The 144,179-nt window shown below is 40.7% G+C and overlaps 1 protein-coding gene and 1 long non-coding RNA gene across 4 annotated transcripts; one reads left to right on the forward strand and one right to left on the reverse strand.

Moving 5' to 3' along the window:
- Nucleotides 1-252: 252 nt before the first annotated feature.
- On the reverse strand, nucleotides 253-59,840 carry tes (testis derived transcript (3 LIM domains)). Of its 3 annotated transcripts, none has more exons than XM_042110391.1 (7): nucleotides 59,683-59,840; nucleotides 53,875-53,960; nucleotides 40,550-40,796; nucleotides 39,108-39,500; nucleotides 32,920-33,135; nucleotides 12,359-12,517; nucleotides 253-632 (listed from the first exon to the last, which is right to left on the reverse strand). In XM_042110391.1, exons 1-7 carry the CDS (start codon nucleotides 59,707-59,709, stop codon nucleotides 444-446), a joined length of 1,317 nt encoding a protein of 438 aa, XP_041966325.1. In that variant the 5' UTR covers nucleotides 59,710-59,840; the 3' UTR covers nucleotides 253-443. The 3 variants fall into 3 exon arrangements, with proteins under 3 accessions (XP_041966325.1, XP_041966327.1, XP_041966328.1); XM_042110393.1 differs by having other exon boundaries at nucleotides 59,789-59,810; XM_042110394.1 differs by lacking the exon at nucleotides 253-632 and adding an exon at nucleotides 12,019-12,097.
- Nucleotides 44,449-61,475, forward strand: LOC121724060. Its single transcript, XR_006035113.1, has 4 exons — nucleotides 44,449-44,463; nucleotides 55,563-55,568; nucleotides 59,280-59,284; nucleotides 61,399-61,475. It is a non-coding gene; the product is annotated as an uncharacterized LOC121724060 (long non-coding RNA).
- The last annotated feature ends 82,704 nt before the right edge of the window (nucleotides 61,476-144,179 follow it).

The following is a 144,179-nucleotide window of genomic DNA, read 5'->3' on the forward strand; positions in this document are numbered from 1 at the left end:
TCCAACTATGATATACTCTTTATCAGAAAGATTCTCTACAACAACAACTGTCTGAGAGACTTCACAACCTTATATTCTTTGGTAAAATGTGCCATGGCAGAAGAGGTAGAGCAACATTATGCTTACAAAATCAACATGAAATTGAGACCAATTGAACTGCCTGCCTAAATCTTTAAACAGGTCATTAGGTATCCATAATATCTTGGTAAAAATAATTATTTCATAGCTTCACAGGATTAACAGAATACAAAAGACTGCAAATAACTTTTATTGCATAACTGTGTGATAGATATGCCATCAGGTACTGCACTAGTTAAAACAGCTACTAACCAAACACAGGTACAGTATTCAGTAGGATAAGCACAAAGGCCACAGATCCTTATTAAATTACCAGTAGCAATGCCCTTAGCTCTTAAGATGGCAAACTTTGTGACAGGGGTGGTCTACTGAAGAGTTTTCTTGCACTCCACAGAGCAGAAGAGCATGTTTTTCATAGCCATGAAACGTTGACCAATAAGACATTTGGAGCAACAGGAACATTGGAAACACTGTGGCTCTGCATGCCAGTGGCTCTCTCCATAGGACACACGCTGTGCCTCAGGTTCAATGGGGATCTTACAAGCCATACAGATCTGAAGACACAGAGAATATAAAGACAATGTCAAAAATAGAATACCATTTAAACACAGTGTACCATCACTGTTAACTGTCTGACTGATCACAATTAAATATTACGCACTGACTATGTCTATGTAACCTTAACTATTCTTACTGTGCTATTGTGTTAATTAATTGTGTCAATTCTGTTCCAGTAATATATTTAGTATTTTCCTTTGTCTTTTTTTTTTTTTGGGGGGGGGGGGGGGCGCCTTTATTTTGATAGAACAGTGAGAGACTGACAGAAAGAGAGTGAGAGAGAGAGATATGGGACCCAGACCGGACTCAAACCCGGGTCCCTATGGGCACTCAAATATGGCATGGACGCTGTAACCTGTTGCACAACAACAGTCCCCTGTTCCAGTCGATCTAATATTATTGCTCCAGAAGGTTTTTTCGACTGTTACTATAGACAGGAAAGTGCTGTACAAAATAACACATAAATACAGTATGAGACCTACAACAGCAGACAGACACAGATCAACAGCAACAGTGACAGCAACAACAGCAAGGACAGCAGAAGACATGTACAGAGTTACAGGTATGCCAACAGAAGGAGGGTTAGGAAGCTGGGAAGCTGCAGCAGAGTCAATGGCAGGCAATAGGGCACTGCTCAGCGCAGGCACTTCTGGTTGGTCTGATTTGAGAAACAAATACAAGGAGTCGACTGTGTTTCTTCTCATGCATCATCATCAAATGAAATGAAGCGGGCCATGTCAAAATAAATCGCTATTTTCAAACAACTAACGTGGCTCAAAATAGTCTTACACTTTGGTGGTAGTGTGGATAAGGTCCCTATACAGACAAACAGAAGTATTTTAAACTTTGAAAGTGTACAGAGAGGTTATAACAAGGACAGTTTCTGTTCCGGTAGCGTCAAATCAGTGGGCGAAAGTGGGCAGTGCTGCTGCAGTCTAGCAGTTCATTTGAATTTACAGTAGGACAGGGTCTAAAGTCTCAGCGTGGAAAGTAGAGCACCAAGGGACAGAGGAGGCACCAAAATTAGCCAATAAATAGTATCTTTACTGCAAACTACTTTTCACTCATTAGAGAAAGTTTACAATGTCAAAATACACCAACAGCATGTTATATAATGATACTTTCCGGGTCCTCTTTCAGTCTCCATTAAGATCTAACTTGAACGTTATGCTACTGCATTTAATTGGGAATGTGCAATTAGTCTGAGTGCGCATGAGAGGAACAGAGAGAGAGTGGCAGGTTCCAGCTGGCTTGACATTGTTGATAATTGATATCTCCTTTTTAATATAAGAAACGTTGGTAACACTCCATAATAAGGTGCCATAATAAATAGCAAACTAGTACAGTGGGTACTGGTTAAAAATTTCATTTCATTCACGAAAAACGTGATTCACGCAGCTGCGTGAAATGTAGTACAACTGCAGCCGCTTGGGGGCAGCATAAGTCCGCTGTGGCGTTCCGCGGTCGAACCGGAAGGAGCGTTCGACGGCAAGGGCTGTGATTGGCCGAGTTTTCATTGTGTTGTTTGTCTGTTTTTAGCAGCCTCTGCAACATGCTAGTCTACTGTAGCCTATAAGCTTTGTACATAATGTCAAACATAATTTTGTCAGTGGCAGGATTTCTTGATTGTACAGTGCCTCTGTCGCTGCAATGTTTTAAAATGAGAGCTTCGTCAGCTGGCAGTAGGCTACTTTGTCGGCAGTCATGAGAAGTTCGCTTGCTAACAGAATATAAATATGCTGCCCAGAAACCTTGTGAATAGTTCTGATTTTTTTTTACTACACTAACAAGGTTGAAATAGCCTTTGCCTATAGCATTTCCTTAATAGTACAGCGGCTAAGCACCGGAATCGTTCAGTTTTTGCAGAAAGCATGAAACTTGGCACAGTTATACTACTACCCCTAGTGATCAAAAATTTAAATGGACCCCAACACATAGCGCCCCCTAGTGGCCACCATTTTGAATTCAAATATGGCCACCATTCTTATTAGAATTGTTGATACAACTTCAAAATTAAGCAAGATAAAAATGTCTTATAAGTTCTAACACTTAACTTTCAGGGTCAAGGAAGCTATTGACATGATTTACAAACAAACCTGATGTTGACCATTTTGAAATCCAATATGGCGGATACCAAATGTGAAAATATAGACCATCTCTATTGTTATTCATGATTGAAATTGTTTTTGAATGATATTCTAAGTTTGAAAAGTCATTTTATCACAACCTCAATAATATATGAGGCATTAAATATAATCTGGTAAGATTCCAATATGGCCACCGTGTAAGAAAATAAGCCAGAAATTCTATATTTTCTACCTTCTCTTTCTGAGCAAACCTTAACTCTTACTGCTGAAAAAAATATACACTTTAAAAAATGAAACACATCAGATCTCAATGGGGAAAAAACATCATGCTGGACATCTACATTACATTACATTTGGCTGATGCATTTTTAACCATAAGCGACTTACAACCCGGTAAACAGTTTAAAGCTTTTAAAACAATTCTCTCAACAATTGTAGAACAATTTAAAACAATTCAAAAAGGTAGATAACAATAGGAAAAGGTGCATCAGTGAGTGCTGTTTTTATACAGTCAAGTGTCAGCTTTAGTCAGGTGTTAAGTGCTAGAATTATCTAGTTGTAAGTTGTGCTACGAGAGGAGATATTCTCTGGAGTTGGGTCTTCAGGAGTTTTTTTGAAGATGGAGAGGGATGCCCTTGCTCTAGTAGGAACTGGTAAAAGTTTGGATTGACCTTAGTGTGGCGCGTCATTTGTCTGAGGAGCGCAACAGATGGGAGGTATGCCTGTCTGAGGGCATTTGAATAGGGAGCAGAACTGGAGACTACTTTGTAGGCAAGCGTTAGAGACTTTAATTTGATGTGGGCGGCCATAGTAGCCAGTGTGGCTGAATGAGCAGCGGGGTAATGTGCCCTTTTGGGTTGGTTGTAGACCAGACGCGCCGGCGCGTTCTGGATCATCTGAAGGGGTTTCACTGTGACTTGCCTGTGCCAGGAGTTGGGTAGCATCTTGAGTCAAGTCCTGATTTTCCATATGTTGTAGAGTGTGAAACGGCATGACCGGGCGACCGAGGCAACATTATCAAAGAAGGTTAGTTGGTTGTCGAGAACGACTCCTAAATTTCTTGCAGCCCTGGTAGGTGCAACAGACAGAGAGTCAATTTTGATGTTGATGTCATGATGTATAGTAGGTTTAGCTGGGAGGTGAGTGTGTCTTCATCCATGTAGATATGTCTGAGAGGCAATCCGAGATCCGTGCCGAGACCAAGGGGTCATCAAGTGGAAAGAACAGCTAGAGCTGTGTGTCGTCTGCATAGCAGTGGTATAAGAAGCTGTGCGAACGGATAATCTGTCCCAAAGAAGTGTTGTGGATAGCAAAGAGAAGGCAGCCCAGTACTGAGCCCTGGGGGACCCCTGTGGTGAGATGGTGAGGTGCGGACAGCTGTCCAAGGCATGATACGTTAAACAAGCGTCCTGTGAGGTAAGATTTAAACTGATATGGACTGGGTAATATGTTAGGAACAAAAGGATGCCACTTCGTTATTTGGGAATGAAAATTACCAATCCACAGAGGACTGAATTCAAAGACCCCCCAAAAATCTAAGTGAAAAAATGTGTCTTTCCAAGGATATCCCTCCCCAGACCATCACTGGCCCACCACCAAACCAGTCATGCTGAATGATGTTGCAGGCAGCATTGCATTCTCCAAGACATATTCAGACGTCACATGTGCTCAGGGTGAACCTGGTCTCATTTGTGAAAAGCACAGGGTGTCAGTGGCGAACCTGCCAAATGTGTATTCTATGGCAAATGCTAATTGAGCTGCACGGAGCTGGGCAGTGAGCATAGGTCCTTCCAGAGGCCATCGGGCCCTCAGGCCACCTTCATAGAGTCTGTTTCTGACAGTGTGGTCAGAGACATTCACACCAGCGGCCTGGAAGAGGTCATTTTGTAGGGCTCTGGCAGGGCTCCTACTGTTTGTTGTTGCACAAAGGAACAGATACTGGTCCTGCTGTTGGGTTAGGGACCCTCTACCATCCTGCCCAGCTCTCCTAGAGCAACTGTCTCCTGGAATCTCCTCCATGCTCTTGAGACTGCTCTGGGAGACACAGCAATCCTTCTGGTAATAGAACGTATTGGTGTGCCATACTGGAGGAGTTGAACTACCTGTGCAACCTTTGTAGGCTCCAGGTACTGGCTTATGCTACCAGTAGTGACACTGACCCAAGCCAAATGTGAAACTAGTGAAAAATCAGTCAAGAAGGATAAAGATGGAATATGTATCAGTCTTGGACTTACTATAATCATAACAACCTGCTAGACCCTATGCAGTCTGTTTTCAAGAGTCATTCTACTGAAACTGCTTTTCTGTCTGTGACCGAAGCAGCATATGTTTCTTTAAGAGACTTGACAGACGCTAGCATCCATGGGTTTTAGGCTCCTTGCTAGCGTGCCAGCCTCTAGGGGGCAAATTAGAAGGATTGAGCCCAGGCAAGTGCAGGGTTTAGTCACACAGTTAAAACTGTTCCTAAATGCCTAGCCTAGCCTAAATGCACCACAGTTTTTGACTCTGTCAGAATTTATGGTTACTTCCTTAAAATCCAACATGTCTGCCATTTTAATTATGCATGATTGTCACATAATGTATTTCATAATGCTGAAAGATGGCTATAGACATGTCATATTATGTGTTAAAAGCTGCATAGCATTATAAATGTAGAAAAAAGGGCATATTTTGGTGGCCATATTTGAAGTCAAGATAGGAGCCACTAGGGGGCGCTATGCGTTGGGGTCCATTTCAATTTTTGATCACTAGGGGTAGTACTATAATTGTACCAAGTTTCGTGCTTTCTGCAATAACTGAACGATTCAGGTAAAAATCTGGCCTTAGCCGCTGTACTATAACAGTAATGCTAACAAAAGGACAGCATTCATATGACAAAGGAAAATGAATTCGGTCACTCAAGGCACAGCAACCAGTGTACAGTCCTACCCAATACTCAATACAGCTAGCGTTGTCTGACAGTCGAGTGGGTTAATGCACGTGTCTCCAGAGCAGGTCTGGTCTTTCAGGCAGTCCTGAGTTCGAATCCAGGAAGGAGTAATGATGCAACGTTTTTCTTTAGAAATTTTTTATTGAATCGAAGTTGTAGCCTACTACAGACAATTGATGAGGTGTTCTGAAGTAGGCTTAGGCTGGGTGTAGGCTACTTTGAAACTTCTGCGGGGTAACGGGAGCATTTGTTTTTAAAACATAACTTGCATCTTTCCATTCCAACCATTATTATGCCTAGGCAAGGTGTTGCTCCTGGCAAGACTTGTTTATAAGACGTTTGGTGATTAATTGATAGCTCATTTTGAGCGCATATGGGGAGTAAAACGATTTGGGACATTAAGCTACATTAAGCTTTTTCACGTTAAGGATTTTATTAATTTATTTATATATTTAGGCTACTTGCGCAAACCCTGGATACTTTTATCGCCACACAAAAATATTGGTGATATTTGTTGTTACATTATCTTCAGAAAGCACTGCTTCAGAAAGCTGCACTGCTTGTGAAAGAAGGGGTGGGGGCCTAACGTGAAAAAGCTTAACGTAACTTAATGTCCCAAAACGGCAACAAGTCGTTTTGCTCCCCGCAGGTCTTCATAGCCTGAATGGAAGGCTATAGAGGAAGTGGGGGTAGGGTAAGATGGGATGACCAGAGCCGTCTTCGCTGGAGCTGGGCTATGGACTATGGACTAAGCCTATGTGCAGAGTTCCTGACACAAGAAAAAGTGTGTGGTCCACCATGAAAGACTTATCCTAAATCCTAAATGGAAAACAGACTATACCATTATGTCATTATAAGACTTAGTTTTCTGTCTTTGACTTAGCCTATTTTATGGAAACGATTGGGAAGAACATTTGTGCTATTCAGAAAGCATATCTTTTATCGTCTTTCCAGGCGCACACAGCTCGTTACCATATAGCCTATCGACTGCCTAAACAGATTTTCTATTGTTCCTTTCAGTGGCCTAGTAGCAGAACAGGCGAGTATGTTCTTTTTTGTGCAAAAGGCACATTAGGAGAACGTCGCAAAAATTCAATTAAAAAATGTCAAGTCAATGTAAAATGGAAGCAGGAGCAGGGAGAGTTTGTACCTCAAAAATGACTCTATTGCAGAGCTTAGTTCGTCTCTGCTCTTGGGTTTGGCCTCACAGCGAACAAAACCCTCTTGTTGCTTGCAGTTTGTTAAATAAAGCGCTGCAGATTACATTATTTATTTCTGATTAATTGCGTCTTTTGATGTCTTTTGCAACATCTGCTTGTTAGGCTGGGCTACTGTCAATGTCCTTGTACAGGTAAATGTTCAACAATTGCTGGTGTACAGGCTAGAATCAATTAGCTAAATCATTTGTCCAGCTGTTTAAACATTTTTTCTTGCTACATTCAAACGCAAAAAGTGCTTTGATATATTTCTCATTGTCGTTTGAACGTCGGCAAGCAGGCATGTTGCGGTTGCAATTTAAGTGAAATTTCTACAATATCCCAACCTATCCCACAGTTGTTTCGATAAAATTCTTATTTAAATTTTGGGTCCGGCAAAGGACGTTTTTTGCCTTTTTTATTCATGCCCTTCCTTCTTGAAGTTGCTAGGTTACGGGGACGCTGGTGAGACACGCCGCTCCGTCTGGCATCATGTTTTTGTTTGTTTTTATGTAATGTTCATAATTTTATGTAATGTCATGTTTATTTTTTTGTATTGGTTTGTCTAGTTAAATGTTTTCCCTATTTATTTATGTTATTTTTGATAGTTTTCGTGTTATTCTTAGTCCTTTTTACTGCTTCTAAGTCAGCTGAAACGCCGTTGACGTTTGTCCATTGGGAGCTTGCTATGGCTAGCTTTTGCCCTAGCTGGGCATCGGACATCCTTCCATCCATCCGTGAGCGGTGCTGCACTTCACTGTCTGGTCGAGGGGATCTCTTGGGTCAGCTGGACCTGGGCTACTCTGCGGGAGATCTGCTGTGACCGCCGAGCTGTTGCTGACCTGCGAGCTGCCATGCCAACTGCAGACTAACTGGGCCTCGGACATCCTTCCATCCATCCGTGAACGGTGCACTTCACTGTCTGGTCGAGGGGATCTCTCAGGACAGCTGGACCTAGGCTAGCAACTCTGCGAAAGATCTGCCGTGGCCGCCGAGCTGTTGCTGACCTGCGAGCTGCCATGCCAACTGCAGACTAACGTTAGCCTAGCGGTGAGGAGCTGCAGTCTCACGGAGTAACAGACGGTCGCTGTTAGAAGCCCACCGAGTTGCGCATCTACACGATCGCCCACTACTTCAGACTGTGCTTCCAGTGATCTCCAGACTGCAGTCTACAAGGCCTAACGTCAACGTGATCTCCAAACTACCAGTGAATTCACTGGGTTGATCATTTGCTAACGTTAAAGAACTTTGTTGGCATATCGGTTGTGAAGACACAGGCACATAGGCTGCAGTTTTCACGGATCATTATTGCCCTTGGACATTTTCAGCTGGTTTGGAAATTTGACTAATTTTAACAATCACCTTTCCCCTTTTTAAATATATTTTCTTTTTTTTTTTCACTTTTTATTTGTTTATTTGTCTTGGTGTCACGGGTACGCTGGCGACTACGCCGCTCCGTCCAGCATTTTTTGTATTTGTCATTTTTTAAATGTATTTGTCATGTCTTGATGTCATGGGCATGCTGGCGACTACGCCGCTCCATCCGGCATCGTTTGTCTTGTTATGTGTCTTGTTTGTTGGAGAGCTTTGGGTTGCACTATGTGCATGTTAAATGCGCTTTAAAAATAAAACTGACTTGACTTAACTATGCTTATCCGCCCTGGCAAACGTCGACCACTGCATGATGATACTGCTTTTATTACACAACTGCGAAATAGGCAATTGGGCTCGTCCTTTACAGCAACAGGACACAATATCCCTCCAACTCTAGCGCCCGCCACTTGTTGCCTTCATATTTTTCCTTTCAAATTTGTGAGATCACTCAAGTCTTGCTTTAGTTAATTAGCAAGTTACTACCAGAAGCCAAAAATTGGACTCTCTCACTAGCTCAAAAATGCCGTCATGTAGGCTCTTTCTAAATATTCAACAATCGGAAGCAGCTGCAATTGTAACAGGACATTTTGAAAGAGACCTTTATGGAAGCGCTGCTGCCCAGCTCGCGCACCCTCCTTCACAATGTTGAATGGTGACACGCACACAACATGCAAAACATTGAACTGCTTTGAGTGAAGTGCGCTTGCGAGTTGCGTTCCTTCAGTAATTAAATATACTAGATGCTCTTATTCACACTGAAAACAGTGACAGTCCTGGCTTGTAGCCGTGGTGTGATTGACATCAGACTAGTCATTAGCTAGTTAGTTGTGCAGTTTCCCACTCAGTAGTAAGGTAACAAACAGCCTACTCCGATGAATTCTATTTTTTTGCCAATATTCTTGTCGCCCTTTGCTCGCACACTGTAGGAACTGTAACGTGATTAATGACACGTTACACCCAACTTGGCGGGTTAGGAGAAAGAATCTCCCGTGTGTAAGTTCACTGCAAGTTGGCCTACCCCATAAACTGCATGACAGTTGGCTATTTCTATTTATCTATAAAATTACCACATGTGTTTGTTCAACTTTATGAAGCAGAAGTACGCAGGCTATTTGCACACATTTTGTTTGCGCAAGAAAGAAAATACAGCGCATGCGATTTTGGGCTCCACTTTGAAACTCGTTCCGGCGCCCCTGCCTTGTTGCCTTTATGATTTCCTTATAACTTTCTTATACTAAATAGGAAATGTAAACAATGACATGCCCAACCCTGGAACTGACTGACCGTGCGCACGCTCTAAGCAGCCTATGTTTCAAATTATGGTAGCCTAACGTTCAAGTTAGATCTGCTGCATGAAGGAGAGTGAGAGGAAACCCGTGTCCTGCTTTTACATTTGATAAATAGGTCCATCTCATATCTCATCTCACAGTTCCAATGCATGATCCGAATAATGGTTTCATATTTGTTAGTCAACTTTGCAAAATACATTCGGGGCTACACTCGAAACATTCGGGGCTGAAGCCCCGGCAAAATCGGCTGGCGACGCCCCTGATAAGATATATAAACTCACACTATTGTATTATCATATATGTTTGGTAATGGCTCAACTGTCTCTGATTGTTCTACTGACTTGGAAACTGGATGCGTCATGGAAGCAGTAAGTCAAGTCGCATCAAAAATAGTAGTGGCAGAACTCCCAAGAGCCACCTGGTGGTTGTTTGGGTCAACTGCAGTTTGTGCCATTTCTGCAGAGAAAATGGGTGCGTGAAATAATGCAGGAAACCGTCCAAACTTAACTGATACCCACTGTAATTACCTAACCCTTTGTTAATACTTGTTAATTGTTACTAAAATATTTTTTAAGTAATTAAAAACTAGTTTGCTATTTATTATGGCACCTTATTATGGTTAGCGCTTAGGACTTGTTACCGGAGGGTTGCCGGTTTGAACCCCGACCAGTAGGAACAGCTGAAGTGCTCTTGAGCAAGGCACCTAACCCCTCACTGATCCCTGCGCGCCACTGTAGCAGGCAGCTCACTGCGCCGATTAGTGTGTGCTTCACCTCACTGTGTGCTGAGTGTGTTTCACTAATTCACGGATTGGAATAAATGCAGAGACCACATTTCCCTCATGGGATCAAAAGAGTATATATACTTATATTAATTCTATCGCTTATCAAGTCAATCATCTACAGCAGGGAAAATAAGTATTGAAGACGTCAACATTTTTTTCAGTAAGTATACTTCCAGTGAGGCAATTCGCATTAAATTTTCACCGGACATTAGTATTAACTTAGGTAATCCACGCATATATAAAAATCCAAACATTAATGTCTAAAAGTAGAGTTATGAGTAAAAAAGTGGAATGGCACAGGGAAAAAGTATTGAACACACTAAGAAAAAGCAGTACACAAAGGCAAGGAATGGCAAGGAACAAACTGGAATCTATAAGTACTGTAGTTAGAGAAATTATCCCTCCTATCTATGCAAATTTATATTAGCTGGGTTAGTACATACTGGTAGGCTATAAAAAGGTTTTTTGTTACCAAGGTGTCACAAGAGAAACATTTCATGATAAAGGGTAAAAGCAAAGAGCTCTCCCAAGACTTTTGCAACCTTATTGTTGCAAAACATATCAACGGGACTGGTTACAGATGCACTTCAAAACTTCAGAATCATCCAGCGAGCAGTACTGTAGCCATTATCTGCAAGTAGAAGGAACATCACTGCATCATCAGCTGGCCATGCACAGGATCTCCTTGCAAGATTTCTGACCAGGAAGTCAGAAGAGTAGCCCAAGAGCCAAGGACCACTCGGAGAAAGCTCCAGAAAGACTTAGTGGCAGCAGGTACAATTGTTACAGAGAAAATCATAGGTAATGCACACAACCGCCATGGCCTCTATGCACGCTCATCCCGCATGACTCTATTGCCGAAGAAAAAACATGTCAAAGCTCGTTGAAAGTTTGCTACACAACATTTGTACAATCCTATGAAATACTGAGAGAATGTATCCTGGTCAGGCAAGAGCAAAATGTAACTTTTCGGATGTCATACTACACACCATATTTGGAGGATAAATGGCACTGTGCATCACCCTAAAAATACCCTACCAACAGTGAGGTTTGGAGGTGGTGGCATCATGGTGTGGGCTGTTTTTCCATCTCATGATACTAGCAGACTTCATACAATTGAAGGAATGATGAATGGAGTCATTTTGTTCCGGGAGAATCTTTACATCCACCAGGATGATGAGGATGAGACATGGCTAGACCTTCCAGCAGGACAATGATCCAAACCATTCAGCAAAGGAAACTCTCAATTGGTTTCAGAGAAAGGAAATCAAGGCCCTGACTTCAATCCAATTGAACAGTTTTGGAAGTTAACTAAAGATCAGGATTCACAAGAGGGACCCCTGGAATCTTCAATATTAAAGGACTATCTGTTTAAAAGAATGGGCCAAACTCACACCAGAATACTGTGACTGATTAGTTTCATGATACAGGAAATGGCTTGAAGCTGTCATTACAAATAAAGGCTTTTCTACAAAGTATTTCAGAAATTTCAGCAGGCGTGTTCAATACTTTTTTCCTGTGTCATTGCACTTTATTACACATAACTCTACCTATGGACTTTAATGTTTGGATTTTTTTATATGGGTGGATTATCGGAGTTAATACTAATGTCCGGTGAAAATTTCATGCAAATAGCCTCATTGGAAGTATACTTACTGAAAAAAATGTTGACGTGTTCAATACTTATTTTCCCCGCTGTATCACTGTATGGGGAGTGGGTAGGCTATCCTATATAGGCCTACTTTGCAGGCGTCTGTGCCTTGATATTGGCGTGCATGAGAGAATGTTCCGTACTAGAGTGCCTTGAGAAAATAGTGTTTTGAGAAAAAAAGTTGGTTTTGACGCTATATAAATAACATTGAATTGAATTAATCAAGGTAAATAACTAACTGTTATGTTACTTTATTGACTATCTGTACTACTGTATAGACAGACAGACAGACAGACACTTTAATTGTCCAGAGGAAACAAAAATAGGTGTATCTTGTACCAGCTTGTCCAAGTCAATTAATTAAGAATTAAATGAGCCAATTATGTGAATGATGTGTAACACTGGTCCTCACCATAGCATAGTTCTTCATGTAGCAGGACTTGCAGACAGGATGATCCTTCTCCATTACATATGTTTCCCCAGCCAGGACACAGTCACAGTCGAAGCAACAGAAGTGCTTCAAGTGCCAGTTTAGGCCCTCTGCTTGGGTGTACTCATTACTGAAGATCAACTAAAAAACAAATGTCACACATACACAGGTGAAAATTTGTCCTATCCTTCAGACCAAAGTTTCATTGAACAAAAAAACTTCTGGAGTCTGACACTCTTCTGAGGTAGTCTGACACACCTTGTCATGTTTTCCACCTATCTAAAACCAGATACAGAAGTTCCACATATACTTGTATTCAGCACAACTTAAGCATCATCTGAGAACAGTAAGAATGTTATGAATCCATTTTCTGATTTTCTGTGTGAACATAAACTTTTCAAAAAGCTATTTCTTATGCTAAGATGTTGAACAATAGATCACAAACAATTCTGGCCAATATTTTTTTTGTGAATCGGAAAAACAAGTGGTATATGACTTTTTGAAGTTCTATAGTCACTTTTTTCGCTAATTGAAAATGATCCCGTATTTTCACCTATATTAGGGATTAGGGTACAAAGACAATGTTGACTTAATGGATAATCATACATACATACACACATACACACACACACACACACACACACATACATACATACATACATACATAATTGATCCCCAAGGGGAAATTCAAGGTCTCAGTAGCATACAGACATCACACACAACATTCACTAACAGCAGAAAAAGTAATAAAAGTATATAATATAAAAAACACAACTAAGCAATAAGGACAGTAGAAGATAAAGAATATACTAAAATACAAATTATACTAAATAACACTAAATCTAAATCAAGTCTAAAACAGTATCCACAGTGTGCTAAGGGGTGATTAAGCATGAGGCACTTGCAATGACTGAGGCAGGGACTGAGTCTGTGATTCTCTGTGCATAGTAAGGTAAGGTAAGGTAAGGTGCTCTGTGAGAGTGAGTGTCATGGTGATGGTGCAAATGAGTAAGTCCAACAGTGCAACAGTGCAAGAATAAAATCTAGAGACCAGCATAAAATAAATATGGACATATAAGAGAGTAGGCAAGGTAATAGAAAGTAAGGCAATAGAAAAATAAGGCCCCTATATTGCACCCTGGCACATGGCATATAACTCGTTTTCCACCCAGCGCAAAGTTTATTTTCTTATTTTGCACGTCTATTTTTTAAACAATGCGCCCAGGAGTGTGGTAAATAACAACCTAGGGAGTGGCCTAGCGCATTGTCTAGAAATCGCTATTGTACACTACCTAAAACGCATTACGCTACTGACCAAGAGAAAGAAGAGATGTTATTTTAAGAGCCCATTGTCAACATTTATATTGGCGGGTGCACACCGCACAACATTTTTAAAGATATTACGAAATACAGCTCACGATGAGTAGTTATTCACCATCATTTGCAAATTGGTAATTACAGTTAAAAGTGATTAGGGGAGAGGCGATACAAACATATGGAGCACCGTCACGAGATATAAGCAACTCCTCTGCAGGATAAACGTTGTTTTATTCAATCATTTGAACAATATTAGGGTAAGTGTTGCTTTTTCCAGCCTATGTTTTCGATGGTAACCCATTGTCAGTCAATAGTGAAAGTAACTTACGGTGTATAACTGTTTTGTCTTTGATTGACACCACAGTAAAGTTAGTTTTACTTTGCCAATGAGTAAAAATAATAGTGCAAATGCGTGAAGGCTATACTATGCTAGGTTTTAGTAAAGCATGGCTTAGTGTGTGGCGATCAAACCTGACCCCCTATAATAAAGTAATGTAATGAAAACCTGGCAGCTACATACGGAAGATGGTCAGCGTCTATAAATAACAGCCCAGGTAGCGCTGTCTCCGCCTCTCTCGTTTCCCTCTACCGGTGTTTCGTCTGCTGTGTGTTTGGTTCGCTGGTGTTGCCCTGCGTAGGCTGAACGTGACGACAGGTAGAGTGTTTTGCCTTGTGAGAGCGGCCTGGTTGGTCCTTGTCTCGGACGCTCCGTGAGTATTGCCTAGCCTCAAAGAACTGTCTTTCCATTGTTCGGCAGGTTGATAACTCCACCGAGTTGTTCAGAGTTTTGTGCGTGTTTGGTCTAGTCCAAACCGAGCTCCGTGATCACTTTGCAATAACGAAATGTTTTATCATTGTTCAGCAAGCGATCACGGCAGCAAAGTTGTTGTTCCTGACCTGTCGGCCTGTCTTGCCCCATTCGTTCCGTGATCTCCTTGCGCTGTAACTGTCTTATCATTGTTTGCAGGAGTCACGCAACGTGGGTAAGCTAGTAGTTTTGTGCGAGTTGTTTGGTCCTTTGGAGTGCACTCCATTCGCTACGTGATCTCCTTGCATTAGAACTGTTTTACCATTGTTTGCAGGAGACACGCGACAGTAGCGAGGTTGTAGCAGCTGGCCCACTTCTCTGTGTTGTCCTGTGCTCTTTAAAAGCGCTCTTGTTGTTTAGTCGTGAGCGGCGCGACTTTAAATTGAATATAGATTACATAGGCTACTGGGGAGGGTTTCCTTAGGGGTTTTCCTGGGGATTATAATTTTGTCTTTTGGGGATATTTTTATTTCTACATTTTCCTTTCCTCCGGCGCCGGCCTGCCTTTATTGTAATCTAATCTAAACTGTAAACTGAAAGCAATCACGTTTGTGCTCTAGTTTTGGAGAGCTCTTCTTTTGTTAAGTGATTTTGCTATTTAATGTTATTTTGTTTATTGGTTTATCCACACTGGGAGCTTTGAAGCAGTCGGCTATGTTGTAGTAGCCAATTAGTTATAGCCTGTTTAACCTGTTTGAATTTATTGTGGCCTTAGGCCGAAGAGGTCTTTTTTGACCGAAGATACTTTTCGTTTTTGGACCTTTTTGCGTCTTGCCTTTTTGCATTTTTTGTCGAGGCTACCGCCTACCGCCTCCTAGTGGCCTGACCTAAAAATAGGCTGAATGGACTGCTGCTGCTGTTGTGATTTGTTTGCTTGTGTGGTGTTCATGTGTGTCCTGAACAATATATTACACTTTTGAACACACCTGTTTGCATTTCTTGAAGTCTTTTAGTTAGAGTTAAAATCATTTAATGTTTGTGGTGCTTTATAAAGCCATTTAGTTATTATTTCTTAACTTTCGTTTATCTTCACTCTGTCTGAGTGGTGGTGGATAAATCCACCTGGCGCCCAACCGTTACGCTACCCCACTACCGCCACAAGTGGAATGACTGTGCCATACGGTCTCGCAAGCAGACTCCTTCAAATGCGCCGTTGACTGTCAAAATACTGATGCATTCTTTGACGTTGCGCTTCGCTTCGCATCGCTTAAAAGGGAATAACAGATGTCGTTCTCATTCGTTTAAATGATGTTACGCCCCAAACACACCCATGAACCCTTAGAACCCTAAGCTGTTTTTAGGGCTTTTTCACTACCTTTATTCATAAGGATTTAATCTGGTCATTGTAAGTGCCACACACACATATTATATATTGTTTTTTTTCAGCAGAGTCGAATCATTTCATGTATTAGTACTAGCATCGATTTTATTTAGATTTTTAAAGAATTAAAATATAAAAACCGTATTATAAAAATTCTTATATTTTGACATGTATCTGACCACAGCAAGCTCATAGCTCTACATGCATTTCATGTGTGTGTAGGGCAAACTGTCCTGAATCTGGTAATATCATTGCCATGGTGGAGGGATTATCTGGGGCTGAGCAATTTAGACATTTGTGGTGTGCGCCTTACAGAAATATTTTTATTTTATTTAGTTATTAAAAATGACCTTCCTGCGCTCCATATCTGTGACACGAACTGATCTGACCTGACTTGACCCGAGTGTACGTGTTAGCCTGTCTGTGCCTATGGTGTCTGCACTCATGATTCTCTACAACTTTTTTACTGCATTGGCATGAACAAAGTAAAGGCAAAAAAGGTGTTTCTTTGTTGAACACATTGGGAAGAAATATGAGCATTGAATTGGATGCCATGCAGGAATTTGCTAGGATCTCAAAACCGGATTATGAACACTCTTTTCCATAGATTCCATAAACACACAATAGCGTTGGATTATAAACATGCTTTGCCACAAAAACAGACAAAAACGTGAGGTAAGTCGAGCTATATGAAGTAAGCTATATGTACTTAGTATCAAATTATAGCTCTGTGTCTCCTCTTTCATCTGACGTATCTATCCGATCACAGGTCCGTGAGTAATTCAAACGAGAGTAATGGGTGTGCAGCGTTGGTTTTTGTCAAGTCAATTCAAGTCAAATTTATTTATATAGCACATTTCAAAGCAATAGCATTGCACCAAAGTGCTTTACATAAAATAATAATAATAATAATAATAATAATAATAATAATAATAATAAAAATAAAATAATAATAATAATAATAATAATAATAATAATAATAATAATACATATACAAACATATAAAAAAAAAGGGAGAGGTGAGGGAGTCAGGGAGTGTTAAAAGCTAGGGAGAAGAGGTAGGTCTTTAGGTTGGATTTAAAACTACTAATAGTGGGGCAGGATTTCACAACATCAGGAAGGCTATTCCAAAGCTGGGGAGCATAGACAGAGAAAGCTCTGTCACCTTTGGATTTAAGAGAGGCAGAAGGAACACAAAGAAGACACTGGGAAGATGATCGAAGAGGTCTAGGAGGACAGTAAGGAATTAAAAGATCACATAAATACTGAGGTGCTAAACCATGTAAAGCTTTGAAAACAAACAGAAGAATTTTAAAATTAATTCTTTGTTCCACAGGAAGCCAGTGCAGTTTAGCCAACACAGGTGAAATGTGGTCACGTTTCTTAGATCCAGTCAGTAATCTGGCTGCAGCATTTTGGACCAGCTGGAGTCTGTTTAGAGTAGATTTAGTTACACCTACATACAGTGAGTTGCAATAATCAAGCCTAGAGGAAATAAAGGCATGTATAAGGATTTCTAAATCACTGTAGGAGAGAGAAGACTTGAGCTTTGCTATTGTCCTAAGTTGGTAAAAACTTCCCTTGACAACGCTGTTGACTTGCTTATTAAAAGTCAGAGAAGAGTCTAGGAAAACACCTAGGTTCTTGACCACACTGTGATGGTTAACAGACAGAGGGCCAAGAGACTTGCTTACTTGAATTTGGTGGTCCAAAAATGATTACTTCTGTTTTGCTGTCATTTAGCTGTAAAAAGTTGTTAGCCATCCAATTCTTAATGTAATTAAGACAAAGAAAAAGGGCCACCGGTATATAAAATTGGGTATCAATGGTAACAAATATTGAATTGATTGAAAATGGAGCCCAGGGGAAGCATGTATAAAGAAAATAATAGAGGCCCTAAAATAGAACCCTGGGGGACACCACACTTAATGGGAGCAGATGACGATGAAGCATTGCCTAAATGCACTGAAAAAGATCTATCAGTTAAGTAAGATCTGAACCAATTTAATACAGTGCCTTGCAGACCAACTTCAACATCCAGGCGTTTTAAAAGGATCTTGTGGTCAATGGTGTCAAAAGCAGCACTAAGATCTAACAGGAACAATAGGGCACAAGAGCCAGAGTCAACAGAGAGCAATAGATCATTATGGACCTTAACTAAGGCAGACGCTGTACTATGAAGTGGTCTAAAACCAGATTGAAACTTGTCAAGGATATTAGAGGTGTTTAAATAAGAAGAGACTTGTGACAGAACAACTTTTTCTAAGATCTTAGAGAGAAAGGGCAGTTTAGAAATGAGCCTATAATTTAGGAGAGGTTGCACAATAGCGTGTTTAAAGCCAGAGGATACTACTCCATTAGCCAGGGAGCTATTAATGATGCTCAAGATAAAAGGGCAAATAGCCGCAAAAGCTTCTTTGAAAAGGTGAGATGGAAGAATATCAGAGTGGCAAGAAGAGGGCTTCATATGAGAGACCACGTCTGACAACTGTGAGGAAGAGACTGGTTGGAATTGTTGGAGGCGGCAAACTAGACTGATACAAAGCAGGATCAGAAATTGAGGGTGTGATATGAGACTTTATGTTGTCAATTTTGTCAATAAAGAAATTGAGAAACATCTCACAGGTTTCTGTTGTAGCAGGAAGAGAGGACATTGTAGTAGGAGGATTTATGATAGAATTAATTGTGTTAAACAACACTTTTGGTCTGTGAGCATTTTTGTGAATAAGCTCAGCATAGAAAGCTGCCTTTGCTGTTTTGACAGTGATTTGATAAGCCTTAAGATAATCTATATAGAAATATATCATAGGAGACCTGTAGTTTATCTTTTTTCCATTTTCACTCTGCTTTCCTACAAGCCTTTCTGAGCGAACAGGTAGTGGAATTTAGCCAAGGAGTAGTTGACCTATTGGATTTACACCGCTTTTGTTAAGGAGCTACAGAATCAAGAGTGGCAAAGCAAGATGTATTAAAAAGAGTAAGTAGATCCTCAGTGTCGGTGCAGGTGGAAAGAGAATCTAAGACAGCAAGTGAAAAAGAGAGCATAAAAGTATTAGTGAACTGTGAGGCTGTGGTGGAATTAATAGCTCTGACAAGGGAGTAGGACGAGGGGGATGACAAAACGGTGAAGATTCAAATAAAATCATAAAATGGTCAGACACACCAGTATCAACTATTTTAACATTGGAAACTGAGAAACCAGAGGACAACACTAGGTCTAGTGTGTGACCCTTCTGATGTGTTGGGGCCATAACTGACTGCACAAGGTTAAAAGAGTCCACAAGGCCTAAAAACTCATTGACCAAAGGTTTAGATGGGCAGCATATGTGGATGTTAAAGTCCCCCAAGATGAATAACTTATCAGCACGAGAGGCCATAAAAGATAGAAGTTCAGCAAATGCTTGAATGAAATTACAATTAATTTTTGGTGGATGGTAGACTAAGGCACAAAGTACAGATGCATTGATCTTAAACAGCTGTAGTTCAAAAGTAGAAAACAGATCAGTTTTAAATGTAGAATTGTACCAACTGTTCTTAAACACTGTAATTAGACCACCACCACGACCAGAGACCTTAGGTGAGTTTAAAAAACTACAGTGAGCAGGGCAAAGGTTACCAAGTGCAATGAAGTCAATCACCAGAGAGCCAAGACTCGGTGATAAACAGAAAGTCTAGATGGTGGGACGTAAAACGGTCATTCAGAATAAATGCTTTGTTGGAAAAAGAGCAAGCATTTAAGACAGCAAACTTAACCAAAGAAGAGTCCTGTTCATGACATGACATGAAGGGGCCGCAGTTAGAGAGATTTACCCGGCAGAGATTAGCCTCTCCACCAGAGCCCGCACAGTTGAAATCAGTGGCAGCAGTGACGGGAGCAGTAGCAACAGCAGCAGCAGCAGCAGCAGCAGTAGCAGTAACAGGCATAGTCCGTATGGTGATGAGGTGTTGATGGAAAACTTTCTTGCGGGGAGCAGAGTTGCCTACAGGAGTGGACCACACAGGAGAGCCACACCGGGACTGCAGAGTCGGGATAGCATCCTCCGTTGCTTGATGATAGATGGTAAAGAAGCGCTTCCTCCGAAGGATCCCCGTAGCCTGGCAAAGGTGGAGCACAGCTTCATCGATAGAAGTGCTGGCATTTGAGGAGGCAAGTTGTTGGAGCTTAGCCTGTCTACGTACTTCCGGTCGATTTCTTTTCCCTACAGTACTGCGAAGTCAGAGAGTCTGGTTTCCAGGCTAGTTGGAGCTGCTTGGCGGTCTAGAGAAATCCCATGTAGGCTAGTACAAATGTCCAAGACACAGACACTGTAGGTCTTGGATATGGAGGCGCAGCAGCTAAGGCAACACAGCACAAAGCCTCAATCTCCCTGGAAGGTCTAGTCAACCGACTAACCTAGCAGCTGGTCAACAAACTCAGCGTCAAATCCGCCGACAGGATGGGATGGAGAGGGAGAGAGACACTGTGTAGCCAAAGTCCCAAAAACAGCCTCAAGCTCAACAGCAGACAGTGGAACACAGCGCAACCAGCGTAACGATTGCCCAGTCAGTCCAGGTCAGGTGTTAGTCCTCCAAAAAACTAAACCCACGATGGGGTAAAATGCAAGAAAATTATAACATTAGATAGCCGAAACGTAGTTTAAGCGTGTGACAAACTTTGTCAGAAAAAATAAATAAAATTAAATTGCGAAAAATTGAAAAACAAAAACAAGCCAGACAGAGCGGCGTCGGTCTCGCCAGCGTCCCCGTAACCTAGCAACCCTTTTGTACATGACGTTATTATTTTGCAGTCACTTCGTCTGTTTTCATAAGCCAGAAGGATCGACATATCAATGGATAGCCCTGTGTCTCCTGTTTCATCTGATATGCTTGCCATATCTATGCGTTCACGGGTTCGCGAGTAATTCAAACGAGAGTAATGGGTGCGCAGGTGAACGCAGAGAAGTATAGACTGTAAATATGATGATGCAATTTGATTTAATTTTATGATTTTCATACTTTAACGTACAGACAAGTGCGTGGTCTCGTTGGAAAGCCCCACTTCCGCTCTGTCACGCAATAGAGGTCAAATCTCGCTGCGATGAGCAGTTGCGGAGCAATGTAACAGAGAAGAAAGGGTGTGTTTTTTGACGCACTTTGCGTCAATCGGGTTCTAAAGGTTAAGAAACATAGGAACGCCTTGTTACGCCATCCGCCCGATGTTTGATAACGAATACACTCCAATGTGGACTGGACATCCTACTTAATTTGAATAAGCTTTTGACTAGTGACCATGTGCTTTAGACTGTCATAATAGGGCCCTAGATGTCATTTGAGCATTCTGTTCACGACGCATGCTATGCGCGTATGTTTGGAAAAGTAGACCAGTGCTGTCTCCTAAAATTGTTTTACGCATCGCAAACAAAATGCTTAGTTATGTGCCCGGTGTAGCCCCCCTGAAACAGCGTTATTTGGACAGTAGGCTACCTACAAGGTCTGAACTAGATTTTATTAAACAATGGTTCCTTTATATGGATATACATTTTCATAGGGTTGGAGCAGTCTACAGAAGTTTGAATGTGCTGGGGGTTGGTCGTTCTGTTTGCTGACGAAACGTCAAGTTCCAACTGCGCATCATGAGAAAGCCTATAGCCTACTCTTACAAACACTTGAATTTGTGATTGTGAACATTGCAAAATCTACACTAAGCATTCATGTCCTGCGCCAATGTCTGAGGTGCTGTAAAATGGCTCCAATGCATCGCATGCTTTGGCAACCGATCACAGATTGTCTGTAGGTTATAGCCTTTATGCCTCAAGAGACTCATGTCATTCAGATGGCCACGATATGACACACCCTCAAGGTTAGAATGACATAAATTTTTCTTTATTGCATTTTGCATTTCACATTATCCATTCATTAAAATCAACATTGGCTTTGTAATTCCTAGAATAGATCAAAATACAACATAATTTTCACTTAGCAATTTCACTTAGGTGTCAAGACAACAACTGCAGTGAGTTGGGAGAGAGAAAGCAAGAACACATAGGCTACTACTGGCCAATCCTCTCCAATTGTTTAGAATTGGACTCTGGGCGTTTGGGAACAGCTGAGGGAGGAGGCTACTTGAAACTGCGAGTTTCGGTCGGTGTGAGCGAGCGGACTTTCAGTTTACGGTAATTAACACCCTTTTGAACAATCTAAGCTGTGCGAACGTCAGAGGGCGGTCTACGCTGATTCATCATTAGTGAGTCACGAGGACAGCTCCATGCAATTCCTGTCAGCATAACAATAGAGGCTGTTGCTGAAGCGTCAGCGTAAGAGTCAGCCCTCGTTTCAGCCGTCCTTGTTTAAGACGGACGCGGTCAAGACGAGCAAGTTTACCTGTGCAAGTTCACCGAGCACAGGCGCCGACAAAGGCAAAAATGTGCCATTCCACCATATCTGTTATCACCGGCCATCGCAGAAAACGGCATCATGCCAAAAGGGGCAGAAATCGCCTTAACCTCCAGCAACTTAAACGGTCCTTACCTACAGAAGCCTCCTTCTCCATGGGCTTGTGGAACTGTCAATCCGCAGTCAACAAAACGGACTTCATAGCTGGCTATGCCAACCAGCTTTCATTGGAACTCCTTGCTCTCACTGAGACTTGGATCAAACCAGAGAACACTGCCACCCCGGCTGCACTCTCCACTAACCTTACACTATCCCACACCCCTCGCCTATCTGGACGAGGAGGCGGGACGGGCCTGCTGATCTCCAACAAATGGAAATTCACCCCGCTACTGCCTTCAAACAAATATGTCTCATTCGAATTCCATGCCATCACAGTGATCGCCCCAGCAAAACTCTACGTGCTGGTCATCTACCGCCCTCCAGGCCAACTAGGTGATTTTATGGACGAACTTGACACTCTGCTGTCCTCCATCCCTGAGCATGACTGTCCGCTTCTTGTTCTCGGTGATATGAACATCCACTTAGATGCCCCAGGCTCAGCGGACTTTTTGGCCCTGATCCACTCCTTTGACCTCAAACTGGTTCAAAGCCCACCGACTCACAAAGCTGGCAAAGAGCTTGACTTGATCTTGACTCGGAACTGCAGCACATACACCCTCATGGTGACGCCTCTCCATCTTTCTGACCACTTCTTCATCCAGTTCAACGTCAGCCTGACAGAACAGTCTCCGGCTCCTCAGCCGATGGTCACGTTCCGCCGCAACATCCGGAACCTGTCTCCAACGCACTTCTCCTCTGTGGTTGCCTCCGGTCTACCTCCACTCAACACCTTCTCCTCTCTGGAGGTTAATGAGGCCACAGACTCGCTCTGCTCCACACTGACCTCGTGTCTAGACGAGCTGTGCCCTCTTACCACAAGGCCAGCTCGATCCAAACACTCTCATCCATGGCTAAATGATACCCTCCGATCGCAGCGCACCAAACTCAGAGCCGCGGAGAGGAAATGGCACAAATCCAAACTAACTGATGACCTCAAAAACTACCAGACACTCCTGACCTCCTTCTCAGCCAGCATCACTGCTGCTAAGACGGCTTTCTGCAATGACAAAACAGCGCTACAGACACTCGAAAACTTTTCTCAACCTTCAAATCGCTACTCAACCCTCAGCTGCCTCCTCCTCCATCCAGCCTTACTGCAGATACCCTCGCCTCATTTTTTACAAACAAAGTGGCGGCAATCAGCAGTCAATTCTCTACATGCCCACTCAACGCATCTGACTCAGATACCGCACTCCTACAACCTCTATGGACTGCTGGAACATCTTTTTCAGCATTCACGCCTCTCTCCGAGAGTGAAGTATCTAGACTCCTGACATGCAGCCGTCCTACCACATGCTCGCTGGACCCTATACCTACGAGCCTACTTCAGTCCATCAGCCCGACCATCGCTCCAGCTATCACACGTGATCAATGCCTCGCTAACCTCCGGCACATTTCCAACAGCGTTCAAAATGGCCCGGGTAACACCGTTACTTAAGAAAGCTTCCCTCAACCCTGCTCAAGTCGAGAACTACCGCCCTGTCTCACTCCTGCCTTTCCTATCCAAAGGCATTGTACGAGCAGTCTCCAAACAGGTCTCTGACTTCGTTTCACAGAACAACCTTCTGGATCCAAATCAGTCTGGGTTCAAAAGTGGCCACTCTACCGAAACGGCTCTGCTGTCTGTAACAGAAGCCTTAAAAGAAGCCAGGGCGACCGCTCGGTCATCGGTACTCATTCTGCTTGACTTATCGGCTGCCTTTGACACGGTTAATCACCGCATCCTTCTCTCTATACTCGCTAACATGGGAATCTCCGGTTCTGCTCTCTCCTGGTTTGAATCCTACCTCACAGGACGCTCGTTTAACGCATCATGGCTTGGTCAGCTATCTGCACCTCACCATCTCACCACAGGGGTCCCCCAGGGCTCAGTGCTGGGCCCCCTTCTCTTTGCTATCTACACCACCTCCTTGGGACAGATTATCCGTTCGCATGGCTTCTCAAACCACTGCTATGCAGACCACACACAGCTCTATCCGTCCTTTCCACCTGATGACCCCTTGGTTTCAGCACTGATCTCGGATTGCCTCTCAGACATAGCTACATGGATGTAGGCACACCACCTCCAGCTGAACCTCTCAAAGACTGAACTGCTGGTCCTCCCAGCTAAACCTACCATACACCACGACATCAACATCAAATCTGACTCCCTGTCTGTTTCACCTACCAGGACTGCAAGAAATCTAGGAGTTGTTCTCGACAACCAACTAAACTTCTCAGATCATGTTGTCTCAGTCGCCCGGTCATGCCGTTTCGCACTCTACAACATACGGAAAATCAGGACTTACTTGACTCAAGATGCTACCCAACTTCTGGTTCAGGCAATAGTCATCTCACGACTCGACTACTGCAATGCCCTCCTGACAGGTCTCCCAGCCTGCGCAGTGAAACCACTTCAGATGATCCAGAACGCAGCGGCGTGCCTGGTCTACAACCAACCCAAAAGGGCACATGTTACCCCGCTGCTCATCCAGCTACACTGGCTACCTATGCTGCCCTACAAAGGCAAAAGACCTTAACTCGCCAGAGTGTGAAACTGAGAAAAATGACTTTAAAGTTTTTTTGTTGTCCAGCCAATTGTATGATGTATTCTGCCTTTGCATTATCTGCAAAACAATAATGGGTCATACAAAGGCAAAATACCTTAACTTCTAATTTATTGACCATTTGGACTTTTATCACTCTATAGAAACATTTATATGATAACAATGATAGCCTTAAGATAACATTTAGTGAGTTTTGTCTAGTAAGGCTTAATATTAGGCCTCCATCAACAGAATATTACAAAATACAAAATAATGAGAAGGCTACACTGGAACATTTTAAAACTTTATCGTTGTACTTAATTTAAGTAAAATAACACTTTAAGAGCCAGAAAACCAAAAAACAGCCACAACATGATCCAAGCCAATGCCATTGGAAACGTATGCAATTACAGGAATTTTGCTACTCATGGACACATAATAATTTACTGTCTGTGTCGTGCGGGCGGCGGAGGAGTCACACATTGATTGGATTTCTTTCTTGACAAATTAAAGGGACATCGACTTAAGGACATGCTGTGTAGTTTTGTTCGTATGAGAGTCAAATATTTTGCAACCAACACTGTCTAGCTTTAGCTAATAGCTTACTCATAGTGACACTTAAAATTGAATTACAACATCCGAACAACGTTGCACTTTGATAGATTTTAGGCTAGCTAGCCTGCACATAATTATATTGCGAATGGGCTTGCTGAAAACTTGTGATGGATTTAAACAATGGATTTGTCTTCTCAGTGGATGTTGTTTTCCATGGATTTTTTTAAAGGTAAGCTGCGATCTAAGTTCTATCTGCTGGGTTAGTTTGTGTGCGACATGTTCTCCTCGCCGGGGAGGGACGGGGAGGTGTATCGTGAGGCGTCCCCAACCCACTCGCTTTGTTTTCTGCCAGTGAGTGGACTTGCAGATTGGCAGGCAGCTAGCCACCCTGTATGGCACGAGAAAACGTGTACTAGGCTACTAGTTAATAGTATCCAGGCTTTGAGACATTTATGGTGTCTTACAGTTGCCTGGCACAACATATATCATGTAGGCTATTTGTGGATCAGGAACAGTTAACTAGCTAACTAGGCTACATCCTAGCTGAATTTCACAAAATCTGAAGTAGTTAATGCTAGATAGTAAAACAACCACTGCAACATTTTCTTTTCACTTTATTGAAGTGTGGCTGAAGTGCTTCAATTAGGCCTACATACAATACATAGGCATAATACACTCTGCCTTTGTTTTACCCACCACCAATGTTAATATGGTTTGCTGCGCTGAAATTACGGTGCACTGTAACTTAATTGCAGCGTTCTATAGAGCCGCGAAACAAAGCTAAAGAACCACAACTGATGTTACGGGCTATGCCTTGGCTTACCCTCTGCTTTTTGAAGTTACGGCAAAAACAGCATCTTATTTTGATAAGAAAACAACAAAATTGACTCAAGATATTTGTCCACATGATAAAATTGATGCCCATTGTTCCAAAAATGACACAAACTCATTTTTGATAAAATTGAAGTTACGGCCTTTTGCCTTTGCATGGCAGAATGGCGGCCAGCATCAAATTCAAGGCTCTAACGCTTGCCTACAAAGTAGTCTCCGGTTCTGCTCCCACCTACTTGAATGCCCTCATACAGACATACGCTACCTCCAGACCGCTGCGCTCCTCAGACGAACGACGTCTAGCTCTACCACCGGTACGCTCAAGCCAATCCAAACTTTTCTCATCTGTTGTTCCTCGTTGGTGGAACACACTGCCAGTTCCTACAAGGGCAGGGACATCCTTCTCCATTTTCAAAAAAAAGACCCAGCTCTTTAGAGAACATCTCCTCTCATAGCAACACTTACAACAAGTTTTACTGATCCTAGCACTCACCAGCCGTCTTAAACTGACAAGTAACTGTTAAAAACAGCACTCCCTGATGCACTTATTCTTACTGTACTCTAATGTTTTTAAATTGTCCTAAAATTGTTGAGAATTGCTCTAAAACTTAAACTGTTTACCATGTTGTTAGTCGCTTTGGCTAAAAATGCGTCAGCCAAATGTAATGTAACGTCATGTAAAGACACCGGAAATACCCCCATATATGGCCATCAATCCATTTAATGTCACTGTATCAATTTCTGCCTCGTTTTACAAAGTTGGTGGGAATAAAGGCCATTAATCAATGAAATCAATATGGAATGACTAGTTGTCATTAAAAATAATTGGATTTATTATATACTACAGAAAGATAGGAAACTCTGTAGTTTAAGAATTTTATTTAGGTAAGTACAAGGTAGAATCCTTGGTCTTGGCAGACTAGATCTGCTTTAGATGCTGCTGCTGTGGGAGACAGCTGCCACCAACCTAGTGGTGGTGATGCATAACTGCTGGCGCTTTTGAAGAACACAACAAAATACATGTCAGGTATCATAACTAATAAGTACAAAAAAGAACAAAAAAGAAGAACGCGCACATCCAGATTCAAACAGGTGCTGGACCAGAATACTTCAGAAATAAAAAATGACGTTAGTCCGCACACTGAGAACTCCGTTTTAAAAGATTTTAATCACCACGTGACGTTTCGGGCTGAATACCCTTCTTCAGACATGAAAAAAAATATATAAATCATAACTAAAACCGCAAGACCCCCCTTTATCCCAGGCAGATCCAGACAGCTGGGAAGTAGGGAGCAAGAAATTGCTTTCATGGCAAATAATCTTAAAAAAACACAGTGTATGGAAGCAAAAGCTGATCCAATCAACTGCATCAATCAGTGTTTCCTGACTGAGCTTATCATGTTTATTGTATTGTAATGCCGAGGAGTAGTTAGGAGACGGGGAGGCTGAGGTATCATTCCAAACTCCGGTTATTTATTTTTCAAATGATGTACAGGCTACGGTACGGGTAGCAGGAGGTGTCCACTACAAAGCAACAAACCGATCCTGGCAAATCACGTCTCAATCACTCGTCATTCACTCGCATCGGCCAACACAACCCACTCGCACGTAATTCACCTCTACTCTGACTAAACTTACTAAATGTCTTAGAACCCCCTATTCTATTCCCTCCCTTTATCAATCGCTAACCTATCCGAACCCCTAAATATTCCCTCCCGGACTCCTCCCCCCAATCAAAACGCATCAGAACTTATTGACACATTCTATGACACAGAAGGGAGAAGGAGACACAGACACCCTCGCGCACACACACACGCGCACACGCCGGGAAAACAGACACAGGGGAACACAGGGGGAAGTCCAACACGGGAGTAAATCGCCTCGGCGCTACAGTATAATTCAGTATAAGAATGGCCCTTGTTGCCTTTGTCTTGGTCTTTTGCTTAGTATTTTTTTATTGTTGATTGTGATATTTGTATTTTTTGTTTAGTTTTTATAATTAAGTATCTGGGGTTTTATTATAAGAATAAGAAATACTTAATTCATCCCAAAGAAAATTTGACTGTAGCAACAGCACTGTCCTGTGCATGTAAATAAACACAAACATAAAAGTAAAATAAGTTGAAGAAAAAAATAAAAATACATAAATATAACTGCAAGCGCTGATTGTCTGGGTCCAGCAGGCTTAAGGTCACAGAGGAAATGGGACAAAGTAGAAGTACACCAATTGCTATGTCTATATAAATCACAAAATTATATATTGACATGTGATGAAATTATGCCAGGTGTAGGTGTGCCAAGTTTCACCTTCACAAACAGTAAATGACAAATTGACATGTAACGGCTGTAGTGCTCCCTATGGAAGGAATTGCATGAAATTCAGTGTGTCTCAATGTCGTATTGAGTGTATGTTAGTGTTGCACGGTGCACCGATACTACAAAAGTATCGCAATACCCTGAAATTAAAAATGTCACGATGCTTGATTTTATTAGTATCGAAACTTGAGAATGACCGTGTTCTTTTGAAGTAACATGCGTGTGCACAAGGCATGCTTCTAGCGCCTCCTCCCCTAACCTGTGGCTGTGCGTCTTGTCTCCTCACACACACGTAAGCGCAGCTGTCGTGCTAAACAGCAAGACATGGCTGCTAGTTCAAGTGATGCTATGGTAACACATCATAATAGGCTAATATCAAGTTGATTTGCTCACTTGCATCTCACAAGTTTGTGTTGCTAACCTACCTAGGCTGTGGGATTTTGGTCATTTAGGCCTACTCATACAGTCTATGGGTACTATTTGGGTTTAATGTCATTTAGAAATAGGCTAAGCAACCATGGCAAACTTTTACATCTGAAGAGAGATCCTTGCTAACTATCCCGCTAGCTCAGGACACGTTTGACAATTATTGCTCGCTAAAATCATTAATGAACCTTAATGATCCCAGAAAGATTTTCTTCCACTTGTACATTTACTTGTACATTTGAACATTTATTTTATCTAATGACATACAAAACATAATTAATTGCATCCACATATTCTTATGCGCTATGTGCAACTTTTATTCACTAGACTAAAACCGTGAGACAAGGTCAATTACTCTCACGTAGGCTATCTCTTAAAGTGACAGGCACTCAATTACACACACACACACACACACATCACCAATGTGCACTCAATTAGACCTACACACCACATTAAAGTTATGCCTAAGTGTAATAGTTTAAAAATAGTTATAGTTTTAGAATAGTTTTCAAATTGCTAAATATATTTACTAGTAATTATGCAGAATATATGAAATATGACAAGCCATTTTCCATGTGTGTTTGTGTGGAGAGAGTCAAGCAGAATCTGGGATGGCCACTGGTGTGAATGATCACACTACAGTATATTCAATATTACTGATGATGATGTCAAGGTGGTGGGGCCCCCAAATCAAATACATTTTTTAAAAAGTATCGAAATCGCAATTCTTGATTTGGTATCGGTATCGAAACATTAATTTTGGTATCGTGACAACACTAGTGTATGTACCAAGTTTGGATAAGATTGTACCTTTACAAGAAAAGATGGTCAATACTGACAACTGAGATTTGATTGGATGTTGATAATAAATATTGAAAAATGTAATAATAATAATAATAATAATAATAATAATAGGGAAGAATAATCAGAACAAAAACAATAGGGTTCCCGCAGCTTTTTTGCTTGGACCCCTAATAAAGTCACATCACATTAGTCATCTGCCACATTACATCAGTCATCTGGTATATTACAAAGATGTGAAGAGTTGTAAAGTTTAATTGCCATTGGAAGGAGGAAGGAATGACCTTCTGTGTCTCTTACAGAACATTTGGCGGAGATTAGCCTGCCACTGAAAGTACTCTTCAGCTTAACAAGCATATCATATAGGGGATGAGAGGTGTTGCTCAGGATAATCACGTCATTATTCGGGTTGAAAGCTCCACAACTGCAGGTAGGTGGCTTTAGGTGTAGGTCATTCATCCAAACCCATTGGCTACCACTGTTTGTACACCCGTCTTCGGCTTTATTTTAAGGTTCACATATTAGACACTAATACATACCTAATTAATGCCTGTATTAGTGACTTGTAAGGCATGTGTTAGGCAACATTAATCATTTGTTAGCCGTGTATTCACAAATGTCTTGTTCATGACGAATTTGGCCTTTATTCTTGATATAATCTTAATAATGATCTAGTAAGTCTTGACCTCTACTTACTAATTAGTAGTAAGTACCAAAAGAGAATATATATAACCCACTAGTATACTGTTTGAATAAATTCCATAGATAGATAGATAGATAGATAGATAGAGATACTTTATTGATCCCCAAGGGGAGATTCAAGAAAATAGTGGGAGAACAATGGTAGAGAATAAGCAAGTATATGGATCAACCTCGCTGCACTTCACTGCCCAGGTTGCGGTGTCAAACAGCACTTAACAACTGGGAGATTGGTTCCCATTCTAAAGTGGAAACTGGTTCCTTAGCAGCAAGCACATTATCATCAGTAATACCTATGCAGTATGTACTTACTAGTCATGAATAGAGTACCGAAGCCATGATGTAGCGTTGCCAAGGCAGCAATTTCACTGGATCTAAACAAATCAATCTAACCATTGAAATCACCATTAGCGGTGGCTTTCTTAATCTATTTCAATAATTTTACAATGTTTCTAAGATGTTAGTATATTTTTTACACTATAGGAATCACATACTACAACATATATTCATTAGCCTGACAAGCCAGACCCAAATTAAAATGTAGGGTCTGGGCACTCACCGTTCGCAGTGCTCAGTCTGAGGGGCGGGATAATCGGTTGTCTTTCAAATTCCCTCTGCACACAATAGGATAGCGCTAGGAGTCCCATGCATTTCCCACCAGCGGAGCTAGTTGGCTAGTTCAAACTTTTGCCAACTTAATAAAAGCTTAACTCGTGTCACACTGTTCGCCAAAAGCAACATTATCTTATTTGTTTTCAAGTAGCAAGTAATTCAAGCCAAACCGTTGCAATTCTGCCATCAATCATTATGTTAAGCCCGCCTAACGACTCTCTACACGATTTCATTGGCCTGATAGAAGTTTAATTTTTCGAGCTCACAAGCCAACGGAGAGTAGTCTCTAGTATGCCTTACTGAATGTATAGCACTACTGAATGCATTATTGACTATTGAATAGTTTTACATGCATATTTGTTGGACAAATTGGTCCTACTTGTTACAGGCTTGACACGTTACCCCAAAAAGCTCTCTTACCCTCACACTCACTCACTCACACAAACACTTACAGTACTCTCTCTGTTCCCTCACATACTCAAAGGACATCTCACACACACCATGTGATTTGTTTTATATAAAGCTAAATGTGTTACTAAATTATTTTAATGTATCATCATCATTGTTGAATGTAAGGACTGGTATTTGTATGTGTTATTTTTAAATTATGTGTTTTATGTGGTGGACAATATTGGAATGTGACATTGAAAATATTTATTTTATTTTTACTGTTTAGTTTATTTTACTATTTATTTTATTTGACTTTTGTCTATTTCATGCATTTGCACTTATTTCATTTATATTAATTTATAGTACGAGTCCCTGATTTTGTATGTTCTGTTTTTTTAAAGACAAACCATCAACTTTTGGAAAAAATGGATGGATTTATAGCATTTTGAAAAAAATGGATGGATTTATAGCGTTTTGGGAAAAAAAAAAATCAACAAAATTGTTGTTTGATGTAACAATCATTGTTCAACATGTTCAAACTGAGCCAAAAAAAAATGAACAGGATAAATGTAATATTCACAAAATGTGTGGGTCTAGGTAAAAAAAAAATTTTTTCCTGAAAACTATTAAAATGGATTTATAGCGTTTTGAAAAACAGCTCCTCAAATGCTTTTAAACTCTGGATTAGGCTTGGAATAGGGTGGGAATTATATACCGACCCAAATAAAGTTTTACCCATTATCACTGAACATTGCTAGGCCATGTTACATCATACAAGCTGGTGTCTGAATTGATTCTGCTATGGTTATTGTATTTAGCAGACGTTTCGGCAAAACTCCGTTTAACTCCCATTTTTTTATTATTCCTGCATATCAATTGCATTTTATCACTGGCAGTCGGATGTTCTCTGGTGGACCGACCGACCGACCCATATTCCTTGGCTTTCAACCATGCTGACACTGTCCGTTGACGTAAACATGGAATCAGTTCCGGAGTGGGACCTGGCCAACAACAGCTCATTTGCATTTAAGGCAACAGGCCCCAGAAACAGCCTATTCTGAAAGGGACTGAAACTGGCAAGAATGGAGCTGCTGATAATGTGTAATCTGAGAGGAATTTTGCGCAAACAGCTTCAGGGACATGTTTTGTGCAACCCATAGGTCTATTTTGACTTGTTGAAAAAGAAGTAAAATATGGGACCTAATATTTGTTTTTGAAAATGCATATAAAATCAGACTACTAAACCATTTCAACAATCGTTCTCAGAAATGCTGACACATTACAATTCTTAACTTTAAATAATCAAAATCAAGCATTGTAATTTATCAGTTACAACAGTCTTTCAGTGTGGATTATTATTTTGAAAAGACTATAAAAGTAATATCTTGTATATGTGTAAAGTGGATCTGACCTCATCACAGCCTCCACACCGGGGTTTTTCACTTTCTCCATAGTGCCGACCACAGTACAGCTTGCCCTTCTTCCAGAAGTAAATCATGTCCACCAATAGCTCAGTGCAGATGCAGCATACAAAGCATGATGGATGCCAGAGCTTATCATAACCTGCACGGTCTGCATATACTGCTGGCTCACCTTCTTTCATTTGCTGGTGGCACTGGTTGCAACACTGTAGGATGGATAACCAAAGATATGAATATCAAAAATATCTAAATATTTACACCAACTGAGTTTGCAGCTCATTCATTTTATTTACATTTTTACATGTTTATACAGCATATTATTTAGTAGTAATTAACAACTGACATTGTCTCAAGGTGCTTCAACCCCTAAACACCAATTAGTTAACAGTAGCAGTGACAGTCCCCTTTAACAGAAGGAAACCTTGGGCAAAAAAACCCTGCAAAAGTCTATACAATTACATTCACAGTTAAGTTGACCTACAGTTATAGCTCGACTAGGTCATTTAACTGGACTACTGTCCTTGTCTGAGTATACACGTAAATCAGGTTTATAGGCCAAGTATATTTGCGTATACAAGGAATTTGGTCTCTGCATTTATCCCATCCGTGAATTAGTGAACACAGAGCACACAGTGAGGTGAAGCACACACTAACCCAGAGCAGTGAGCTGCCTTTCTACACTCGGGGAGCAGTGAGGAGTCAGGTGCCTTGCTCAAGGGCAATTCAACCATGGATGTGGGCATGAGAGAGTAGTGCTCAACCACTTCCCCCGCCCACATTTTTCCTACTGGTCTGGGATCGAACCAGCAACCCTTCAGTTCCAAGCCCGAAGCCCTAACCAGTAGGCCACGGCATTCATACGCTGGAAGGGAATCGGTTTATTGACTGAAGAACACGTCTTCCTCCACTACGCTAAGTGGCAACTTGTCCTCTTTCCTATTTAGGGAACTTTGCATCATCAGTGTGGTTAAATACTTTAAATAGTTAAACAGTTGACATTACTTGTTGAAAATAAGGACATTCTGGGGGATGTAATGGAGTATGCAGCATTGTGGCATAAGGCTTAGGTAGTTAGCTTGCTGCTAACCAAACTAGAAAAGCTGAAGACACAGTGCTGACTGTAGTGTTGTCCAGAGGCACACATGCACAGAGTACATAGGCCAATTTGAGTCCGATTGAGTGTATACATGCAGGAGTTTCAATCCCATTATCTGGGTTTGTTAGTCTGAGTAGAAGAACTTCAATTTTCTCCAATTTCAGTCAGAGTAACATGTATTACTAGTCTGGTTTTAATTGAACTAACACAATAATCCGTTTTTTTGAGTGTCATGTAAACAAGTGTGACCCTTCCTCCTAGGACCATGTGTATGCATATGTACATTGCAAAACCTCTAAAAATGTGGTCATACATAACTCAGTAGCTCTTGCTGCTTGTTGGTCAGAGATGACCTATGAACGTTTTTATTGCTAACTTAATAACATCTTCTGGGAAAGATGCCTAAAACTATACGGTAGGAAATTGTAAAATATCCTACACCCAACAATTCTCTGTATTTTTGTATTCTCACTACATAGATCAGGGCTCCAGAGTGCGACCAATTTTTTAAAAGTGCGACTAAAAAAAAAAAATCGGAGGTCGCACCGGTGCGACCAGCTATTCGAGAGAGTAAAAGGAAAAAGTGTCCGCATTGAAACTCTACCTTTGGTCCAATAACATTTTTGGCCAATATCGTGGTTTAAACAAATCACAGATAGTGAAGGGCGGGACCTCCCCTGTGATTGGCCGTGGCCCAGTGCCTGTGTGTAAATTTGAAAATGCGTGTGCTGCAGAGAGAGAGAGAGAGAGAGAGAGAGAGAGAGAGAGAGAGAGAGAGAGAGAGAGAGAGAGAGAGAGAGAGAGAGAGAGAGAGAGAGGTCAGAGACCCGTCAGATAAAACAGAGTGGATATAGTTGCATTACAGTGTGGTCACATAGGCCGAGATAAATGTCCCCTCTCCCCACTGCCTTTCAGCGGCTGGCAGCAGCAAACCGATCAGACGAGCAAACCGATCGATCTCGCGTCGAGTGGAGAGAATTTGCGCAGCTCGGACTAGGCCTACTGTCATTCTCATTGCGACTCCCCACACTGCCTCTACGTTTCCCCCTAACTGTCCTATGACCACTTCGACCTCGTCTAACATACCCAGTGGCATTAGACAAAGGCTCCACCACGTTACTGTCGCCGCGATTGCGGAGAGGCACACGTTCAGAAGACAGAAGCTAGCTATGGACATTAGCTACCTCCAGCCTCGTTCGCCACACCACTAACACCCTGCTAACTTCCCGATGAACACTCCGAACCCGTGAAACATTATTCCCACCAGTGACATTGGGCAAACGAATCAACGTTTGTGCTTGGTATAAGCTAAACTATGGGAACTCTCACTTTGTCCAGCTGCATCATTGCAAGGCAGGGACGCATCTGAAGCCTCACTAAACGAATCACCGTCATTTTCTGAAGGCAGATATTCCCCTTCAGAATCAGGGTCCGCGAATAGAAGACCCAACACTTCATTTCAGATAAACTTTTTTGATGCCATTAGACGATACTCTAATGCAAATACTCGCTGACGTTGACAATATCGCTCTGACAAAGTGGCTCACACGCACACTAGCTCCGGTATTTCACGCACTGATTCAATGCGCTGTAGCTAGAAAGTTTTGTTTAAAGCATGCCGTTTTTTCGACTCGGGGATGACGTAGGACATGTCTGCCATCTAGTGGAGTGGAGGTCGAACAAAATATGACACCCTATTTGACTAAATCGGCCGTTTTATTCAGTACCCGCATCTTGTCGAGTAAACTCGACCGTGGCGCCTAGAGGGTTAACCTAGCCTGGCGGGCCATCCTATATCATTGAAATGTAAAGTCTGGAATCGAACCATTCACCTCGCTTAATCCAAGGGGCGGGCAGAGAATTGTCTTTCAAACTGCCTAGGCATGCAATAGGCCAGCGCTACGACCATATCCGTATCCGGTCGGCAAAACGGCAAATACATCCTTCTTCGAAAGGAATGACTTAAGTGCATTGTGTTGCTCAACTTTCAAAGAAAAGCACAAGTCCAACTCCTCCAAAGTTGACGCCGACGCCGATTCAAACAACCGCTCTTCGTTCGCCATAGCCACCATCCTTGTTGTTCACCGTCGCAGGACAGTCGTTATCCTGTTAAGCCCGCCTTAAGACTCTCTAACAAAATAGAGCGCTGTGATTGGATAACATCCACAATGTTAGCCAATAGAAATTCCTATGGCGAGCTGGTTTAGCCAAGGCCTAAAGATCATGAAGGATAGTATGTAAAACATTGAGCCATGAGATGTGCAGTTTGAAGCCCTTAAAATACATGCACTGTTAATTTACTCACTGCTATTTTTATTTAATACATCTTGAGTAGAGATGCACCGATTGCAATTTTCTGGGCCGATACCGATTTCCGATTTTTCATAGAGTTTGACCTGCCGATACCGATTTTAGCCGATTCCGATTTCATTTCTTCTAACCATTTTACAGCACACACACAAATAGTTATTTTCTATCTTTTCTTTGATAGAACATGTTAATATAGACATGTAATCAACTTATCAATAATGAAATGGCTGTTAAAAAAAATGGAACTGGTGAGCAGACAGATTCTTCTTCAAGTCTAACTTTAGTTGCAGTATCAAATTATGGATTAAGTTAAGTTATGGAACACCCATTTTATTCTTCTCACATCCAATATCCAACTAAAGATATAAGAAAAATTGTCATGATACATTTGAACATGCTACCATGTAACATATTTTCATATGCATTGATGAATTTATGGGAGGGCGAGGGAAAAGTGGTTGTAGCCTAGGCTATCACCAAACACAGGGGAGGAGAAGTGCTAATAGCGATTAGGTGCTCCACCATATATGAAAACAGTGCACGTCTGTTTTGCGGTGAAAAAATTAAATCCAAATTCCGGTTAAATGCATCAATTAGGCTATAGGCCTAGAAACTTTCAGAGACGGCTGATTCAGTATTCAGAGCATCAGTTTTCTTCATTGTAGGCTACTATGTCAAAAGCAACTTTAACGTTTGTTTGCCTTTCTAATAAGCTATCATTTGTTCACTTTCACGACATCCACTTCTCAATCTACTAGGGTATTTTAAGGCATAGCCCTAGTCTAAGTGCAGTAAATAGTTCCGAGTATTTTTTTTTTTTAAGTGAAGTAGAACTACTAGGGCTACTGTATGTTGCTGCTTGTTGACATCTTATTATGTAGCCTATGATCGCTAAACTTTGATTATTTTTAATGTCGCAATCAGTTATCTCCGTTCAGCAGCGCTTGTGGTTCAGCTGTGGGAACGCAATTAGCGGCAGTGACGGGCGGTGATGAGCGATGTTTACGTAGCCTAATGAAGTGACAGCTTAGTAAATTCCACGCAGTAGGCCAATGGCAAAGCACAGCGTTTACTGCATAGAAAAACTCAGTAGCCTATTAGCGCTTTCTTTGTAGCCCTACATCCAGCCCTGAGTGTTGGCCTGGTTGCTAGAATTTGCTACAATCTATCGGTGCATCTCTAATCTTGAGATGTTAAGTTTAAATTTCAGCTCAGTGAAGCACTTAAAGCACCAACACTTCATTAAGTTACTTTTCTTGTAGAATTGTAAATCATAAGTCATAGGACAACCTATACAGGACAGTAATTAAGGGAAAAAAGTGAACCTGCTGCGGTGTTAAATGCGATGTGGTTGAAAATTTGGGTGCACCTAACTTTCGTGCTGGTGCACCTAAGAAAAAAAGTTAGGCGCACCAGTGCAAAAAGTTAGTCTGGAGCCCCGTAGATATTCTTGGTAAATCCTTAATATGCAACTAGTTGGTCTTGATCTAAGGTTATTGATATATAACTTTATAGTAGTGCTGTCAGTTAAACGCATCATTAACAGCGTTAACGTAAACCTATTTTTTTTTTTTTTATCGCGAGATTAATGTTCTTTTTGGTGTAACACACTTTGTAGTTTTTTCACATGCTTTTGCAACAATTACTAACGTTAGAACAACTACAACACCACACCGGATCTAGCTAGACCGGAAACTAAACAATACACACTGACGAATGGAATGGAACGTTGTATTCATGGCTCCAACAATCTGGGTATTACCAATCTGGGTAATCCGTTTTTTTGACACATCCGGGCATTTTTAGGTGAAACTACCCGGAAATATTTGAATGGGGGTCTATGAGAATTTCAGTGCATTACATTTTTGAACCTTACCCAAGTGTTATATATAGCTATTTATACCGATCTAATGCTATGGCCAGCCAGCAGACGAGTTATACAAACTCTCCTCCAAGTCCTGACCGGTGTCGCTATTTTATAGCGCATTTAACATGCAGAGTGCAACCACGATAGTGTAGCATTTAATATGAGAACGGCTTTGTTTATCATTACCATGGTAACTAGCACTAGTGCTAGGTGTTGCAGGCTAATTCGGAGCTGAACTATGACATGTAATCACAGCTCCTAGTTTGCAAAGTTTCATTCATTCCTTCATTATTAGATTAGACATATTTAACATCGGACATCAACTGACTTTAGCTAGCATGACTGACTGACTTTAGCTAACAAAGTGTTTGCCGCAGACGTAAACAAATTTAGACGTCGGGTCCCACAGCCTCCCATCGGGATTCTCTCTCCTGATTGCCTGGAGCCACAAACCCCTTCTTTTCCCTTCCCTTTCTTTTTGTGGCAACATACTAAGACGCAAATCCTGAAGAATATATTGTGTTGCCTCAGGTCTGCTGCACAACTTTTAAAATTTGATTTGAAATAATCAAATAGACCTACGTCTTAAAGTTCAGTTAATAAAGTAACTTGCTTTGCTTTCATTTGAATCCCAATCAAGATACACAATAATTGCTTTATTGTTAATATGGACTCCTGGAAAGTTCAGAAATGCAATCAATTTTAATCATATGATAAAATATGTGATTAATCGTGATTAACTATAGGAATTCTGCGATTAATCGTGATTAAAAAATGTAATCGTTTGACAGCACTACTTTATAGCCTTCTAATACATTGTCTTAATATGTTACTATTATGTCAATATAAGTCACATATTCAAACAGTGTGTAGATGTACAGCCTGCATATAAAAATTGCACTTACATAAATTGATTCCATGGATTCTTTGCCTGAACTTCCTTGGGCACCGGCTGATCCAGTTGTAGAGATGGTCCCTTTATAAGCCTGTTCTGACCCAGACTCAGGTCTGGTTGCATCTTTCAAATCAGTTTCAGTTTTGACTCCTGGGCTATGTGCCACCCCCCCAACCAAATCCTCCGGCAGTTTGAGGTCTCCTACACCAAGAGCCTCATCCTTGCACTTCCGCACATATTGTTGCATGAGCTTAACCTCTCCTGGTGTGAGTTCGTGGCAGCGTGAGGGATCCTGATCATGCTCAGGAAGCTGTTTGGCCATCTGCCGCTTGCGATACTCAGCACCTTGAGTACCAGCAACTGGCCGCTTCTCAGGCGGTAACAGCTCCATGTATCTTGCTACCTGTAATGATGGAAAATGATTATTGGTTGATTAAACTGTACATTTGACAACAAGGTATTAGACAAAAAGATAAATGGAAGCAATGTTTCAGGTTAATTTTATGTTTCTGATTGCCCGGCAAACAAGTGGATGATTTCATAAATGGTTATAATTAGAAATACAGTCTCACAAATCATGTCCACAATATCAAATATACAATATAAGTAGGGGAGGGAGTCACACATTACTGCTATATGTGTTCACTAGCTACGCTACATAGATAAACACAAAGTACATTAAATAAAAAAATGAGTTTGAATGTTTCCCCGCTAGCATAGCGGCAACGATGTGGGCAGTGGTGGCTAAGGATGTAGTCGTCATTCATCATCCAGAAGAATGCAGAATATGTTCCCTATTCTAAAGTTGGGTCTGAAATCGATTTTTGTATTTGTGCTAACTTGGCTGTCTGCTTCTTGTGTGCGCTGTAATACACTCAAAAAGTGTGAATAGGAGGCAACTTTAGTTTAGGGAACACATGGGGGTTAATAAGTGCCAAATTAATTGTGAATTAATCTTTGATAAGTATTATTCGGGGTGAATAACTGTTCTTGTGTTACTACCACTTTACAAGCCCCATGCTGAGCCATGCATATTTAGGTAATAATTAATATGCAACAACTTACTTAATAATTATGAATAAGGGGTAATTAGGAGCTTACATAGGGGAAATTCTTAAGGGTCTAGTAAGGGTAGAATAAGGTCTTGCAGAATAAGGTATTAATTAGTGACTTATAATGACTAACAAATGGCTAGTATGCTACTAATATACATGTTAGTAAGCAGCTAATTAATAGTGAATATGCGTGTCTTAATATAAAGTGTTACCAGATGGTCTTGTCTATTGTGCACTTTTAAGCATGGTTCCTTAGTCCTTAGTGACCTTACCTTCCCTTAGTCCTCCCTTTTTGAAGGCTGCATCCTTTTGGCCATTCATTTGGCTATGTTGTAATTATATGCATTTTTGTGTACATAGAAAACTATTTAAATCAGGGAGGGGACACAAATCTTACCAAGTGTTGATTTGCAACTGGTGGTGCCCACTCAAAGGTGACCATTTTCCCAATATCTTTGACTTGTCCTGCAACTGGAAGGGTGACCATATTGCCTTTATAAGCAGGAAAACCATCAGTCTTCAGTTTGGCTATGAGGCCAGTATACTTGGTGTCCTCAAACAGCTTGCCCACTTTCTTGCTTTCAGCTGTATTCATCTGCACATCATGGTCTTCAAGGCTGCATTTACAATTGCGACATATTTTCCTACAAAAAAATTGAGTGGTTATGGCTGATTTATTGAAAAGATTTATATGAGTCTGCACGTACCAGTGGATCACACTATTTAGGTAAGGCAAGGCGGTAAGCTCCAATATCTAAACGGAGTGATAATAACAGGGTTTCTCTATTTAACAATGTATAAGTATAGGTATAAGTAAGTATATATACTCTTTTGATCCCGTGAGGGAAATTTGGTCTCTGCATTTATCCCAATCCGTGAATTAGTGAAACACACTCAGCAAACAGTGAACACACAGTGAGGTGAAGCACACACTAATCCCGACGCAGTGAGCTGCCTGATACAGTGGCGCTCAGGGAGCAGTGAGGGGTTAGGTGCCTTGCTCAAGGGCACTTCAGCCGTTCCTTCTGGTCGGGGTTTGAACCGGCAACGCTCCGGTTACAAGTCCGAAGCGCTAACCAGTAGGCCACGGCTGCCTCAAATTGTGTATAGCCTCATTGATAAGGTAATGTCGGGAAATATGCCACCTTGTGACACTGTAATGGGAAAAAACATAAAGCTGTATCAGCATATTAACCCTTAAAAACTCACAGCATTTTGCAGTACTATATTTTAATAGACTTTATAGGTCTTAGGAATGTGCAATACGGACTGATGTTATATCCTTTTTCCAGCACAACCTAAGCAATATGATTAAAGTATTGTCATTTAATTTTAACCAAGGGGCCGTCTTTTACGGGCTTTTCCCAAATCACGGAAGTAACGTCGACGCAGCGGTATAGTAGCAGATAGTAGCATCCATCAGGCAAGTCTTATTTAAAGTATATTTTTTGGGCTTTATGCCTTTAATGATAAGACAGTGAAGAGTGACAGGAAGCGAATGGGAGAGAGAGCAGGGGTGGGATCCGGAAAGGACCACGGGGCGGGAATCGAACCCGGGTCGCCAGCGCACGGTGCCCCAGCCAGCCGCGCCACAGCTGGGGCCAGGCAAGTCTTATTTAAATAAACTCCTGGTGTATTTACAAACTTTTCAATGCCTCGTTTTATGAGTAAAGAACATAGCTGTACTACTGTAGTAGTTTCGTACCATTCAGGGCATTATTAGTGGGGTAATTTACGAGATAAAAGTTGGTACCATTACGACTGCAGAAACTCATTCGTTTCTGACAGCGCTACTCGATCAGGGTTCGACCAAGGGAAAACAGGTTCTGGGAGGGTGTTTGGCTCGGGGTCATGGTGCAAAGGACCCTAGGGTGAAATTACTCCGAACCAGATTTTTAAATCAGGGCTTTGAACCAGATTTTTTTCCCAATTGGTTTGTTCCTGGTTTTCGGTTCAACCCTAAAATTAACGTTCCTGAACCAGTTAATAACGTTCCATGTCAGCCGTGGGACATACAAATAATTAGGCTGATCATTAGGACTTTAGTATAGTCTACATAATTTTCCTTAAGTCCCTATCCGGTCATCAATCATTAAAAAAGCATATAGGCTACATTATTTAAGCGGCATAACTGTAATTCTGACATGCCTACATTTTTTTTTTCAATATTATACATGAATTAAGACAAGGAATGTTTGCCATGTTGTTTATTGGCAAACAACTGAACACATCCATTATACTTCTTGCATAGCTCAATTGGTGCAAATGACAAATAGGGCAGGCTACATAGCCGTCATTGAGAAATTCAATTGACCAAACCTGGTCAGGGCCCAATCAGTGCATTTGTTTCTCTTATGTCATCAAACAATACAAAAACACAAAGCATTACAGAAGCATCACTGTAGTTCCTACATCCACCAAAAAGACTGTGCAGCTCACATAGCTAAATCTGTGCAAATAGAGTAACTGAAATATGGTAGGCTACATAGCTGCCATTGTGAACATAAATCTGGTCAGGTCAATGTCAATGTTAGTGCATGTCTCACTTATGTCATCAGACAATACAAAACCACACAATGGTGTATGCATAGCTGCCATTGTCAATATTAAACTTATAAACAAGTGCCCAAAACCTTGTCAGGCCCCAGAGGGAAATGAAAAAAGATTCTGCCTGTATAGCTGGTGGCAAGCTTCTCTATTACATTCCTCCCGAACAGAAGTGAACCTCACCAAGCCATATTGCACAAAAATCTTGCCAAAGAACGGAAAAATTAACGGTATTAACCTGTAACCATTATTTTAGATAAACGGTTCTGTTCCAGAACATAAAAAAATTAAAGTTTCTGGTTTTGTTTCTGTTCCGTGAACCGGTTCATAGCCTTGACCTTAATACCCTAATAGCCCTCAGATGTGCATAGCTGGAAAGGTGCTCAAGTCAGTGGCAGAATGCGCGCAAGAGTTGTATACATAAAAAATCCCCAGATTTTGGAGTAGTTCCACCCAAAGCATGTAACTGGCTTCATGTCGAGTAAATGACAGACTTAAGTAAAGGGCAGAATGTGCGCAGGCTGAATAGCGTTTAGTTGCACACTTTTTTGACTTACGCACATGGGAGAATTTGCCTCTATATCAGGGCTCTACAGTGCGCCCATTTCACTCGCACATGCGAGTAAAAATGATGCCGTGCGAGTGCAAAAAAATATTTAGGCGCACTGGTGCGAATGACTTCTAAACCATGTCAATGTTTGTCTACAAAATACACCGCAACATCGAGAAACATTACTGGTGCAAACCATAGAATCACGTCGCGAATGCAGCATAAAAACTACACCTCCCATCGTTAGCAGTTTCGCGTTGTGACTCGCTAGTAGTCGCTTCTATCAAATCCAAGAGCGCGCAGAAAAAGCGGAAAGTTAGACTAGCCAGCCAAGATGCAAAGATTGAAGAAATTAGTTCTTCTATCCACCGAATTCATTGGATATAGGAGGAACAGGATGAGATTCTGAGAATGCAGTGAGCGAAGGAAAGGTAACCTAACATGCCTTTTAGCCCAGTTGACGTATTGGCTGCAATATGCAAAATATAGCTGTAGCGAACCGGCACAAAAGTACCCTCCCTTAATACACCCATTTTATTCAAAGGTAGAACGCTACTGACAACTCCAGGCTTCCATGCATGCATGTTTGTTTACACCGAATACAAGCTGAAGTGCAAAACGAAAGTAGGCCTAACGTTTGCCTACTGCCCCAATCAATGCAGATATTTCAAATAAAAACTAAAAGTATAAAACATATATCCTTGATTAGCCTATGCTGGGTTTTGTGGAAGAGAAAATGGACTGTTTTAGTAGTAGTAGCCTATTAGGCAGTATGCATGGGCTTATTTGGATTAGCTATAGATGGATTTACAAATAAATAAATTAGCCTACATTTGGCAGGATACTGGCAATGTATTATTATTTTACATTAACAAAATGTAGGAAAATAGAACAGACTGAAAATAAAGTAGGCACTGATTTTTAAAATCCTGTTTCCTGTAGCCTAAATGTTGTCAGTCATTCTTAATATTCGCAATTGGTGCACTGGCATGTTTAACTGTTATCTGCAGTATAATGTTAGATTATGTGTAAGTTAAGTACAGAACTGACTGTGCTCCTAAATTTTTTAACTTGGGCGCACAAGTGCTCCTGAAAAAAAATGTTAGTGTAGAGCCCTGCCCTAGATCATTAGTTAAAAAATGTTAAAAAATAACTCGAATTAAATCTTTCTTGGATCATAGAAGAAATGTTATTCATTTCTATGATTTTGGGAAGTTAACGCTAGGCAATGGAAAGTGGCCAGACACTATGTATGTTATGAAATGTACGAGAGTCTGGTAGGACCAGGCTAAAGCACTACACAAACCACAAGCAAACATGACATGCGCTACAAGGACATCTCCAGATGTAAAAGTTTGGCAATGGGTAAACAGTGCAGGGCCATGGGATGAAGAGACCCCAGAAGAGTTTCACAAGTTTCTGGGATTGATCATTTACATGGGGTTCACTTCACTCTCTAGTATCCATTGTTAGGGTGGGTGCGCACCAAATTGATCGGTCCAATACCTCCAAAAACAGGTGGAAAAGCCAACCTGAAACAAACAGGTCCACTGGTCTAGTTGTAGTGAATTATGGGAGTTAAGATCACTGGATTGTTGGTAAAATTAGGTACATTTAATTTCCTATTCACTTCCTAAATAAAAGGCATGTGTGATTGGTCCCAATTACGTGAAACATGGACAAATGTGGATGCGTGAGGAGACACAAACAATGTTTCATACATGTATGATCGGCTTAGTAAATCAGATTATTTTCTAGCTGCAGTCACGACTTGTTTCCAAACTCCACACAGATGCAAACATGAGCCAAGCAAAACTGTCACTCCAGTGTGTAGCCTACAACGAAGTAGCTCCAAATAGCCAGAAGAAACACCCTGAGGGAGCGGTCTGCTCAATTCCCACACAGTTTGGTCCACCTAAAAACAAAGTGTGTGTGAAACTGAAGTTTGTTTGCAACATTGTACCAATGTATTGCCTCCTGCGGACCAAATAACCTAACTGTAGATCTGAAAACGCCCTTAGGAAAATGCATTGGACCATGAGGTGGTGTAGAATAGAGGGTAATGCAGTAAAGTGGAAGGACACTTGTGCAGTAATCTGCTTGTCCAATTTCCATAATGCAAATAATTCGACTGATGTATGCAGACTAGTGAAGAACAATTCAGCTTGGGACAAAAAAACCTGTACATCAGCCTATTGTGTTAAGTGATTAAAACAAATACATGGGGGGCATTGATCAAATGATAAGAACATATTTTGTACTTCAAAAAACACAGAAGTGTAAAGGTGTAAAACGCCTTTTCTCCACTTTGTGGACATTGCCGTTGTCAATAGTTTCTGATTATTTCAAGTTTGGCAGCTGCTCCAACTACTACTCAAGGTGTACATCAAGTACATATTTCTATACAGCAGAAGCCACAGAGAAATTGTTGACTTATAAAAATTTAAAAAGTAGAATAAAGCTTGTGTGGCATGAGTGTAGGCAACTTTGTTTTACTGGTAAACAAAATTGCTTTTAGATTTGGCATTCTGCAGAAGGGGATGCGTTTTGTAATGAGTCACAGAACTTCTGTGTTCAACTTTCAGGTTACCCAGCCCATCCCCCTTCCCTACCCTCCTCTGTGTGAGTGAGTATGTGTGTGTGCGAGTTTGTGTGTATATGTGTGTGTACTGTATGTGTGTATTCTCCACAGGCTTGTTCTACTATTTAATCTACTTTTAAATGTTTAGAACACATTGATGTTTGAGTGACGATGAAGGTGATTGTATTCCTAGCTTTTCATAGGTAATAATATATTTTATATATATAGTTTTCATAGTATACTGATATACATCATATAAGGAAGTTGTATCTGTTGAATCAAATGTATAGTATGCCTCCGAAATGGTTTTAAATAAATATAGAGGATATTTACTTCCTGCATTACTGGTAATGTTTTTTCTTATTGACTATCATTTGCTTATATACTAATAAATTGTTTATTCTTATAGACCAAATAAATCTAAACCATTGTGTCTGACTTAATTATTAGTTTGTATGCATACTTTTATGTTGTTGGTGAGAAAGAGAATGAATTCTGTCAACATTCTAAATCCGGTTTTGTGCATTTTTTTACACTGATCACTAAATTTATCATACCTTTTGGGATATTCCAATTCATTCTTTTTTGTTACCCAGAACTTGCTGGAAATGTGATACACTCTGGGCCAGATGTACGTACATTTTTTAAAGTATGCACCATCATCCCAGTCCCCAAAAAATCCTTCATCACAAGATTAAATGATTACAGGCCCATTGCCCTGACATCTGTGGTCATGAAATCCTTTGAAAGACTGGTGTTGAGCCATCTGAAGGACATAACAGGACCCCTGCTGGACCCCCTGCAGTTTGCCTACAGGGCAAACAGGTCGGTGGATGATGCCTTCAATATGGGACTGCAATTCATCCTGCACCACCTCGACTCCCCAGGGACGTATGCCAGGATCCTGTTTGTGGACTTCAGCTCAGCATTCAACACCATCATGCCTGAACTTCTACATCAGAAGCTCACCCAGCTCTCAGTACCTGCCTCTACCTGTCAGTGGATCATCAGCTTCCTGACTTACAGGCAGCAGTGCCGTCCTTTTTACCTGCCAAGGGAAATTACTGCGATTCTGCTAGTCGCAGTATACATCCCGCCTACCAACAACAACAGCGATAAGAACGCGGCTCTTAGTGAACTGTACCAGGCTGTCAGTGAACAACAGACGGCACACCCAGACGGTTTCACCATCTTCACTGGAGATTTTAACCATGCTGATCTCAAAACTGTACTTCCAAAGCTACACCAGCATGTTGATTTTCCAACAAGAGGAGATAACATCCTGGACCTGGTCTACACTACACACAAAGGAGCATACAAAGCCACCCCCCTCCCCCACATTGGACTTTCAGACCATATCACTGTTATGCTAATGCCCGCATACAGACAAAGGGTAAAAGCGAACAAACCGGTTCGTAAGCAGGTAAAAGTGTGGCCTGAGGGAACCTCCGATGCTCTTCAAGACTGCTTTGACACAACAGACTGGGAAATGTTTAAGCAGGCAGTCACTTACAACAACCGGACAGACATAGAGGAGTATACAGACACTGTAACCTCTTACATCACCAAGTGCATCGATGATGTGACCCACACAAAAGACATCATCACTCGGGCTAACTGGAAGCCATGGCTGACAGGGGATGTCCTCAGGCTGCTGAGGGCCAGAGACAAAGCCTACAGAGCTGGGGATGAAGCTGGCATGAGAACAGCGAGAGCCAACCTGTCCCGTGGCATCAAGGAAGCAAAAAAGGAATACACTCACAAGATAACCACCCACTTCAAAGACAGCAGGAACGCACAAAGCCTATGGCAGGGCATTCAGGCCCTCACGGACTACAAGCCCGCGCCACAGAGCTGTGAGAGCAACATCCCTCTGCTCAACAACCTGAACCGCTTCTTTGCTCGCTTTGAAGCACAAAACAGCACCTGCCCACAGAAGACACATCCCCCTCTACATGAGCAGCCCCTGTGCCTCTCTGCCGACAGCGTGAAGGACACTTGCTGCTATCAACACCCGTAAGGCAACAGGTCCAGACAACATCCCAGGTCGTGCGCTGAAGGACTGCGCAGGGGAGCTTAAGGATGTCTTCACAGACATCTTTAACACTTCCCTGAAGCAAGCCATCGTCCCATCATGTTTCAAAGCTGCCACCATCATACCTGTGCCGAAGAAAACTGCTCCATCCTGCTTCAATGACTACCGCCCTGTGGCACTGACACCCATCATCATGAAGTGCTTCGAGCGGCTTGTCATGTCACATATCAAAGCCATTCTCCCCCCCACCCTGGACCCCTTCCAGTTTGCATACCGAGCCAAGCGGTCTACAGAGGATGCAATCTGCTCTGCCCTCCACCCAGCCCTCACCCACCTGGAAAAAAGAGACTCATATGTGAGATTGCTGTTTATAGACTTCAGTTCTGCATTCAACACCATAATACCACAACAACTCATCTGCAAACTTGACAAACTGGGACTCAGTACCTACCTCTGCAACTGGCTACTGGACTTCCTCTGTCAGAGGCCCCAAGTAGTACGTGTTGGCAACAATACCTCAAGCAGCATCACACTGAGCACAGGGGCCCCCCAAGGCTGCGTGCTCAGTCCGCTGCTCTTCACCCTGCTGACGCATGACTGCACTGCAACCTACAGCAACAATCACATAGTGAAATTTGCTGACGACACAACTCTGGTGGGTCTCATCACTAAGGGCGACGAGACTCAATACAGGTTGGAGGTCGACCATCTGACCACGTGGTGCAGGGACAACAACCTCCTGCTGAACGTCAGCAAGACCAAAGAGATTGTTGTTGACTTCCGGAGAGGTCACACCCAACACCTGCCACTGACCATCGACGGTGCTGTGGTGGAGAGAGCGAGCAGCACCAAATTCCTGGGGGTGCACATCAGTGAAGACCTCTCCTGGACCACCAACACTGCATCACTGGCGAAGAGAGCTCAGCGCCGCCTGTACTTCCTGCGGAAACTCAGGCGAGCAAGTGCTCCACCAGCCATCATGACCACATTCTACCGAGGCACCATTGAGAGCATCCTCTCCAGCTGTATCGCTGTGTGGGGCGGAAGCTGCACTGAATACAACAGGAAAGCCCTGCAGCGCATAGTGAACACAGCTGGAAGGATTATTGGTGCTTCACTCCCCTCCCTGAAGGACATTTACACCACCCACCTCACCCGCAAGGCGACCAAAATTGTGAGTGATGCAAGTCACCCCGCTCACAATCTGTTTGATCTACTGCCCTCTGGGAAGAGGTACAGAAGCCTGCGCTCCCGCACTACCAGACTCACCAACAGCTTCATACACCAAGCTGTAAGGATGCTGAACTCTCTCCCTCCTCTCCCCCCTCCACCCTCAGCTACATAACATCCTGGACATTGGACCCAAAATGGCCGCCTGCACTACTCCACTTGCACACTTGCACACTTGTACACTTTACAACTTGGTGTTGTTGTCCTGAAAACACAACACTTCTGCTGCTCTTACATAACTTGCACCACTATGCCACTTTCTTTCTTACTTAGGTCAAACAGAACTACCCAAGCCTTTTATTGGCCTGACTTTGCACTAGTATTTTATTGACTGTCTATGCACAATTTCAACCAAATTTTGCTGCTCTTATTTTTTCATTATTATATGTGCCCTCTTATTTACTTATTTACTTACTTTTTTGTTTACTTGAATGTTATGTTTGTCTGTGGACCTAAATTGGCAAAATATGTCTTGTCTTCACCGTGGGATAGTGAGAAACGTAATTTCGATCTCTTTGTATGTCTGGAACATGTGAAGAAATTGACAATAAAGCTGACTTTGACTTTGACTTTGACTTGAGCATGTCAGACTGGGTAACAGCTCATCCAAAACCCGGTCCATCAGTACAGGTGCCCCTCAGGGGTGTGTCCTTTCCCTGCTGCTCTTCTCCCTCTACACTAATGACTGCACCTCAAAAGAGCCCATCTGTAAAACTCCTGAAGTTTGCAGACGACACCACTGTCATTGGTTTGATCCAGGATGGTCTGCTGGATCAGAATGGTGATGAGTCTGCTAACAGGCAGGAGGTGGAAAAGCTGGTCCAGTGGTGCAGTCAGAACCACCTGGAGCTCAACCCCAAGAAGACTGTGGAGATGACAGTGGACTTTAGGAGAAGTCCCCCTCCACTCACCCCCCCTCGCCATTCAGAACGACACAGTGTCCAATGTGGATTCCTTTAGGTTCCTGGGATCAACCATTTTACAGGACCTAAAATGGTCTCTCCACATTGACGCTATCCAGAAAAAGGCCCAGCAGAGGTTATACTTCTGAGACAGCTAAGGAAGTTTAATCTGCCTGAGGAGCTGACCCCTTTCTACTTAGCCATTATTCAGTCTGTCATCAGCACCTTCAACACTGTCTGGTTTGGGTCAGCCACCAAACGGAGAGGATCATTGGACTTGACCTTCCCTCCATCCAGGACCTGTACCAGTCCAGGCTCAGGAAAAGGGCAGCAAAAATCTCTACAATCAACACTGTTCTGCTCATCCACCTAATGTGTACTTCAATCTTACAGTTAAAATAATTGTTATTAATACATTATCATTGCACCGAACTGCCTTGCATTATATTTATATTTAAATCAGTCTATACTATCTGCACTAGTCTGCACTAAGAAGCCTTGAAGCCTTGTTAAATTCCTATGACGCACACTACACTATACCTCTCCCCACATACACAGCACACTATCCCATCTCCCCTGTCATCCCCCCAACACACACACCAAGACCCCTGGCAGTTGGGTTAGCCCCTTGAGCCGTGGATCTGCCCAAGGTTTCTTCCTTGGTAAGGGAGTTTTTCCTTGCCCCTGTTGCTCTTGGGTGCTCCTTGTTGGTGCCCCTCACCCAATCCCAATCCTCCCCCACCTTTTTTATGCAGCCCTTGCCACTTAATCTACTAAACCCCTCTTCTACTGCACTTTTTACCCCCCCCCCCCACCCCCCATTAATGCACAAATAGGCTGACACCAGACATAATTTCACTGCATTTCTTACTTCCAGTAACTATATGCATGTGACAATAAACTTCCTTGTATCCTTGTATCCTTGTACTATACGCGCAGGGATCTGATTGTTCCACACGGACCGTTGTTCAGGAAGCACACCACTAGCACGTGATACCAAAGAGTATAAAGGTGATACATTTAGTTGGCGCGATGGCGGAGTCAAGATGTCCATAAATGGCAGAGAATGTCTAAAGTTTTGGGATCATTACAAACTCAAAAAGGAAGAGAACAAGCATCTGAACCGAAAACATCCACTCATTGCTGTTTCACCAAGCATCGCTGAAACAATCAATAAAGGATCAATAAAGTAGCCTACAGTATATCAATCTATCTATCTATGTAGCCTATACATTGATGTTAGCTGATGCAGTAGCCGTGCAAATCACCGTGCAAAAACCACTGACGTTAATGCTAGCTAGCTAGCTAGTGGAAGATTGATACTAAGATATGTTAGGTTACGTTAATATTTGATGTAGTAAGAATATAGTAGGTGGTTAATGAGCATTTTCATCTTGGGATTTAACAGGGAACCTGTGCCCACGTTGTTGGATTAGTAGACTACATTACATCGAGCTGTTGCAAACGCAAGACACTCCTGTAGGCTAAAGTTGATGAAAATATACCCCGTTTTCTAGCCTCTCGGGGTACCGGCTATCAGTATTACACGTCCCCAATGCAAAACGTTTGACTATGGTTATCCGTCAGGGTTTTTTGAGTTAAATAAACTCCATAAATAACCATTAATTTGTCATTTTATGCCTCCTCCCTGTCGTTTCCTATGGAGTTGTTCGAGCTGATGTCCGAGTCCCGTTGAGGCTGGATTGTCATTGTCTCATCAGCGTTCTAAGGGTGGCGTTTAGCGACAGGTCAATTGCATTACCCTATGCTACCTTAGTGTCTATTTATTTGCAAAATACATACTGTATTTATTCTTATACATAGCCATATTTATATACTGCCCTTCATTCTATTATTACTGTTCTGTTTTTATTCTTTTAATGTTTTTATTTTTAATATTATTTTTTATTCTTATGTGTGAAGTGAGGTTTGTACTTTGAGAGCAAAGATTAACCGGAGTCAATTTCCTTGTCTGTTTACGCAAACCTGGCCAATAAAGCTGATTCTGATATGCGAATAACAGACAGACAGATAGACAGAATTTTCTGTCATTAATAGATATATAGATGGTCACTAGAGTTTCAAATATTCCAGAGAAAACTAATTAAGAGATTTTGAAAACATTAAGACAGGCAATACCAGTTATGCTAGAACAGACATGTCAAAGTCAAGGCCCGCGGGCCGGATCCGGCCCGCTTATGAATTATCTACAGCCCCCGGGATGATATTTGATTAGTATTAGAACCGGCCCACAGGCCTGCCGTCGGGTGCTGTTTCGCGCCTCGGCTTCATTATTCATCAGTATTCAGTCAGGGCACTTTCAGCTACCCCCCTCCTCAGTGTTGTGCCTGAACGCGTTCATTGAACGAAAGTCACTCGTTCATATGTATTTTGAGCGAACGTGAACTGAACGTACTGTATTAGGCTACTGCTGAACGTCACTGTGAACTCGTTCATTCTGGTGTCTGAGCGGCACGCTCTTTCAGTTTAACTTCGATGAATAGGGTGCCAGATTTCTACAGAGCCTTCCACGCGAAAAACCCGGCTAAAACACACTGTAAAAAGGCCTTAATATGGCAGCATGCAGGTCACCATTTGTCAAACTATGGGCCGCGGTCCGCAATCTGGACAATGGTCTGCAGAGTGAAATTATTCTCGGGCCATCGTCTGATAAAAAGAAAACAAACATTTCTGCAATTAGTAGGAAATACTTGTTAATTTGGTGTCATCAAACATAGAGGCATAGAATTAAGTCGTGGTAAGCGTTTATTCAATGCATGCGTGTGCACGTTGGTAGCAAAGCTAAGCTTCAACCTATTAGAAGGCTAATTATGAAACGACATTTAATAGAACGTGGATTTATGCAACTTCCATAAAAAACAGAGCACAGACTATATAAAGCACTGTTTGGCATTAAGTATTAAAGTCAGCCAAAAGCTATTAATTAGTCTTAGTTAAAGATCTCCAGATCAGTGATTTACGCATGATCTGACCCGCCATTTACCATTCACACAAGCTGGTATTGGGTCTCCTGAATCCTTACATTCAGGCATTCAAATTAAATGTAATTAAATAACATATAAATATTCTATCAGTGTATGATGCTTGCATGAGGGAAACATCCCAAAACAACGGCACCCATATAACTGCTGTTGCTTCTCAAAACAACAGCAGTTATATGGGTGCCGTTGTTTTGGGATGTTTCCCTCATGCAAGCATCATGCAACAATGCAAAAACAATGAAACTATTGTAGGCCTAATTATATTTTACATTAGTAAAGCAGTACTCTGATGTGCATGTTTTCACAAACTTTTGTGAACAATCTTAGCACTTTAAATATTGACTGTTTTGAAGTGCATGTATAGCAATATAGTATAAAAAAAATAATAATTGTGATATCATTATGATAATTTAATGGGGGGTGGGAGGAGGGGGTGGGTTCATGTAGGTGGGCCCTATGACTCCAAAGTATGCCTTGACTGGGCCTCAGGTCAAAGAAGTTTGAGAAAGGCTCATGTAGACGACAAAGCAGCAAGGAGGCATCATATGATCATTTAAACAAGTTTTATGACGAGGTCGGTGAGGATGGGAAAAATCGTACATTTGTGCAAACTTTGCCCGCACTTCAGTCACAGTCATTATTCATTTAATAATTAAATAAAATACAGTACACGTCTTGGTTCAATAGGTTACGTGCAGTCATTTTAATTTGTTTTAATAAACATTGAACCAGTCCGGCCCTCGGCTTGTAGCAAATTTGTTTTTTTGGCCCTCTAATGTATTTGACTTTGACATCCCTGTGCTAGAACATGATGAATTTAATCTATATTGAGATTACAAGTACACTGATATAAAAATTAAAAAGTAATACTATACCTCCAGAAGTGCAGCTCAAATCCTTCACATTTGTCCTTGCATTTCAAACACATTGCTCCAGCTCCAATTTCATGGCCAAGAGTCATCTGTACAGATAACAGAGCATATTTAACCAGGCATTTCCCATTTAGCCATTATTCATGGCAAGGTAAAAAGTGGTCTACATGGGTCATTCTGTGTCAAATCAGGCAAAATCCAATAAAATGGCCGCTGTGCCATATCATTTTTTTAAGGCCTGTAAAACAGTTTTTGTTAAATTCCAATGTTTTCACACATTTCTTCACCCTTGATTTTGTATAATTTTTACACTCTCAGAAATGCCTTATTGTGGAGCCTATGATTTTCAGGCTAAAAACTGAAACTTCACAACTTCATAAAACTGAAGTAAATTCAAAAGCTGAGAATAATATACAGGCCTTGGCTTTCTTGATATAGACAAGGTTTGAACAAAAATCTTATCTGATTTGACATGGAATGACCCACACATTCACACACATTTACTAATTACAGTGGTAATATTACTATGCATGAGTTTGAGTTTGAGGCTTTTAACTGTGATTCAAATACACTTATTAACATAATTGATTTCCTCTGCAGCAGATTTCCTGGATTTTTCACATTGGTAATCACCTTTTTTCACCATTTTCTAACATTTTCTTTATAGGCCAAATTTATCAGTACATCTAGATATAATAAGCAACATTAATCAATGAACATAATTTAGCAGTATAGTTACAGTCCTAGGTATGTTTACGTTTATGGTATGGTATTTGACTGACACTTATGCCCAACGCTACTTACATAAACACACTACATTAGTTACACATATGCAATAAGGCTGAAAGTTGAGGTGTGTGTGTGTGTGCGTGCGTATTTTCCATGAAATAGTCAAGTCACATTTGATATGTTGTCTATGTCCTTTTTATAGCAAAATTATTCATATTCTGGCAAATATTGATTAAGAAACATCTTTATTTGCATTCACAGCTCTCAAAATGATTCATATAATACCTACCAAGCCTCTTCATGTCTCCACAATGAGTGGACGCCTAGTCGGAAAATTAGGGCTTTAAAAAATATCGGCACAAATTATTGGCCGGAATTCTGTTATCAGAACGATAATAATATTTTCATTTTTTCACTTATCAGCCAATAATATATCGGCCGCCGATATACAAGGATACAAGGAAGTTTATTGTCACATGCATATAGTTACTGGAAGTAAGAAATGCAGTGAAATTATGTCTGGTGTCAGCCTATTTGTGCATTTATGGGGGGGGGGGGGGGGGGGTAAAAAGTGCAGTAGAAGAGGGGTTTAGTAGATTAAGTGGCAAGGGCTGCATAAAAGAGGTGGGGGAGGGGGGGGGGGCACCAACAAGGAGCACCCAAGAGCAACAGGGGCAAGGAAAAACACCCTTACCAAGGAAGAAACCTTGGGCAGATCCATGGCTCAAGGGGCTAACCCAACTGCCAGGGGTCTTGGTGTGTGTGTTGGGGGGATGACACGGGAGATGGAATAGTATGCTGTGTATGTGGGGAGAGGGCAGTGTGCAATATGTGTGTTGGAGAAGCTTCCTCATGAGACAATGTGCTGTGTATTGGGGGGAGAGGGGCATTGTACTGCAAGTGAAGGGATTTACTATTGCAAGCAGAGTACTGTATGATGTATGTGAGTGATGACAGTGAAGATGTGTGTGTGGGCGGGAGGGGAGTGGAGCAGTGACTGTGTGTGTGTGTGTAGTGTGTGTGTGGGTAGGTGGGGGCAGTGTGCTGTAAGTATGTAGAGGATGTGTGTTGGAGAAGATCCTGAAGACAATGTGCTGTGTATATAGGGAGGGGGGGGGGCAGTGTGCAGCAAGTATGTAGAGGAGGCTTACTGTAGCAAGCAGTGTGCTGTATGTATGTATAGATCATGCATCCAAAATGCATACTGACAATAAAAGCCTTACTGTGTGGCAACCTATTGGTGTAGAAGCATAATCCTGGTCTTAAATGAAAGGTAACACTGAGGTTTCTTGTAGACTATTTGGATTGTATGTCAGAGGTTCTGATATAGAATGACTACACAAAATATGGAATTATTACACAAAAGTCTCTTTTTGCATTTTCTTTGTTTGTTCAATGGGTGTGTATAATATGGACTATACATCTGCACAACAACTATTGGATAAAACATCCGGCAACGGTTACATTCAGTCTCGTTCAGTAGCCTAGTGCCAGTGTTACATAGCAACTGGCACCCATGTTAACTGGCTGCGTTGGTGACGTTTCACGAGTGATGATGTTTCTTCGAAAGATGTGGCCGCTCGCAGATTTGTGACTTTCTGATGGAAACTGGAGACGAACAAATACAAATATGCATGACATGTTTAAATGTCAAAATGGTCTGTAGTACGCTACATGCACTGGACCATGAATATGCCACCAAAAATAAATACCTAAATAGCCTAATAATAACTCCACGTGGGTATCAAACCTGCCTCCTAAATACTGCCTACATGAAAACCATACTTGCGCCACGAAACAGCTGACAGATCATAGTGAACTTTACTTGACTTATACAATTAAAAGAAGCCAGCTGATTTATATTATTATGATTGTAGCAAGTTAACACAGCTTATCATGGTATATGGCTACCATGTCATCTTGCAGTTGCCCAAGCCAGGTCTTCAAAGTATCAAGATTTCAAGGTTAAGATTTCAAACCTTTCACTGACTGCTGGTCAGGCTGTGGCCACCTAGTCTATCTGTAGCCTAAATTAAGGAAGCATTGCTGGTGTTGCTTTTTTTTTTTAAACTGCGATGCGCGAGAATTGAACTCCATGTCGACTAGCGTGATATACAAATGTGTAGACATTAACCTGTTGCGCCACAGGAGATAATGATTGACAAATCTAGAAATAAAGTATCAAAAGAACATCAAACCCATGGCTACCTATGTTTCCGTGTCAGCAACATTAACAGGGAGAGTTTTGACTCTCCCTGTGCGCAAATTGTGTGTCAAATATGGACACATTATAGACTTCTCCTGTCCATTGCAGTGGATTTCAATGCCTATGTTTCATGAACTGAATTCTTGCTACTGGACAAAAGGATACCCAATTAGGCAACACATTTGTATTTGATTTATTTGCTGGCGATCATGTGCCTCTACAGACACTTCAGGTAGGGGCGGCCACAGCCTAACCTCAGTGAAATAGATTGTTTACAAGTTATGGTAATGTTATTCTGGCGTGAACATTGCGCTTTCATCACGTTAGCACCCTATGATTACAGCTTGTTATGTCTCGTCAAAATGCATTGATGAAGGAAGGTTCGCTTTATCCCAGAGAACCTTACTCGTTTCACTTAGGCTAGACTAAAACAGAAGAGAAGAACTTGGCACTAACCATGTAGTCGTGTTTTCTATAGCATATTCGTTTACCTGCCGTTCTTTGAACAAAAATGTTGGGATATGTCTGCGAGGTGTTTAGCCAAGTTCCATGCGTAGCCTACTGCTTTTAAATGACTTTGAAACATATTTCACAAACGGGCCTCTGTGTACCTGATGGCTTGCCTTCACTATTCGCGATGTATCCGAAATAGTTGCAGATTTCACTTCACCTTTTGTTTTATCCACAAGGCCGAGGACGGTCGGCAAAGAACTACTGTATGTTGATGTTGGCTGCGCACTCACTCATTCAGAGCTGCCTGCTTGACACGCCCACTTGCCTAGATGCATGCAAGGAGCAATGATAGCAGCAGTTCACGCAGACACAGAACGTTAATTAAGGGTAAAGGGTAAAAAAAACGTCGGAAATCGTATCGTTTTTTGCGCGAAGGCATCGTGATACCTTTTTAGTATCGATACACCGTGCAACACTACTTGTTACAATGATAATAACGTTAGCTGACTTCTTTCAATCGTACAGTCAAGTCAATTTCTCTTTCTGCCGTCAGCTGGCTCGTGGCGCAAGCAGGTGGACATCTGATTATCAAGCGAGCAGTTCAACTTATTAGTGGTTCGAAGCCCACTTGAAGTTAATTTATGCTAATAAGGTGTTTTTTTGGGTGGCATATTCATGGTCCAGTGCACATAGTACTACAGACAATGTTGAAATTTAAACATGTCATGCATTTTGTGTTCGTCTCTAGTTTAAAGTGACAAATCTGCAAGCAGGCACATCTGTCAAACTCTCGTCATCAATCGTGCAACGTCATCAACGCAGCCTGTTACCATGGGAGCCAGTTACCATGTAACCCCGGTCTCCTCATGAAAGCCTACCTACTATGTAGCCTATATGCAACATTCACTTCTAACATTTAACTTAACATTACATGTGGTTGTATGTGATATACTTGGCATTGAGATAATCGATGGGGAAGTATTATGTATGCATTCCTATGAACACAATCATAATTGCAACCAGGGGAGGTGAGAATGAGGAGAGAGGCAAAAGGGCTGATACGCGAGGAAACACGAGAGCATCCTATGCAGAAGCGTTTTCAGTCGGAATTCTGCGATGGTCCAAGCTGTCAAGGTGGGGGGGGGGGGGGGGGGAGTTCACTCCCATCTCTCAACTTTCGGTTTCCAAGAAGTTCGTAGGGATTTATTAGCTAGGCTACAATAAATTAGTAGATAGTCCAAGAAAATATCTTTATATGCTGGAACTCTCATGAACTACCATGCAAACTTTTTTTTTTTTTTTTTAAAGTTAATGCCCGTTTTGTTCACGCATTGTATAACAAGTATTCATTCATGTTTCAAGAACTATCAAAAATTACCTCATTATAAGGGTCAATTAAGTGGGAAGTCCATGTTCATATGATTAGGCTCTCTGAAATGTACGTGTCTGTTTATTTAAGCCTAATTAGCGTGAGTGAGCAGGATACCTTTAAGGAGGGGTTAGAGGAAGAGGAAGGAAGGGAGGATGGACAAAAAGACAAATGATCTGCAGCCCCCGAGTTCAAAACGTCCGTTTTTGGTACCAACAAACACGTCTGAGCATGCGCGACTCACATCGGCAGTGTCAGGCAGACTGGCCACAACAGCGCCACATCAGAGCCGTTTCTGGTATGAATACACATAAAACGCAACGCAGCAGCCCTGGAACACAGTACGCCACGTTTGCGGTCTGAATAGGCCCTATAGCATACAACCCAAAGGGTAGGCCTACGTTATGCCGGTTGTTCCGTGGTCCTCACAATCCAAACCTTAGAGAACATTGGGAGAACGCTCTGTTAACCAAAACACAGCCTCGCCGAAAAAGGAACTTTATATTTCCGTCAGAAACACTTTCCTGGCAAACCATAGGCCTACGGCATAACCAAACCAACATACATTCTGGGAACAAAACAAAAAAAGTTCGCTGGTAGAGCGGCTCATCCTTCTAAAGCCTTCAATAACACTCTGAAGACCCAGACTAGCCTAGGTTGTCACCTCCCAACACCTCACCTCATCCCAAACATTATAGCCCAAGTTACCTTTTGCACTGTGTAGCCTACCTAATTAAGCCTGAACTATTTGCACTTTGAGATTGGGTAGAAGTAGCCTAAGCCATCTTGCCACTTAACCTACTAGGTCCCCAAATTCGGACAACTCGTAGGCTAAGTGGTAGCTTTATTTAGTCCCTCAATTATCAAAAGTAAGTAGGCTAGCCTAGGCTAAATGTAAATGTTGAGACAAGCAGTTGAAGTAGCCTAACCTACCTCAAGACATGTAGGCTACGCTTGTCAGTCACCCTCTCACATTTTAACCAAGAAAGAAAGCTTTCCTCACCATTGCAGGATTTCCCTGAAATGTTAAAGCGTAACTGAAACATCCGCATACCTTTTTCATTTCCTTTTGTATTTCCATCTTCTGTGTCACTCTGCAATATGTTGAATAATTAAAATAACACAACAAGTTATATCCTGCCTAACTGGACTGGACTTACGGTGTGTCTGTAAACGAAGCTATTCCGTTCACTTCCGCCAGATAAAAGGCTTTGGGGCTACTCCCATTTTTTTCTTCCGCTGTAAAATGAACCATTATTTGGTCACCGCGGTAAAGTTGGGTTTATATTGGACGTTGATTTCGACACATTCGAAAAATCCATTATTGTCTTCAACCAATTTTGATCTATTGATACAAGACTCATAGGGTATTTCTCAGATTTCGGGTAAAACTGGGTTACGGATATTTTGGGGGGAAATGGACTAATTGGTAGGCCCTAGGCCTATACTACATCAAATGATCAGTCCTTTTGATAGGAGTGACCTTGTGAGCTTGGTTGAGACCATAGCCTAATATAGGTCTAGCCTAAGGAAATTCATGAATTAACTGAACTAATAACCACCACATCATCTAATATAGGCCTATGCTATAGCCTATGCACATTTTAAAGATGAAATGATAAATCAGTACCCTGGAAATCCAGAGTTCTCGCGAGAGCACAATGGAATTGTCTCTGCGAGACACTCTGGCAAAGAGCAATGAGATAATGCACGTCACTTTTACCCCAACATTCCAGGGAACCAGCTAAACTGTTGAAGACAGCACTGCAACGTTGGAGGACAGTAGGCCTACACATTGGTCGTAGTGTTATCAGATTGCGTCAAAGTCCGAAATCATTCAGAGTAAATATGGTCTAGTGTTATCCAATTGCGTGCAGTGAGATTTTGAAATGCATGCTTGTTGCCGCCCCTCGAGTTGGGCCATTACATTGTTCTTTGCCAGACCCTTAATCTTTCTAGATTATCAGGGTCTGGATTTTCCAGGCTAATAAATCAGTGCTTTTACAACCTTTTATGGTTTCACATGAAGTCTATTTTATCTTGAACTGATCAGAATTATTGAATATTACTTGCAACATAAATTATAGTCGTTGAAGTAGGCCTAGCCTATCTTTTTTGATTCATCACTCGACCTGGGCTTGGAATATAAATTTATTGGAAATAAATGGCATATAAAATCTGTTTTAATTAGGGCTGTCAACTGCTGAACAATTATGTGTTCATTTTGATTAATTAATTACAGAAATAATAATGCGTTAAAAAATGTGATACTGATTAATCGCATTTCATAGTGACATTTGAACCAGTGCAGTCTGGCTATCGTGACTGAAGGAGGCAGACGAGAAAGCACTGCTTTGAATGAAATATTTAGCCTAGGCCTACGTTTTAAAAAGAACGGCCAGACCAATACTGTTGACAGGAGCATCAATCTACTATTTCTGCAGTAAGGAATTTCCGTTGCCTACCATAGGAGTTCCGGAGTTAGGCCTACGAGTTAGCACACCTCTTGATGATAATAATGCTAGCCACCAGCCTTGTCAAAGTTAACTTTGCTAACGTTTTGCTGAGCCTACCCTATGACCGACTAACTAACCAACAAACTCCCTTAATAAATTGACTAGCCCACATTTGTTGCTGACTTGAAACAAAATGTCTTCAAAAGTATGTTGAAGGTGGTTACATTTATTTAAATTCCAATAACTTCACACATTACATTTCCGTTTGCAATTGTAGGCTATGTTGCTTTAATTTCTTTGTTCCTACTATTTAGTTTATTTTCTTGAACTGCTATTTCTTATCCTGGACTACCACCTACTGGATAGAAAAGGCAACAACCTAGTAATTATGTGAATAAAAATCTACATGTTTGAATGGCCACTAAAAAATAGGATAGATTGGATAGAGGATAGAATGGCCACTAAAAAATAGGATAAATCATAGGTGGTATTCCACACATTACCTTGGTGTTAGGGTAGCCTACTCTGCACATGTCATTGACAGTGAGTGGTAACTTCAGTCATTTGCATTTATCATGCTAAAAATCTGACACTATGCTGATGCTTGACCCAAAGGGAAAATTATAATAAAAGAGAGACATGTTGAACTTCCCTATAATGTTGGTTTGGCTGTTCATTGATTCACTCATCTTACTGCCAAACTTGTTTTTAAGATAATGTTCATAGCAAAAATGGATGCATGCGATTAATTTAGATTAATTAATCACAGAGTATGTAATCAATTAGATTACATTTTTGAATCGATTGACAGCCCTTTTAATCCAGTGGCTATTTAGACTGTCCATCATTGTCAAAAATATGTAATTGTTGTCATTTATTGTATTTTATGCATAATCTATTGGCTAAAATATGCATGGTGATGGTGCTGACATTGCAGTTCTGGTAATGACATTTGTTGCTGTGATCACAAATCTGTGATCACAATCTATTCCAGTTAAATGGTTTAGAATTTAGGAGCCCAGGCAAAACAAAAAACATGTTTTAAAAAAATAGAGTATGCTAAATGTATCTGCAAAAATGTATCTGCATTTATGCAGAAAAACTACCATGAGAAGCAAAGATGATGACCAAGCAAGTGTAGCTAGCTTTCTACATGTAATGTAGCCTACACCATTTGAACTATTAAAGTCATTTTAGAAATCTGCACTTGCAAGCTGCACTTGCACATGGACTGTACACACACTGCATTTTATATTCTCTCTTGCTGTTTATTAAAAATGTTTCTTGATCTTTCTTTTTTTCACACTCACACAGAACAAGCTGAACACCAAACGAAATTTCACTACATTCTTTACGTTAGTATGTCTATGTGACAAATAAACCTCCTTGTGTACAAGAAAAGTAGTAGTTTTATTTTCCTCTTAGTTTAAGTTTTATTGGATATAAAGTGTTAGGGTGCGATCAGACAGCATGCATTTTGCCGCTTATAAAACAGTGCACTATATTTTCATTAAACCCGGGCACTTTTCAGCTTGCAGTTGAACTTTTTTTCCAATTCAAGGCACAGCAGGCGCAAAAAACAAGATCAAAATTCCAATGCGCTGTTTGATGTTGCGCTGCTTGCTGTTAAAGGGAATGACAGATGTTATTGTCATTGGTTTAAAGGATGTTATGCCCAAAACACACCCATGACTGATTAAGAACAACCCTTTTGCGCCCAATGTCCAGCGTTTGATCACAAAATCACGCCATTAATTAAAGAAGCCCTATGCAGGTCTGGTTATTTTTTTGCTGTTTCTAGGTTTTCACCGGATTTGGGCTCGCATTTTTCACAACATAGCTCCCCCTGCAGCTTTGGTAGCAAGTGACTGCTACGCTAAACCCCCACTAGCTAGCGAGCTAGCCATCAAGAAACCAAGCTAAACACATACAGGGCTCACTATAAAACGGTCGAGCAAACACATTGTTCAAGAGACTATCAAACCACCCAAGGGTAGGCTATTTACAATTTCAACAGCAACAAAGCCAAGTCGGCGTCCGTTTTGCAGTCTTCTTAGAAACTACAATCTGACTACATTTTCGAGGCGCGATTGGATACTTCCGCTGAGTCACATCCGGATTTACCCAGTCCGGGTTCAGAAAGTTGCATATTCGGTTTTTCCACGGAGAAGCGATAGGGGGAGATGAAGCACCCACCAAACAACCCAGAAAGTGTTGTAGAACCATCAGAACGTCTCTCAACCTGCATAATTTATAATAATAATAATAATAAGCTTTATTTGTATAGCACCTTTCATACACAGAATGCAGCTCAAAGTGCTTTACATTTGAAGCATGTAACACAATAATAGTCAGTCAGTCATTATCAATCACTTTTCTTCATTGCTGGGGCCGGTTTTGATCCACTCAGCAACATATCAAAAATATAGAAAATGACGTCATAAGACTGGCAGCCTTAACCCTCTTACCCCCCACAAGCACGCCATATGGCAACTGTGGCAAGGAAAAACTCCCATATTCCAGGAAGAAACCTTGAGCAGAACCTGATTTAATAGGGGGAGCCCATCTGCTTCTGGCTGGCTGCGCCCTCCAATAGCAGCAGATGTAGAATAATCTGAAAAAGTAGTCTACAGGATAAGATGAGTTAACTAAAAGCTTTCATGTACAGGTATGTTTTCAGATCTTTTTTAAAAATATTTACTGAACTCGCCTGCTTGATGTACAGAGGCAGGGTGTTCCATAGTTTGGGGGCATAATGGATAAAAGCAGCTTCTCCACTTTGTTTGTGGAGCACTTTGGGTACGATTAAAAGATTAGAATTGGATGATCTAAGTTTCCTTTGTGGTTGATAAGATATTAAAAGCTCAGAGATATATGAAGGTGCTATGCCATTCAGAGCTTTGTAAGTAATTAACATAACCTTAAAATCAATTCTATAGGAAATAGGGAGCCAGTGCAGTTCAGCCAACACAGGGGTGATGTGTTCTCTCTTCTTAGTCTTAGTTAAAAGTCTAGCCGCAGAGTTCTGTATGAGTGGCAATTTCTTTAGATGTTTTTTGGGAAGACCAGTGAAAAGTGCATTACAGGAGTCTAACCTGCTAGTGATAAAGGCGTGAATTAGTTTTTCTGCATCTTGTTGAGTTAAAAAGGGCCGCACTTTGGCAATGTTTCTCAAGTGGAAATAGGCTGTCTGAGTAACTTTACTGATATGGGGCTTAAAACTTAACTCTGCATCTAAGATGGCTTGTTACTTTTGGTTTGACCTGGTGCGCCAAATTCCCCAGTTTACTAAGAATAATATCTTGCTTTAGTTTTGGTCCAACCAAAAGTACCTCTGTTTTGTCATCATTTAGTTTCAAAAAATTGTTGCTCATCCACTGATTAATGGAGGTTAGGCATGCAGTGAGGGAGCAAAGGCCATCTGGGTTAGTTGGCTCCACAGAAATATACAATTGGGTATCATCTGCGTAGCTGTGGAAGTTTACATTATGCTGACCTTAACATAATTAAGGTCATTTTTGCTAAAATTGTTGCATAGGGCTTCTTTAAGTGAATGTGAACTAGCCACGCCTTTAATATCTATAAACTTTACACCCCTGACCATCCATTCTGATCGCCAAGATAGGGCACAGTGTTAGCCTAGAAATCTAGACGCAGCCTAGCGGCAGTAAATGTAATTTGCTGTCCGGGCTAGTCTAGCAACTCTCCGTTGGCTTGCGAGCTGGAAAAATTAAACTTCGATAGGGCCAATCACATCGTGTATAGAAACGTTAGGCGGGCTTAACATAATGATTGATCGCAGAGTTGCAAAGGTTTGGCTTGAATTCCCTGCTACTTGAAAACAAAGAAGATGGATGTTGGCGAACAGCATGACACGAGTTATAGCTTTTTTTAAGTTGGGAAAAGTTTAAACTAGCCAACTAGTGCCGCTGGTGGGAAAACGCATGGGACTCATAGCGCTATGCTATTGCGTGCAGAGAGAATTTAAAAGACAACCGATTATCCTGCCCCTCGGACTGAGCACTGCAAACGGTGAGTGCCCAGAACCTACATTTTAATGTGGGTCTGGCTCGTCAGGCAAGCACAATGTCATTTTTGCGGACAAAATGCAACAGTCCTCTAGCCTAGAAATCTAGACGCGCCCCTAGCGGCAGCAAATTAAATTTGCTGCCAGGGCTAGTCTAGCAACTCTCCGTTGGCTTGTGAGCTCCAAAAATCGAAACTTAATCAGGCCATTGAAATCGTGTATAGAGTCGTTTGGTGGGCTTAACATAATGATTGATGGCAGAGTTGCAACGGTTTGGCTTGAATTCCCTGCTACTTGAAAACAAATATCCTATTGCGTCTTATTGCGTGTAGAGGGAATTTGAAAGACAACTGATTATCCCGCCCCTCGGACTGAGCCCTGCGAACGGTGAGTGCCCAGACCCTACATTTTAATGTGGGTCTGGCTCTCCAGGCTAACAGTCCTCTGAGCGCTGGATATGAAAAAAACTTTTCGCCAAAGACACCCACGCCCCACTTTCCCTGTCACTCTGAGCACTTTACTGTCTATATGGGCAATACTACAGACCGCGCCGAACATTCCATTTTTTCATACTCAATGGCCTTATGGCACAAAAAGTGTGTGTACATGGCAGAGATACAATTTACCCACCATTATAATAAGGAGAATTAGCCCTTTCAAATTATATAAAATATAATTAATAGGTTTGAGGAGAACATGCATAATTTCTAAAAAATATCTAAATATCTAAAATTTAACCCCAAAAAACACGAAAATATCAGTTTGTCAAGATTAATCTAATTTGTCTCCCAAGTTCTGTTGTAGATAGAGAAAAACAGAGTGTATGGGAGATTCACAATTTTGTCCTCTACTCAGTGATGAAAACAGAATCAATGTGTCACCTTTTGTTCAAAAGTTATGATAAATTTATTAGACCTTTGAAACATTCCGTTTTTTCATACTTGATGCCTTTGTGAGACAAAATGGCTTATTGTGTGGCCATGCTACATGGCAGAGATAAGATATACTCACCATTGTAATCAGGAGAACTAGCCCTTTAAATTGGTACACATCATAGTAAATAAGTTTAAGTGTAACACACATTGTTTTTTAAACAATATCTTCAAAATTCAACATAAAAAAAACAAAAATATCAGTTTGTCAAGATGTATCTTACTTTTCACCTAATGTCTATTGTGGTGTAAAAGATGAAAAACACAGAATCAATTTATCATGACTGCGAGTCACAGTAAAAAGTAGAATTTTTAAAGAGTAGGATGTTTTCATTTCCCGGTTTGACATCTGACCCAAAAATACGGATATAATGGTCATGTAATAAAAATAAGATGTTTTACCATCAAAACAAGATGCATAGCTCAATATGGGGTGTCTTACTGTACACTGAAGAGGCTAAATCAATTGTGGCGAGGACAGATAAAGGCTGAAATACAGACAAGCTGATGTTAACTGCTTCTCCGTGTGCTTCATTACAGTGCGTGAAAATGCACTGTGCTGTTCTTCCAAAGTATTCTTAATATTACAGTGCATGAAAATGCACTGTACTGTTCTTCCTAGGCTTCTTCTTCTTATTACAGTGCATGAAAATGCACTGTACTATTCTTCCTAGGCTTCTTCTTTTACAGTGCATGAAAATGCACTGTACTGTTCTTCCAAAGTCTTCTTCTTCTTCTTCTTCTTCTTCTAACACGGTTAATGCAGCTTCAACCGTTTAACGTAGAAACTTTATTCAAACTGTGCTGCGTAGGTCTGACTTAGGACATCCGGGCTTTGTATTTTTTATTTTTGTAACTTTTATACTTTTTTAACTATTAATTAAAAACGATTCAAAATTTCCCCATAGACTTAACATTGGGCTAATGACATCACAAAAGGGCCATTAAGCAATTAGAATCCTGGGCCAGGTGGCCAGGCCACCTGCACCAACTGTTAGTTTCTCAGGCTTTAAGCAGAGAAGGTTAAAGCGGAGCGAGAGGCGTTCGACAACTTCCGCGTTCGATTATTGCAAGGGGGAGGGGGGAATATCCCCCTTTATGCAGACCAGAGTAAGCCCTCGCTGCACTAATGTCAATGGGAGACTTGTGGAATTTTACCAATAAATTGGTCATTACGTCTTTCTGGATTTGTTGAGGCGTTTTTGGAAACTTTTGTCATAATCTAAAGTGTTTAGGATCATTTCAAGCCTAATATTGTAATCTTTTAGGTTTCAGATTTGTAAAAAAAAAACAACTTAATATCAGACCATGCTGCTGTCAGTTACTGCCCGGTTGCTAGCAAGCTAGCTAGCCTCCTAGCTAAGGTAACATTTTAAACGGAGAAGTGTAATTTCTTTGAAATGACAACTAGCTAAATAACATTACTGACATTAGTTAAATTTGATAGTTTATACCTAAGTGATCTTGCAATAGTATATTAAGTTTAAGCAAAGTCCTTCAGCTACTAATCACTTGTTAGCGCATAGCTGTATTGCCATAGCTACTCCCATCCACTTGTATAGCATTTTAAGCTAGCGTTAGCTAGCTATCTAGCTCGTTTCACATGACTAATTAAATTACTCATATCATATCCTAAAGAATGATTCATTGGTATCATACATGATTAGAGACAATAATACTGTGAACACAATTATGTTTATCTGCTCTTATTGCTTATTAAGAGAGAAAGTTTATTTGGTGACGTAAGGTGACACTCCCACTTATGCAGACCGGAACTGTCCCGTTTTGCTCCCATAGTAAAGAATTACGTTTCTCTATCTTGCTAGTAATCAAGGATCTTTGCTTTAAATCTGCAGTTGGCAAGATTTTTTTGATCATATTCACTGAAACCGACACTATGCTCAAAAAATAAAACTTCAATCAGTCGGTTTTAGAAAAAACCCGCAATTCTTCCTCCACCTACAGTAGAGCCTGTTATTTGTTTTGCAAATCCACAGCTCCCGGTTCTTCTGGTCCAATCAGTGCAGGGCTGTTTGAGATCTGACTGTCAATCACAGTCTAGTGCAGTCTGGTGCATACTGACGGGCACAAACTCGATGAGAGTGTGCTTGGTGGTAGTGGTGGAGGTGCATGAGAGTTGTAAACATTCAAAATGTTGGCTAAGTTCCCTCAATCTGTCAGACTTGCCAACTGCTTTAACCAGCAACTTGATGCAACATTCTAGAACCTTGCAACTGTGACTAGACATGGTGAATGCTTTGCAACGGCATGCAACGTCTAATTCACACCGTTGCAACTCCTTTCTGCAACGGTTTCGTGTCATTGCGAATCTTTGGTATGAATTAGGCTTTCAACAGACGATCTTTTAGAACATTAAATACAACCCGAAACTAAAAAACAGACCAGTGGCCAGTTGCACAAAGCACCTTAAGTTAAGTTTTTCCCTTAAAATCTGATTTAAGGGTCCCTTAAAATAAAAACGGTTGCACAAACACCTTTAAGTTTTCTCCTTAAGGTTTCCTTAACATTTTCCCTGAAGTATTTAAGGGTTTGTCCTTATCTTGTAAGAAATCCCTTAAGCTGTTGCACAAACAACCTTAGTAGTCTAACTAAGGGGAAAAACCTAAGGGACATCTGACTCTACCTTAACCATATTATTAACTGAATTGATGCTGATAAATGAAGTATATTAACTACTTTTGAAAATTAAAAATAAAACCTCCTTGTTAAGTTTCCCACCAGTTATTTCAACATGAGGATATTAAGTTTCCCAGTTTCCCACCAGTTATTTCCACGTGAGGATATGCAGTTTCCTACCAGTTATTTCCACATGAGGATATGCAGTTTCCCAGTTTCTCACCAGTTATTTCCACATGAGGATATGCAGTTTCCTACCAGTTATTTCCACATGAGGATATTAAGTTTCCCAGTTTCCCACCAGTTATTTCCACATGAGGATATGCAGTTTCCCACCAGTTATTTCTACATGAGGATATTAAGTTTCCCAGTTTCCCACCAGTTATTTCAACATGAGGATATTAAGTTTCCCAGTTTCCCACCAGTTATTTCAACATGAGGATATTAAGTTTCCCAGTTTCCCACCAGTTATTTACAAATGAGGATATGCAGTTTCCCGCCAGTTATTTCTACATGAGGATATTAAGTTTCCCAGTTTTCCACCAGTTATTTCAACATGAGGATATTAAGTTTCCCAGTTTCCCACCAGTTATTTCAACATGAGGATATTAAGTTTCCCAGTTTCCCACCAGTTATTTACAAATGAGGATATGCAGTTTCCCGCCAGTTATTTCTACATGAGGATATTAAGTTTCCCAGTTTTCCACCAGTTATTTCAACATGAGGATATTAAGTTTCCCGCCAGTTATTTCCACATGAGGATATTAAGTTTTCCAGTTTCCCACCAGTTATTTCAACATGAGGATGTTAAGTTTCCCAGTTTCCCACCAGTTATTTCCACGTGAGGATATGCAGTTTCCTACCAGTTATTTCCACATGAAAATATGCAGTTTCCAAGTTTCCCACCAGTTATTTCCACATGAGGATATGCAGTTTCCTACCAGTTATTTCCACATGAGGATATTAAGTTTCCCAGTTTCCCACCAGTTATTTCAACATGAGGATATTAAGTTTCCCAGTTTCCAACCAGTTATTTCCACACGAGGATATGCAGTTTCCCACCAGTTATTTCTACATGAGGATATTAAGTTTCCCAGTTTTCCACCAGTTATTTCAACATGAGGATATTAAGTTTCCCACCAGTTATTTTCACATGAGGATATTAAGTTTCCCAGTTTCCCACCAGTTATTTCCGCGTGAGGATATGCAGTTTCCTACCAGTTATTTCCACATGAGGATATGCAGTTTTCCAGTTTCCCACCAGTTATTTCCACATGAGGATATGCAGTTTCCTACCAGTTATTTCCACATGAGGATATGCAGTTTCCCGCCAGTTATTTCCACGTGAGGATATTAAGTTTCCCAGTTTTCCACCAGTTATTTCAACATGAGGATATTAAGTTTCCCACCAGTTATTTCAACATGAGGATATTAAGTTTCCCAGTTTCCCACCAATTATTTCCACGTGAGGATATTCATTTTCCCAGTTTCCCACCAGTTATTTCCACATGAGGATATTCAGTTTCCTACCAGTTATTTCCACATGAGGATATTAAGTTTCCCAGTTTCCCACCAGTTATTTCAACATGAGGATATTAAGTCTCCCAGTTTCCCACCAGTGATTTCCACGTGAGGATATGCAGTTTCCTACCAATTATTTCCACATGAGGATATGCAGTTTCCCAGTTTCCCACCAGTTATTTCCACATGAGGATATGCAGTTTCCCGCCAGTTATTTCCACATGAGGATATTAAGTTTCCCAGTTTTCCACCAGTTATTTCAACATGAGGATATTAAGTTTCCCAGTTTCCCACCAGTTATTTCCGCGTGAGGATATGCAGTTTCCTACCAGTTATTTCCACATGAGGATATGCAGTTTTCCAGTTTCCCACCAGTTATTTCCACATGAGGATATGCAGTTTCCTACCAGTTATTTCCACATGAGGATATGCAGTTTCCCACCAGTTATTTCCAAATGAGGATATTAAGTTTCCCAGTTTCCCACCAGTTATTTCCACGTGAGGATATGCAGTTTCCTACCAATTATTTCCACATGAGGATATGCAGTTTCCCGCCAGTTATTTCCACATGAGGATATTAAGTTTCCCAGTTTCCCACCAGTTATTTCCACATGAGGATATGCAGTTTCCTACCAGTTATTTCCACATGAGGATATTAAGTTTCCCAGTGTCCCACCAGTTATTTCAACATGAGGATATTAAGTTTCCCAGTTTCCCACCAGTTATTTCCACATGAGGATATGCAGTTTCCTACCAGTTATTTCCACATGAGGATATTAAGTTTCCCAGTTTCCCACCAGTTATTTCAACATGAGGATATTAAGTCTCCCAGTTTCCCACCAGTTATTTCAACATGAGGATATTAAGTTTCCCAGTTTCCCACCAGTTATTTCCACACGAGGATATGCAGTTTCCTACCAGTTATTTCCACATGAGGATATGCAGTTTCCCAGTTTCTCACCAGTTATTTCCACATGAGGATATGCAGTTTCCTACCAGTTATTTCCACATGAGGATATTAAGTTTCCCAGTTTCCCACCAGTTATTTCCACATGAGGATATGCAGTTTCCCACCAGTTATTTCTACATGAGGATATTAAGTTTCCCAGTTTCCCACCAGTTATTTCAACATGAGGATATTAAGTTTCCCAGTTTCCCACCAGTTATTTCAACATGAGGATATTAAGTTTCCCAGTTTCCCACCAGTTATTTACAAATGAGGATATGCAGTTTCCCGCCAGTTATTTCTACATGAGGATATTAAGTTTCCCAGTTTTCCACCAGTTATTTCAACATGAGGATATTAAGTTTCCCAGTTTCCCACCAGTTATTTCAACATGAGGATATTAAGTTTCCCAGTTTCCCACCAGTTATTTACAAATGAGGATATGCAGTTTCCCGCCAGTTATTTCTACATGAGGATATTAAGTTTCCCAGTTTTCCACCAGTTATTTCAACATGAGGATATTAAGTTTCCCGCCAGTTATTTCCACATGAGGATATTAAGTTTTCCAGTTTCCCACCAGTTATTTCAACATGAGGATATTAAGTTTCCCAGTTTCCCACCAGTTATTTCCACGTGAGGATATGCAGTTTCCTACCAGTTATTTCCACATGAAAATATGCAGTTTCCAAGTTTCCCACCAGTTATTTCCACATGAGGATATGCAGTTTCCTACCAGTTATTTCCACATGAGGATATTAAGTTTCCCAGTTTCCCACCAGTTATTTCAACATGAGGATATTAAGTTTCCCAGTTTCCAACCAGTTATTTCCACACGAGGATATGCAGTTTCCCACCAGTTATTTCTACATGAGGATATTAAGTTTCCCAGTTTTCCACCAGTTATTTCAACATGAGGATATTAAGTTTCCCACCAGTTATTTTCACATGAGGATATTAAGTTTCCCAGTTTCCCACCAGTTATTTCCGCGTGAGGATATGCAGTTTCCTACCAGTTATTTCCACATGAGGATATGCAGTTTTCCAGTTTCCCACCAGTTATTTCCACATGAGGATATGCAGTTTCCTACCAGTTATTTCCACATGAGGATATGCAGTTTCCCGCCAGTTATTTCCACGTGAGGATATTACGTTTCCCAGTTTCCCATCAGTTATTTCAACATGAGGATATTAAGTTTCCCAGTTTCCCACCAGTTACTGTATTTCCACGTGAGGATATGCAGTTTCCCAGTTTCCCACCAGTTATTTCCACATGAGGATATGCAGTTTCCTACCAGTTATTTCAACATGAGGATATTAAGTTTCCCAGTTTCCCACCAGTTATTTCCACGTGAGGATATGTAGTTTCCTACCAGTTATTTCCACATGAGGATATGCAGTTTCCCAGTTTCCCACCAGTTATTTCCACATGAGGATATGCAGTTTCCTACCAGTTATTTCCACATGAGTATATTAAGTTTCCCAGTTTTCCACCAGTTATTTCAACATGAGGATATTAAGTTTCCCACCAGTTATTTCAACATGAGGATATTAAGTTTCCCAGTTTCCCACCAATTATTTCCACGTGAGGATATTCATTTTCCCAGTTTCCCACCAGTTATTTCCACATGAGGATATTCAGTTTCCTACCAGTTATTTCCACATGAGGATATTAAGTTTCCCAGTTTCCCACCAGTTATTTCAACATGAGGATATTAAGTCTCCCAGTTTCCCACCAGTGATTTCCACGTGAGGATATGCAGTTTCCTACCAATTATTTCCACATGAGGATATGCAGTTTCCCAGTTTCCCACCAGTTATTTCCACATGAGGATATGCAGTTTCCCGCCAGTTATTTCCACATGAGGATATTAAGTTTCCCAGTTTTCCACCAGTTATTTCAACATGAGGATATTAAGTTTCCCAGTTTCCCACCAGTTATTTCCGCGTGAGGATATGCAGTTTCCTACCAGTTATTTCCACATGAGGATATGCAGTTTTCCAGTTTCCCACCAGTTATTTCCACATGAGGATATGCAGTTTCCTACCAGTTATTTCCACATGAGGATATGCAGTTTCCCACCAGTTATTTCCAAATGAGGATATTAAGTTTCCCAGTTTCCCACCAGTTATTTCCACGTGAGGATATGCAGTTTCCTACCAATTATTTCCACATGAGGATATGCAGTTTCCCGCCAGTTATTTCCACATGAGGATATTAAGTTTCCCAGTTTCCCACCAGTTATTTCCACATGAGGATATGCAGTTTCCTACCAGTTATTTCCACATGAGGATATTAAGTTTCCCAGTGTCCCACCAGTTATTTCAACATGAGGATATTAAGTTTCCCAGTTTCCCACCAGTTATTTCCACATGAGGATATGCAGTTTCCTACCAGTTATTTCCACATGAGGATATTAAGTTTCCCAGTTTCCCACCAGTTATTTCAACATGTCTCCCAGTTTCCCACCAGTTATTTCAACATGAGGATATTAAGTTTCCCAGTTTCCCACCAGTTATTTCCACACGAGGATATGCAGTTTCCCACCAGTTATTTCTACATGAGGATATTAAGTTTCCCAGTTTTCCACCAGTTATTTCAACATGAGGATATTAAGTTTCCCACCAGTTATTTTCACATGAGGATATTAAGTTTCCCAGTTTCCCACCAGTTATTTCCGCGTGAGGACATGCAGTTTCCTACCAGTTATTTCCACATGAGGATATGCAGTTTTCCAGTTTCCCACCAGTTATTTCCACATGAGGATATGCAGTTTCCTACCAATTATTTCTACATGAGGATATTAAGTTTCCCAGTTTTCCACCAGTTATTTCAACATGAGGATATTAATTTTCCCACCAGTTATTTTCACATGAGGATATTAAGTTTCCCAGTTTCCCACCAGTTATTTCCGCGTGAGGACATGCAGTTTCCTACCCGTTATTTCCACATGAGGATATGCAGTTTTCCAGTTTCCCACCAGTTATTTCCACATGAGGATATGCAGTTTCCTACCAATTATTTCCACATGAGGATATGCAGTTTCCCGCCAGTTATTTCCACATGAGGATATTAAGTTTCCCAGTTTCCCACCAGTTATTTCCACATGAGGATATGCAGTTTCCTACCAGTTATTTCCACATGAGGATATTAAGTTTCCCAGTGTCCCACCAGTTATTTCAACATGAGGATATTAAGTTTCCCAGTTTCCCACCAGTTATTTCCACATGAGGATATGCAGTTTCCTACCAGTTATTTCCACATGAGGATATTAAGTTTCCCAGTTTCCCACCAGTTATTTCAACATGAGGATATTAAGTCTCCCAGTTTCCCACCAGTTATTTCAACATGAGGATATTAAGTTTCCCAGTTTCCCACCAGTTATTTCCACACGAGGATATGCAGTTTCCCACCAGTTATTTCTACATGAGGATATTAAGTTTCCCAGTTTTCCACCAGTTATTTCAACATGAGGATATTAAGTTTCCCACCAGTTATTTTCACATGAGGATATTAAGTTTCCCAGTTTCCCACCAGTTATTTCCGCGTGAGGACATGCAGTTTCCTACCAGTTATTTCCACATGAGGATATGCAGTTTTCCAGTTTCCCACCAGTTATTTCCACATGAGGATATGCAGTTTCCTACCAGTTATTTCCACATGAGGATATGCAGTTTCCCGCCAGTTATTTCCAAGTGAGGATATTACGTTTCCCAGTTTCCCACCAGTTATTTCAACATGAGGATATTAAGTTTCCCAGTTTCCCACCAGTTACTGTATTTCCACGTGAGGATATGCAGTTTCCCAGTTTCCCACCAGTTATTTCCACATGAGGATATGCAGTTTCCTACCAGTTATTTCAACATGAGGATATTAAGTTTCCCAGTTTCCCACCAGTTATTTCCACGTGAGGATATGCAGTTTCCTACCAGTTATTTCCACATGAGGATATGCAGTTTCCCAGTTTCCCACCAATTATTTCCACATGAGGATATGCAGTTTCCCGCCAGTTATTTCCACATGAGGATATTAAGTTTCCCAGTTTCCCACCAGTTATTTCCACATGAGGATATGCAGTTTCCTACCAGTTATTTCCACATGAGGATATTAAGTTTCCCAGTTTCCCACCAGTTATTTCAACATGAGGATATTAAGTCTCCCAGTTTCCCACCAGTTATTTCCACGTGAGGATATGCAGTTTCCTACCAATTATTTCCACATGAGGATATGCAGTTTCCCAGTTTCCCACCAGTTATTTCCACAAGAGGATATGCAGTTTCCCGCCAGTTATTTCCACATGAGGATATTAAGTTTCCCAGTGTCCCACCAGTTATTTCAACATGAGGATATTAAGTTTCCCAGTTTCCCACCAGTTATTTCCGCGTGAGGATATGCAGTTTCCTACCAGTTATTTCCACATGAGGATATGCAGTTTTCCAGTTTCCCACCAGTTATTTCCACATGAGGATATGCAGTTTCCTACCAGTTATTTCCACGTGAGGATATTACGTTTCCCAGTTTCCCACCAGTTATTTCAACATGAGGATATTAAGTTTCCCAGTTTCACACCAGTTACTGTATTTCCACGTGAGGATATGCAGTTTCCCAGTTTCCCACCAGTTATTTCCACATGAGGATATGCAGTTTCCTACCAGTTATTTCCACATGAGAATATTAAGTTTCCCAGTTTCCCACCAGTTATTTCCACATGAGGATATGCAGTTTCCCACCAGTTATTTCCAAATGAGGATATTAAGTTTCCCAGTTTCCCACCAGTTATTTCAACATGAGGATATTAAGTTTCCCAGTTTCCCACCAGTTATTTACAAATGAGGATATGCAGTTTCCCGCCAGTTATTTCTACATGAGGATATTAAGTTTCCCAGTTTTCCACCAGTTATTTCAACATGAGGATATTAAGTTTCCCGCCAGTTATTTCCACATGAGGATATTAAGTTTTCCCGTTTCCCACCAGTTATTTCAACATGAGGATATTAAGTTTCCCAGTTTCCCACCAGTTATTTCCACGTGAGGATATGCAGTTTCCTACCAGTTATTTCCACATGAAAATATGCAGTTTCCAAGTTTCCCACCAGTTATTTCCACATGAGGATATGCAGTTTCCTACCAGTTATTTCCACATGAGGATATTAAGTTTCCCAGTTTCCCACCAGTTATTTCAACATGAGGATATTAAGTTTCCCAGTTTCCAACCAGTTATTTCCACACGAGGATATGCAGTTTCCCACCAGTTATTTCTACATGAGGATATTAAGTTTCCCAGTTTTCCACCAGTTATTTCAACATGAGGATATAAAGTTTCCCACCAGTTATTTTCACATGAGGATATTAAGTTTCCCAGTTTCCCACCAGTTATTTCCGCGTGAGGATATGCAGTTTCCTACCAGTTATTTCCACATGAGGATATGCAGTTTTCCAGTTTCCCACCAGTTATTTCCACATGAGGATATGCAGTTTCCTACCAGTTATTTCCACATGAGGATATGCAGTTTCCCGCCAGTTATTTCCACGTGAGGATATTACGTTTCCCAGTTTCCCATCAGTTATTTCAACATGAGGATATTAAGTTTCCCAGTTTCCCACCAGTTACTGTATTTCCACGTGAGGATATGCAGTTTCCCAGTTTCCCACCAGTTATTTCCACATGAGGATATGCAGTTTCCTACCAGTTATTTCAACATGAGGATATTAAGATTCCCAGTTTCCCACCAGTTATTTCCACGTGAGGATATGTAGTTTCCTACCAGTTATTTCCACATGAGGATATGCAGTTTCCCAGTTTCCCACCAGTTATTTCCACATGAGGATATGCAGTTTCCTACCAGTTATTTCCACATGAGTATATTAAGTTTCCCAGTTTTCCACCAGTTATTTCAACATGAGGATATTAAGTTTCCCACCAGTTATTTCAACATGAGGATATTAAGTTTCCCAGTTTCCCACCAATTATTTCCACATGAGGATATTCATTTTCCCAGTTTCCCACCAGTTATTTCCACATGAGGATATTCAGTTTCCTACCAGTTATTTCCACATGAGGATATTAAGTTTCCCAGTTTCCCACCAGTTATTTCAACATGAGGATATTAAGTCTCCCAGTTTCCCACCAGTTATTTCCACGTGAGGATATGCAGTTTCCTACCAATTATTTCCACATGAGGATATGCAGTTTCCCAGTTTCCCACCAGTTATTTCCACATGAGGATATGCAGTTTCCCGCCAGTTATTTCCACATGAGGATATTAAGTTTCCCAGTTTCCCACCAGTTATTTCCGCGTGAGGATATGCAGTTTCCTACCAGTTATTTCCACATGAGGATATGCAGTTTTCCAGTTTCCCACCAGTTATTTCCACATGAGGATATGCAGTTTCCCACCAGTTATTTCCGCGTGAGGACATGCAGTTTCCTACCCGTTATTTCCACATGAGGATATGCAGTTTTCCAGTTTCCCACCAGTTATTTCCACATGAGGATATGCAGTTTCCTACCAATTATTTCAACATGAGGATATTAAGTTTCCCACCAGTTATTTTCACATGAGGATATTAAGTTTCCCAGTTTCCCACCAGTTATTTCCGCGTGAGGACATGCAGTTTCCTACCAGTTATTTCCACATGAGGATATGCAGTTTTCCAGTGTCCCACCAGTTATTTCAACATGAGGATATTAAGTTTCCCAGTTTCCCACCAGTTATTTCCACATGAGGATATGCAGTTTCCTACCAGTTATTTCCACATGAGGATATTAAGTTTCCCAGTTTCCCACCAGTTATTTCAACATGAGGATATTAAGTCTCCCAGTTTCCCACCAGTTATTTCAACATGAGGATATTAAGTTTCCCAGTTTCCCACCAGTTATTTCCACACGAGGATATGCAGTTTCCCACCAGTTATTTCTACATGAGGATATTAAGTTTCCCAGTTTTCCACCAGTTATTTCAACATGAGGATATTAAGTTTCCCACCAGTTATTTTCACATGAGGATATTAAGTTTCCCAGTTTCCCACCAGTTATTTCCGCGTGAGGACATGCAGTTTCCTACCAGTTATTTCCACATGAGGATATGCAGTTTTCCAGTTTCCCACCAGTTATTTCCACATGAGGATATGCAGTTTCCTACCAATTATTTCTACATGAGGATATTAAGTTTCCCAGTTTTCCACCAGTTATTTCAACATGAGGATATTAATTTTCCCACCAGTTATTTTCACATGAGGATATTAAGTTTCCCAGTTTCCCACCAGTTATTTCCGCGTGAGGACATGCAGTTTCCTACCCGTTATTTCCACATGAGGATATGCAGTTTTCCAGTTTCCCACCAGTTATTTCCACATGAGGATATGCAGTTTCCTACCAATTATTTCCACATGAGGATATGCAGTTTCCCACCAGTTATTTCCACATGAGGATATTAAGTTTCCCAGTTTCCCACCAGTTATTTCCACATGAGGATATGCAGTTTCCTACCAGTTATTTCCACATGAGGATATGCAGTTTTCCAGTTTCCCACCAGTTATTTCCACATGAGGATATGCAGTTTCCTACCAATTATTTCTACATGAGGATATTAAGTTTCCCAGTTTTCCACCAGTTATTTCAACATGAGGATATTAATTTTCCCACCAGTTATTTTCACATGAGGATATTAAGTTTCCCAGTTTCCCACCAGTTATTTCCACATGAGGATATTAAGTTTCCCAGTGTCCCACCAGTTATTTCAACATGAGGATATTAAGTTTCCCAGTTTCCCACCAGTTATTTCCACATGAGGATATGCAGTTTCCTACCAGTTATTTCCACATGAGGATATTAAGTTTTCCAGTTTCCCACCAGTTATTTCAACATGAGGATATTAAGTTTCCCAGTTTCCCACCAGTTATTTCCACGTGAGGATATGCAGTTTCCTACCAGTTATTTCCACATGAAAATATGCAGTTTCCAAGTTTCCCACCAGTTATTTCCACATGAGGATATGCAGTTTCCTACCAGTTATTTCCACATGAGGATATTAAGTTTCCCAGTTTCCCACCAGTTATTTCAACATGAGGATATTAAGTTTCCCAGTTTCCAACCAGTTATTTCCACACGAGGATATGCAGTTTCCCACCAGTTATTTCTACATGAGGATATTAAGTTTCCCAGTTTTCCACCAGTTATTTCAACATGAGGATATTAAGTTTCCCACCAGTTATTTTCACATGAGGATATTAAGTTTCCCAGTTTCCCACCAGTTATTTCCGCGTGAGGATATGCAGTTTCCTACCAGTTATTTCCACATGAGGATATGCAGTTTTCCAGTTTCCCACCAGTTATTTCCACATGAGGATATGCAGTTTCCTACCAGTTATTTCCACATGAGGATATGCAGTTTCCCGCCAGTTATTTCCACGTGAGGATATTACGTTTCCCAGTTTCCCATCAGTTATTTCAACATGAGGATATTAAGTTTCCCAGTTTCCCACCAGTTACTGTATTTCCACGTGAGGATATGCAGTTTCCCAGTTTCCCACCAGTTATTTCCACATGAGGATATGCAGTTTCCTACCAGTTATTTCAACATGAGGATATTAAGTTTCCCAGTTTCCCACCAGTTATTTCCACGTGAGGATATGTAGTTTCCTACCAGTTATTTCCACATGAGGATATGCAGTTTCCCAGTTTCCCACCAGTTATTTCCACATGAGGATATGCAGTTTCCTACCAGTTATTTCCACATGAGTATATTAAGTTTCCCAGTTTTCCACCAGTTATTTCAACATGAGGATATTAAGTTTCCCACCAGTTATTTCAACATGAGGATATTAAGTTTCCCAGTTTCCCACCAATTATTTCCACGTGAGGATATTCATTTTCCCAGTTTCCCACCAGTTATTTCCACATGAGGATATTCAGTTTCCTACCAGTTATTTCCACATGAGGATATTAAGTTTCCCAGTTTCCCACCAGTTATTTCAACATGAGGATATTAAGTCTCCCAGTTTCCCACCAGTGATTTCCACGTGAGGATATGCAGTTTCCTACCAATTATTTCCACATGAGGATATGCAGTTTCCCAGTTTCCCACCAGTTATTTCCACATGAGGATATGCAGTTTCCCGCCAGTTATTTCCACATGAGGATATTAAGTTTCCCAGTTTTCCACCAGTTATTTCAACATGAGGATATTAAGTTTCCCAGTTTCCCACCAGTTATTTCCGCGTGAGGATATGCAGTTTCCTACCAGTTATTTCCACATGAGGATATGCAGTTTTCCAGTTTCCCACCAGTTATTTCCACATGAGGATATGCAGTTTCCTACCAGTTATTTCCACATGAGGATATGCAGTTTCCCACCAGTTATTTCCAAATGAGGATATTAAGTTTCCCAGTTTCCCACCAGTTATTTCCACGTGAGGATATGCAGTTTCCTACCAATTATTTCCACATGAGGATATGCAGTTTCCCGCCAGTTATTTCCACATGAGGATATTAAGTTTCCCAGTTTCCCACCAGTTATTTCCACATGAGGATATGCAGTTTCCTACCAGTTATTTCCACATGAGGATATTAAGTTTCCCAGTGTCCCACCAGTTATTTCAACATGAGGATATTAAGTTTCCCAGTTTCCCACCAGTTATTTCCACATGAGGATATGCAGTTTCCTACCAGTTATTTCCACATGAGGATATTAAGTTTCCCAGTTTCCCACCAGTTATTTCAACATGAGGATATTAAGTCTCCCAGTTTCCCACCAGTTATTTCAACATGAGGATATTAAGTTTCCCAGTTTCCCACCAGTTATTTCCACACGAGGATATGCAGTTTCCCACCAGTTATTTCTACATGAGGATATTAAGTTTCCCAGTTTTCCACCAGTTATTTCAACATGAGGATATTAAGTTTCCCACCAGTTATTTTCACATGAGGATATTAAGTTTCCCAGTTTCCCACCAGTTATTTCCGCGTGAGGACATGCAGTTTCCTACCAGTTATTTCCACATGAGGATATGCAGTTTTCCAGTTTCCCACCAGTTATTTCCACATGAGGATATGCAGTTTCCTACCAATTATTTCTACATGAGGATATTAAGTTTCCCAGTTTTCCACCAGTTATTTCAACATGAGGATATTAATTTTCCCACCAGTTATTTTCACATGAGGATAATAAGTTTCCCAGTTTCCCACCAGTTATTTCCGCGTGAGGACATGCAGTTTCCTACCCGTTATTTCCACATGAGGATATGCAGTTTTCCAGTTTCCCACCAGTTATTTCCACATGAGGATATGCAGTTTCCTACCAATTATTTCCACATGAGGATATGCAGTTTCCCGCCAGTTATTTCCACATGAGGATATTAAGTTTCCCAGTTTCCCACCAGTTATTTCCACATGAGGATATGCAGTTTCCTACCAGTTATTTCCACATGAGGATATTAAGTTTCCCAGTGTCCCACCAGTTATTTCAACATGAGGATATTAAGTTTCCCAGTTTCCCACCAGTTATTTCCACATGAGGATATGCAGTTTCCTACCAGTTATTTCCACATGAGGATATTAAGTTTCCCAGTTTCCCACCAGTTATTTCAACATGAGGATATTAAGTCTCCCAGTTTCCCACCAGTTATTTCAACATGAGGATATTAAGTTTCCCAGTTTCCCACCAGTTATTTCCACACGAGGATATGCAGTTTCCCACCAGTTATTTCTACATGAGGATATTAAGTTTCCCAGTTTTCCACCAGTTATTTCAACATGAGGATATTAAGTTTCCCACCAGTTATTTTCACATGAGGATATTAAGTTTCCCAGTTTCCCACCAGTTATTTCCGCGTGAGGACATGCAGTTTCCTACCAGTTATTTCCACATGAGGATATGCAGTTTTCCAGTTTCCCACCAGTTATTTCCACATGAGGATATGCAGTTTCCTACCAGTTATTTCCACATGAGGATATGCAGTTTCCCGCCAGTTATTTCCAAGTGAGGATATTACGTTTCCCAGTTTCCCACCAGTTATTTCAACATGAGGATATTAAGTTTCCCAGTTTCCCACCAGTTACTGTATTTCCACGTGAGGATATGCAGTTTCCCAGTTTCCCACCAGTTATTTCCACATGAGGATATGCAGTTTCCTACCAGTTATTTCAACATGAGGATATTAAGTTTCCCAGTTTCCCACCAGTTATTTCCACGTGAGGATATGCAGTTTCCTACCAGTTATTTCCACATGAGGATATGCAGTTTCCCAGTTTCCCACCAATTATTTCCACATGAGGATATGCAGTTTCCCGCCAGTTATTTCCACATGAGGATATTAAGTTTCCCAGTTTCCCACCAGTTATTTCCACATGAGGATATGCAGTTTCCTACCAGTTATTTCCACATGAGGATATTAAGTTTCCCAGTTTCCCACCAGTTATTTCAACATGAGGATATTAAGTCTCCCAGTTTCCCACCAGTTATTTCCACGTGAGGATATGCAGTTTCCTACCAATTATTTCCACATGAGGATATGCAGTTTCCCAGTTTCCCACCAGTTATTTCCACAAGAGGATATGCAGTTTCCCGCCAGTTATTTCCACATGAGGATATTAAGTTTCCCAGTGTCCCACCAGTTATTTCAACATGAGGATATTAAGTTTCCCAGTTTCCCACCAGTTATTTCCGCGTGAGGATATGCAGTTTCCTACCAGTTATTTCCACATGAGGATATGCAGTTTTCCAGTTTCCCACCAGTTATTTCCACATGAGGATATGCAGTTTCCTACCAGTTATTTCCACGTGAGGATATTACGTTTCCCAGTTTCCCACCAGTTATTTCAACATGAGGATATTAAGTTTCCCAGTTTCACACCAGTTACTGTATTTCCACGTGAGGATATGCAGTTTCCCAGTTTCCCACCAGTTATTTCCACATGAGGATATGCAGTTTCCCGCCAGTTATTTCCACATGAGGATATTAAGTTTCCCAGTTTCCCACCAGTTATTTCCGCGTGAGGATATGCAGTTTCCTACCAGTTATTTCCACATGAGGATATGCAGTTTTCCAGTTTCCCACCAGTTATTTCCACATGAGGATATGCAGTTTCCCACCAGTTATTTCCGCGTGAGGACATGCAGTTTCCTACCCGTTATTTCCACATGAGGATATGCAGTTTTCCAGTTTCCCACCAGTTATTTCCACATGAGGATATGCAGTTTCCTACCAATTATTTCAACATGAGGATATTAAGTTTCCCACCAGTTATTTTCACATGAGGATATTAAGTTTCCCAGTTTCCCACCAGTTATTTCCGCGTGAGGACATGCAGTTTCCTACCAGTTATTTCCACATGAGGATATGCAGTTTTCCAGTGTCCCACCAGTTATTTCAACATGAGGATATTAAGTTTCCCAGTTTCCCACCAGTTATTTCCACATGAGGATATGCAGTTTCCTACCAGTTATTTCCACATGAGGATATTAAGTTTCCCAGTTTCCCACCAGTTATTTCAACATGAGGATATTAAGTCTCCCAGTTTCCCACCAGTTATTTCAACATGAGGATATTAAGTTTCCCAGTTTCCCACCAGTTATTTCCACACGAGGATATGCAGTTTCCCACCAGTTATTTCTACATGAGGATATTAAGTTTCCCAGTTTTCCACCAGTTATTTCAACATGAGGATATTAAGTTTCCCACCAGTTATTTTCACATGAGGATATTAAGTTTCCCAGTTTCCCACCAGTTATTTCCGCGTGAGGACATGCAGTTTCCTACCAGTTATTTCCACATGAGGATATGCAGTTTTCCAGTTTCCCACCAGTTATTTCCACATGAGGATATGCAGTTTCCTACCAATTATTTCTACATGAGGATATTAAGTTTCCCAGTTTTCCACCAGTTATTTCAACATGAGGATATTAATTTTCCCACCAGTTATTTTCACATGAGGATATTAAGTTTCCCAGTTTCCCACCAGTTATTTCCGCGTGAGGACATGCAGTTTCCTACCCGTTATTTCCACATGAGGATATGCAGTTTTCCAGTTTCCCACCAGTTATTTCCACATGAGGATATGCAGTTTCCTACCAATTATTTCCACATGAGGATATGCAGTTTCCCACCAGTTATTTCCACATGAGGATATTAAGTTTCCCAGTTTCCCACCAGTTATTTCCACATGAGGATATGCAGTTTCCTACCAGTTATTTCCACATGAGGATATGCAGTTTTCCAGTTTCCCACCAGTTATTTCCACATGAGGATATGCAGTTTCCTACCAATTATTTCTACATGAGGATATTAAGTTTCCCAGTTTTCCACCAGTTATTTCAACATGAGGATATTAATTTTCCCACCAGTTATTTTCACATGAGGATATTAAGTTTCCCAGTTTCCCACCAGTTATTTCCACATGAGGATATTAAGTTTCCCAGTGTCCCACCAGTTATTTCAACATGAGGATATTAAGTTTCCCAGTTTCCCACCAGTGATTTCCACGTGAGGATATGCAGTTTCCTACCAATTATTTCCACATGAGGATATGCAGTTTCCCAGTTTCCCACCAGTTATTTCCACATGAGGATATGCAGTTTCCCGCCAGTTATTTCCACATGAGGATATTAAGTTTCCCAGTTTTCCACCAGTTATTTCAACATGAGGATATTAAGTTTCCCAGTTTCCCACCAGTTATTTCCGCGTGAGGATATGCAGTTTCCTACCAGTTATTTCCACATGAGGATATGCAGTTTTCCAGTTTCCCACCAGTTATTTCCACATGAGGATATGCAGTTTCCTACCAGTTATTTCCACATGAGGATATGCAGTTTCCCACCAGTTATTTCCAAATGAGGATATTAAGTTTCCCAGTTTCCCACCAGTTATTTCCACGTGAGGATATGCAGTTTCCTACCAATTATTTCCACATGAGGATATGCAGTTTCCTGCCAGTTATTTCCACATGAGGATATTAAGTTTCCCAGTTTCCCACCAGTTATTTCCACATGAGGATATGCAGTTTCCTACCAGTTATTTCCACATGAGGATATTAAGTTTCCCAGTGTCCCACCAGTTATTTCAACATGAGGATATTAAGTTTCCCAGTTTCCCACCAGTTATTTCCACATGAGGATATGCAGTTTCCTACCAGTTATTTCCACATGAGGATATTAAGTTTCCCAGTTTCCCACCAGTTATTTCAACATGAGGATATTAAGTCTCCCAGTTTCCCACCAGTTATTTCAACATGAGGATATTAAGTTTCCCAGTTTCCCACCAGTTATTTCCACACGAGGATATGCAGTTTCCCACCAGTTATTTCTACATGAGGATATTAAGTTTCCCAGTTTTCCACCAGTTATTTCAACATGAGGATATTAAGTTTCCCACCAGTTATTTTCACATGAGGATATTAAGTTTCCCAGTTTCCCACCAGTTATTTCCGCGTGAGGACATGCAGTTTCCTACCAGTTATTTCCACATGAGGATATGCAGTTTTCCAGTTTCCCACCAGTTATTTCCACATGAGGATATGCAGTTTCCTACCAATTATTTCTACATGAGGATATTAAGTTTCCCAGTTTTCCACCAGTTATTTCAACATGAGGATATTAATTTTCCCACCAGTTATTTTCACATGAGGATATTAAGTTTCCCAGTTTCCCACCAGTTATTTCCGCGTGAGGACATGCAGTTTCCTACCCGTTATTTCCACATGAGGATATGCAGTTTTCCAGTTTCCCACCAGTTATTTCCACATGAGGATATGCAGTTTCCTACCAATTATTTCCACATGAGGATATGCAGTTTCCCGCCAGTTATTTCCACATGAGGATATTAAGTTTCCCAGTTTCCCACCAGTTATTTCCACATGAGGATATGCAGTTTCCTACCAGTTATTTCCACATGAGGATATTAAGTTTCCCAGTGTCCCACCAGTTATTTCAACATGAGGATATTAAGTTTCCCAGTTTCCCACCAGTTATTTCCACATGAGGATATGCAGTTTCCTACCAGTTATTTCCACATGAGGATATTAAGTTTCCCAGTTTCCCACCAGTTATTTCAACATGAGGATATTAAGTCTCCCAGTTTCCCACCAGTTATTTCAACATGAGGATATTAAGTTTCCCAGTTTCCCACCAGTTATTTCCACACGAGGATATGCAGTTTCCCACCAGTTATTTCTACATGAGGATATTAAGTTTCCCAGTTTTCCACCAGTTATTTCAACATGAGGATATTAAGTTTCCCACCAGTTATTTTCACATGAGGATATTAAGTTTCCCAGTTTCCCACCAGTTATTTCCGCGTGAGGACATGCAGTTTCCTACCAGTTATTTCCACATGAGGATATGCAGTTTTCCAGTTTCCCACCAGTTATTTCCACATGAGGATATGCAGTTTCCTACCAGTTATTTCCACATGAGGATATGCAGTTTCCCGCCAGTTATTTCCAAGTGAGGATATTACGTTTCCCAGTTTCCCACCAGTTATTTCAACATGAGGATATTAAGTTTCCCAGTTTCCCACCAGTTACTGTATTTCCACGTGAGGATATGCAGTTTCCCAGTTTCCCACCAGTTATTTCCACATGAGGATATGCAGTTTCCTACCAGTTATTTCAACATGAGGATATTAAGTTTCCCAGTTTCCCACCAGTTATTTCCACGTGAGGATATGCAGTTTCCTACCAGTTATTTCCACATGAGGATATGCAGTTTCCCAGTTTCCCACCAATTATTTCCACATGAGGATATGCAGTTTCCCGCCAGTTATTTCCACATGAGGATATTAAGTTTCCCAGTTTCCCACCAGTTATTTCCACATGAGGATATGCAGTTTCCTACCAGTTATTTCCACATGAGGATATTAAGTTTCCCAGTTTCCCACCAGTTATTTCAACATGAGGATATTAAGTCTCCCAGTTTCCCACCAGTTATTTCCACGTGAGGATATGCAGTTTCCTACCAATTATTTCCACATGAGGATATGCAGTTTCCCAGTTTCCCACCAGTTATTTCCACAAGAGGATATGCAGTTTCCCGCCAGTTATTTCCACATGAGGATATTAAGTTTCCCAGTGTCCCACCAGTTATTTCAACATGAGGATATTAAGTTTCCCAGTTTCCCACCAGTTATTTCCGCGTGAGGATATGCAGTTTCCTACCAGTTATTTCCACATGAGGATATGCAGTTTTCCAGTTTCCCACCAGTTATTTCCACATGAGGATATGCAGTTTCCTACCAGTTATTTCCACGTGAGGATATTACGTTTCCCAGTTTCCCACCAGTTATTTCAACATGAGGATATTAAGTTTCCCAGTTTCACACCAGTTACTGTATTTCCACGTGAGGATATGCAGTTTCCCAGTTTCCCACCAGTTATTTCCACATGAGGATATGCAGTTTCCTACCAGTTATTTCCACATGAGAATATTAAGTTTCCCAGTTTCCCACCAGTTATTTCCACATGAGGATATGCAGTTTCCCACCAGTTATTTCCAAATGAGGATATTAAGTTTCCCAGTTTCCCACCAGTTATTTCAACATGAGGATATTAAGTTTCCCAGTTTCCCACCAGTTATTTACAAATGAGGATATGCAGTTTCCCGCCAGTTATTTCTACATGAGGATATTAAGTTTCCCAGTTTTCCACCAGTTATTTCAACATGAGGATATTAAGTTTCCCGCCAGTTATTTCCACATGAGGATATTAAGTTTTCCCGTTTCCCACCAGTTATTTCAACATGAGGATATTAAGTTTCCCAGTTTCCCACCAGTTATTTCCACGTGAGGATATGCAGTTTCCTACCAGTTATTTCCACATGAAAATATGCAGTTTCCAAGTTTCCCACCAGTTATTTCCACATGAGGATATGCAGTTTCCTACCAGTTATTTCCACATGAGGATATTAAGTTTCCCAGTTTCCCACCAGTTATTTCAACATGAGGATATTAAGTTTCCCAGTTTCCAACCAGTTATTTCCACACGAGGATATGCAGTTTCCCACCAGTTATTTCTACATGAGGATATTAAGTTTCCCAGTTTTCCACCAGTTATTTCAACATGAGGATATAAAGTTTCCCACCAGTTATTTTCACATGAGGATATTAAGTTTCCCAGTTTCCCACCAGTTATTTCCGCGTGAGGATATGCAGTTTCCTACCAGTTATTTCCACATGAGGATATGCAGTTTTCCAGTTTCCCACCAGTTATTTCCACATGAGGATATGCAGTTTCCTACCAGTTATTTCCACATGAGGATATGCAGTTTCCCGCCAGTTATTTCCACGTGAGGATATTACGTTTCCCAGTTTCCCATCAGTTATTTCAACATGAGGATATTAAGTTTCCCAGTTTCCCACCAGTTACTGTATTTCCACGTGAGGATATGCAGTTTCCCAGTTTCCCACCAGTTATTTCCACATGAGGATATGCAGTTTCCTACCAGTTATTTCAACATGAGGATATTAAGATTCCCAGTTTCCCACCAGTTATTTCCACGTGAGGATATGTAGTTTCCTACCAGTTATTTCCACATGAGGATATGCAGTTTCCCAGTTTCCCACCAGTTATTTCCACATGAGGATATGCAGTTTCCTACCAGTTATTTCCACATGAGTATATTAAGTTTCCCAGTTTTCCACCAGTTATTTCAACATGAGGATATTAAGTTTCCCACCAGTTATTTCAACATGAGGATATTAAGTTTCCCAGTTTCCCACCAATTATTTCCACATGAGGATATTCATTTTCCCAGTTTCCCACCAGTTATTTCCACATGAGGATATTCAGTTTCCTACCAGTTATTTCCACATGAGGATATTAAGTTTCCCAGTTTCCCACCAGTTATTTCAACATGAGGATATTAAGTCTCCCAGTTTCCCACCAGTTATTTCAACATGAGGATATTAAGTTTCCCAGTTTCCCACCAGTTATTTCCACACGAGGATATGCAGTTTTCCAGTTTTCCACCAGTTATTTCCACATGAGGATATGCAGTTTCCTACCAGTTATTTCCACATGAGGATATGCAGTTTCCCACCAGTTATTTCCAAATGAGGATATTAAGTTTCCCAGTTTCCCACCAGTTATTTCCACGTGAGGATATGCAGTTTCCTACCAATTATTTCCACATGAGGATATGCAGTTTCCCGCCAGTTATTTCCACATGAGGATATTAAGTTTCCCAGTTTCCCACCAGTTATTTCCACATGAGGATATGCAGTTTCCTACCAGTTATTTCCACATGAGGATATTAAGTTTCCCAGTGTCCCACCAGTTATTTCAACATGAGGATATTAAGTTTCCCAGTTTCCCACCAGTTATTTCCACATGAGGATATGCAGTTTCCTACCAGTTATTTCCACATGAGGATATTAAGTTTCCCAGTTTCCCACCAGTTATTTCAACATGAGGATATTAAGTCTCCCAGTTTCCCACCAGTTATTTCAACATGAGGATATTAAGTTTCCCAGTTTCCCACCAGTTATTTCCACACGAGGATATGCAGTTTCCCACCAGTTATTTCTACATGAGGATATTAAGTTTCCCAGTTTTCCACCAGTTATTTCAACATGAGGATATTAAGTTTCCCACCAGTTATTTTCACATGAGGATATTAAGTTTCCCAGTTTCCCACCAGTTATTTCCGCGTGAGGACATGCAGTTTCCTACCAGTTATTTCCACATGAGGATATGCAGTTTTCCAGTTTCCCACCAGTTATTTCCACATGAGGATATGCAGTTTCCTACCAGTTATTTCCACATGAGGATATGCAGTTTCCCGCCAGTTATTTCCAAGTGAGGATATTACGTTTCCCAGTTTCCCACCAGTTATTTCAACATGAGGATATTAAGTTTCCCAGTTTCCCACCAGTTACTGTATTTCCACGTGAGGATATGCAGTTTCCCAGTTTCCCACCAGTTATTTCCACATGAGGATATGCAGTTTCCTACCAGTTATTTCAACATGAGGATATTAAGTTTCCCAGTTTCCCACCAGTTATTTCCACGTGAGGATATGCAGTTTCCTACCAGTTATTTCCACATGAGGATATGCAGTTTCCCAGTTTCCCACCAATTATTTCCACATGAGGATATGCAGTTTCCCGCCAGTTATTTCCACATGAGGATATTAAGTTTCCCAGTTTCCCACCAGTTATTTCCACATGAGGATATGCAGTTTCCTACCAGTTATTTCCACATGAGGATATTAAGTTTCCCAGTTTCCCACCAGTTATTTCAACATGAGGATATTAAGTCTCCCAGTTTCCCACCAGTTATTTCCACGTGAGGATATGCAGTTTCCTACCAATTATTTCCACATGAGGATATGCAGTTTCCCAGTTTCCCACCAGTTATTTCCACAAGAGGATATGCAGTTTCCCGCCAGTTATTTCCACATGAGGATATTAAGTTTCCCAGTGTCCCACCAGTTATTTCAACATGAGGATATTAAGTTTCCCAGTTTCCCACCAGTTATTTCCGCGTGAGGATATGCAGTTTCCTACCAGTTATTTCCACATGAGGATATGCAGTTTTCCAGTTTCCCACCAGTTATTTCCACATGAGGATATGCAGTTTCCTACCAGTTATTTCCACGTGAGGATATTACGTTTCCCAGTTTCCCACCAGTTATTTCAACATGAGGATATTAAGTTTCCCAGTTTCACACCAGTTACTGTATTTCCACGTGAGGATATGCAGTTTCCCAGTTTCCCACCAGTTATTTCCACATGAGGATATGCAGTTTCCTACCAGTTATTTCCACATGAGAATATTAAGTTTCCCAGTTTCCCACCAGTTATTTCCACATGAGGATATGCAGTTTCCCACCAGTTATTTCCAAATGAGGATATTAAGTTTCCCAGTTTCCCACCAGTTATTTCAACATGAGGATATTAAGTTTCCCAGTTTCCCACCAGTTATTTACAAATGAGGATATGCAGTTTCCCGCCAGTTATTTCTACATGAGGATATTAAGTTTCCCAGTTTTCCACCAGTTATTTCAACATGAGGATATTAAGTTTCCCGCCAGTTATTTCCACATGAGGATATTAAGTTTTCCCGTTTCCCACCAGTTATTTCAACATGAGGATATTAAGTTTCCCAGTTTCCCACCAGTTATTTCCACGTGAGGATATGCAGTTTCCTACCAGTTATTTCCACATGAAAATATGCAGTTTCCAAGTTTCCCACCAGTTATTTCCACATGAGGATATGCAGTTTCCTACCAGTTATTTCCACATGAGGATATTAAGTTTCCCAGTTTCCCACCAGTTATTTCAACATGAGGATATTAAGTTTCCCAGTTTCCAACCAGTTATTTCCACACGAGGATATGCAGTTTCCCACCAGTTATTTCTACATGAGGATATTAAGTTTCCCAGTTTTCCACCAGTTATTTCAACATGAGGATATAAAGTTTCCCACCAGTTATTTTCACATGAGGATATTAAGTTTCCCAGTTTCCCACCAGTTATTTCCGCGTGAGGATATGCAGTTTCCTACCAGTTATTTCCACATGAGGATATGCAGTTTTCCAGTTTCCCACCAGTTATTTCCACATGAGGATATGCAGTTTCCTACCAGTTATTTCCACATGAGGATATGCAGTTTCCCGCCAGTTATTTCCACGTGAGGATATTACGTTTCCCAGTTTCCCATCAGTTATTTCAACATGAGGATATTAAGTTTCCCAGTTTCCCACCAGTTACTGTATTTCCACGTGAGGATATGCAGTTTCCCAGTTTCCCACCAGTTATTTCCACATGAGGATATGCAGTTTCCTACCAGTTATTTCAACATGAGGATATTAAGATTCCCAGTTTCCCACCAGTTATTTCCACGTGAGGATATGTAGTTTCCTACCAGTTATTTCCACATGAGGATATGCAGTTTCCCAGTTTCCCACCAGTTATTTCCACATGAGGATATGCAGTTTCCTACCAGTTATTTCCACATGAGTATATTAAGTTTCCCAGTTTTCCACCAGTTATTTCAACATGAGGATATTAAGTTTCCCACCAGTTATTTCAACATGAGGATATTAAGTTTCCCAGTTTCCCACCAATTATTTCCACATGAGGATATTCATTTTCCCAGTTTCCCACCAGTTATTTCCACATGAGGATATTCAGTTTCCTACCAGTTATTTCCACATGAGGATATTAAGTTTCCCAGTTTCCCACCAGTTATTTCAACATGAGGATATTAAGTCTCCCAGTTTCCCACCAGTTATTTCCACGTGAGGATATGCAGTTTCCTACCAATTATTTCCACATGAGGATATGCAGTTTCCCAGTTTCCCACCAGTTATTTCCACATGAGGATATGCAGTTTCCCGCCAGTTATTTCCACATGAGGATATTAAGTTTCCCAGTTTCCCACCAGTTATTTCCGCGTGAGGATATGCAGTTTCCTACCAGTTATTTCCACATGAGGATATGCAGTTTTCCAGTTTCCCACCAGTTATTTCCACATGAGGATATGCAGTTTCCCACCAGTTATTTCCGCGTGAGGACATGCAGTTTCCTACCCGTTATTTCCACATGAGGATATGCAGTTTTCCAGTTTCCCACCAGTTATTTCCACATGAGGATATGCAGTTTCCTACCAATTATTTCAACATGAGGATATTAAGTTTCCCACCAGTTATTTTCACATGAGGATATTAAGTTTCCCAGTTTCCCACCAGTTATTTCCGCGTGAGGACATGCAGTTTCCTACCAGTTATTTCCACATGAGGATATGCAGTTTTCCAGTGTCCCACCAGTTATTTCAACATGAGGATATTAAGTTTCCCAGTTTCCCACCAGTTATTTCCACATGAGGATATGCAGTTTCCTACCAGTTATTTCCACATGAGGATATGCAGTTTTCCAGTGTCCCACCAGTTATTTCAACATGAGGATATTAAGTTTCCCAGTTTCCCACCAGTTATTTCAACATGAGGATATTAAGTCTCCCAGTTTCCCACCAGTTATTTCAACATGAGGATATTAAGTTTCCCAGTTTCCCACCAGTTATTTCCACACGAGGATATGCAGTTTCCCACCAGTTATTTCTACATGAGGATATTAAGTTTCCCAGTTTTCCACCAGTTATTTCAACATGAGGATATTAAGTTTCCCACCAGTTATTTTCACATGAGGATATTAAGTTTCCCAGTTTCCCACCAGTTATTTCCGCGTGAGGACATGCAGTTTCCTACCAGTTATTTCCACATGAGGATATGCAGTTTTCCAGTTTCCCACCAGTTATTTCCACATGAGGATATGCAGTTTCCTACCAATTATTTCTACATGAGGATATTAAGTTTCCCAGTTTTCCACCAGTTATTTCAACATGAGGATATTAATTTTCCCACCAGTTATTTTCACATGAGGATATTAAGTTTCCCAGTTTCCCACCAGTTATTTCCGCGTGAGGACATGCAGTTTCCTACCCGTTATTTCCACATGAGGATATGCAGTTTTCCAGTTTCCCACCAGTTATTTCCACATGAGGATATGCAGTTTCCTACCAATTATTTCCACATGAGGATATGCAGTTTCCCACCAGTTATTTCCACATGAGGATATTAAGTTTCCCAGTTTCCCACCAGTTATTTCCACATGAGGATATGCAGTTTCCTACCAGTTATTTCCACATGAGGATATGCAGTTTTCCAGTTTCCCACCAGTTATTTCCACATGAGGATATGCAGTTTCCTACCAATTATTTCTACATGAGGATATTAAGTTTCCCAGTTTTCCACCAGTTATTTCAACATGAGGATATTAATTTTCCCACCAGTTATTTTCACATGAGGATATTAAGTTTCCCAGTTTCCCACCAGTTATTTCCACATGAGGATATTAAGTTTCCCAGTGTCCCACCAGTTATTTCAACATGAGGATATTAAGTTTCCCAGTTTCCCACCAGTTATTTCCACATGAGGATATGCAGTTTCCTACCAGTTATTTCCACATGAGGATATTAAGTTTCCCAGTTTCCCACCAGTTATTTCAACATGAGGATATTAAGTCTCCCAGTTTCCCACCAGTTATTTCAACATGAGGATATTAAGTTTCCCAGTTTCCCACCAGTTATTTCCACACGAGGATATGCAGTTTCCCACCAGTTATTTCTACATGAGGATATTAAGTTTCCCAGTTTTCCACCAGTTATTTCAACATGAGGATATTAAGTTTCCCACCAGTTATTTTCACATGAGGATATTAAGTTTCCCAGTTTCCCACCAGTTATTTCCGCGTGAGGACATGCAGTTTCCTACCAGTTATTTCCACATGAGGATATGCAGTTTTCCAGTTTCCCACCAGTTATTTCCACATGAGGATATGCAGTTTCCTACCAGTTATTTCCACATGAGGATATGCAGTTTCCCACCAGTTATTTCCAAATGAGGATATTAAGTTTCCCAGTTTCCCACCAGTTATTTCCACGTGAGGATATGCAGTTTCCTACCAATTATTTCCACATGAGGATATGCAGTTTCCCGCCAGTTATTTCCACATGAGGATATTAAGTTTCCCAGTTTCCCACCAGTTATTTCCACATGAGGATATGCAGTTTCCTACCAGTTATTTCCACATGAGGATATTAAGTTTCCCAGTGTCCCACCAGTTATTTCAACATGAGGATATTAAGTTTCCCAGTTTCCCACCAGTTATTTCCACATGAGGATATGCAGTTTCCTACCAGTTATTTCCACATGAGGATATTAAGTTTCCCAGTTTCCCACCAGTTATTTCAACATGAGGATATTAAGTCTCCCAGTTTCCCACCAGTTATTTCAACATGAGGATATTAAGTTTCCCAGTTTCCCACCAGTTATTTCCACACGAGGATATGCAGTTTCCCACCAGTTATTTCTACATGAGGATATTAAGTTACCCAGTTTTCCACCAGTTATTTCAACATGAGGATATTAAGTTTCCCACCAGTTATTTTCACATGAGGATATTAAGTTTCCCAGTTTCCCACCAGTTATTTCCGCGTGAGGACATGCAGTTTCCTACCAGTTATTTCCACATGAGGATATGCAGTTTTCCAGTTTCCCACCAGTTATTTCCACATGAGGATATGCAGTTTCCTACCAGTTATTTCCACATGAGGATATGCAGTTTCCCGCCAGTTATTTCCAAGTGAGGATATTACGTTTCCCAGTTTCCCACCAGTTATTTCAACATGAGGATATTAAGTTTCCCAGTTTCCCACCAGTTACTGTATTTCCACATGAGGATATGCAGTTTCCCAGTTTCCCACCAGTTATTTCCACATGAGGATATGCAGTTTCCTACCAGTTATTTCCACATGAGTATATTAAGTTTCCCAGTTTTCCACCAGTTATTTCAACATGAGGATATTAAGTTTCCCACCAGTTATTTCAACATGAGGATATTAAGTTTCCCAGTTTCCCACCAATTATTTCCACGTGAGGATATTCATTTTCCCAGTTTCCCACCAGTTATTTCCACATGAGGATATGCAGTTTCCTACCAGTTATTTCCACATGAGGATATTATGTTTCCCAGTGTCCCACCAGTTATTTCAACATGAGGATATTAAGTTTCCCAGTTTCCCACCAGTTATTTCCACATGAGGATATGCAGTTTCCTACCAGTTATTTCCACATGAGGATATTAAGTTTCCCAGTTTCCCACCAGTTATTTCAACATGAGGATATTAAGTCTCCCAGTTTCCCACCAGTTATTTCAACATGAGGATATTAAGTTTCCCAGTTTCCCACCAGTTATTTCCACACGAGGATATGCAGTTTCCCACCAGTTATTTCTACATGAGGATATTAAGTTTCCCAGTTTTCCACCAGTTATTTCAACATGAGGATATTAAGTTTCCCACCAGTTATTTTCACATGAGGATATTAAGTTTCCCAGTTTCCCACCAGTTATTTCCGCTTGAGGACATGCAGTTTCCTACCAGTTATTTCCACATGAGGATATGCAGTTTTCCAGTTTCCCACCAGTTATTTCCACATGAGGATATGCAGTTTCCTACCAATTATTTCTACATGAGGATATTAAGTTTCCCAGTTTTCCACCAGTTATTTCAACATGAGGATATTAAGTTTCCCACCAGTTATTTTCACATGAGGATATTAAGTTTCCCAGTTTCCCACCAGTTATTTCCGCGTGAGGACATGCAGTTTCCTACCAGTTATTTCCACATGAGGATATGCAGTTTTCCAGTTTCCCACCAGTTATTTCCACATGAGGATATGCAGTTTCCTACCAATTATTTCCACATGAGGATATGCAGTTTCCCGCCAGTTATTTCCACATGAGGATATTAAGTTTCCCAGTTTCCCACCAGTTATTTCCACATGAGGATATGCAGTTTCCTACCAGTTATTTCCACATGAGGATATTAAGTTTCCCAGTGTCCCACCAGTTATTTCAACATGAGGATATTAAGTTTCCCAGTTTCCCACCAGTTATTTCCACATGAGGATATGCAGTTTCCTACCAGTTATTTCCACATAAGGATATTAAGTTTCCCAGTTTCCCACCAGTTATTTCAACATGAGGATATTAAGTCTCCCAGTTTCCCACCAGTTATTTCAACATGAGGATATTAAGTTTCCCAGTTTCCCACCAGTTATTTCCACACGAGGATATGCAGTTTCCCACCAGTTATTTCTACATGAGGATATTAAGTTTCCCAGTTTTCCACCAGTTATTTCAACATGAGGATATTAAGTTTCCCACCAGTTATTTTCACATGAGGATATTAAGTTTCCCAGTTTCCCACCAGTTATTTCCGCGTGAGGACATGCAGTTTCCTACCAGTTATTTCCACATGAGGATATGCAGTTTTCCAGTTTCCCACCAGTTATTTCCACATGAGGATATGCAGTTTCCTACCAATTATTTCCACATGAGGATATGCAGTTTCCCGCCAGTTATTTCCACATGAGGATATTAAGTTTCCCAGTTTCCCACCAGTTATTTCCGCGTGAGGACATGCAGTTTCCTACCAGTTATTTCCACATGAGGATATGCAGTTTTCCAGTTTCCCACCAGTTATTTCCACATGAGGATATGCAGTTTCCTACCAGTTATTTCCACATGAGGATATGCAGTTTCCCGCCAGTTATTTCCAAGTGAGGATATTACGTTTCCCAGTTTCCCACCAGTTATTTCAACATGAGGATATTAAGTTTCCCAGTTTCCCACCAGTTACTGTATTTCCACGTGAGGATATGCAGTTTCCCAGTTTCCCACCAGTTATTTCCACATGAGGATATGAAGTTTCCTACCAGTTATTTCAACATGAGGATATTAAGTTTCCCAGTTTCCCACCAGTTATTTCCACGTGAGGATATGCAGTTTCCTACCAGTTATTTCCACATGAGGATATGCAGTTTCCCAGTTTCCCACCAATTATTTCCACATGAGGATATGCAGTTTCCCGCCAGTTATTTCCACATGAGGATATTAAGTTTCCCAGTTTCCCACCAGTTATTTCCACATGAGGATATGCAGTTTCCTACCAGTTATTTCCACATGAGGATATTAAGTTTCCCAGTTTCCCACCAGTTATTTCAACATGAGAATATTAAGTCTCCCAGTTTCCCACCAGTTATTTCCACGTGAGGATATGCAGTTTCCTACCAATTATTTCCACATGAGGATATGCAGTTTCCCAGTTTCCCACCAGTTATTTCCACATGAGGATATGCAGTTTCCCGCCAGTTATTTCCACATGAGGATATTAAGTTTCCCAGTGTCCCACCAGTTATTTCAACATGAGGATATTAAGTTTCCCAGTTTCCCACCAGTTATTTCCGCGTGAGGATATGCAGTTTCCTACCAGTTATTTCCACATGAGGATATGCAGTTTTCCAGTTTCCCACCAGTTATTTCCACATGAGGATATGCAGTTTCCTACCAGTTATTTCCACATGAGAATATTAAGTTTCCCAGTTTCCCACCAGTTATTTCCACATGAGGATATGCAGTTTCCTACCAGTTATTTCCACATGAGGATATTAAGTTTCCCAGTGTCCCACCAGTTATTTCAACATGAGGATATTAAGTTTCCCAGTTTCCCACCAGTTATTTCCACATGAGGATATGCAGTTTCCTACCAGTTATTTCCACATGAGGATATTAAGTTTCCCAGTTTCCCACCAGTTATTTCAACATGAGGATATTAAGTCTCCCAGTTTCCCACCAGTTATTTCAACATGAGGATATTAAGTTTCCCAGTTTCCCACCAGTTATTTCCACACGAGGATATGCAGTTTCCCACCAGTTATTTCTACATGAGGATATTAAGTTTCCCAGTTTTCCACCAGTTATTTCAACATGAGGATATTAAGTTTCCCACCAGTTATTTTCACATGAGGATATTAAGTTTCCCAGTTTCCCACCAGTTATTTCCGCGTGAGGACATGCAGTTTCCTACCAGTTATTTCCACATGAGGATATGCAGTTTTCCAGTTTCCCACCAGTTATTTCCACATGAGGATATGCAGTTTCCTACCAATTATTTCCACATGAGGATATGCAGTTTCCCGCCAGTTATTTCCACATGAGGATATTAAGTTTCCCAGTTTCCCACCAGTTATTTCCACATGAGGATATGCAGTTTTCTACCAGTTATTTCCACATGAGGATATTAAGTTTCCCAGTGTCCCACCAGTTATTTCAACATGAGGATATTAAGTTTCCCAGTTTCCCACCAGTTATTTCCACATGAGGATATGCAGTTTCCTACCAGTTATTTCCACATGAGGATATTAAGTTTCCCAGTTTCCCACCAGTTATTTCAACATGAGGATATTAAGTTTCCCAGTTTCCCACCAGTTATTTCCGCGTGAGGATATGCAGTTTCCTACCAGTTATTTCCACATGAGGATATGCAGTTTTCCAGTTTCCCACCAGTTATTTCCACATGAGGATATGCAGTTTCCTACCAATTATTTCTACATGAGGATATTAAGTTTCCCAGTTTTCCACCAGTTATTTCAACATGAGGATATTAAGTTTCCCACCAGTTATTTTCACATGAGGATATTAAGTTTCCCAGTTTCCCACCAGTTATTTCCGCGTGAGGACATGCAGTTTCCTACCAGTTATTTCCACATGAGGATATGCAGTTTTCCAGTTTCCCACCAGTTATTTCCACATGAGGATATGCAGTTTCCTACCAATTATTTCCACATGAGGATATGCAGTTTCCCGCCAGTTATTTCCACATGAGGATATTAAGTTTCCCAGTTTCCCACCAGTTATTTCCACATGAGGATATGCAGTTTCCTACCAGTTATTTCCACATGAGGATATTAAGTTTCCCAGTGTCCCACCAGTTATTTCAACATGAGGATATTAAGTTTCCCAGTTTCCCACCAGTTATTTCCACATGAGGATATGCAGTTTCCTACCAGTTATTTCCACATAAGGATATTAAGTTTCCCAGTTTCCCACCAGTTATTTCAACATGAGGATATTAAGTCTCCCAGTTTCCCACCAGTTATTTCAACATGAGGATATTAAGTTTCCCAGTTTCCCACCAGTTATTTCCACACGAGGATATGCAGTTTCCCACCAGTTATTTCTACATGAGGATATTAAGTTTCCCAGTTTTCCACCAGTTATTTCAACATGAGGATATTAAGTTTCCCACCAGTTATTTTCACATGAGGATATTAAGTTTCCCAGTTTCCCACCAGTTATTTCCGCGTGAGGACATGCAGTTTCCTACCAGTTATTTCCACATGAGGATATGCAGTTTTCCAGTTTCCCACCAGTTATTTCCACATGAGGATATGCAGTTTCCTACCAATTATTTCCACATGAGGATATGCAGTTTCCCGCCAGTTATTTCCACATGAGGATATTAAGTTTCCCAGTTTCCCACCAGTTATTTCCGCGTGAGGACATGCAGTTTCCTACCAGTTATTTCCACATGAGGATATGCAGTTTTCCAGTTTCCCACCAGTTATTTCCACATGAGGATATGCAGTTTCCTACCAGTTATTTCCACATGAGGATATGCAGTTTCCCGCCAGTTATTTCCAAGTGAGGATATTACGTTTCCCAGTTTCCCACCAGTTATTTCAACATGAGGATATTAAGTTTCCCAGTTTCCCACCAGTTACTGTATTTCCACGTGAGGATATGCAGTTTCCCAGTTTCCCACCAGTTATTTCCACATGAGGATATGAAGTTTCCTACCAGTTATTTCAACATGAGGATATTAAGTTTCCCAGTTTCCCACCAGTTATTTCCACGTGAGGATATGCAGTTTCCTACCAGTTATTTCCACATGAGGATATGCAGTTTCCCAGTTTCCCACCAATTATTTCCACATGAGGATATGCAGTTTCCCGCCAGTTATTTCCACATGAGGATATTAAGTTTCCCAGTTTCCCACCAGTTATTTCCACATGAGGATATGCAGTTTCCTACCAGTTATTTCCACATGAGGATATTAAGTTTCCCAGTTTCCCACCAGTTATTTCAACATGAGAATATTAAGTCTCCCAGTTTCCCACCAGTTATTTCCACGTGAGGATATGCAGTTTCCTACCAATTATTTCCACATGAGGATATGCAGTTTCCCAGTTTCCCACCAGTTATTTCCACATGAGGATATGCAGTTTCCCGCCAGTTATTTCCACATGAGGATATTAAGTTTCCCAGTGTCCCACCAGTTATTTCAACATGAGGATATTAAGTTTCCCAGTTTCCCACCAGTTATTTCCGCGTGAGGATATGCAGTTTCCTACCAGTTATTTCCACATGAGGATATGCAGTTTTCCAGTTTCCCACCAGTTATTTCCACATGAGGATATGCAGTTTCCTACCAGTTATTTCCACATGAGAATATTAAGTTTCCCAGTTTCCCACCAGTTATTTCCACATGAGGATATGCAGTTTCCTACCAGTTATTTCCACATGAGGATATTAAGTTTCCCAGTGTCCCACCAGTTATTTCAACATGAGGATATTAAGTCTCCCAGTTTCCCACCAGTTATTTCAACATGAGGATATTAAGTTTCCCAGTTTCCCACCAGTTATTTCCACACGAGGATATGCAGTTTCCCACCAGTTATTTCTACATGAGGATATTAAGTTTCCCAGTTTTCCACCAGTTATTTCAACATGAGGATATTAAGTTTCCCACCAGTTATTTTCACATGAGGATATTAAGTTTCCCAGTTTCCCACCAGTTATTTCCGCGTGAGGACATGCAGTTTCCTACCAGTTATTTCCACATGAGGATATGCAGTTTTCCAGTTTCCCACCAGTTATTTCCACATGAGGATATGCAGTTTCCTACCAATTATTTCCACATGAGGATATGCAGTTTCCCGCCAGTTATTTCCACATGAGGATATTAAGTTTCCCAGTTTCCCACCAGTTATTTCCACATGAGGATATGCAGTTTTCTACCAGTTATTTCCACATGAGGATATTAAGTTTCCCAGTGTCCCACCAGTTATTTCAACATGAGGATATTAAGTTTCCCAGTTTCCCACCAGTTATTTCCACATGAGGATATGCAGTTTCCTACCAGTTATTTCCACATGAGGATATTAAGTTTCCCAGTTTCCCACCAGTTATTTCAACATGAGGATATTAAGTTTCCCAGTTTCCCACCAGTTATTTCCGCGTGAGGATATGCAGTTTCCTACCAGTTATTTCCACATGAGGATATGCAGTTTTCCAGTTTCCCACCAGTTATTTCCACATGAGGATATGCAGTTTCCTACCAGTTATTTCCACATGAGAATATTAAGTTTCCCAGTTTCCCACCAGTTATTTCCACATGAGGATATGCAGTTTCCTACCAGTTATTTCCACATGAGGATATTAAGTTTCCCAGTGTCCCACCAGTTATTTCAACATGAGGATATTAAGTTTCCCAGTTTCCCACCAGTTATTTCTACATGAGGATATGCAGTTTCCTACCAGTTATTTCCACATGAGGATATTAAGTTTCCCAGTTTCCCACCAGTTATTTCAACATGAGGATATTAAGTCTCCCAGTTTCCCACCAGTTATTTCAACATGAGGATATTAAGTTTCCCAGTTTCCCACCAGTTATTTCCACACGAGGATATGCAGTTTCCCACCAGTTATTTCTACATGAGGATATTAAGTTTCCCAGTTTTCCACCAGTTATTTCAACATGAGGATATTAAGTTTCCCACCAGTTATTTTCACATGAGGATATTAAGTTTCCCAGTTTCCCACCAGTTATTTCCGCGTGAGGACATGCAGTTTCCTACCAGTTATTTCCACATGAGGATATGCAGTTTTCCAGTTTCCCACCAGTTATTTCCACATGAGGATATGCAGTTTCCTACCAATTATTTCCACATGAGGATATGCAGTTTCCCGCCAGTTATTTCCACATGAGGATATTAAGTTTCCCAGTTTCCCACCAGTTATTTCCACATGAGGATATGCAGTTTTCTACCAGTTATTTCCACATGAGGATATTAAGTTTCCCAGTGTCCCACCAGTTATTTCAACATGAGGATATTAAGTTTCCCAGTTTCCCACCAGTTATTTCCACATGAGGATATGCAGTTTCCTACCAGTTATTTCCACATGAGGATATTAAGTTTCCCAGTTTCCCACCAGTTATTTCAACATGAGGATATTAAGTCTCCCAGTTTCCCACCAGTTATTTCAACATGAGGATATTAAGTTTCCTAGTTTCCCACCAGTTATTTCCACACGAGGATATGCAGTTTCCCACCAGTTATTTCTACATGAGGATATTAAGTTTCCCAGTTTTCCACCAGTTATTTCAACATGAGGATATTAAGTTTCCCACCAGTTATTTTCACATGAGGATATTAAGTTTCCCAGTTTCCCACCAGTTATTTCCGCGTGAGGACATTCAGTTTCCTACCAGTTATTTCCACATGAGGATATGCAGTTTTCCAGTTTCCCACCAGTTATTTCCACATGAGGATATGCAGTTTCCTACCAATTATTTCCACATGAGGATATGCAGTTTCCCGCCAGTTATTTCCACATGAGGATATTAAGTTTCCCAGTTTCCCACCAGTTATTTCCACATGAGGATATGCAGTTTTCTACCAGTTATTTCCACATGAGGATATTAAGTTTCCCAGTGTCCCACCAGTTATTTCAACATGAGGATATTAAGTTTCCCAGTTTCCCACCAGTTATTTCCACATGAGGATATGCAGTTTCCTACCAGTTATTTCCACATGAGGATATTAAGTTTCCCAGTTTCCCACCAGTTATTTCAACATGAGGATATTAAGTCTCCCAGTTTCCCACCAGTTATTTCAACATGAGGATATTAAGTTTCCTAGTTTCCCACCAGTTATTTCCACACGAGGATATGCAGTTTCCCACCAGTTATTTCTACATGAGGATATTAAGTTTCCCAGTTTTCCACCAGTTATTTCAACATGAGGATATTAAATTTCCCACCAGCAGAGGTGGAAAAAGTACGAAAATATTGTACTCAAGTAAAAGTACCAATACCTTGATGAAATATTACTTAAGTACAAGTTAAAATACCGATCTGAAAATGTACTTAAGTAAAAGTAAAAAGTAGTTCATTTAAAATGTACTTTAAGTAAAAGTTACTTAGTTACTTTTTTTATAGGGGGGGGGGGGGGGGGGTACCAGAACAACCAGTTTTACCAGAGACTTTCTAATGAGGAGATACAGCACTCAAAAAATCCTCCATAGTAATGCATGGGGTTAGTCAGTTGTATACAAAATATCACAACCCTTCCGCAGCAAAACGTTGACATGTGAATACATTGAGCCAATCATGTGGTGTGTTGTAAAATACATTGAGTGCCATCGTGCCAATCATCTGTTGTGATCTCGCTGCTGGAGCAAGATTGGTGTCGTGAAGCCTTATGCACACGCATTTCTGCCGAAATAGATGCACGATAAGTGCCCAAAAAGTTTTGCAATATGGCCGCCGAGTGGAGTGGAGGTACTTGCCTGAAAAGGACTTTGGTCCTAGCTCGAGTTGCTGCAGCCAGCAGCTAAGGCAGCCATGTTCATGCTCCTAGTGTGTAGCGCTGTAGCTGCAGCAACTCGAGCTAGGTAAAACCGATTGTTTCAGTTTTGTTCATACCGACAGTACTCGGTGACGTTGAGAAATGGAGATCTATGTGAAAAATCACCGGAGTTCTCCTTTAAGTTTGAGCAGTAGTTGATTTTCAAAGTTAGTTGCACTCATCCTTGCGTCGCTTTGCAATGAACAGTAATCCAGCACAACTGAAAAGCCCCTCACAGGCAGCTGAGGCAGGCAGGCTAATGTTGAGTTGCAGAGAGTTTTTTTATATTTGGAAATGAGCAGAAGGTTCAGCAGATTAAAGGGGCGTCGAACTAGGGGGGAGAGTGGGAAGTATAGGGCCCCAATGGAGGAGAGGGCCCTTGAAAAGTGGAATACAGGGGGCACAACATTTTCACCAGGCATTAATAACTCAGGTAATCCACACATAAAAAATCCAAACAACTCCATAAGTAGTCATGTGTAATGAAGTGGAATAACACAGGGAAAAAGTATTGAACAAGCTAAGAAAAAGCACTAAGGCAAGGAAAGGGAAGGAACGAGCTGGAATCTGTAAGTAGTTAGAGTAGTTATCCTTTCTATCTGTGCAAATTAATATAAGCTTGGTTAGTAGCCTACATATTGATGGGCTATAAAAAGGTTTTTCATTACCAAGGTGTCACACAAGAAACATTTCATGATGGATAAAAGCAAAAAGCTCTCCCAAGACCTTTGCAACCTTATTGTTGCAAAACATATCAATGAAACTGGTTACAGATGCATTTCAAAACTTCAGAATCTTCAGTAAGCAGCATGGGAGCCATTATCTGCAAGTGGAAGAAACATCACTGCATCATCAACCGGCCACGCAATATTTCTGACCAGGGAGTCAGAAGGATAGTCAATTCCAAGAGCCAAGGACCACTCGGAGAAAGCTCCAGAAAGACTTGAAGGCAGCCAATTCAATTAAATTCAATTAAACAGTTCTGGAAGTAACTAAATATCAGGATTCACAAGAGGGACCCCTGGAATCTGTTTAGAACAATGGACCAAAATCACACCTGATACTGTGACTAATACCTTTTGTCATACAGGAAATGTCTTGAAGCTGTCTAAAGGCTTTTCCACAAAGTATTGAAGAAATTTCAGTAGGCAAGTTCAATACTTTTTTCCTGTGTCATTCCACTTTAATACACATAACTCTTATGTTTTGGATTTTTTATATGTGTGTTAATATAATGTGTGGTGAAAAGTTCGAATAGACTCACTGGAAGTTTAAGTTAATTACTGAAAATATATTTGACTATATGTCCACCATATATTTATTTTACCTGAATATTTTAACTTCAAAATTAAATGTCAAAATGAATGTCAGACGAAATTTAAAGTTTGACTGACTGGATTCTGTATACAAAACAGTGAAAACTGTCTAAGGTCACTCTCACTCTCCCTTGCCAAAGAGCTAAATGGTTTAGTCCGCCTTCACGATTCATAAGGTAGTCTATCTTTTGTTTATTTAGTTGAGCATCGCTAGTAGTGGACCGCTAATTGTTGTGCTGCTGGTGCAATGTCTTTCTCCAAGAAAGCCAAGTCAGGTTATTAAAAAGAGAGACATCAAAACGAGGGGAAACAACTGCTAATAAACTTCTTTCCAAAGAAAGGTGAGCACAAACGTCAAAACACGAAATCCCATGGTGTTTGCTTGAATATCTCCGCTCTCATTAGTGCTAAAACGAACTGAGACAACCCATTGAAATAGCGGAAAATACACTTTCATAGGTTAGGCTACACATGTAATCTGATGCATTTTGTGATCCAGCTCCATCTCCCATCACTTTCAGAAAGACTGCATGGCGCCAGCTTGATTCATGTCCTGCTGTAGGCTACATGCTGATCATTATCACTAGGCTAGTGGTTTAGGGCGGGATTACTTTTCTCTCCCTTTCTGTTTTCGTTAGTCTTAACTTTTTTTGTTTACTCAGGTAACGGATGGGATTTTTGATGTAGCGAAGTACAATACTTCGCTCAAAATGTAATCAAGTAAAATTTAAAATACCGATTTTATAAACTACTTAAAAAATACAAAATACACAGAAAAACTACTCAATACAGTAACGTGAGTAAATGTATTTCGTTACTTTCCACCTCTGCCCACCAGTTATTTTCACATGAGGATATTAAGTTTCCCAGTTTCCCACCAGTTATTTCCGCGTGAGGACATGCAGTTTCCTACCAGTTATTTCCACATGAGGATATGCAGTTTTCCAGTTTCCCACCAGTTATTTCCACATGAGGATATGCAGTTTCCTACCAGTTATTTCCACATGAGGATATGCAGTTTCCCGCCAGTTATTTCCAAGTGAGGATATTACGTTTCCCAGTTTCCCACCAGTTATTTCAACATGAGGATATTAAGTTTCCCAGTTTCCCACCAGTTACTGTATTTCCACGTGAGGATATGCAGTTTCCCAGTTTCCCACCAGTTATTTCCACATGAGGATATGCAGTTTCCTACCAGTTATTTCAACATGAGGATATTAAGTTTCCCAGTTTCCCACCAGTTATTTCCACGTGAGGATATGCAGTTTCCTACCAGTTATTTCCACATGAGGATATGCAGTTTCCCAGTTTCCCACCAGTTATTTCCACATGAGGATATGCAGTTTCCCACCAGTTATTTCCAAATGAGGATATTAAGTTTCCCAGTTTCCCACCAGTTATTTCAACATGAGGATATTAAGTTTCCCAGTTTCCCACCAGTTATTTACAAATGAGGATATGCAGTTTCCCGCCAGTTATTTCTACATGAGGATATTAAGTTTCCCAGTTTTCCACCAGTTATTTCAACATGAGGATATTAAGTTTCCCGCCAGTTATTTCCACATGAGGATATTAAGTTTTCCAGTTTCCCACCAGTTATTTCAACATGAGGATATTAAGTTTCCCAGTTTCCCACCAGTTATTTCCACGTGAGGATATGCAGTTTCCTACCAGTTATTTCCACATGAAAATATGCAGTTTCCAAGTTTCCCACCAGTTATTTCCACATGAGGATATGCAGTTTCCTACCAGTTATTTCCACATGAGGATATTAAGTTTCCCAGTTTCCCACCAGTTATTTCAACATGAGGATATTAAGTTTCCCAGTTTCCAACCAGTTATTTCCACACGAGAATATGCAGTTTCCCACCAGTTATTTCTACATGAGGATATTAAGTTTCCCAGTTTTCCACCAGTTATTTCAACATGAGGATTTTAAGTTTCCCACCAGTTATTTTCACATGAGGATATTAAGTTTCCCAGTTTCCCACCAGTTATTTCCGCGTGAGGATATGCAGTTTCCTACCAGTTATTTCCACATGAGGATATGCAGTTTTCCAGTTTCCCACCAGTTATTTCCACATGAGGATATGCAGTTTCCTACCAGTTATTTCCACATGAGGATATGCAGTTTCCCGCCAGTTATTTCCACGTGAGGATATTACGTTTCCCAGTTTCCCATCAGTTATTTCAACATGAGGATATTAAGTTTCCCAGTTTCCCACCAGATACTGTATTTCCACGTGAGGATATGCAGTTTCCCAGTTTCCCACCAGTTATTTCCACATGAGGATATGCAGTTTCCTACCAGTTATTTCAACATGAGGATATTAAGTTTCCCAGTTTCCCACCAGTTATTTCCACGTGAGGATATGTAGTTTCCTACCAGTTATTTCCACATGAGGATATGCAGTTTCCCAGTTTCCCACCAGTTATTTCCACATGAGGATATGCAGTTTCCTACCAGTTATTTCCACATGAGTATATTAAGTTTCCCAGTTTTCCACCAGTTATTTCAACATGAGGATATTAAGTTTCCCATCAGTTATTTCAACATGAGGATATTAAGTTTCCCAGTTTCCCACCAATTATTTCCACATGAGGATATTCATTTTCCCAGTTTCCCACCAGTTATTTCCACATGAGGATATTCAGTTTCCTACCAGTTATTTCCACATGAGGATATTAAGTTTCCCAGTTTCCCACCAGTTATTTCAACATGAGGATATTAAGTCTCCCAGTTTCCCACCAGTTATTTCCACGTGAGGATATGCAGTTTCCTACCAATTATTTCCACATGAGGATATGCAGTTTCCCAGTTTCCCACCAGTTATTTCCACATGAGGATATGCAGTTTCCCGCCCGTTATTTCCACCTGAGGATATTAAGTTTCCCAGTTTTCCACCAGTTATTTCAACATGAGGATATTAAGTTTCCCAGTTTCCCACCAGTTATTTCCGCGTGAGGATATGCAGTTTCCTACCAGTTATTTCCACATGAGGATATGCAGTTTTCCAGTTTCCCACCAGTTATTTCCACATGAGGATATGCAGTTTCCTACCAGTTATTTCCACATGAGGATATGCAGTTTCCCACCAGTTATTTCCAAATGAGGATATTAAGTTTCCCAGTTTCCCACCAGTTATTTCCACGTGAGGATATGCAGTTTCCTACCAATTATTTCCACATGAGGATATGCAGTTTCCCGCCAGTTATTTCCACATGAGGATATTAAGTTTCCCAGTTTCCCACCAGTTATTTCCACATGAGGATATGCAGTTTCCTACCAGTTATTTCCACATGAGGATATTAAGTTTCCCAGTGTCCCACCAGTTATTTCAACATGAGGATATTAAGTTTCCCAGTTTCCCACCAGTTATTTCCACATGAGGATATGCAGTTTCCTACCAGTTATTTCCACATGAGGATATTAAGTTTCCCAGTTTCCCACCAGTTATTTCAACATGAGGATATTAAGTCTCCCAGTTTCCCACCAGTTATTTCAACATGAGGATATTAAGTTTCCCAGTTTCCCACCAGTTATTTCCACACGAGGATATGCAGTTTCCCACCAGTTATTTCTACATGAGGATATTAAGTTTCCCAGTTTTCCACCAGTTATTTCAACATGAGGATATTAAGTTTCCCACCAGTTATTTTCACATGAGGATATTAAGTTTCCCAGTTTCCCACCAGTTATTTCCGCGTGAGGACATGCAGTTTCCTACCAGTTATTTCCACATGAGGATATGCAGTTTTCCAGTTTCCCACCAGTTATTTCCACATGAGGATATGCAGTTTCCTACCAGTTATTTCCACATGAGGATATGCAGTTTCCCGCCAGTTATTTCCAAGTGAGGATATTACGTTTCCCAGTTTCCCACCAGTTATTTCAACATGAGGATATTAAGTTTCCCAGTTTCCCACCAGTTACTGTATTTCCACGTGAGGATATGCAGTTTCCCAGTCTCCCACCAGTTATTTCCACATGAGGATATGCAGTTTCCTACCAGTTATTTCAACTTGAGGATATTAAGTTTCCCAGTTTCCCACCAGTTATTTCCACGTGAGGATATGCAGTTTCCTACCAGTTATTTCCACATGAGGATATGCAGTTTCCCAGTTTCCCACCAATTATTTCCACATGAGGATATGCAGTTTCCCGGCAGTTATTTCCACATGAGGATATTAAGTCTCCCAGTTTCCCACCAGTTATTTCCACGTGAGGATATGCAGTTTCCTACCAATTATTTCCACATGAGGATATGCAGTTTCCCAGTTTCCCACCAGTTATTTCCACATGAGGATATGCAGTTTCCCGCCAGTTATTTCCACATGAGGATATTAAGTTTCCCAGTGTCCCACCAGTTATTTCAACATGAGGATATTAAGTTTCCCAGTTTCCCACCAGTTATTTCCGCGTGAGGATATGCAGTTTCCTACCAGTTATTTCCACATGAGGATATGCAGTTTTCGAGTTTCCCACCAGTTATTTCCACATGAGGATATGCAGTTTCCTACCAGTTATTTCCACGTGAGGATATTACGTTTCCCAGTTTCCCACCAGTTATTTCAACATGAGGATATTAAGTTTCCCAGTTTCACACCAGTTACTGTATTTCCACGTGAGGATATGCAGTTTCCCAGTTTCCCACCAGTTATTTCCACATGAGGATATGCAGTTTCCTACCAGTTATTTCCACATGAGAATATTAAGTTTCCCAGTTTCCCACCAGTTATTTCCACATGAGGATATGCAGTTTCCCACCAGTTATTTCCAAATGAGGATATTAAGTTTCCCAGTTTCCCACCAGTTATTTCAACATGAGGATATTAAGTTTCCCAGTTTCCCACCAGTTATTTACAAATGAGGATATGCAGTTTCCCGCCAGTTATTTCTACATGAGGATATTAAGTTTCCCAGTTTTCCACCAGTTATTTCAACATGAGGATATTAAGTTTCCCGCCAGTTATTTCCACATGAGGATATTAAGTTTTCCAGTTTCCCACCAGTTATTTCAACATGAGGATATTAAGTTTCCCAGTTTCCCACCAGTTATTTCCACGTGAGGATATGCAGTTTCCTACCAGTTATTTCCACATGAAAATATGCAGTTTCCAAGTTTCCCACCAGTTATTTCCACATGAGGATATGCAGTTTCCTACCAGTTATTTCCACATGAGGATATTAAGTTTCCCAGTTTCCCACCAGTTATTTCCACATGAGGATATTAACCCTCTAGGCGCCACAGGCGACTATAGTCGACAAGATGCGGTACTGAATAAAACGGCCGATTTAGTCAAATAGGGTGTCATATTTCGTTCGACTTCCACTCCACTAGATGGCAGACATGTCATACGTCATCCCCGAGTCGAAAAAAGGACACGCTTTAAACAAAAGTTTCTAGCTACAGCTCATTGAATCAGTACATGAAATACCGGAGCTAGTGTGCGTGTGAGCCACTTTGTCAGAGCGATATTGTCAACGTCAGCGAGTATTTGCATTAGATTATCGTCTAATGGCATCAAAAAAGTTTACCTGAAATGAAGTGTTGGGTCTTCTATTCGCGGACCCTGATTCTGAAGGGGAATATCTGCCTTCAGAAAATGACGGTGATTCGTTTAGTGAGGCTTCAGATGCGTCCCTGCCTTGCAATGATGCAGCTGGACAAAGTGAGAGTTTACTCCATAGTTTAGCTTACACCAAGCACAAACGTTGAATCGTTTGCCCAATGTCACTGGTGGGAATAATGTTTCACGGGTTCGGAGTGTTCATCGGGAAGTTAGCAGGGTGTTAGTGGTGTGGCGAACGAGGCTGGAGGTAGCCTAATATCCATAGCGCTAGCTTCTGTCTTCTGAACGTGTGCCTCTCCACAATCGCGGCGACAGTAACGTGGTGGAGCCTTTGTCTAATGCCACTGGGTATGTTAGACGAGGTCGAAGTGCTCATAGGACAGTTAGGGGGGAACGTAGTGGCAGTGTGGGGAGTCGCAATGAGAATGACAGTAGGCCTAGTCCGAGCTGCGCAAATTCTCTCCACTCGGCGCGCGCGAGGCAGATCTGGCCATGCTGCTCGCATGGTGGAGGTGGTGACACGCTCTCTCCCTCTCCCACACACACACACACACACACATTAGGTCATGCATAGTCTATCACAAGATGATGGGAATGCCGGCCCTGTATGGATAGGGATAGGGAGTCATTATCTCTACAGCAAAAGGCCTGCTACATAAAAAAAAAAAAAGTCAGCCATTTAGTAATGATTTACACTGTTGATTTGCTATCTACTTCCCTGATCATTTAGGACATACAGTACACTATGTGTTCCTTTTTGTGTGTTCATGTCCTTGTGATGTGTGTGTCTTTGTCAGCTAAGAAAAAAAACAAAAAAACATCAACAAAAACAACAAAAAGAAAAAAAATACTAACATTGTCTCTTGTCTTGTCTCGTCATCTCACTCCTGATCTGTGCCTTGCCGTGGCAAATGAGCTTTTGAACTAAACAGGTCTTGTCTACTTGTGTTTGTGTGTCATCTGAATAATATATATGTGCCCCATACATGGAATCAGAGTGCCTACTGTATGTAGTAAATGGAAAATCTCTACAGCAAAAGGCCAGTCTACCGCTACATGCATTTGGTTTGTTTCTGCCATTTATTAGTAATGATTTACACAGTTTGTTCACTACTTACTATTTACCTGAGCATTCAGTATTGTGCAATATAGCATACAGAAGGCGAGGGACATTTTGGGGGGAAAGAAGTGGTGCATTTTATCATTCAAACATGCAACTTTTCATGAAAATTCTATAATCCAAGATGGCCGCCACCATATGACGTCATAATATGCAAATTAGATATAAACATTTAATCTCTACATACACTTTGGGTCATCCTTAATATTTCTCTAATTTACAGAAAGTCTCTATCTCTTATCACTTTTAAGATATAGCCTTTTGAAATGAAGATGTCAAAATTGATCGTTTCGGAAAAAAACCTCTGGCGCCTAAAGGGTTAAGTTTCCCAGTTTCCCACCAGTTATTTCAACATGAGGATATTAAGTCTCCCAGTTTCCCACCAGTTATTTCAACATGAGGATATTAAGTTTCCCAGTTTCCCACCAGTTATTTCCACACGAGGATATGCAGTTTTCCAGTTTCCCACCAGTTATTTCCACATGAGGATATGCAGTTTCCTACCAGTTATTTCCACATGAGGATATGCAGTTTCCCACCAGTTATTTCCAAATGAGGATATTAAGTTTCCCAGTTTCCCACCAGTTATTTCCACGTGAGGATATGCAGTTTCCTACCAATTATTTCCACATGAGGATATGCAGTTTCCCGCCAGTTATTTCCACATGAGGATATTAAGTTTCCCAGTTTCCCACCAGTTATTTCCACATGAGGATATGCAGTTTCCTACCAGTTATTTCCACATGAGGATATTAAGTTTCCCAGTGTCCCACCAGTTATTTCAACATGAGGATATTAAGTTTCCCAGTTTCCCACCAGTTATTTCCACATGAGGATATGCAGTTTCCTACCAGTTATTTCCACATGAGGATATTAAGTTTCCCAGTTTCCCACCAGTTATTTCAACATGAGGATATTAAGTCTCCCAGTTTCCCACCAGTTATTTCAACATGAGGATATTAAGTTTCCCAGTTTCCCACCAGTTATTTCCACACGAGGATATGCAGTTTCCCACCAGTTATTTCTACATGAGGATATTAAGTTTCCCAGTTTTCCACCAGTTATTTCAACATGAGGATATTAAGTTTCCCACCAGTTATTTTCACATGAGGATATTAAGTTTCCCAGTTTCCCACCAGTTATTTCCGCGTGAGGACATGCAGTTTCCTACCAGTTATTTCCACATGAGGATATGCAGTTTTCCAGTTTCCCACCAGTTATTTCCACATGAGGATATGCAGTTTCCTACCAGTTATTTCCACATGAGGATATGCAGTTTCCCGCCAGTTATTTCCAAGTGAGGATATTACGTTTCCCAGTTTCCCACCAGTTATTTCAACATGAGGATATTAAGTTTCCCAGTTTCCCACCAGTTACTGTATTTCCACGTGAGGATATGCAGTTTCCCAGTCTCCCACCAGTTATTTCCACATGAGGATATGCAGTTTCCTACCAGTTATTTCAACTTGAGGATATTAAGTTTCCCAGTTTCCCACCAGTTATTTCCACGTGAGGATATGCAGTTTCCTACCAGTTATTTCCACATGAGGATATGCAGTTTCCCAGTTTCCCACCAATTATTTCCACATGAGGATATGCAGTTTCCCGGCAGTTATTTCCACATGAGGATATTAAGTCTCCCAGTTTCCCACCAGTTATTTCCACGTGAGGATATGCAGTTTCCTACCAATTATTTCCACATGAGGATATGCAGTTTCCCAGTTTCCCACCAGTTATTTCCACATGAGGATATGCAGTTTCCCGCCAGTTATTTCCACATGAGGATATTAAGTTTCCCAGTGTCCCACCAGTTATTTCAACATGAGGATATTAAGTTTCCCAGTTTCCCACCAGTTATTTCCGCGTGAGGATATGCAGTTTCCTACCAGTTATTTCCACATGAGGATATGCAGTTTTCGAGTTTCCCACCAGTTATTTCCACATGAGGATATGCAGTTTCCTACCAGTTATTTCCACGTGAGGATATTACGTTTCCCAGTTTCCCACCAGTTATTTCAACATGAGGATATTAAGTTTCCCAGTTTCACACCAGTTACTGTATTTCCACGTGAGGATATGCAGTTTCCCAGTTTCCCACCAGTTATTTCCACATGAGGATATGCAGTTTCCTACCAGTTATTTCCACATGAGAATATTAAGTTTCCCAGTTTCCCACCAGTTATTTCCACATGAGGATATGCAGTTTCCCACCAGTTATTTCCAAATGAGGATATTAAGTTTCCCAGTTTCCCACCAGTTATTTCAACATGAGGATATTAAGTTTCCCAGTTTCCCACCAGTTATTTACAAATGAGGATATGCAGTTTCCCGCCAGTTATTTCTACATGAGGATATTAAGTTTCCCAGTTTTCCACCAGTTATTTCAACATGAGGATATTAAGTTTCCCGCCAGTTATTTCCACATGAGGATATTAAGTTTTCCAGTTTCCCACCAGTTATTTCAACATGAGGATATTAAGTTTCCCAGTTTCCCACCAGTTATTTCCACGTGAGGATATGCAGTTTCCTACCAGTTATTTCCACATGAAAATATGCAGTTTCCAAGTTTCCCACCAGTTATTTCCACATGAGGATATGCAGTTTCCTACCAGTTATTTCCACATGAGGATATTAAGTTTCCCAGTTTCCCACCAGTTATTTCCACATGAGGATATTAACCCTCTAGGCGCCACAGGCGACTATAGTCGACAAGATGCGGTACTGAATAAAACGGCCGATTTAGTCAAATAGGGTGTCATATTTCGTTCGACTTCCACTCCACTAGATGGCAGACATGTCATACGTCATCCCCGAGTCGAAAAAAGGACACGCTTTAAACAAAAGTTTCTAGCTACAGCTCATTGAATCAGTACATGAAATACCGGAGCTAGTGTGCGTGTGAGCCACTTTGTCAGAGCGATATTGTCAACGTCAGCGAGTATTTGCATTAGATTATCGTCTAATGGCATCAAAAAAGTTTACCTGAAATGAAGTGTTGGGTCTTCTATTCGCGGACCCTGATTCTGAAGGGGAATATCTGCCTTCAGAAAATGACGGTGATTCGTTTAGTGAGGCTTCAGATGCGTCCCTGCCTTGCAATGATGCAGCTGGACAAAGTGAGAGTTTACTCCATAGTTTAGCTTACACCAAGCACAAACGTTGAATCGTTTGCCCAATGTCACTGGTGGGAATAATGTTTCACGGGTTCGGAGTGTTCATCGGGAAGTTAGCAGGGTGTTAGTGGTGTGGCGAACGAGGCTGGAGGTAGCCTAATATCCATAGCGCTAGCTTCTGTCTTCTGAACGTGTGCCTCTCCACAATCGCGGCGACAGTAACGTGGTGGAGCCTTTGTCTAATGCCACTGGGTATGTTAGACGAGGTCGAAGTGCTCATAGGACAGTTAGGGGGGAACGTAGTGGCAGTGTGGGGAGTCGCAATGAGAATGACAGTAGGCCTAGTCCGAGCTGCGCAAATTCTCTCCACTCGGCGCGCGCGAGGCAGATCTGGCCATGCTGCTCGCATGGTGGAGGTGGTGACACGCTCTCTCCCTCTCCCACACACACACACACACACACATTAGGTCATGCATAGTCTATCACAAGATGATGGGAATGCCGGCCCTGTATGGATAGGGATAGGGAGTCATTATCTCTACAGCAAAAGGCCTGCTACATAAAAAAAAAAAAAGTCAGCCATTTAGTAATGATTTACACTGTTGATTTGCTATCTACTTCCCTGATCATTTAGGACATACAGTACACTATGTGTTCCTTTTTGTGTGTTCATGTCCTTGTGATGTGTGTGTCTTTGTCAGCTAAGAAAAAAAACAAAAAAACATCAACAAAAACAACAAAAAGAAAAAAAATACTAACATTGTCTCTTGTCTTGTCTCGTCATCTCACTCCTGATCTGTGCCTTGCCGTGGCAAATGAGCTTTTGAACTAAACAGGTCTTGTCTACTTGTGTTTGTGTGTCATCTGAATAATATATATGTGCCCCATACATGGAATCAGAGTGCCTACTGTATGTAGTAAATGGAAAATCTCTACAGCAAAAGGCCAGTCTACCGCTACATGCATTTGGTTTGTTTCTGCCATTTATTAGTAATGATTTACACAGTTTGTTCACTACTTACTATTTACCTGAGCATTCAGTATTGTGCAATATAGCATACAGAAGGCGAGGGACATTTTGGGGGGAAAGAAGTGGTGCATTTTATCATTCAAACATGCAACTTTTCATGAAAATTCTATAATCCAAGATGGCCGCCACCATATGACGTCATAATATGCAAATTAGATATAAACATTTAATCTCTACATACACTTTGGGTCATCCTTAATATTTCTCTAATTTACAGAAAGTCTCTATCTCTTATCACTTTTAAGATATAGCCTTTTGAAATGAAGATGTCAAAATTGATCGTTTCGGAAAAAAACCTCTGGCGCCTAAAGGGTTAAGTTTCCCAGTTTCCCACCAGTTATTTCAACATGAGGATATTAAGTCTCCCAGTTTCCCACCAGTTATTTCAACATGAGGATATTAAGTTTCCCAGTTTCCCACCAGTTATTTCCACACGAGGATATGCAGTTTTCCAGTTTCCCACCAGTTATTTCCACATGAGGATATGCAGTTTCCTACCAGTTATTTCCACATGAGGATATGCAGTTTCCCACCAGTTATTTCCAAATGAGGATATTAAGTTTCCCAGTTTCCCACCAGTTATTTCCACGTGAGGATATGCAGTTTCCTACCAATTATTTCCACATGAGGATATGCAGTTTCCCGCCAGTTATTTCCACATGAGGATATTAAGTTTCCCAGTTTCCCACCAGTTATTTCCACATGAGGATATGCAGTTTCCTACCAGTTATTTCCACATGAGGATATTAAGTTTCCCAGTGTCCCACCAGTTATTTCAACATGAGGATATTAAGTTTCCCAGTTTCCCACCAGTTATTTCCACATGAGGATATGCAGTTTCCTACCAGTTATTTCCACATGAGGATATTAAGTTTCCCAGTTTCCCACCAGTTATTTCAACATGAGGATATTAAGTCTCCCAGTTTCCCACCAGTTATTTCAACATGAGGATATTAAGTTTCCCAGTTTCCCACCAGTTATTTCCACACGAGGATATGCAGTTTCCCACCAGTTATTTCTACATGAGGATATTAAGTTTCCCAGTTTTCCACCAGTTATTTCAACATGAGGATATTAAGTTTCCCACCAGTTATTTTCACATGAGGATATTAAGTTTCCCAGTTTCCCACCAGTTATTTCCGCGTGAGGACATGCAGTTTCCTACCAGTTATTTCCACATGAGGATATGCAGTTTTCCAGTTTCCCACCAGTTATTTCCACATGAGGATATGCAGTTTCCCGCCAGTTATTTCCAAGTGAGGATATTACGTTTCCCAGTTTCCCACCAGTTATTTCAACATGAGGATATTAAGTTTCCCAGTTTCCCACCAGTTACTGTATTTCCACGTGAGGATATGCAGTTTCCCAGTTTCCCACCAGTTATTTCCACATGAGGATATGCAGTTTCCTACCAGTTATTTCAACTTGAGGATATTAAGTTTCCCAGTTTCCCACCAGTTATTTCCACGTGAGGATATGCAGTTTCCTACCAGTTATTTCCACATGAGGATATGCAGTTTCCCAGTTTCCCACCAATTATTTCCACATGAGGATATGCAGTTTCCCGGCAGTTATTTCCACATGAGGATATTAAGTCTCCCAGTTTCCCACCAGTTATTTCCACGTGAGGATATGCAGTTTCCTACCAATTATTTCCACATGAGGATATGCAGTTTCCCAGTTTCCCACCAGTTATTTCCACATGAGGATATGCAGTTTCCCGCCAGTTATTTCCACATGAGGATATTAAGTTTCCCAGTGTCCCACCAGTTATTTCAACATGAGGATATTAAGTTTCCCAGTTTCCCACCAGTTATTTCCGCGTGAGGATATGCAGTTTCCTACCAGTTATTTCCACATGAGGATATGCAGTTTTCGAGTTTCCCACCAGTTATTTCCACATGAGGATATGCAGTTTCCTACCAGTTATTTCCACGTGAGGATATTACGTTTCCCAGTTTCCCACCAGTTATTTCAACATGAGGATATTAAGTTTCCCAGTTTCACACCAGTTACTGTATTTCCACGTGAGGATATGCAGTTTCCCAGTTTCCCACCAGTTATTTCCACATGAGGATATACAGTTTCCTACCAGTTATTTCCACATGAGAATATTAAGTTTCCCAGTTTCCCACCAGTTATTTCCACATGAGGATATGCAGTTTCCCACCAGTTATTTCCAAATGAGGATATTAAGTTTCCCAGTTTCCCACCAGTTATTTCAACATGAGGATATTAAGTTTCCCAGTTTCCCACCAGTTATTTACAAATGAGGATATGCAGTTTCCCGCCAGTTATTTCTACATGAGGATATTAAGTTTCCCAGTTTTCCACCAGTTATTTCAACATGAGGATATTAAGTTTCCCGCCAGTTATTTCCACATGAGGATATTAAGTTTTCCAGTTTCCCACCAGTTATTTCAACATGAGGATATTAAGTTTCCCAGTTTCCCACCAGTTATTTCCACGTGAGGATATGCAGTTTCCTACCAGTTATTTCCACATGAAAATATGCAGTTTCCAAGTTTCCCACCAGTTATTTCCACATGAGGATATGCAGTTTCCTACCAGTTATTTCCACATGAGGATATTAAGTTTCCCAGTTTCCCACCAGTTATTTCAACATGAGGATATTAAGTTTCCCAGTTTCCAACCAGTTATTTCCACACGAGGATATGCAGTTTCCCACCAGTTATTTCTACATGAGGATATTAAGTTTCCCAGTTTTCCACCAGTTATTTCAACATGAGGATATTAAGTTTCCCACCAGTTATTTTCACATGAGGATATTAAGTTTCCCAGTTTCCCACCAGTTATTTCCGCGTGAGGATATGCAGTTTCCTACCAGATATTTCCACATGAGGATATGCAGTTTTCCAGTTTCCCACCAGTTATTTCCACATGAGGATATGCAGTTTCCCGCCAGTTATTTCCACGTGAGGATATTACGTTTCCCAGTTTCCCATCAGTTATTTCAACATGAGGATATTAAGTTTCCCAGTTTCCCACCAGTTACTGTATTTCCACGTGAGGATATGCAGTTTCCCAGTTTCCCACCAGTTATTTCCACATGAGGATATGCAGTTTCCTACCAGTTATTTCAACATGAGGATATTAAGTTTCCCAGTTTCCCACCAGTTATTTCCACGTGAGGATATGTAGTTTCCTACCAGTTATTTCCACATGAGGATATGCAGTTTCCCAGTTTCCCACCAGTTATTTCCACATGAGGATATGCAGTTTCCTACCAGTTATTTCCACATGAGTATATTAAGTTTCCCAGTTTTCCACCAGTTATTTCAACATGAGGATATTAAGTTTCCCACCAGTTATTTCAACATGAGGATATTAAGTTTCCCAGTTTCCCACCAATTATTTCCACATGAGGATATTCATTTTCCCAGTTTCCCACCAGTTATTTCCACATGAGGATATTCAGTTTCCTACCAGTTATTTCCACATGAGGATATTAAGTTTCCCAGTTTCCCACCAGTTATTTCAACATGAGGATATTAAGTCTCCCAGTTTCCCACCAGTTATTTCCACGTGAGGATATGCAGTTTCCTAACAATTATTTCCACATGAGGATATGCAGTTTCCCAGTTTCCCACCAGTTATTTCCACATGAGGATATGCAGTTTCCCGCCAGTTATTTCCACATGAGGATATTAAGTTTCCCAGTTTTCCACCAGTTATTTCAACATGAGGATATTAAGTTTCCCAGTTTCCCACCAGTTATTTCCGCGTGAGGATATGCAGTTTCCCACCAGTTATTTCCACATGAGGATATGCAGTTTTCCAGTTTCCCACCAGTTATTTCCACATGAGGATATGCAGTTTCCTACCAGTTATTTCCACATGAGGATATGCAGTTTCCCACCAGTTATTTCCAAATGAGGATATTAAGTTTCCCAGTTTCCCACCAGTTATTTCCACGTGAGGATATGCAGTTTCCTACCAATTATTTCCACATGAGGATATGCAGTTTCCCGCCAGTTATTTCCACATGAGGATATTAAGTTTCCTAGTTTCCCACCAGTTATTTCCACATGAGGATATGCAGTTTCCTACCAGTTATTTTCACATGAGGATATTAAGTTTCCCAGTGTTCCACCAGTTATTTCAACATGAGGATATTAAGTTTCCCAGTTTCCCACCAGTTATTTCCACATGAGGATATGCAGTTTCCTACCAGTTATTTCCACATGAGGATATTAAGTTTCCCAGTTTCCCACCAGTTATTTCAACATGAGGATATTAAGTCTCCCAGTTTTCCACCAGTTATTTCAACATGAGGATATTAAGTTTCCCAGTTTCCCACCAGTTATTTCCACACGAGGATATGCAGTTTCCCACCAGTTATTTCTACATGAGGATATTAAGTTTCCCAGTTTTCCACCAGTTATTTCAACATGAGGATATTAAGTTTCCCACCAGTTATTTTCACATGAGGATATTAAGTTTCCCAGTTTCCCACCAGTTATTTCCGCGTGAGGATATGCAGTTTCCTACCAGTTATTTCCACATGAATATATGCAGTTTTCCAGTTTCCCACCAGTTATTTCCACATGAGGATATGCAGTTTCCTACCAGTTATTTCCACATGAGGTTATGCAGTTTCCCGCCAGTTATTTCCAAGTGAGGATATTACGTTTCCCAGTTTCCCACCAGTTATTTCAACATGAGGATATTAAGTTTCCCAGTTTCCCACCAGTTACTGTATTTCCACGTGAGGATATGCAGTTTCCCAGTTTCCCACCAGTTATTTCCACATGAGGATATGCAGTTTCCTACCAGTTATTTCAACATGAGGATATTAAGTTTCCCAGTTTCCCACCAGTTATTTCCACGTGAGGATATGCAGTTTCCTACCAGTTATTTCCACATGAGGATATGCAGTTTCCCAGTTTCCCACCAGTTATTTCCACGTGAGGATATGCAGTTTCCTACCAGTTATTTCAACATGAGGATATTAAGTTTCCCAGTTTCCCACCAGTTATTTCCACGTGAGGATATGCAGTTTCCTACCAGTTATTTCCACATGAGGATATGCAGTTTCCCAGTTTCCCACCAGTTATTTCCACATGAGGATATGCAGTTTCCTACCAGTTATTTCCACATGAGGATATTAAGTTTCCCAGTTTCCCACCAGTTATTTCCACATGAGGATATGCAGTTTCCTACCAGTTATTTCCACATGAGGATATTAAGTTTCCCAGTATCCCACCAGTTATTTCAACATGAGGATATTAAGTCTCCCAGTTTCCCACCAGTTATTTCCACGTGAGGATATGCAGTTTCCCGCCAGTTATTTCCACATGAGGATATTAAGTTTCCCAGTGTCCCACCAGTTATTTCAACATGAGGAAATTAAGTTTCCCAGTTTCCCACCAGTTATTTCCGCGTGAGGATATGCAGTTTCCTACCAGTTATTTCCACATGAGGATATGCAGTTTTCCAGTTTCCCACCAGTTATTTCCACATGAGGATATGCAGTTTCCTACCAGTTATTTCCACGTGAGGATATGCAGTTTCCCAGTTTCCCACCAGTTATTTCAACATGAGGATATTAAGTTTCCCAGTTTCCCACCAGTTATTTCAACATGAGGATATTAAGTTTACCAGTTTCCCACCAGTTATTTCCACATGAGGATATTAAGTTTCCCAGTTTTCCACCAGTTATTTCAACATGAGGATATTAAGTTTCCCACCAGTTATTTCAACATGAGGATATTAAGTTTCCCAGTTTCCCACCAATTATTTCCACGTGAGGATATTCATTTTCCCAGTTTCCCACCAGTTATTTCCACATGAGGATATTAAGTTTCCCAGTTTCCCACCAGTTATTTCAACATGAGGATATTAAGTCTCCCAGTTTCCCACCAGATATTACCACGTGAGGATATGCAGTTTCCTACCAATTATTTCCACATGAGGATATGCAGTTTCCCAGTTTCCCACCAGTTATTTCCACATGAGGATATGCAGTTTCCCGCCAGTTATTTCCACATGAGGATATTAAGTTTCCCAGTTTCCCACCAGTTATTTCAACATGAGGATATTAAGTTTCCCAGTTTCCCACCAGTTATTTCCGCGTGAGGATATGCAGTTTCCTACCAGTTATTTCCACATGAGGATATGCAGTTTTCCAGTTTCCCACCAGTTATTTCCACATGAGGATATGCAGTTTCCTACCAGTTATTTCCACATGAGGATATGCAGTTTCCCACCAGTTATTTCCAAATGAGGATATTAAGTTTCCCAGTTTCCCACCAGTTATTTCAACATGAGGATATTAAGTCTCCCAGTTTCCCACCAGTTATTTCCACGTGAGGATATGCAGTTTCCTACCAATTATTTCCACATGAGGATATGCAGTTTCCCGCCAGTTATTTCCACATGAGGATATTAAGTTTCCCAGTTTCCCACCAGTTATTTCCACATGAGGATATGCAGTTTCCTACCAGTTATTTCCACATGAGGATATTAAGTTTTCCAGTTTCCCACCAGTTATTTCAACAGGAGGATATTAAGTCTCCCAGTTTCCCACCAGTTATTTCCACATGAGGATATTAAGTTTCCTAGTTTCCCACCAGTTATTTCCACATGAGGATATGCAGTTTCCTACCAGTTATTTTCACATGAGGATATTAAGTTTCCCAGTGTTCCACCAGTTATTTCAACATGAGGATATTAAGTTTCCCAGTTTCCCACCAGTTATTTCCACATGAGGATATGCAGTTTCCTACCAGTTATTTCCACATGAGGATATTAAGTTTCCCAGTTTCCCACCAGTTATTTCAACATGAGGATATTAAGTCTCCCAGTTTTCCACCAGTTATTTCAACATGAGGATATTAAGTTTCCCAGTTTCCCACCAGTTATTTCCACACGAGGATATGCAGTTTCCCACCAGTTATTTCTACATGAGGATATTAAGTTTCCCAGTTTTCCACCAGTTATTTCAACATGAGGATATTAAGTTTCCCACCAGTTATTTTCACATGAGGATATTAAGTTTCCCAGTTTCCCACCAGTTATTTCCGCGTGAGGATATGCAGTTTCCTACCAGTTATTTCCACATGAATATATGCAGTTTTCCAGTTTCCCACCAGTTATTTCCACATGAGGATATGCAGTTTCCTACCAGTTATTTCCACATGAGGTTATGCAGTTTCCCGCCAGTTATTTCCAAGTGAGGATATTACGTTTCCCAGTTTCCCACCAGTTATTTCAACATGAGGATATTAAGTTTCCCAGTTTCCCACCAGTTACTGTATTTCCACGTGAGGATATGCAGTTTCCCAGTTTCCCACCAGTTATTTCCACATGAGGATATGCAGTTTCCTACCAGTTATTTCAACATGAGGATATTAAGTTTCCCAGTTTCCCACCAGTTATTTCCACGTGAGGATATGCAGTTTCCTACCAGTTATTTCCACATGAGGATATGCAGTTTCCCAGTTTCCCACCAGTTATTTCCACGTGAGGATATGCAGTTTCCTACCAGTTATTTCAACATGAGGATATTAAGTTTCCCAGTTTCCCACCAGTTATTTCCACGTGAGGATATGCAGTTTCCTACCAGTTATTTCCACATGAGGATATGCAGTTTCCCAGTTTCCCACCAGTTATTTCCACATGAGGATATGCAGTTTCCTACCAGTTATTTCCACATGAGGATATTAAGTTTCCCAGTTTCCCACCAGTTATTTCCACATGAGGATATGCAGTTTCCTACCAGTTATTTCCACATGAGGATATTAAGTTTCCCAGTATCCCACCAGTTATTTCAACATGAGGATATTAAGTCTCCCAGTTTCCCACCAGTTATTTCCACGTGAGGATATGCAGTTTCCCGCCAGTTATTTCCACATGAGGATATTAAGTTTCCCAGTGTCCCACCAGTTATTTCAACATGAGGAAATTAAGTTTCCCAGTTTCCCACCAGTTATTTCCGCGTGAGGATATGCAGTTTCCTACCAGTTATTTCCACATGAGGATATGCAGTTTTCCAGTTTCCCACCAGTTATTTCCACATGAGGATATGCAGTTTCCTACCAGTTATTTCCACGTGAGGATATGCAGTTTCCCAGTTTCCCACCAGTTATTTCAACATGAGGATATTAAGTTTCCCAGTTTCCCACCAGTTATTTCAACATGAGGATATTAAGTTTACCAGTTTCCCACCAGTTATTTCCACATGAGGATATTAAGTTTCCCAGTTTTCCACCAGTTATTTCAACATGAGGATATTAAGTTTCCCACCAGTTATTTCAACATGAGGATATTAAGTTTCCCAGTTTCCCACCAATTATTTCCACGTGAGGATATTCATTTTCCCAGTTTCCCACCAGTTATTTCCACATGAGGATATTAAGTTTCCCAGTTTCCCACCAGTTATTTCAACATGAGGATATTAAGTCTCCCAGTTTCCCACCAGATATTACCACGTGAGGATATGCAGTTTCCTACCAATTATTTCCACATGAGGATATGCAGTTTCCCAGTTTCCCACCAGTTATTTCCACATGAGGATATGCAGTTTCCCGCCAGTTATTTCCACATGAGGATATTAAGTTTCCCAGTTTCCCACCAGTTATTTCAACATGAGGATATTAAGTTTCCCAGTTTCCCACCAGTTATTTCCGCGTGAGGATATGCAGTTTCCTACCAGTTATTTCCACATGAGGATATGCAGTTTTCCAGTTTCCCACCAGTTATTTCCACATGAGGATATGCAGTTTCCTACCAGTTATTTCCACATGAGGATATGCAGTTTCCCACCAGTTATTTCCAAATGAGGATATTAAGTTTCCCAGTTTCCCACCAGTTATTTCAACATGAGGATATTAAGTCTCCCAGTTTCCCACCAGTTATTTCCACGTGAGGATATGCAGTTTCCTACCAATTATTTCCACATGAGGATATGCAGTTTCCCGCCAGTTATTTCCACATGAGGATATTAAGTTTCCCAGTTTCCCACCAGTTATTTCCACATGAGGATATGCAGTTTCCTACCAGTTATTTCCACATGAGGATATTAAGTTTTCCAGTTTCCCACCAGTTATTTCAACAGGAGGATATTAAGTCTCCCAGTTTCCCACCAGTTATTTCAACATGAGGATATTAAGTTTCCCAGTTTCCCACCAGTTATTTCCACACGAGGATATGCAGTTTCCCACCAGTTATTTCTACATGAGGATATTAAGTTTCCCAGTTTTCCACCAGTTATTTCAACATGAGGATATTAAGTTTCCCACCAGTTATTTCAACATGAGGATATTAAGTTTCCCAGTTTCCCACCAATTATTTCCACGTGAGGATATTCATTTTCCCAGTTTCCCACCAGTTATTTCCACATGAGGATATTAAGTTTCCCAGTTTCCCACCAGTTATTTCAACATGAGGATATTAAGTCTCCCAGTTTCCCACCAGTTATTACCACGTGAGGATATGCAGTTTCCTACCAATTATTTCCACATGAGGATATGCAGTTTCCCAGTTTCCCACCAGTTATTTCCACATGAGGATATGCAGTTTCCCACCAGTTATTTCAACATGAGGACATTAAGTTTCCCAGTTTCCCACCAGTTATTTCCGCGTGAGGATATGCAGTTTCCTACCAGTTATTTCCACATGAGGATATGCAGTTTTCCAGTTTCCCACCAGTTATTTCCACATGAGGATATGCAGTTTCCTACCAGTTATTTCCACATGAGGATATGCAGTTTCCCACCAGTTATTTCTAAATGAGGATATTAAGTTTCCCAGTTTCCCACCAGTTATTTCAACATGAGGATATTAAGTCTCCCAGTTTCCCACCAGTTATTTCCACTTGAGGATATGCAGTTTCCTACCAATTATTTCCACATGAGGATATGCAGTTTCCCGCCAGTTATTTCCACATGAGGATATTAAGTTTCCCAGTTTCCCACCAGTTATTTCCACATGAGGATATGCAGTTTCCTACCAGTTATTTCCACATGAGGATATTAAGTTTCCCAGTTTCCCACCAGTTATTTCAACAGGAGGATATTAAGTCTCCCAGTTTCCCACCAGTTATTTCAACATGAGGATATTAAGTTTCCCAGTTTCCCACCAGTTATTTCCACACGAGGATATGCAGTTTCCCACCAGTTATTTCTACATGAGGATATTAAGTTTCCCAGTTTTCCACCAGTTATTTCAACATGAGGATATTAAGTTTCCCACCAGTTATTTTCACATGAGGATATTAAGTTTCCCAGTTTCCCACCAATTATTTCCGCGTGAGGATATGCAGTTTCCTACCAGTTATTTCCACATGAGGATATGCAGTTTTCCAGTTTCCCACCAGTTATTTCCGCATGAGGATATGCAGTTTCCTACCAGTTATTTCCACATGAGGATATGCAGTTTCCCGCCAGTTATTTCCACGTGAGGATATTACGTTTCCCAGTTTCCCACCAGTTATTTCAACATGAGGATATTAAGTTTCCCAGTTTCCCACCAGTTACTGTATTTCCACGTGAGGATATGCAGTTTCCCAGTTTCCCACCAGTTATTTCCACATGAGGATATGCAGTTTCCTACCAGTTATTTCAACATGAGGATATTAAGTTTCCCAGTTTCCCACCAGTTATTTCCACGTGAGGATATGCAGTTTCCTACCAGTTATTTCCACATGAGGATATGCAGTTTCCCACCAGTTATTTCCACATGAGGATATGCAGTTTCCTACCAGTTATTTCCACATGAGTATATTAAGTTTCCCAGTTTTCCACCAGTTATTTCAACATGAGGATATTAAGTTTCCCACCAGTTATTTCAACATGAGGATATTAAGTTTCCCAGTTTCCCACCAATTATTTCCACGTGAGGATATTCATTTTCCCAGTTTCCCACCAGTTATTTCCACATGAGGATATTAAGTTTCCCAGTTTCCCACCAGTTATTTCAACATGAGGATATTAAGTCTCCCAGTTTCCCACCAGTTATTTCCACGTGAGGATATGCAGTTTCCTACCAATTATTTCCACATGAGGATATGCAGTTTCCCAGTTTCCCACCAGTTATTTCCACATGAGGATATGCAGTTTCCCGCCAGTTATTTCCACATGAGGATATTAAGTTTCCCAGTTTCCCACCAGTTATTTCAACATGAGGATATTAAGTTTCCCAGTTTCCCACCAGTTATTTCCGCGTGAGGATATGCAGTTTCCCACCAGTTATTTCCACATGAGGATATGCAGTTTTCCAGTTTCCCACCAGTTATTTCCACATGAGGATATGCAGTTTCCTACCAGTTATTTCCACGTGAGGATATTACGTTTCCCAGTTTCCCACCAGTTATTTCAACAAGAGGATATTAAGTTTCCCAGTTTCCCACCAGTTACTGTATTTCCACGTGAGGATATGCAGTTTCCCAGTTTCCCACCAGTTATGTCCACATGAGGATATGCAGTTTCCTACCAGTTATTTCCACATGAGAATATTAAGTTTCCCAGTTTCCCACCAGTTATTTCCACATGAGGATATGCAGTTTCCCACCAGTTATTTCCAAATGAGGATATTAAGTTTCCCAGTTTCCCACCAGTTATTTCAACATGAGGATATTAAGTTTCCCAGTTTCCCACCAGTTATTTCCACATGAGGATATGCAGTTTCCTACCAGTTATTTCCACATGAGGATATTCAGTTTCCTACCAGTTATTTCAACATGAGGATATTAAGTTTCCCAGTTTCCCACCAGTTATTTCCACGTGAGGATATGCAGTTTCCTACCAGTTATTTCCACATGAGGATATGCAGTTTCCCAGTTTCCCACCAGTTATTTCCACGTGAGGATATGCAGTTTCCCGCCAGTTATTTCCACATGAGGATATTAAGTTTCCCAGTGTCCCACCAGTTATTTCAACATGAGGAAATTAAGTTTCCCAGTTTCCCACCAGTTATTTCCACGTGAGGATATGCAGTTTCCTACCAGTTATTTCCACATGAGGATATGCAGTTTTCCAGTTTCCCACCAGTTATTTCCACATGAGGATATGCAGTTTCCTACCAGTTATTTCCACGTGAGGATATGAAGTTTCCCAGTTTCCCACCAGTTATTTCAACATGAGGATATTAAGTTTCCCAGTTTCCCACCAGTTATTTCAACATGAGGATATTAAGTTTCCCAGTTTCCCACCAGTTATTTCCACATGAGGATATTAAGTTTCCCAGTTTTCCACCAGTTATTTCAACATGAGGATATTAAGTTTCCCACCAGTTATTTCAACATGAGGATATTAAGTTTCCCAGTTTCCCACCAATTATTTCCACGTGAGGATATTCATTTTCCCAGTTTCCCACCAGTTATTTCCACATGAGGATATTAAGTTTCCCAGTTTCCCACCAGTTATTTCAACATGAGGATATTAAGTCTCCCAGTTTCCCACCAGTTATTACCACGTGAGGATATGAAGTTTCCTACCAATTATTTCCACATGAGAATATGCAGTTTCCCAGTTTCCCACCAGTTATTTCCACATGAGGATATGCAGTTTCCCGCCAGTTATTTCCACATGAGGATATTAAGTTTCCCAGTTTCCCACCAGTTATTTCAACATGAGGATATTAAGTTTCCCAGTTTCCCACCAGTTATTTCCGCGTGAGGATATGCAGTTTCCTACCAGTTATTTCCACATGAGGATATGCAGTTTTCCAGTTTCCCACCAGTTATTTCCACATGAGGATATGCAGTTTCCTACCAGTTATTTCCACATGAGGATATGCAGTTTCCCACCAGTTATTTCCAAATGAGGATATTAAGTTTCCCAGTTTCCCACCAGTTATTTCAACATGAGGATATTAAGTCTCCCAGTTTCCCACCAGTTATTTCCACGTGAGGATATGCAGTTTCCTACCAATTATTTCCACATGAGGATATGCAGTTTCCCGCCAGTTATTTCCACATGAGGATATTAAGTTTCCCAGTTTCCCACCAGTTATTTCCACATGAGGATATGCAGTTTCCTACCAGTTATTTCCACATGAGGATATTAAGTTTCCCAGTTTCCCACCAGTTATTTCAACAGGAGGATATTAAGTCTCCCAGTTTCCCACCAGTTATTTCAACATGAGGATATTAAGTTTCCCAGTTTCCCACCAGTTATTTCCACACGAGGATATGCAGTTTCCCACCAGTTATTTCTACATGAGGATATTAAGTTTCCCAGTTTTCCACCAGTTATTTCAACATGAGGATATTAAGTTTCCCACCAGTTATTTCAACATGAGGATATTAAGTTTCCCAGTTTCCCACCAATTATTTCCACGTGAGGATATTCATTTTCCCAGTTTCCCACCAGTTATTTCCACATGAGGATATTAAGTTTCCCAGTTTCCCACCAGTTATTTCAACATGAGGATATTAAGTCTCCCAGTTTCCCACCAGTTATTACCACGTGAGGATATGCAGTTTTCCAGTTTCCCACCAGTTATTTCCACATGAGGATATGCAGTTTCCTACCAGTTATTTCCACGTGAGGATATGCAGTTTCCCAGTTTCCCACCAGTTATTTCAACATGAGGATATTAAGTTTCCCAGTTTCCCACCAGTTATTTCAACATGAGGATATTAAGTTTCCCAGTTTCCCACCAGTTATTTCCACATGAGGATATTAAGTTTCCCAGTTTTCCACCAGTTATTTCAACATGAGGATATTAAGTTTCCCACCAGTTATTTCAACATGAGGATATTAAGTTTCCCAGTTTCCCACCAATTATTTCCACGTGAGGATATTCATTTTCCCAGTTTCCCACCAGTTATTTCCACATGAGGATATTAAGTTTCCCAGTTTCCCACCAGTTATTTCAACATGAGGATATTAAGTCTCCCAGTTTCCCACCAGTTATTACCACGTGAGGATATGAAGTTTCCTACCAATTATTTCCACATGAGAATATGCAGTTTCCCAGTTTCCCACCAGTTATTTCCACATGAGGATATGCAGTTTCCCGCCAGTTATTTCCACATGAGGATATTAAGTTTCCCAGTTTCCCACCAGTTATTTCAACATGAGGATATTAAGTTTCCCAGTTTCCCACCAGTTATTTCCGCGTGAGGATATGCAGTTTCCTACCAGTTATTTCCACATGAGGATATGCAGTTTTCCAGTTTCCCACCAGTTATTTCCACATGAGGATATGCAGTTTCCTACCAGTTATTTCCACATGAGGATATGCAGTTTCCCACCAGTTATTTCCAAATGAGGATATTAAGTTTCCCAGTTTCCCACCAGTTATTTCAACATGAGGATATTAAGTCTCCCAGTTTCCCACCAGTTATTTCCACGTGAGGATATGCAGTTTCCTACCAATTATTTCCACATGAGGATATGCAGTTTCCCGCCAGTTATTTCCACATGAGGATATTAAGTTTCCCAGTTTCCCACCAGTTATTTCCACATGAGGATATGCAGTTTCCTACCAGTTATTTCCACATGAGGATATTAAGTTTCCCAGTTTCCCACCAGTTATTTCAACAGGAGGATATTAAGTCTCCCAGTTTCCCACCAGTTATTTCAACATGAGGATATTAAGTTTCCCAGTTTCCCACCAGTTATTTCCACACGAGGATATGCAGTTTCCCACCAGTTATTTCTACATGAGGATATTAAGTTTCCCAGTTTTCCACCAGTTATTTCAACATGAGGATATTAAGTTTCCCACCAGTTATTTCAACATGAGGATATTAAGTTTCCCAGTTTCCCACCAATTATTTCCACGTGAGGATATTCATTTTCCCAGTTTCCCACCAGTTATTTCCACATGAGGATATTAAGTTTCCCAGTTTCCCACCAGTTATTTCAACATGAGGATATTAAGTCTCCCAGTTTCCCACCAGTTATTACCACGTGAGGATATGCAGTTTTCCAGTTTCCCACCAGTTATTTCCACATGAGGATATGCAGTTTCCTACCAGTTATTTCCACGTGAGGATATGCAGTTTCCCAGTTTCCCACCAGTTATTTCAACATGAGGATATTAAGTTTCCCAGTTTCCCACCAGTTATTTCAACATGAGGATATTAAGTTTCCCAGTTTCCCACCAGTTATTTCCACATGAGGATATTAAGTTTCCCAGTTTTCCACCAGTTATTTCAACATGAGGATATTAAGTTTCCCACCAGTTATTTCAACATGAGGATATTAAGTTTCCCAGTTTCCCACCAATTATTTCCACGTGAGGATATTCATTTTCCCAGTTTCCCACCAGTTATTTCCACATGAGGATATTAAGTTTCCCAGTTTCCCACCAGTTATTTCAACATGAGGATATTAAGTCTCCCAGTTTCCCACCAGTTATTACCACGTGAGGATATGAAGTTTCCTACCAATTATTTCCACATGAGAATATGCAGTTTCCCAGTTTCCCACCAGTTATTTCCACATGAGGATATGCAGTTTCCCGCCAGTTATTTCCACATGAGGATATTAAGTTTCCCAGTTTCCCACCAGTTATTTCAACATGAGGATATTAAGTTTCCCAGTTTCCCACCAGTTATTTCCGCGTGAGGATATGCAGTTTCCTACCAGTTATTTCCACATGAGGATATGCAGTTTTCCAGTTTCCCACCAGTTATTTCCACATGAGGATATGCAGTTTCCTACCAGTTATTTCCACATGAGGATATGCAGTTTCCCACCAGTTATTTCCAAATGAGGATATTAAGTTTCCCAGTTTCCCACCAGTTATTTCAACATGAGGATATTAAGTCTCCCAGTTTCCCACCAGTTATTTCCACGTGAGGATATGCAGTTTCCTACCAATTATTTCCACATGAGGATATGCAGTTTCCCGCCAGTTATTTCCACATGAGGATATTAAGTTTCCCAGTTTCCCACCAGTTATTTCCACATGAGGATATGCAGTTTCCTACCAGTTATTTCCACATGAGGATATTAAGTTTCCCAGTTTCCCACCAGTTATTTCAACAGGAGGATATTAAGTCTCCCAGTTTCCCACCAGTTATTTCAACATGAGGATATTAAGTTTCCCAGTTTCCCACCAGTTATTTCCACACGAGGATATGCAGTTTCCCACCAGTTATTTCTACATGAGGATATTAAGTTTCCCAGTTTTCCACCAGTTATTTCAACATGAGGATATTAAGTTTCCCACCAGTTATTTCAACATGAGGATATTAAGTTTCCCAGTTTCCCACCAATTATTTCCACGTGAGGATATTCATTTTCCCAGTTTCCCACCAGTTATTTCCACATGAGGATATTAAGTTTCCCAGTTTCCCACCAGTTATTTCAACATGAGGATATTAAGTCTCCCAGTTTCCCACCAGTTATTACCACGTGAGGATATGCAGTTTCCTACCAATTATTTCCACATGAGGATATGCAGTTTCCCAGTTTCCCACCAGTTATTTCCACATGAGGATATGCAGTTTCCCGCCAGTTATTTCCACATGAGGATATTAAGTTTCCCAGTTTCCCACCAGTTATTTCAACATGAGGATATTAAGTTTCCCAGTTTCCCACCAGTTATTTCCGCGTGAGGATATGCAGTTTCCTACCAGTTATTTCCACATGAGGATATGCAGTTTTCCAGTTTCCCACCAGTTATTTCCACATGAGGATATGCAGTTTCCTACCAGTTATTTCCACATGAGGATATGCAGTTTCCCACCAGTTATTTCCAAATGAGGATATTAAGTTTCCCAGTTTCCCACCAGGTATTTCAACATGAGGATATTAAGTCTCCCAGTTTCCCACCAGTTATTTCCACGTGAGGATATGCAGTTTCCTACCAATTATTTCCACATGAGGATATGCAGTTTCCCGCCAGTTATTTCCACATGAGGATATTAAGTTTCCCAGTTTCCCACCAGTTATTTCCACATGAGGATATGCAGTTTCCTACCAGTTATTTCCACATGAGGATATTAAGTTTCCCAGTTTCCCACCAGTTATTTCAACAGGAGGATATTAAGTCTCCCAGTTTCCCACCAGTTATTTCAACATGAGGATATTAAGTTTCCCAGTTTCCCACCAGTTATTTCCACACGAGGATATGCAGTTTCCCACCAGTTATTTCTACATGAGGATATTAAGTTTCCCAGTTTTCCACCAGTTATTTCAACATGAGGATATTAAGTTTCCCACCAGTTATTTTCACATGAGGATATTAAGTTTCCCAGTTTCCCACCAGTTATTTCCGCGTGAGGATATGCAGTTTCCTACCAGTTATTTCCACATGAGGATATGCAGTTTCCTGCCAGTTATTTCCACGTGAGGATATTACGTTTCCCAGTTTCCCACCAGTTATTTCAACATGAGGATATTAAGTTTCCCAGTTTCCCACCAGTTACTGTATTTCCACGTGAGGATATGCAGTTTCCCAGTTTCCCACCAGTTATTTCCACATGAGGATATGCAGTTTCCTACCAGTTATTTCAACATGAGGATATTAAGTTTCCCAGTTTCCCACCAGTTATTTCCACGTGAGGATATGCAGTTTCCTACCAGTTATTTCCACATGAGGATATGCAGTTTCCCACCAGTTATTTCCACATGAGGATATGCAGTTTCCTACCAGTTATTTCCACATGAGTATATTAAGTTTCCCAGTTTTCCACCAGTTATTTCAACATGAGGATATTAAGTTTCCCACCAGTTATTTGAACATGAGGATATTAAGTTTCCCAGTTTCCCACCAATTATTTCCACGTGAGGATATTAATTTTCCCAGTTTCCCACCAGTTATTTCCACATGAGGATATTAAGTTTCCTACCAGTTATTTCCACATGAGGATATTAAGTTTCCCAGTTTCCCACCAGTTATTTCAACAGGAGGATATTAAGTCTCCCAGTTTCCCACCAGTTATTTCAACATGAGGATATTAAGTTTCCCAGTTTCCCACCAGTTATTTCCACACGAGGATATGCAGTTTCCCACCAGTTATTTCTACATGAGGATATTAAGTTTCCCAGTTTTCCACCAGTTATTTCAACATGAGGATATTAAGTTTCCCACCAGTTATTTTCACATGAGGATATTAAGTTTCCCAGTTTCCCACCAGTTATTTCCGCGTGAGGATATGCAGTTTCCTACCAGTTATTTCCACATGAGGATATGCAGTTTCCTGCCAGTTATTTCCACGTGAGGATATTACGTTTCCCAGTTTCCCACCAGTTATTTCAACATGAGGATATTAAGTTTCCCAGTTTCCCACCAGTTACTGTATTTCCACGTGAGGATATGCAGTTTCCCAGTTTCCCACCAGTTATTTCCACATGAGGATATGCAGTTTCCTACCAGTTATTTCAACATGAGGATATTAAGTTTCCCAGTTTCCCACCAGTTATTTCCACGTGAGGATATGCAGTTTCCTACCAGTTATTTCCACATGAGGATATGCAGTTTCCCACCAGTTATTTCCACATGAGGATATGCAGTTTCCTACCAGTTATTTCCACATGAGTATATTAAGTTTCCCAGTTTTCCACCAGTTATTTCAACATGAGGATATTAAGTTTCCCACCAGTTATTTGAACATGAGGATATTAAGTTTCCCAGTTTCCCACCAATTATTTCCACGTGAGGATATTAATTTTCCCAGTTTCCCACCAGTTATTTCCACATGAGGATATTAAGTTTCCCAGTTTCCCACCAGTTATTTCAATATGAGGATATTAAGTCTCCCAGTTTCCCACCAGTTATTTCCACGTGAGGATATGCAGTTTCCTACCAATTATTTCCACATGAGGATATGCAGTTTCCCAGTTTCCCACCAGTTATTTCCACATGAGGATATGCAGTTTCCCGCCAGTTATTTCCACATGAGGATATTAAGTTTCCCAGTTTCCCACCAGTTATTTCAACATGAGGATATTAAGTTTCCCAGTTTCCCACCAGTTATTTCCGCGTGAGGATATGCAGTTTCCCACCAGTTATTTCCACATGAGGATATGCAGTTTTCCAGTTTCCCACCAGTTATTTCCACATGAGGATATGCAGTTTCCTACCAGTTATTTCCACGTGAGGATATTACGTTTCCCAGTTTCCCACCAGTTATTTCAACAAGAGGATATTAAGTTTCCCAGTTTCCCACCAGTTACTGTATTTCCACGTGAGGATATGCAGTTTCCCAGTTTCCCACCAGTTATGTCCACATGAGGATATGCAGTTTCCTACCAGTTATTTCCACATGAGAATATTAAGTTTCCCAGTTTCCCACCAGTTATTTCCACATGAGGATATGCAGTTTCCCACCAGTTATTTCCAAATGAGGATATTAAGTTTCCCAGTTTCCCACCAGTTATTTCAACATGAGGATATTAAGTTTCCCAGTTTCCCACCAGTTATTTCCACATGAGGATATGCAGTTTCCCACCAGTTATTTCCAAATGAGGATATTAAGTTTCCCAGTTTCCCACCAGTTATTTCAACATGAGAATATTAAGTTTCCTAGTTTCCCACCAGTTATTTCCATGTGAGGATATATGCAGTTTCCTACCAGTTATTTCCACATGAGGATATTAAGTTTCCCAGTTTCCCACCAGTTATTTCCACGTGAGGATATTACATTTCCCAGTTTCCCACCAGTTATTTCAACATGAGGATATTAAGTTTCCCAGTTTCCCACCAGTTACTGTAGGTATTCAAACGAACGAAGCTGCTATGTCTTTTCAACTTTGAAACTTTTATACTTTTTAAACTATTAAAGAAAAACTTTTTAAAAATCCCCATAGACTTAACATTGCCGATTGTGACATCATAATACAGCCGTTAAGCAATTAGAATCCTATGGCAGGTGTTCAGGCCACTGTTCAACTGCCAGTCTCAGGCTTTAAGCATACAAACTGGCCCTATACACATCCTGTTCAACTGCTTCCTCTGCCAAAAACTGTTTCAAAATAAAAGTCCTCACTACAACATTTCACTGTTAAACAATTTAACCCTTTAAACTACTGAACTTTTTAACTGTTCAGCCATTGTAACTGTTACTTGTCATCAACTATGACTCCTACCCACTGTAGCTAGTTAACATAGTTAGCATTGTTAGCATGCTAGTTAGCATAGTTATCATAACTATCAAAAATGATTAGCTAGGTTAGCTAAATCACATGGTTAGCATAGTTAGCATGTTAGCATGCTAGTTAGCATAACTACTAAAATGATTAGCTAGGTTAGCTAAGTCACATGGTTATTATAGTTAGCATGTTAGCATGCTAGTTAGCATAACTACTAAAAATGATTAGCTAGGTTAGCTAAATCACATGGTTAGCATGTTAGCATGCTAGTTAGCATAGTTAGCATAACTACTAAAAATGATAAGCTAGGTTAGCTAAGTCACATGGTTAACATAGTTAGCATTGCTAGCATAGTTAGCATGTTTAGCAAAACTGCTAGAAAATTTTAGCTAAGTTATCTAAGTAGCATGGTTAGCATAGTTAGTATTGCTAGCACTGCTATAAAACATTAGCTAAGTAGCATGGTTAGCATAGTTAAAAATCTTAGCATAACTGCTAGCAAACATTAGAGCCATTCCAACTTTCAGTTATCGTCAAATATCTACTTATACAAAGCCATTAAACTATTTGAATATCAACATTCATTAAACTGCTAGAAAACATTAGCTAAGTTATCTAAGTAGCATGGTTAGCATAGTTAGTATTGCTAGCACTGCTATAAAACATTAGCTAAGTAGCATGGTTAGCATAGTTAAAAATCTTAGCATAACTGCTAGCAAACTATAGAGCCATTCCAACTTTCGTCAAATTATTGTCAAATATCTACCTATACACATTCATTAAGCTTCCAGTCTGTCAACAACTTTTAAACTATTTACCTTCAACTTTTAAACGGTCTACTTTTAAACTATATATTAAACTAGCTGTCTATCAACAACTTTTAAACTATCTACTGGCTATCAACAACTTTTAAACTATCTACATTCAGCTTTTAAACAGTCTACTTTTAAACTATCAACTTTTATTAAGCTATGCAGCCACCATGTCTATCCTAGCATCACCGTAGTAACCATCTCTGTATTATCTATTTTAACTATGATACATAATATTTTACATAATGCACTGGTAATTCCTTGGAATTGCATTTCTAGTTGCTCTATTGTGATGTCATAATCTAATGTTAAGTCAATGGGGAAATTTTAGTAGTTTTTAATTAATAGTTTAAAAAGTATAAAAGTTACAAAGTTGAAAAATACATAGCTGAAGTCACATAAGTAAGACCTACGCAACACAGTTTGAATTAAGTTTCTAAGTTAAACGGTTGAAGCTGTATTAAACGCACAAAAAGCATTAGAAGAATAATAATAACTAGAAAATGTAATTTCGAGGAAATTACCAGTGCATGAAAATATAAACATACTGTACATGTATATTAACATAAAATGCCAAACAAACTTTTATTTGGAAACAGTTGGCAGGAGTCATAGTTGATAACAACTGACAGTTGAAATGGCTGAACAGTTAAATAGTTAAGTAGTTTAAATAGTTAAATTATTTAATAGTGAATTATTGTAGTGAGGATATTTATTTTGAAACAGTTGTGGGCAGAGGAAATAGTAGTCTTAAGAGAGCCAGATTGTATGCTTAAAGCCTGAGACAGAGTATACTGTATAGTTTAAAAGTTGAATGTCGATAGTGTAATGGATGTTGATAGACAGAAAGTTGAATGGATGTTGATAGGCAGATTGTTTAATGGATGTTGATGGATAGTTTAATGGGTGGATGAGTGAATGGTTTGAAGAGGATGAATGGATAGAAAGTTGGATGGAATATGCCTTATATCCTTGTAGAATGGAGAGACACCTAGTTAAGCAGAAAGCAGTTGATACAGATGCAATCAGTTTAACTGGCCCTTTGATGGGTCCTAGTTGAGCAGCTGGAAGTTGATACAGGTGCAAATCAAGTTAATTAGTCCATTGTGATGTCATAGTGCTAATGCAAAGTCTATGGGGAAAAATAAGCTTGTTTTTTGTTAATATCTCAAAAAGTATAAAGTTTACAAAAGTGAAAAATACATTCCTCAAGTGTCCTTTTCGAGACCTACGTTACAGTTTGAACGAAGTTTCTACGTTAAACGGTTGAAGCTGAATTAGACGCAGAAATTTGGTGGGAAGAAGAAGAAGAAGAAGAAGAAGAAGACGACTTCGGATAACAGAACAGTGCATTTTCATGCACTGTAATAATACTAGAAAAGCATTTCCTGAAGGAAATACAGTGCATGAAAATGCAAAAATATGATGTAAAATATCATACAGAGTAAAAACAAACTATATTGGTTGCTAGGTAGATGAGGTTTAATATAGTTGTAATGATTGAACGGTTAAATAGGTGGATATTTAAATGGTTAAATTATTTAGGTAGATAATTGACGATAACTGACAGTTGGAATGGCTCTAATGTTTGCTAGTAGTTATGCTAACTATGTTATCAAAGATAATAATGTTAACCAAGTTACTTAACTTAGCTAATGTTTTCATTTTTAGTAATTATGCTAACTAGCACGTTAGCAATGCTAACATGTTAACTATGTTAACCATGTGACTAGCTAACTTAGCTAATAATTTTTAGTAGTTATGCTAACTAGCATGCTAACACGCTAACTATATTAACCATGTGACTTAGCTAACCTAGCTAATCATTTTTAGTAGGTATGCTAACTATGCTAACTAGCATGCTAACATGTTAAGTATGCTAACCATGTGACTTAGCGAACTTAGCTAATCATTTTTAATAGTTTTGCTAAAAATGCTAACTAGCATGCTAACATGCTAACTTTGTTAACCATGTTATGTAACTAACCTAGCTAATCATTTTTAGCAGTTATGCTAGCTATGTTAATTAGCATGCTAACATGCTAGCATGCTAACTATGCTAACCATGTTACTTAGCTAATCATTTTTAGCAGTTTTGCTAAAAATGCTAACTAACATGCTAGCATGCTAACTATGTTAACCATGTTACTTAGCTAACTTAGCTAATCATTTTTAGCAGTTTTGTTAAAAATGTTAACAATGCTAACAATGTTAGCAATGCTAACCATGCTAACTAGCTACAGTGGGTAGGAGTCATAGTTGATTAGCAGTATACATCCCGCCTACCAACAACAACAGCGTTAAGAACGCGGCTCTTAGTGAACTGTACCAGGCTGTCAGTGAACAACAGACGGCACACCCAGACGGTTTCACCATCTTCACTGGAGATTTTAACCATGCTGATCTCAAAACTGTACTTCCAAAGCTACACCAGCATGTTGATTTTCCAACAAGAGGAGATAACATCCTGGACCTGGTCTACACTACACACAAAGGAGCATACAAAGCCACCCCCCTCCCCCACATTGGACTTTCAGACCATATCACTGTTATGCTAATGCCCGCATACAGACAAAGGGTAAAAGCGAACAAACCGGTTCGTAAGCAGGTAAAAGTGTGGCCTGAGGGAGCCTCCGATGCTCTTCAAGACTGCTTTGACACAACAGACTGGGAAATGTTTAAGCAGGCAGTCACTTACAACAACCGGACAGACATAGAGGAGTATACAGACACTGTAACCTCTTACATCACCAAGTGCATCGATGATGTGACCCACACAAAATACATCATCACTCGGGCTAACTGGAAGCCATGGCTGACAGGGGATGTCCTCAGGCTGCTGAGGGCCAGAGACAAAGCCTACAGAGCTGGGGATGAAGCTGGCATGAAAACAGCGAGAGCCAACCTGTCCCGTGGCATCAAGGAAGCAATAAAGGAATACACTCACAAGATAACCACCCACTTCAAAGACAGCAGGAACGCACAAAGCCTATGGCAGGGCATTCAGGCCCTCACGGACTACAAGCCCGCGCCACAGAGCTGTGAGAGCAACATCCCTCTGCTCAACAACCTGAACCGCTTCTTTGCTCGCTTTGAAGCACAAAACAGCACCTGCCCACAGAAGACCCATCCCCCTCTACATGAGCAGCCCCTGTGCCTCTCTGCCGACAGCGTGAAGAGGACACTTGCTGCTATCAACACCCGTAAGGCAACAGGTCCAGACAACATCCCAGGTCGTGCGCTGAAGGACTGCGCAGGGGAGCTTAAGGATGTCTTCACAGACATCTTTAACACTTCCCTGAAGCAAGCCATCGTCCCATCATGTTTCAAAGCTGCCACCATCATACCTGTGCCGAAGAAAACTGCTCCATCCTGCTTCAATGACTACCGCCCTGTGGCACTGACACCCATCATCATGAAGTGCTTCGAGCGGCTTGTCATGTCACATATCAAAGCCATTCTCCCCCCCACCCTGGACCCCTTCCAGTTTGCATACCGAGCCAAGCGGTCTACAGAGGATGCAATCTGCTCTGCCCTCCACCCAGCCCTCACCCACCTGGAAAAAAGAGACTCATATGTGAGATTGCTGTTTATAGACTTCAGTTCTGCATTCAACACCATAATACCACAACAACTCATCTGCAAACTTGACAAACTGGGACTCAGTACCTACCTCTGCAACTGGCTACTGGACTTCCTCTGTCAGAGGCCCCAAGTAGTACGTGTTGGCAACAATACCTCAAGCAGCATCACACTGAGCACAGGGGCCCCCCAAGGCTGCGTGCTCAGTCCGCTGCTCTTCACCCTGCTGACGCATGACTGCACTGCAACCTACAGCAACAATCACATAGTGAAATTTGCTGACGACACAACTCTGGTGGGTCTCGTCGCCCTTGGTGATGAGACTCAATACAGGTTGGAGGTCGACCATCTGACCACGTGGTGCAGGGACAACAACCTCCTGCTGAACGTCAGCAAGACCAAAGAGATTGTTGTTGACTTCCGGAGAGGTCACACCCAACACCTGCCACTGACCATCGACGGTGCTGTGGTGGAGAGAGCGAGCAGCACCAAATTCCTGGGGGTGCACATCAGTGAAGACCTCTCCTGGACCACCAACACTGCATCACTGGCGAAGAGAGCTCAGCGCCGCCTGTACTTCCTGCGGAAACTCAGGCGAGCAAGTGCTCCACCAGCCATCATGACCACATTCTACCGAGGCACCATTGAGAGCATCCTCTCCAGCTGTATCGCTGTGTGGGGCGGAAGCTGCACTGAATACAACAGGAAAGCCCTGCAGCGCATAGTGAACACAGCTGGAAGGATCATTGGTGCTTCACTCCCCTCCCTGAAGGACATTTACACCACCCACCTCACCCGCAAGGCGACCAAAATTGTGAGTGATGCAAGTCACCCCGCTCACAATCTGTTTGATCTACTGCCCTCTGGGAAGAGGTACAGAAGCCTGCGCTCCCGCACTACCAGACTCACCAACAGCTTCATACACCAAGCTGTAAGGATGCTGAACTCTCTCCCTCCTCTCCCCCCTCCACCCTCAGCTACATAACATCCTGGACATTGGACCCACAATGGCCGCCTGCACTACTCCACTTGCACACTTGCACACTTGTACACTTTACAACTTGGTGTTGTTGTCCTGAAAACACAACACTTCTGCTGCTCTTACATAACTTGCACCACTATGCCACTTTCTTTATTACTTAGGTCAAACAGAACTACCCAAGCCTTTTATTGGCCTGACTTTGCACTAGTATTTTATTGACTGTCTACGCACAATTTCAACCAAATTTTGCTGCTCTTATTTTTTCATTATTATATGTGCCCTCTTATTTACTTATTTACTTACTTTTTTGTTTACTTGTTATGTTTGTCTGTGGACTTAAATTGGAAAAATATGTCTTGTCTTCACCGTGGGATAGTGAGAAACGTAATTTCGATCTCTTTGTATGTCTGGAACATGTGAAGAAATTGACAATAAAGCTGACTTTGACTTTGACTTTGATGATAAGTAACAGTTACAATGGCTGAACAGTTAAAAGGTTCAGTAGTTTAAAGGGTAAATTGTTTAACAGTGAAATATTGTAGTGAGGACTTTTATTTTGAAACAGTTTTTGGCAGAGGAAGCAGTTGAACAGGATGTGTAGTCTTAATAGGGCCAGTTTGTATGCTTAAAGCCTGAGACTGGCAGTTTATGCAGGTGGCCGGAACACCTGCCATAGGATTATAATTGCTTAACGGCTGTATTGTGATGTCATCAGCCCATGTTAAGTCTATGGGGAAATTTTGATTAGTTTTTAATTAATAGTTTAAAAAGTATAAAAGTTACAAAGATGAAAAATACATAGCACCCATGTCCTAAGTAAGACCTACGTAACATAGTTTGAATGAAGTTTCTACGTTAAACGGTTGAAGCTGCATTAACCCTTTAGGCGCCAGAGGTTTTTTTCCGAAACGATCAATTTTGACATCTTCATTTCAAAAGGCTATATCTTAAAAGTGATAAGAGATAGAGACTTTCTGTAAATTAGAGAAATATTAAGGATGACCCAAAGTGTATGTAGAGATTAAATGTTTATATCTAATTTGCATATTATGACGTCATATGGTGGCGGCCATCTTGGATTATAGAATTTTCATGAAAAGTTGCATGTTTGAATGATAAATGCACCACTTCTTTCCCCCCAAAATGTCCCTCACCTTCTGAATGCTATATTGCACAATACTGAATGCTCAGGTAAATAGTAAGTAGTGAACAAACTGTGTAAATCATTACTAATAAATGGCAGAAACAAACCAAATGCATGTAGCGGTAGACTGGCCTTTTGCTGTAGAGATTTTCCATTTACTACATACAGTAGGCACTCTGATTCCATGTATGGGGCACATATATATTATTCAGATGACACACAAACACAAGTAGACAAGACCTGTTTAGTTCAAAAGCTCATTTGCCACGGCAAGGCACAGATCAGGAGTGAGATGACGAGACAAGACAAGAGACAATGTTAGTATTTTTTTTCTTTTTGTTGATGTTTTTTTGTTTTTTTTCTTAGCTGACAAAGACACACACATCACAAGGACATGAACACACAAAAAGGAACACATAGTGTACTGTATGTCCTAAATGATCAGGGAAGTAGATAGCAAATCAACAGTGTAAATCATTACTAAATGGCTGACTTTTTTTTTTTTATGTAGCAGGCCTTTTGCTGTAGAGATAATGACTCCCTATCCCTATCCATACAGGGCCGGCATTCCCATCATCTTGTGATAGACTATGCATGACCTAATGTGTGTGTGTGTGTGTGTGTGTGGGAGAGGGAGAGAGCGTGTCACCACCTCCACCATGCGAGCAGCATGGCCAGATCTGCCTCGCGCGCGCCGAGTGGAGAGAATTTGCGCAGCTCGGACTAGGCCTACTGTCATTCTCATTGCGACTCCCCACACTGCCACTACGTTCCCCCCTAACTGTCCTATGAGCACTTCGACCTCGTCTAACATACCCAGTGGCATTAGACAAAGGCTCCACCACGTTACTGTCGCCGCGATTGTGGAGAGGCACACGTTCAGAAGACAGAAGCTAGCGCTATGGATATTAGGCTACCTCCAGCCTCGTTCGCCACACCACTAACACCCTGCTAACTTCCCGATGAACACTCCGAACCTGTGAAACATTATTCCCACCAGTGACATTGGGCAAACGATTCAACGTTTGTGCTTGGTGTAAGCTAAACTATGGAGTAAACTCTCACTTTGTCCAGCTGCATCATTGCAAGGCAGGGACGCATCTGAAGCCTCACTAAACGAATCACCGTCATTTTCTGAAGGCAGATATTCCCCTTCAGAATCAGGGTCCGCGAATAGAAGACCCAACACTTCATTTCAGGTAAACTTTTTTGATGCCATTAGACGATAATCTAATGCAAATACTCGCTGACGTTGACAATATCGCTCTGACAAAGTGGCTCACACGCACACTAGCTCCGGTATTTCATACACTGATTCAC

Source organism: Alosa sapidissima, chromosome 11, assembly GCF_018492685.1.
Source record: "Alosa sapidissima isolate fAloSap1 chromosome 11, fAloSap1.pri, whole genome shotgun sequence".
Taxonomy (NCBI): Eukaryota; Metazoa; Chordata; class Actinopteri; order Clupeiformes; family Clupeidae; genus Alosa; species Alosa sapidissima.

Excerpts from the sequence above, each read along its gene's own strand:
- tes (XM_042110391.1), bottom strand. The coding sequence starts at position 59,709 with ATGGAAATACAAAAGGAAATGAAAAAG. Across the intron at positions 33,136-39,107 it reads AATCCATGGAATCAATTTAT|TGTTGCAACCAGTGCCACCA; the intron begins GTAAGTGCAATT and ends TCCATCCTACAG. Across the intron at positions 12,518-32,919 it reads GGTGTGGAGGCTGTGATGAG|TTGATCTTCAGTAATGAGTA; the intron begins GTCAGATCCACT and ends TTTGTTTTTTAG.